The following is a 110,000-nucleotide window of genomic DNA, read 5'->3' on the forward strand; positions in this document are numbered from 1 at the left end:
ATATTCTACAACTTTCGTTACAGCTGTTCTAATTCGAAGTAATCCGATTACCAATTACATTTCTTAATTTGTTCAAAACGTCCTTTTGTCTTTGCTATTCCTTTATTTTTGATGCAAGTTGCGCAATAAATGATTTCGACATTCTATTTTTTCTATAAAACATTAGGATATGGATTTGCCTGTATTATTTTTTTATATACATTGCTATCTCCGTCTGCTATAAATATGAATAAATTAGTCCGCGCTTTTCTATGCTTCTCTTAAATTCTTCTACAATCGCTTCTGTTTCCATGCTTGTTGAACTACAATCTCTACCCCAATTTTTATAACATTTATGATTTATAGGTTCTTTTTAAGTTTCTTCTGCTGTAACACAAACTGCACAATATTTATTTTTTACAGACATGGTGCAGTACTTTGCCTGTTCGTGCACCAATTATTGTGCCTACACCTGATAAGAATCATACCGTCCTGTTCTGTATGATTTTTTCATCCAGCTTCCGTCATCTTTTTACTGCTATATTCTGTGGTATTCCATTTATTATTTCATTGCGTTGTAATGCCAAATCACGTTCTTCATTCGCAGCAGCATTCATGCTTTCTTCTGCAATTTTTGCAATGCTTCAGTAGCAGTTTCATGGGTCTTTTCATAAGTTTTTTTTGTCATGCACTTAATATTCATAGCAGCGCAACTTTCTTGTAACTGTGTATATCCTGTACCAGTTAGTTATGCGCCAGTCACTGCCCTATATTTACATGTAAACTTTTGTCAGGGGGCGGCTCACTCCAGACGAAGCTTTCAAAATTGCACATTCGGCATTTGAAAAAGAATTTATTTTTTAGTCCATACGCTCGGGCACCAATAAATATTAAGTCACGAAAACTACATTCTATTCCGTGACTATGGTTATCAATTTTTTATGTAACTGTTCAAAAAGATAGACAAAATCTAAGATACATTTTCCTGGCATACTGTTACTTTCTAGGCGGTATGCATCTATATTATTATCTGTTATTAAAGTGTCACTTTCTTCAGTCTCACTGTCTTCTAATATTTTTCTCAATTCATTGTCACTAATATATATGTCGTTATTTTCTTGTCTGTATTTATTTCGAGACCTATTGCAGCTAATTTGCCATGCATAATTCTATCATCGTGAAAAGTTAGCTCATCATTATCTAATGTGTCATTGTGCTCTTGTGTCAATTTTTCCTCATCTATATTTATTTTGATATCCATTGCAGCTAAATTATCATGCATAATTACATCATAAAAAGTATGCTGAAAAGTATGCTTATTTTGATCTACTTGCATTATTTCTTTATTTAATACATTAATTCTTTATTCAATATATCTATTTTTTCAATTTTTCTTTTCTCTTATAAATTAATGAGATGAATTGATGAAAATAATGTGCGAATGTCTCAAATCAATAAAACGTTTGCATATGGTTTTTTATAACAATTAAATTGCAATATAATAATTTATATCATAATATAATGTTGCGATATAATTATTAGTGTTTACCGCAAGAAACTTTTTCGTTATGTTATATATATATATTGAGGGCTTTATTTTGTAAATAAGTTTTTATTTACACTTTATTGATTTCTACAATCTTTGGTCGCCAAGCTATTTTTGGCAAATTCTTAGTTATTTTACTTTCTCGAGTTTTTTTCCTCGGCTATTATAGAATTCGGTTTGGGTCCCTCTTGATCTTTTATTTGATGAACGAGGAGTCCTTGGTGAAAAGGAACGAGGTGTCGCCGGGGCAGGAGAAAATTTCTTCTCGAAAAGTTCAATCGGAATCAGTTTCCAAGGAAGAAATTGAATTACTTTTCGTCGGTTGGCATTGGTAATGCTAAGATGATCTCGAAGATTTTGAAGATCTGGAAGGTCTCGAAGATCTCGAGGATCTAGAAGGTCTCGAAGATCTGGAAGGTCTTGGTGGTCTCGAGGGTTCCGAGGATCTGGAAGATCTTGGTGATCTCGAGGATCTGGAAGGTCTCGATGGTCTCGAGGGTTCCGAGGATCTGGAAGATCTTGGTAGTCTCGAAGATCTGGAAGGTCTCGGTGATCTGGAGGATTTCGAGGATCTGGAAGGTCTCGATGGTCTCGAGGATCCCGAAGATCTGGGAGGTCTCGGAGATAAGGTAAACCGCGAGGGTATTCAAAAAAGACAAAAGGTAATTTCGCTGAATAGCTAGAAGCTAGTTTCTGCTAGAGATCCTATAAGGATCTTTAGTTTCTGCGAAGTTACAAGAGGTGAAAAAGTCATCAACCGCATCTTCATAAATACACTTTCCAATGTGTTTCAATTGCGAGAAAATAATCTTAATCTGTCGCGCCTTTCAGCGGCATTAATTATAATTGAGATTGCGCCGACTTCATTACGCTGGTCAGCGCTTCCGCGATCGCGCTTGGTGTGGCGAGCGTCAGGGACGCCACAGGACCCCCTCTGCTGTATATTAGTTAGGGATCTGAAAACGGACCTGTGATTTGGAAGTCCGACCACTGCGCGTCTGAAGTTTTTTGGTTGAGGTTTTTCCTTTTTTTTCATTCTGTTGATTTTTTGAGAAATCATCTTCTTCAAGGACATATGCTGGTTTAACTGTATCTATAGACACATTTATATTTTTGCCGTTTTTATTGATAGTGATAACTTTTTCATTTCTTTTTATTATTTTATAAGGCCCTTCGTACGGAGATCGAAGTCCTCCACCAATTGTTTCGTTTCGAACAAAAACGTGTGTTGTTGTTTTCTTGAAAAATAAAAGTCGTTGTTTCTCCATGCTTTTTTATTTCTTGTGGTTTTAATTTTTGCATACTCTTCCTTAATTCTTCTAGAATCTCTCCTTGGTTCTCTTCAAAAATTTCTGGAGTGTTTTTTTGTAAGAATTGTCCTGGCAATTTGATTGGTTCTCCGAAAACCATTTCTGCTGCTGTTGCTTATAGATCCTCTTTCCATGCTGCTCTAATACCCATTAATACTACTGGCAAAATTTCCGTCCAATTTTCTGTTTGATGGCATTTAATAGCTGTTTTTAATTGTCTATGGAAGCGTTCCACTAAACCGTTTGCCGATGGATGGTATGCTGTGGTATCCTAAGATGCGTAGAGTGCGTTAGTTGCATTAAGCGTTTGAATAATTCTGCCTCAAACTGTCGGCCTTGATCTATAGTTATGCGTAACGGTATGCCGAACCTTGCCATCCAGTTGGTAAAAATGACTGTTGCTATAGTGTTTGCCGAAATGTCTGGTAGTGATATCGCTTCTGGCCATCTTGTGAATCTGTCTACTATCGTGAGGCAATACCGATGCCCTTTGGAGATTGGCATAGGTCCAATGATATCAACATGGATATGTTCGAAACATCTAGAAGGAATTTGGAAATTTCCGATTGGTGCTTTGTTGTGTCTAATAATTTTCGTTTTTTGGCATTGAAGACAGGCTTGTACCCATTTGCGGCAATCGCGTTCAATTCCAAACGAAGCATTATTAGCTGTACAGTTGCTTTGATCCCAGGATGTGACGGACCATGCAATGATTGAAAAACCTTTCTACGAAATGGTCTAGTTACGAATGGTCGTGCGAGAAAAATTGAAAAGAAAAATTGAAAAGAAAAATTGAAAATTACAAGAGAAGAGAAAAAATTAATGTGAGAAAGCGATAATTGAGGCAAATCAGTAAATGCAGCTTATTAAGAAAAATTACATACAAGCAGTAGAGAAGTCCGTCAAATAAACGACAGAAAAAAATGAAGGAAAGAGAGCAATTACACTGATCAATTATAAGAAGTATGTAACCACAGTATATACAGTAGCGCAACTCTCCCGATTTTGTGTAGCATAAAATGAAATGCGCATGCGTAAAGTCAGCGAGTATACCAGTACTGCCATCTGCACTTCCCTCTCACTCTCTCCTTTGGTTTTCGTTCTCTTTCTAACACATTATAATATGTAATATAAATTAAATTCAATAAAACTTGAATATATGTACATAAAGAAATCGTGAAAAATATAATATAAAATATATAATGCAAACATATATAAAAAATAATATATATGACATGATGTGAATATTAATTAACCATTTTATATGTCACATATAACTGATAGCAGAAAAGAATGAAAAGATATATACTCATAATACTCATTATATAATTTATAATATATTTACATATTAATACTTATATATATAATTTTTAATATATTTATATATTAATTGTACATACATATATTCTATATATATATATTTTTTTTTTCAAAAACTTAAAATTAAAAAAAAAATATTTAGATTAAAACTACAATCACTTAAAGTTTATTATATAAAATATATATATTTATGATCAAAATGAAGAAAGAAACAAGAAATATATATTTGTTAATAATATATATTATTAACAAATATACACATATATTTCTAAATGTTTTTTTTCATTTTAAGTTTTTGAATATATATATAGAATATATGTATGTACAATTAATATTATAAATATATTAAAAATTATATATGTAAGTATTAATATGTAAATATATTATAAATTATATGAGTATTATGAGTATATATCTTTTCATTCTTTTCCATCAGTTATATATGATATATAAAATGGTTAATTAATATTCACATCATGTCATATATACTATTTTTTATATATATTTGCATTATATATTTTGTATTATATTTTTCACAATTTTTTTATATATATATGTTCAAGTTTTATTGAATTTAATTTATATTATATATTATAATGTGTTAGAAAGAGAACGAAAATCAAAAGAGAGAGTGAGAGGAAAGTACAGATGGCAGTACTGGTATACTCGCTGACTTCACGCATGCGCATTTCATTTTATGCTACACAAACTTCAAAGGTGCCGACAGGGAGTTGCGCTACTGTATATACTGTGATGTAACTCATCCAAGACAACGAGACGTACTGAGCTGCGCGATATTGTAGCGCCTCGGCTCACGATGACGGTAAGAGGGGGGGGGGGAAGGAAATTTAGGAACGGATAATGTATGAGAATAGTAATTTGAAATCGTAGGAAATAAAAGATGATTTATGATCTAAAGGATTTAATAATTGGAAGATAACATTTGTCAAATTTTTCTGTGTCATTTTGAACATTCAAGCCATTGTCTTGTCGTGTAATGTGAATCATTTCTGAAATAATTCTCCTAAGAAATGAAGGATCTTGGTCCAAAATTTTGACATTGTTCCATGAAAATTCGTGTCCCTCCAGTCTATGATGGGACAAGACTGATAGATATTTTGTAGGTCGATCAATATTTGATCGATGCTCGCGGACGCGAGTCGAAAGTTGCCTGCTAGTCTACCCCACGTAAGAAGCGGAGCAATTACTGCAACAAATTTTGTATACAACATTAGAATGTTTATCTATCGGTAATGGATCCTTATGCGTTTTTATGAAACGATTCAGTTTGTTAAACACGACGTAAGCAAGAGATTTATCTAGTTTTGCAGCAATTTCTTTAAAATGCTCGAAGACATCTTTTATGTATGATATTACAAAGAACGAATGAGAAGGAGAAGGGGAAGGATGGGAAGTGTGAGAGGAAGGGAGCGTCATACTGCTATGAATAAGTGACTTAATTCTGTTCGTGACTATGTGAAAAACGAAATTTGTAGGATAACCATTATCGGAAAGTATCTCAAAAATGAGTTTGAAATTCTTCTCATGATATCAGGGATGCGACAATTTAAAAATTTTATCAGTGAGCCCAATAATTACGCCATTTTTGTGTGCAATAGGATGTTGCGAAAAGAAATTTAAAAATCTTCCAGAAAAAGTGGGTTTTATATACCAATCATATACCAAATTCAATGTAATTGTTGTTACTAATAATTGTTACATCTAAAAAATTAAATTGATTATGATCGGCAATCTCCATAGTGAATTTGAGTCTTTCATGAAAAGAATTGAAAACTGTCATAACGAGATCAAGAGAGAAGGAAGGCGCGATCAAAGCAATGTCACCCATATATCTAAAATAGAACGGAAGATGGAAGGGAAGCTGTAAAATGGCTCTCATGAAGGAAAGCGAGCAAATTCTGCGAACGTTATTATTCGCGAGCGACCTTTTACATTTGTATTTATATCTTTGTAATTTCTATTATGTCAGCATTGAGAAGGATCTGGAACAGATCGAAATGTTTGCGTTGCGTGTATATTTGTAATTGATAATTTATCTTAATAATTCTGACATTTTGTTACTTTTTTGTATATTACATCCATAATTTGTGGTTTATTTTTTGCCTAAATTTATTGACAATATATTTATTAAATAACATGCTAAGAATATGCATGATAAGAATATTTATTAAATAAATTTTCTACAAAATTTCTGAGCTTCGTGCTCTATCGCTTCACTCGGGTACGCCTCTAATAAAGTACTCAGCCGTAACTATCCTGCCGTAACTATCCTGCCGTAACTATCCTGCATTGCGCCTGGTGCGAGTTTAACAGTTTATGTCTCTCTTGCCAAATATTTATAATAAAAATCAAACTTTTCAACTAAAAAGGAACATTTATTTGTTGTAAATAAATACATTTATTATTTATTTTTTCATTTTATTATAATGACTGCTCATTTCTACCTAAAGTTTGCGCCCGGTGCGGGGATACTGATGGTACCGCCCTAGTTACGGTACTGACAATACTACATTATAAAAAAAGTTCATCAAAATTCGTGATACCAAAATTAATTATCATGATTGATGTACGGCTTTCATTACTTTGGCTATATGACGAACAGTGTGCACGGTAATTTTTCTATTTTCTTTTCTATAAATAAAATAATGTTACCTTTTATTTATTGACGATTTTTGTCTGCTTAGTCGCTTGCATGATAATCGGTACTTTTTTGTACCTCCTTTCATAAATTCGTTCATTATCTTCGTCGCACATTTTCTCACTAATTTCACGCGTTTCTATAATATCAATAATATTATGAAAGTTGTGGTGTCTATTAGATCGCTCGATTGTTGAAGTACTTAGCACACAAAGATATAATAAGATATCGCGCGCGACGAAAACAAAAAAGTAGCGAAGAAGGCGGCGAGAAGCGGCGAGTATATTTGTGTGTATATTATACAATGTATAAAATTTAGTGTAAACCAGTCGATGCTTTACTGCAATGCAAACAACATATGAGTATGCAATATATACGTAAATAGTATAATAATAAATATAATAAATAATTATATAATAATTATAATTCTTTCAATATTATAATAGAAAATCTTTCAGAGTATACGGTAATAAAAAATAACGTGAAGCAGTGACGTAATATTTATACACTAATTTTATTTATTATATAAATAGATCCAGCCGACAGAAAAGAGAAATGATGAGAAAAGAAAGCGAGAGGATGAAAGATGAGAAAGATAGAAAAAGGAATGAACTTGAGAGAAAGAAAGAGGAAGAGAGAAGAGAGAGAAAAAAGAAGGAAAATAAGGAACAAGAAATAAGAAAAAAAGGTTTGTGTGTTATTTTGTGTGCGTGCGTGCGTGCGTGCGTGCGTGCGGTGCGTGCGTGCGTGGCGTGCGTGGGCGTGCGTGCGTGCGTGGCGTGCGTGCGTGCGTGCGTGCGTGCGTGGCGTGCGTGGCGTGCGTGCGTGGCGTGCGTGCGTGCGTGCGTGCGGTGCGTGCGTGCGTGCGTGCGTGCGTGCGTGCGTGCGTGCGGGTGCGTGCGTGCGTGCGTGCGGTGCGTGCGTGGCGTGCGTGCGTGCGTGGGCGGTGCGTGCGTGCGTGCGTGCGGGCGTGCGTGCGTGGGGGCGTGCGTGCGTGGCGTGCGTGCGTGCGTGCGTGGGCGTGCGTGCGTGGCGTGGTGCGTGCGTGCGTGCGTGGCGTGCGTGCGTGCGTGCGTGCGTGCGGTGCGTGCGTGCGTGCGTGCGTGCGTGCGTGCGTGCGTGGTGCGTGCGTGCGTGGGTGCGTGCGTGCGTGCGTGCGTGCGTGCGTGCGTGCGTGCGTGCGTGCGTGCGTGCGTGCGTGCGTGCGTGCGTGCGTGCGTGCGGTGCGTGCGTGCGTGCGTGCGTGCGTGCGTGCGTGCGTGGCGTGCGTGCGTGCGTGCGTGCGTGCGTGCGTGCGTGCGTGCGTGCGTGGCGTGCGTGCGTGCGTGCGTGCGTGCGTGTGCGTGCGTGCGTGCGTGCGTGCGTGCGTGCGTGCGTGCGTGCGTGCGTGCGTGCGTGCGTGCGTGCGTGGCGTGCGTGCGTGCGTGCGTGCGTGCGGTGCGTGCGTGCGTGCGTGCGGTGCGTGCGTGCGTGCGTGGGCGTGCGTGCGTGCGTGCGTGCGTGGCGTGGCGTGCGTGCGTGCGTGCGTGCGGTGCGTGCGTGCGTGCGTGCGTGCGTGCGTGCGTGCGTGCGTGGCGTGCGTGCGTGCGTGCGTGGCGTGCGTGCGTGCGTGCGTGCGTGCGTGCGTGGCGTGCGTGCGTGCGTGCGTGCGTGCGTGCGTGCGTGCGTGCGTGCGTGCGTGCGTGCGTCGGCGTGCGGCGTGCGTGCGTGCGTGGCGTGCGGGGGTGCGTGCGTGGTGCGTGCGTGCGTGCGTGCGTGCGTGGGCGTGGGCGTGCGTGCGTGCGTGGTGCGTGCGTGCGTGCGTGCGGGTGCGTGCGTGCGTGCGTGCGTGCGTGCGTGGCGTGGGCGTGCGTGCGTGCGTGCGTGCGTGCGTGCGTGCGTGCGTGCGTGCGTGCGTGCGTGCGTGCGTGGCGTGCGTGGCGTGGCGTGGGCGGTGCGTGCGTGCGTGCGTGCGTGCGTGCGTGCGTGCGTGCGGTGCGTGCGTGGCGTGCGTGCGGGTGCGTGCGTGCGTGCGTGGCGTGGGCGTGCGGTGCGTGCGTGCGTGCGTGCGGTGCGTGCGTGCGTGCGTGCGTGCGTGCGTGGCGTGCGTGCGTGCGTGCGTGCGTGCGTGGGCGTGCGTGCGTGGCGTGCGTGCGTGCGTGCGTGCGTGCGTGCGTGCGTGCGTGCGTGCGTGCGTGCGTGCGTGCGTGGCGTGCGTGCGTGCGTGCGTGCGTGCGTGCGTGCGTGCGTGGCGTGGGCGTGCGTGCGTGCGTGCGTGCGTGCGTGGTGCGGTGCGTGCGTGCGTGCGTGCGTGCGTGCGTGCGTGGCGTGCGGCGTGCGTGCGTGCGTGCTGCGGTGCGTGCGTGCGTGGCGTGCGTGCGTGCGTGCGGTGCGTGCGTGCGTGCGTGCGTGCGTGGTGCGTGGCGTGCGTGCGTGCGTGCGTGCGTGCGTGCGTGCGTGCGTGTAACATGTATTGTTTTCTTTTTAGATTATTTTCTTTTTTTTGTTAGAGTATTCTTGAAATTAAAATCCTGTAAATAAAACATTTAATAAACGACATGATTGAATTAGGAGATTGGAAAAAGAGCGTGCAAGAAAAGATGAAAGAAAAAAGGACGAGGAAGAAAATGAGATGAGTGTAGAAGAAGAAACGACTAATTAAGACGAAGATAAAGAAAATGAAAGAAAAGAGAAGGAAAAGAAGAAGAAAAGAGGAGGAACAAAATTAAAGGAAAGAAATAAAAAGTATATTAAATTTTTAAATATATACAAAAAATTTTAAAATTATTTCTATTTTGTAAATTTAATTTAATTTTTTAATTGCTACGTTTTCTGTGTACATAGTTATTACTCAACAAGAGTGAAAAGAGGAGGATGGAGATTAGAATGGAGAGGAAACTGGAGAGGAGACAGTAGAGGAGACTGGAGAGGAGGATGAGAAGGAAACTGGAGAGGAGACAATACAGGAGACTGGAGAGGAGGATGGAGAGATGGAAGATGGAGAGGAGGAAGAGTAGGAAGAGGAGGATGGAGAGGATGAGGATGCGTTGGGAGGATGAGTCACTCAGACTCTCGTCCTGGATCTAGGCCTGTCTTTATTTTTAATTGCTCATATTAAAATTATTAAAATATTAAAAATAAATTAAAATATTGATAGGCCATAAGGAGCCAAACGCGGATGTAAGGCGTGTTCTTTTAAAATAATTATCCAAGAGAACGATCAAATTAAACGGTCATCTTTAATACCAAACGTTTCGGACTCAATTCGAGCCTTCTTCAGTGATTCTGAACAAAACAAAAAAGAACCACATGAGATATATACATTAAAACGCAGTCAATCATAATAAAATACGGAAAAAACATAGTCATCATACGTGCATGATTGTTGAGAGAAAACGCGAGCTCATCAAGGCAAGTCAACTCGAAGGAAGCCAGACATACATGGTTCTTTAAACGGTGCAAGGCGCAAAGAGCGATGCACTAAACAAATAAATATAATATGAAAACGTCGTAAAAAAAAATAGTCAAAAATATGCAACTATAGCTCACTCGGTATCGAGAAGACGTGACAAAGACGAACACGAACACTCCGCGCGCACATGGCCGATTAGACAACAGATTTAACTGCCAACGGTGAAAAGACAGTTACGCGTAATCAATAATAACAGTACCGCATGTACAGAGGACGAAAGCAATCAACGTACAACAATCGCAATCAAATCTTCGATATATTATCGATTATCGATAGACAAGAAGCATTCAGCTTTAAGGTGTCGTTCTGGAGATTTAATGCATTTCTTTGACGTTTAATATGGATCATCTCCGATATCAATCTCCTCCCCAGAAATGCCTCCTCATCCAAAATCTCAACGCCATCAAAATCGAGCGTGTGATCCAAAGCTCTGTGCTCGGCAATGACAGACGTGAGGTTCTTTTTATGTTCCTTGAGCCTGGTCTTCAACAAACGTCCCGTTTGTCCCACATAGGAAGCGTTGCAATCCATGCAGTTGATCTTATAGACTATGTTGTTGCGAGAGTCCTTATCTAACCTGTCTTTGCCAACTTTAATGAAACGGCGCAAATTATTTATTCCAGTGTAGGAAAGTTTCACATCTAGATCTCTAACGCATTGTCGGAAACGTTCGGAAAAGTTCTTAACGTACGGAACATTGAAATATGACCGTTTAATTTGATCGTTCTCTTGGATAATTATTTTAAAAGAACACGCCTTACATCCGCGTTTGGCTCCTTATGGCCTATCAATATTTTAATTTATTTTGTTAATTTCGAGAGCCTTTAATTTTGTTTATATTTTTTATTTTTATAATATTAAAAATATTTAAAAAAATATATATGTAAAAAAAGTATAAATAAATTGGTATATAATTCGGCTCTATGTATTTTAAACAACATAATAATTTAGTATCGAGCACTAAGAGCCTATAAACGCGGATGGCAATGCGTAAATTTTTACGAACATTAATTGTTCGCGAAAAAATTTTTTAAGACATATGCACATATGCCAGGTTATAGATTCTCTTAGTTTGAGACTTCTATAACAACCCCTTTTACCCCCCTGGAGAGATGTAGACAGGAAAAATATCGGGGCGAAGTCGCTGAATCGGGAATCGAACCCGAGTCTTTCGCTTGCCGGGCGACTGCTCTTACCACTGAGCTATTCAGCCCCACACCGATACTTCTCCTGTACGTTCTTATTAATCGGTGGAAATAATGAGAACACGATAATTAGCTCAACGTGTAGTTCTAAATAAATTGGTATATAATTCGGCTCTATGTATTTTAAACAACATAATAATTTAGTATCGAGCACTAACCCCGACTTCGCCCCGATATTTTTCCTGTCTACATCTCTCCAGGAGGGTAAAAGGGGTTGTTATAGAAGTCTCAAACCAAGAGAATCTATAACCTGGCATATGTGCATATGTCTTAAAAAATTTTTTCGCGAACAATTAATGTTCGTAAAAATTTACGCATTGCCATCCGCGTTTATGGGCTCTTAGTGCTCGATACTAAATTATTATGTTGTTTAAAATACATAGAGCCGAATTATATACCAATTTATTTAGAACTACACGTTGAGCTAATTATCGTGTTCTCATTATTTCCACCGATTAATAAGAACGTACAGGAGAAGTATCGGTGTGGGGCTGAATAGCTCAGTGGTAAGAGCAGTCGCCCGGCAAGCGAAAGACTCGGGTTTGATTCCCGATTCAGCGACTTCGCCCCGATATTTTTCCTGTCTACATCTCTCCAGGGGGGTAAAAGGGGTTGTTATAGAAGTCTCAAACCAAGAGAATCTATAACCTGGCATATGTGCATGTCTTAAAAAATTTTTTCGCGAACAATTAATGTTCGTAAAAATTTACGCATTGCCATCCGCGTTTATGGGCTCTTAGTGCTCGATACTAAATTATTATGTTGTTTAAAAAAAGTATTATAATAATAATATAATATCTAATATATAATAATATATAAAATAATAATATTAATAAAATATATTATGTTTCAGATTTATGAAGTCATAGATTTTAATATTAATTATTTTCATTATAATAAATAATATCTTTCCTCTCTCTCTTTCCTATATTCTCCACTATTCCTATTTCTCTTGCTTCATTGTGCAAAGGCCTCATTATATATAAATATTTCTAGGTTACCTACATGGTATCGACATATTACCCACATGTTACCCACATGTCAAAATGGGAGCGTCCCGTTTGATCACGTTGCGATTGACCACAGCCAATTATATCGACCTGTGCCTAGGGTAACCAGCAACGATTAACCAATCAGAGAGTTCTATTTTGAATTGGCCAATTGGCGACGTGGTCAATCGGGTGCCACCCTGTCAAAATTCTCATGCAGCGCCTCACTGCTATAAATCGGTGAACTGTAAGGCGTGAAAAATGGCCTCGTAAGCGAGAAATGACAGCCCAATTTACGTTGCGTCCCATTTCATAATTATTTACTTTGTGCGTTGTGGTGTGTAATGTATTAAGGAAACTTATAAAAATGGACGAATACTAAGCTCTATATAAGGAATAAACTTTAGAAAGTAACATTTTCCAGTCCTTTCGACAGCTGTTAAACCGCATGTTTTTTCGCATTTTCAAGGCTTCATTTTGGACTCAATTTATGGCTATTTATAAATTGTGAAAGGAAAGGAGTAGTATCCATTTTTTTACAGGTGTGCTGAAGAGATTGATAGTCTTATTTCATTCAAATATGTTTTTATTTAGATGTCAGTTGCAATATAAATCTGGGTGTCCTTTCTCGCTTATGACGTTACGATTTCAAGATGGCCGCGGTGATTACTCCTTAATTTCAATAAATGTTACATGTTACATGTTATATTCCATTAATTATGATTATATTTTTATTAATAGAACAATTATTGAATTAAAATAAAAAAACATTATACTATGAAAATAATTTATTATCAAAATTCAACTAATTTTTAAATAATAAAGCATTTTTTTATTAAATTCTATTGTATTTTTTGTGTTATATATGTTATAAAAATTCAGAAATTGTTATATATTATTGTTTTGTTTTGATAAATGTAATATAATAATGTCATATAATAATTTAAAAGCATGCTTTTCTTAAAAAAAATTAAAAATTATACAGGGTGTCCCAAAAATCGCGTCCGATCGAATATTTCATAAACTATGCACTTTAGAAAAAAATGTTTCAGACAAAAGTTATATGGCTTGAAGGGGGCCATCAGATAGTGGCAATGAATTGACCTTGGAGTCATTTGAAGGTGACTTAAAGGTCGTCTTTAATTTCTTAAATGGAACCTTCTATTTTTTATTATAATACATATTCGTGTAGCTTATCTCGAAAATTTTCCAAAACACTATAATAAAGTATTTCTTCATTGAGTATTTTTCGAGTTATGACGCTTGAAATCATTTCTTAATTTGCAAATTACATATTTTTTTCTTAAAAACAACTGTTTTTTCTTTACACCAATTGATTCCTCTCATTATTTTGTACATAAAAGTAGGTAAGATACTCGAAAAATGAATATTTTACAAGCTATTTTACGGTTTATGTAAAATTAAGAAATTATTTCAAGCCTCATAATTCGGAACGTACTTAATGAGACTAACTTAATGAACTAACTTAACTAACTAACTAATGAACTAACTTAATTATAGTGTTTTGGAAAGCTCTCGACTTGAGCTACCAGAATATTTAATAAAAAATAGGAAGTTCCATTTAAGAAATTGACGGTGATCTTCACGTGACTTTCAAATGACTCTCCCATGTCAAATCATTGCCACTATCTGATGGCCCCCTTCAAGCCATACAACTTTTATCTGAAACATTTCTTTCTAAAGTGCATAATTTATGAAATATTCGACCGGTCTGGAACTTTTGGGACACCTTGTATAATACAACTATTTGTACTACTATTTGTCAAACTGGTACGACAGATATACTACTTTTTCTCTAAGTTAATACTACACTTCTTCCTCCAGTATCTGGCAACACTGCATTGGATACGTTTTAGAAACGTATATAAAATGAACATGTATTACCTGGGACATTTATCCTAAAGAGAGAAATAATCTTGTGACAGGGATATTAAACATATTCTGAATAATGAGAGCATTTAGAATCGTCGTGTTCCAGTTTATTACTAATAGTGTTATGTGTTAAATATAAAGGCACAACAAACAATGAGTACTCTTCACTACTTTCTAGATATGGTACGTTTCGTATATTGCCTTATATTGCGATATACGAATAATAATACCACGCTAACAATCGTTATAGAATTATTTTTGAAGATAGAGAAAAACATCATAACATTAACCTAAATCTTTGATCTCTCGAACTTAAATAATTACATTTATTCACAACCTTACAAGAAAATTGCTCAATGTATTTATCCCTTTCTCACATGAACACGATGCAATTAACATTCATGTTGACAATTCGTTCGGGATTCGATTAAATAAATTTATATTAATATCTAGATATTACGCAGATAAAGTTCTCAATATGAAAACCTATAAGTTCAAACAAATTTTTTTCATAAATTCTTCGATATTCTTGCTTCAAGGTCTATTATCTCAATGTATACAATTTTCGCTATTTAATATTTTTTTCTATTTCAATATAGAACAGTGACAAATACATTTGATGTCGCTCGTAAATGAAAACATCTTTGAATTATAAGGAATTTCATGTTGCTATAACATACATCTATTATATATATATATATATATATATATATATATATATATATATATATATATATATCTATATATATACAGGATGTTTCATAAATGGTGGGCAAAATTTTAGGAATGGATTCCTCATGCTTAGAGAAGAAAAAAAAATTAATCAACATAGGTCACACATATTAAGATTTCTGTAATACAAAATTTTGTCTCATTTCTCGTCTTAAAAGTCCTTTTACAGACATCAACAATGTTTTTCAAGTTCGGCGGCTTAAAAAACATTGTTGATGCCTATAAAAAAACTTCTAATAACTCAAAAACTAATCATTTCCGGACCTATGTTGATTAACTTTTTCTTTCTCTAAGCATGAGGAATTCATTTCTGAAATTTTGTGAAACCACTCATGAAACACTCTATATATATGTATCATGTAATGTTTCCTATTAATTGGTATAAGATTATTCTATCGACGATTTGATCCCGGAGTAATTCGAAATTAGGCCTAAAACCTATATATTATACTTATAAAAAATTCGAATCATCGCGATCATTTGTTTTGGAATGTTTAATGTCATAGGATAAAAAAAGAATCGCCTGATATTTGCTGTGACCTATATCTCATCATGGATATTGAAAAATTTGTACTTTCATACTCTATTTAAGAGAAGAATTGTGTTCTCAAGAATATGTTACATAATCGAAGTTATATCAAATTTATAAAGATTATGAAAGTTTCATCAAACATTTGTTCAACAGTAACTACAATGGTTATACTAAACTACTACAAACTAATTACTATTACAAATTGAAGTACACGATTTTTTTCTAACATTACCCTGAATAGATATATACATTGTTGAGCATGGTCCTTGACTTGATAAATTATACAATTTCATCGAGACAAATCGATCATTAGACAAAAAAAATTTAATGTATTGTCAATTTTTTTATACGTATGTGTGTGTGTGTGTGTGTGTCATAATTTATAAGAATATAAAAAAATAATATGCGAAAAAATTATATTTAAATACAAAGTTCTGTTTATACTGTAATTTACCTGCTGTAATTATTATCATCATTATATATCAAGTAATGTGCGTGAAGAGAAAGCTTATGATGGATGGAAAGGAGAATCACTATCGAATTATTTGGCGAAATATTTCGATGTGTTTAAAGAAACATTGGACGAATGAAGACGCCGCGACGGCGCTGGACTAACTGGAGCCGACGGAGATGGTCCAGTGGGCGTTGTCGGCTTGGAGCCTCTTCTACTCCGCCTTAAAGTTGAGTACGGACTGGTACCTCGATTAACATGCTCGTGAGCATAAAGTAGCACCCCGATGTCCCGATTACCTGCCTCGAGAGCGATCTTTAAAGCTGAGCTGCCATCGACGTCAACGATAGACGGATCGCAATCCGGATGCGCGAGAAGCAATCTCACGATGTCGGTATGACCATGTTCCGCTGCGCACATCAGGGCGGTGCTACCGTCTTCGTCTTGAATATTAACGGCCGCTCCAGCATCTAATAGTAACTGCGTCATATCTTTACGTCCATGCGATACCGCTAACATCAATGCAGTTTGTCCATGCTTATTAAAAATAAGAAAATTATTTATAAGATTAAAAAAAAATTTTTATATAAAAATATTTGAAATGTTAATATGAAATATCAATATTATTAAAAATAATATTAAAAATAAAAACAATATTTAAAAAATATATATTTAGAGACAACAGTTTTCCTATATTTAATAATAGAATTCTCCTTAATAATAGTTAAAGAGATTTACCAATTTTGCACGAATGTTGACATCAGCAAGTTGGAACAATCTATTCGCCACAGAAGCATGTGTGGAATTTCTGACTTCAGCCAAAGCAGCCAACATCACAGCTGTATAACCAGCCACATTTGCTTTGTTAATATCGCAGACTTTGGAGTCTAACAGTATAGATACTACATCAAAATTGCCATGAGAAACTGCATAATGCATCGCTGTGTTACCACTGGTATCTGTCATGTTAACAATGTATTCCAGCAAAGTACTAGAGCACTCTTCAAATCGGTCCAAATAATCTTCAACATCTAATGGATTTGCATTAGATGTACTGGATATCTTGAACCATTCTTGCTGTATAATATTAGTAGCATTTTTAAGTTGATGAGTAATGTTCCTACTAGGTGATTTTTTGATACTGTCATTGAGCACTTTCATGGCAGCTTGCATCTCTTTTGTAGGCTCCACTTTCTTCCTTGGTTTATCCTGAATTGGTTGAAACAAAGTTGATTCTGATAGCTCAGACTTTTCTTCATTATCCTCCTTTTCCATACTACACATCTCTTTTGATGCAATTTTTTCATGCTTGTTTTTCTCAATTTGTAATTGTTGAAAATTGCTAGAAAAATTAAAAGAAAACTTTTTTTATGTCTATTTAAGAAAGATGATATATACAGATATAGATGCAAATTATTGCTTATTTAATAATATAAAAATATTTTTATTTTCTCTGATAATTTTTTTAACTTTTTATGCAAAAAAATTGCTATATTTTAATTATTTCTGTAACCAGTATAACCCAATAATTGATGCAATCAAAATGTTGACAATTAAATAAAAAAAATTAAAAATTGTGAAAGCTATAAATATATAAATAATATATATATATATATATATATATATATATATATATATAATAATTATTACTATTAGTATCAACAGAAGTATATATACTATTAATATCAACATAAAATCGAAATATCTAAACTCAACGTAGTGTTAGCTATATAAAAAATTAACGATAAAAATATTAATCGCTATAAATAAAGATTAGCTTAATGGAAAAACATATTACCCTTTCACGACCGTATAAGAATAAGGTAAAATATCAGTGACTTCAAGATCGCTGAATAAATGAGAAGCATTGCACTGAGGCGACGGCGACTGCTGTTGCTGCTGTTGTAGCATCGATCCGTCGAGATCGAAGACGCGCTCACTTGTTTACCATAGTAAAACCGTCAATGTGACGCAAGACACGCATCAATACGATATTTATGCCGATAGAATACTCGATGACGCTGACAGGACGCAAAAAAGGACAACAAACCGCTCGATGTACTCGACTAACACGAAATATTACGTTATATCTACAGTTCGGGGCGGCGTGTGGCTGAGGCGGTAAGGTACTTGCCTGCTATATGAAGTATGAAGGGTCTCGGGTTCAAATCCCACTGAGGCAGGAATTTATTTCTATAGCCGCCCCAATCCCCCTCCTATTCCTTCCCCTCATCCCTTCCCCCTTCCTTACTCATATCCCTTGATTTGTTATATTCTATTTGATGTGAGAAACTCTGCTGTTTAACAATACTTTATTACCAGTTTATGACCGGATTGATTAGACTCTTATATTAAGGGGTCAGTTAATTAATTGGTTGGTCAATTAATTTAAAGAAATGAAGTGAATATACGCAGTTCTATTATTCATAATCTTCTTGCCGTTTCTTTTACCGAGAAACATCCCTCACAGTAAGGGCTCCTCCACATAGACATATAGAATAGATCGGTTCCTATCGCAAGAGGCAGTGTTGAAAGATCTAAAGGACAGAGAGATGATTCCGGGTATCTCTGTCCTTCTCTTTTGTCTTGTGGTGAGGACACTGATGGGATGAGTGAAAATGAAGCGAGCGTGCACACTGCTTTCCCCTCAACTCCTACAGTGTCCCCACGAGACAAAAGAGAAGGACAGAGATACTCGGAATCATCTCTCTATCCTTTAGATCTTTCAAGGCTGCTTCCTACGGTAGGGGCCGGTCTATTCTATAAGTCTATGCTCCTGCATATAGGACGCGGCAACGCGTTCGATAACCAATCAGCAAATACATAACATCCGCCGTTAAAATTGAACTCGATCCAACTTTTGCATTGGCTTATCGTGTCGCCTCTCGCCACGCGTAACATGTTGCCGCATCTTGTGTACAGGAGCCATAAGCTTTGATCGCGAAAATAACAGATGGCGTGAATTGTAGTCGAGCAGGAAAAGTAAATCGGATTTCAAAATGATATCTTATTTGTTTACAATCTTGAAGTTTTTAAGAAGAAATTAAAAAAAATAATTTATGATTGTGATATATAATTCAAAGAATTAAAAATTAAAAATTATAAATTATAAATGTGAATTCGTATACATCTCAAAATATTTTTCAACAAGATAATGTGTCCTCGTAAAAAAAATCTTAATATTTAAATTAAGCCTTAATGATTAAATTTAAAGTAAATTTTGGAATTTAATATAAAATTTATAAAATTTACTTTCATAAAATAATAATAAATATATTTATTAAGTATATTTAAATATTATGTATTGTTAAGAAATTTTATGTTTATCAGATTAAGAATCAATTTTGTGATAAACGTTTTAAATTTTTAATTTTTCACATAAGTGTAAAAAAGAGAGAAAAAATAATCCTAAATTACTAACCGATTACTACTGTCGTATTGCTCCTTGTTGTCTGTATCGTATCTTATCACACCGGCAGCTGCTACTTTCGTGTACGTATCTTGACGCTTGAACTGCTTCTTGTGATCACCGGAAATATTCAAGAAAATATGAGACGGTCTTGGAATCCTAGATACCATATTACTATTCTGATGATTTAGGCTGTTCTCTGCATTATTCGCGATCTGTTTTGCTAGACTCTTAATCGTTTCCTTGCAATTGTCGCAATAGTTAGCTGCACAAGAAATTGAGATATGTGGCCTAACGGAGTCACCAACCGACACATCAATGAACTTCTTCTTCGTCGTCGAAATGCCGACATCTCGGCATTTCGGCGTGAGGCCAAAAGTGTCAGTGCCCCGAGTAATAGTTCTCACCAAGTCATCCATTGTCACTGCCACCGATTTATTGGCTTTCATTTTAATCCTCGTGTCGCCATAATTGAACGAATGACTTCTCGAATTCATCGAATTTAGTGACACTGGTGGCTGCATCGTTATTGGATCTGGTCCGACGCATACACTCTTGGTGAATGGATCAAGTTTGACTTCAACTCCAACCTCCGTCATCGATGGCTTGGCGGTTACACTCACATGCGAACGCATCTTGAACAATTCAGTCACCTGGACTGCATAATCTCGCTTTTCAAATTTGACTGTTTCCAGCAGGCATTGAACGCTCTTAGAAGAAGTGTTTTTCATTAAGTTACTGCTATAACTTTTCAAAGCGTCCTCTACGAGCAATGTAGTATCCTCTTTCGTTAAAATATCCTTCATACTCAAACTCGTTGTTGTACCGCAAGAACGTATTTTTATTTCTTTCTTCGCTTCTGGCGGAATATCCTCGATCAAGAAATGACTACACTGGAGAACCTTGGATCTGTTTTCTGTGTTGATGCCAAAATCACGCATTTTTTTCGCGGTTTTGTAATTGATTGAGTCGTTCTCGTCAAATGATATCGATTCTATGTGAAAAGGAGTTTTTATCAGATGCTTTTTCCGTACTTCGGGCAGAATCTCTTCCAACATCAATTGACTACGAATTAGATTGGTTTTTAAACTACGATGCTGGAAATCGTAAAAATTCGTAAGATTCGATGATGTTTCATCTTCCAGTGCGATATTTCCATCTTGAACCTCAGGCTTAATCTCCTCGATTTGTAATTGGCTTTTTTGTAAAAACGGTTTAATTGGCGTGCTCGTTATCATACCGACATCTCTCGTTCTAATCTGCTTGCAATAAGAAAATATCATGTGGCATTAGTTATTAATTCAATATGGAAAATTATGTTCTATTCTTAATTAAAGATAAAATGAATTATAAATTTTTAACCGAGCGTATTGTCATCTCTATTTGGATTATTGAGTTGTAAATTAATGATTTTAGTACGATTAGAGAAGTCTTTATTAATTTATGAAAGAATTTAGTTGGAGATGACTAATTGTTATGGAGATGACTTTATCGTAAATTTATTTGTATATAAGATAAAATAACTATTTTTTATAACATTAATAAGAATTTAGAAATTCTAGAAACATTAATAAGAATCTAGAAATATTAATAATTGTATTTAATATAGGAATAAATTAAATATAATAAAATTGTGTATTTAAATATATCAAAGCAATATATATATATAGTTTTGATATTTCAGTTAATAATATTAATTTTTAAGGGAATCTTTACCAAAAATTTTGATCGTTAGGTTAATGTGTACATTTATGATAGGTTAATTATTTTTAAATTTATATATATATATATATATATATATAATATATACATATATATAATTACATATACAAGATAATATGATAATTATTTTCATCATTTATATACTGTTATATAATCGCCTCAAATATTATAAATATTATAAATATTATAAATCACAGATTACCGAGCAGATTATATTGTCGATGATGTATCTGGGAAGTTTCAGAAAGTAATGCAACATAGTACTAAATAGGGGAAACATATTACATCTAATATTCTTATATTCTTCAATCTCAAAGCATCTCTTTATGAATATTTTCCACGAGGTACTACAATACACACACATACACACACGTGCATGCGAAAGACGACATTAAAAAACAACATACGAGACGATAGCAATACATGACAAATTGCTCTTTATATCTTGATTTTCACTTCTAATTAGAAAGAAGCAATCACAACTTGTTTCAAGATGTACGCAAATCGCCGAGAAATTTCTAGTTTCTACCTAATAAGAATTTAAGAAATTATATATGTTCTTCAATACTTCAAAAATCCAAAAGGCTAAAAAATATTCAAAAAATATTCACAATTTCTCTCTCTCTCTCTCTCTCTCTCTCTCTCTCTCTCTCTCTCTCTCTCTCTCTCTCTCTCTCTCTCTCTACAAATATTAATAACAAATATTAATAAATTTTTATTTTAAATCGATTAATTTTTTATGTTATTTTAATTATTTATTCTGCTTTTTTATTTTATAATCTATTTTAATTATTTATTTTATTTACTTATTTTATTTTATTTGTTTTATATATCAATTCTTTAAAATTAAATTAATATGAATAATATTTTCGGAATATATAAAATATCAAAATCTCCTGAATTTTTTGTATTTTGCCTTGAGAGAAAGATATATATATATGTATATTTAGCTTAAATGAACGATGCAGGAATGATTAGCGGGTATATATTTGTGTACCTGTTGATGTGATACACCGATGTCTCTTGTCATCACACCACACATAGTTCCCATGTCTCTGGTATATATAGTTCCTGTATTCTTCAAATTACGCAGAGCAGTGACATGCTGTTCCGAGAATGACTGACTACGATACCTATGCAAGGCATCATTACGAGAATTCGTTTTACTTAGCTCATCCACTTGTCGCAGAAGATTGCGTTTCTCTTCTTTCAATACCGAGACTTGCACCTGCAAGAGAAGAGATTGCGCGCGTATAGAATTAAATAAGTTCGGCAATAGCGTTATGAGCTGTTATCGAAACTCATAACAGCGAGTATGAAAAAATGTGAGTTTTAATAATATTATGCGGAATATAATAAAGATAGAAATATTACACTATTTTTCAATAAATTATAGAAATAGAATATTTGATGTATCATTTTTGGGCATTCTCAGGTTAAAGAAGAAAGAAAAGTTCTTTACTAAGTAAAGTAGACACAACAAGAAACAAAAAAAAGAAACAAAATAAGAAACAAATAAAATAAGAAACAAAATATTTTGTGTATATATCAAATATATAAAAATATACAATATTAATTTAAAAAACATTAATATTTTTAAATTAATTTTTTTTATAATATTTGACGGTCAATTTTTATGAGAATAATTGCGATGTGCAATTATAAATATAAGTTTATATATAAATATCTTTACATTTCTTCGAACAAATTCATTGTTTTACGATTTTAATGCAAAACAAAATAATTTTATTGTTCTATATGTACAATTTCATTGTCTTGTATTATTAAGCATATAACGATAAATCTTCGATAATAGGAACAATAAGATTGCGATAAAGCAATGAGAATACTTTATACTCTTCTAATTGTTTCGCTGGAACGGAAGAGTTTGCTTGGGTGCAAATTACGTGTCGAGCGATGAACGTTACGAAAGTATAGGAGGGAGAAGAATATGAAATTAGTGAGAACTCACTTGCAGCATGGGAATCGCCTTGACCTGTTCCTCCAGCTCCTTCATTCTTTCCAGAGATACCGCCATTTGTTCTCTGATATTCTATGTAATACAAAAATAGTTTAGTTTAGTCATTACTATTATTTTTTTATTTTTCATTTTTATCAAACAAATTGCGCATTTTAATTAAAATTATTGATCCTTAATATTATTAACATATATTTATTTATTTATCTATAACAACATATCTGAAATAAATTATTATTATTAATATTATTATTAATAAAAATTATTAAAAATCTCTATTATTATTAAAAATCTCTAATTAAAAATTAATGAAAAAGAATAGAAACAGTTCATATAATATACAAGCAGTTTCAATCAGGCAATAAAAAAATGAAATTATTACAATTTTGCGCAAATATACAGATTTCCATTGTTTAAGTCTTAAATATATGCAGAAATTATTTTTTAGTAAATTTTATACCTGAAGTGCACCAGTGCTGAGATTTGAGTTACCGCTTCCGACACTGACGTTGTCGGAATCTGCCAACTGGGCCGCATTTTGCACCGATGCTGCCCCATTCATGCCATCTAGCGTAATAAAAATTATTTAACTTGTCATAAAAAATCATCAAATATTTTGCAAAAAAGTGTCGCTGGCAAAATGCAACTGCGTGTAATATAAAACATTCACTTTAATCGATTCATTTAATTTTGCTCTTTATTAGATTTAAATTTAAAAAAATTAATTTAAAATAATTTCGTTCCATAAAAGATATATTTTTCGAAAATTGAAATCATTGATGAAATCACTGATGAAATCATTGATAAGACTTATTTATTGGAAAAAGTCAATCAAAGATTTTTGCCCTGCGAAATATTTGATTTTTTTAAGCTAATAATAATATTCTGTATAATGTTTATGAATATCTTTTTTATTATATTTTTATTATATTTTTTGTGACATAATCAACACCAAAAATAATTAATAACTTTTTTCATGCTATGAATACATTCTTATGCAATACTCAATGATAGACTGTATTCACCTATGTTCGAGATGTTTTTTCATCAGTCGCTTGCGCAATTACGTTACACAGCAAAGCGTTATCTAAAATAGAACAATAAAGGAATACGACAAATATAGCGGCGAATTTCTTCAAGATCGTAATATGTTATTTCGATTGCTTTTGCAAAATTTTCAGCACGCAAAATATCGTGCTGTAATCTTAATTTTAATAATATATGTATCTCGTTACAATTTTTTTTAACAAAATAATACAGTTTTAAAACTATAAATGATGAAAAAAAAATAAAAGCTGATTAATTAAAAAAAAAAAAAAAGTTAAAAAAGATATATTTTCTTATTAAGGCAGATTTTTGTTTTAATAGAATTTAAATTTTGAGTTTATTATTGTATGTAATATTTAATATTAAAAAATATAAAGTTTGCAATAAATGACAATTTTTTTCGACACTTTCTTGCTAAGAAAAAAATTAATTTCTCTAAATTAATTAGAGAAATTTATTATTAGAAGGTCATAAAGTTACTGGACCTCGTATATACATAGATGCTGAACATATGGATTAAGTGAAATAAAAAGATTAAATGTAAACTTTTAATACTGTAAAAGTTTCATAGCAACAAACTTACAAACGTATTATTAATCGTGTGTCAATCACGAGAGCGTGAGAAATTTATTATGAGAAAGAGATTTTGTTCTAAGCATGAGAAAAATTAAATTATCGGTCTCTTCTATGTACTAAGAGTTATAGTCATTTGTAATATTCGATAGTCATATTCGTTTGTCAATTTCATAATAAATAATAAATCAACAAAAGTTTATTTAAAAAATTAAATTCTCGAGTAATAGAACCTATCAAAAATTTTTTCTTCATTTTTATTCAAAAGTATTTTATTTTGACTAAGTTGAAATCACAAATATGAAAAAAGACAAATGTAAATAATAAAAAATATATAAAAGATGCAATTTGACAATTTTCGCTTATATCGAAATTGAATTACATCGTGACATCGTGATAATGTAATGGCAAAAAAAATAAAAATTCCTACTCCAGAACACTAACATTCCGATTTCGCAACGTTCCTAGCACTTCCATTTTTTGCTCGTTCACGTTTCAGACAGATGCACTTGTCAAATACGGAAAAAGGCATCACACGTTCTTCGCGTAACAACGTGATCGGATATGAACGTATAAAGAAAAAAGAAAGAAAAAAAGAGAGATAGACTAATCTCCGAGGTCGTTCGAAGCAGTCGCGGGAATATCACTCGTTTGATAATGGGTTCTTCCAACTTGTTTGGACTTAGATAAAGTATCTGTTAATTACTTATGTCGCCGCTAGTGACGCTAATCGAAACGATAAACAATAGCGAATCACCTCGACATATCGATTGCGAATTGTAAAATAAATGTATGTCGAAAAAAATAATGACGCAATCATTGAGAACACTGTTCTTTCATCTTTTTTTAGAAATTAACGAGCGAAAAGTGTTGACACAGAAAATTGAAGAATAAATGTTGAAAAATAAAAACACAAAATTTTTTAAGAGCAAAAGATATATGTATAATATATTTTCATGTATTTTTAAAATAAACTCACGATATTTCTGCTTTGCTTTCATCTTGCAGAAAGGAAACCTCTTCATGATAAAATTTTTTACTCCCATTTTCACCGTTTATTGATTTTCAACTATCCTGTGGATCGATTATATTCACTCATGCGTTTTTGTCAGAAGGGGTATAATTTTTATATAAAAAAACGCTCGCGTTAACTTTCGCGCATCTAGTTAAACTTGTCGATTACATCTTATATATACGAATTTTATTGGAAGCATTAATGTACACCGATACATGTTAAAAATATTTTATTGTATACAAATTTATAATAGCATAAATGATTAAAACAATTAGATAATTAATTCTACAATTTATTATTATTCCTATTATTGTATATATAAAATTTATAGTATTAATTATCTTATTTTTTTAATTATTTATGCTATTATAAATTTGTATACAATGATCTTTTGTATACAACAGCCTTTAAGGATGCTTTGTATGTACAATCCCAGCAAAAAGTAGCTGAAAATTAATATTGACGAATATATCCACTTTAGGTGTATTTTGAATATGAAAAATTGCGTGAAATATTACAATTTGATCTTAGCTACAGTGCAGAGATGTATTTTTTAATATTTATTGCGTTTTTTACTGAAATATTCCGAATTTTGTGAATCGAAATGATTAACATTTGGTAGAGAATTTCGCCTTTTGACAGATACATGGCTAACTTTATTGAATTATATTTAATATCTTTTTAACCAGTTAATATAATATTACTTGTATAATATTATTTGATCAAATATTTCCTCTGTATCTAAACTACACTTTTGCAAATTTTAAACAAATTCTGAATATTATTTCCATGTGTTTTTGTCATTTGAATCGACGTGGTTATACGTTTCCCATAAGAATACATGTTAATTCGATGCAAATTAAAATCCTTATAATTTATGAACGCTTTAGTGAATCGATTTAAAAATTGTACTGAAGAACATTAATGATTATTAAGATATCTTTTTTTATTGCTTAATAGTTTTACAATAAATATGCAGATCTATTACAATCAATGAAATTAGCAAATGAAGAAAAAATGCAATAATTTACTTGGTTACAATAAGAAATAATTTTTTTTTTAAATAACGATTGATTATTTTTTTTAGAAGGAAATAACATTTATTCCCTGTAACCAAGTAAATTATCAAATTTTTTCTTTGTTTGCTAATTTTAAATTGTTTTATAGATCTACATTACGTTCGATTACTCGATTCTTTTAAAAACAAAAAACTTCGTCGTAATTTTTCGCCATACTTCGGCCTTTGTGAACATTATCAATGTCTCGCAATTTTGCCTGATTTTCTATGATAATAAGGTTGATTAAAGCGTCGCAATAATTCTTCATCGCAAAATACGTTACGTATAATTCTGCAAGACTAATATGATTTTTATATATTTCTGATCTTTATATTTCAACGAATTGGGACAAGAGTAACATAATGCTTTATAGAAAAAAAAAAGCAAATTAGTTCGTTTTTGATATATGTTCGCGAGAACTCGGTTACCGCTCTTGATCACGACGACAGTTTGGTTCTTCTTCTTTTACGTATTTAATTAGTTTATGCAGATCTGATAAAGTCTAATCTGGCTATCCATTAATAAGTGAAAATGAGTACGAAAAAGAATGAATGAAAACATAAGAGATGATTTTTAGAGAGTCCTCTTAAGAACAAGATAAAAACTCAAAAATAAGGTCTGGATTAAAAAAACGCGCGTAACGTTAGAACACGTGCGACCCACGAATGGCAACGATCTTGCCGACAGTTTGCGTTTGACTGCTGGTGTGCCGTCAAGGCATAGCGAATGCTCCGACCGTTTGCGTTAAAGGTGAATGTGGAGGAGGGGAAGAAAGTCTCTCGTGCCGGCTATTTTTTGTTCGATGTTTCGCTGATTTGCTAATTGCGGAAAAAAAAACATTAATATCTTGCGCAGGCCTTCTTTCGCCGGCAAAACTAAAGATGTTCGCTCTCATTATTGTGAAATATTTTTATCAAACGCTTTCTTTAAAAAGACAATCTTATATATGAGCAAAATATTAATCAATTGGCTATTATTATAACAACTAATTTCATATTATAATTAAATAATTTAAAAGAAATTAAATTTTTTTAATTAAATTAATTTTTTTTATTTTGAATATATAGAAAAAAAAGATGACCATCAATTATATTTTCGGTGAAATCGACTTTAATTAATAGATAAATATGTCTGTAAATTTTACTCTATCTTTTTGTTGGTCACATATATATAGATATTTGTATTGCTGTATAATTTCGCAGACTTTTTAATTTATGGTTAAATTATTTTAGCTGAGAGAGAGAGAGAGAGAGAGAGAGAGAGAGAGAGAAATTTTGCGGTTTTGCATTTCATAAGAACGAGAATTAATTATGTTTGTTGCGCTGAAAGAAAGTTTCAGCAAAGAGGAAACGAGTAGAGTTAATAATGCATAGGAAATTAATTACCTATCGGAAAAAATTATCTTGTATCTGAATTTTTTTGTATATATTTGTACGCAATATTAATTGATATTATAATAATAGATATATGATACCTGCGCCAAAAATTACTTGATGCTCTGTTTCTTTAGTAAACAAATTAGTATTATAGAGAAATGAATATAACTTTTATATTTTTAAAATATGATTACGCATGTTAAAATTAATATTATCTTTCCTCATATAAAAATTATATAACAATTATTAATAGCAAGTTTGGTTGAATGATGAAATGCTGAACCAGTGCATATTTAAAGGCTCAAATACAGCAATATAATATAAGTAATTAAAATAATAAAATAATTAATGTTACAAATTATTGTTATTCAATACGAGTAACAATATAATAATAATATAAATAAAAAGATATAAATTATAAAATTAATTATCTTACTGTTTTAATTGTGTAGGATATTATAAATTTGTATAAGATAGTTTTTAATATATACCAATGCGCATTAATGTATCCAACCAAATTCGTTATAATATTCATCAAATATCGTTCGCTGACATACATAATTTGAATTAAAATTATACATATATGTGTGCGACTGCTTTGATTAAGTAGCAATTCTGTAATGGAAAATCGGCAAATCATATATGAATTTACTGATAATTAATTAAACTATTTATTGCAATTATCATAATATATATAAAAATGCACATCTTAATCTAATTCTAAATATGATAAATGATAATTATTCACGATTTACGTTATGACATACGACATGCGACATCAGGCGCGGCGAAAAAATCTGCACTTATTTTTATTTATACCGCGCAACGTTCCTTTCCGCAATTGCACAGTTGTTGGATTTATGTTACTACTTTAATGATTTCGCGATCTTATTATTGTTTGTTTCCAATGTACCATGGAAATAATCGCGCGCATATTTAGCTCGACAGGTGTGAACGACCATATGTGATCATTTTGCCTGGGCCAGGTTGCATAGCTAAAAACAATGATGCTCAAGTCACACTATACAAATGTTTAGTTAATTTAATTGTTCTAGACTAATGCAATATATGCATATATAATTATAAAGATTTAATTGCATTAAAACTTCGTAAGAATTATTGCGCAGAACTGCGATTATTTTGAGAGCAGCGAAACTTCGACATTTCTCTGTTTATGACATTGGGTGTGTATATATATATACACATCCAATGTCATAAACATATATATACAGCGTATTATATATATATATATATATATATATATATATATATATATACACAGGATGTTTGGAAATTCAACCGACAAATTTTCAGAGATTGTCGGGGTCATAAGAATCATTTTTTGCAAATGAACTAGGGTCGGAAACGTGTCATTACATCGCTACGGCATACGGAGTGTTTGAAAGAGTCGAGACCTCGAAATATCACAAAAAATAGAAGTTTTACAAAAAATTGTTTCAAACAAAAGTCTATTTACTGGCTCCATGCGTTTGATCTCGGATAGCGTCGCCAAAGTCATGACAAGGCTACCTTGAATTTTTGAAATGGAACTCTCCACTTTTTATTACATATTCTTATAGCTTATCTCGAAAGTTTTCCAAAACACTATAATTAAGTTAGTTTTCATTAAGTACTTTCCGAGTTATGAGGATTGAAATCGTTTCTTAATTTTACATAAACCGTAAAATATCTAGTAAAATATTTCATCATTTTTCGATCATTTTACCTTAATACTTTTATGTTCAAAATAATGAGAAGAATCAATTGGTGTAAAGAAAAAACAGTTGTTTTTAAGAAAAAATATGTAATTTGCAAGTAACAATTGTATATATACAATTGTATATATACAATTGTATGTATACAATTGTATATATATATATATATATATATATATATATTTAAGTGTATATTATATTATATTATCATATATTATGTAAATATATTATCAAATATATCACAAATTTAAAATATATATATTATTTAACATACTATCTTAACATATTATTTTAATCAACTGATTAATGATGAATATCGAAAATTATTCTAAAATTGAAATGTGTTGCATTAATAAAATATAGAAGTTTATGCTTTTAAATAGGAATTGTTTTATTAATATTTGTAGGATTTAAGAAGAATGTTTAGGCTAAACGTAAATAATGATATAATATGCGCGATATATATATATATATATATATATATATATATATATACATTATATATGCATATTTTGTATATAATTATTGTGTATGTGTTACATATGATATATAAAAATTTTCATATATAAAAACATCTATTCTGTATGTTTTTTTAAATTTTATATTCTTAGACTAAAATATTTTTAAATAAAAATATTTATTAGTATAAAATTATAATAAATTTAATTTATTTTTTATATATTATATAAATTATATAACATTTATATTTTATATAATTTATTAAATTTATTATATAAATTATAATAAAAAAAAGAAAAAGGTTTTTATTTAAAAAAATGTTCTCTTGTATTAATATTGTTTGCCTTTACAAACATCACTATCATAAAGATTCAAAAAGGAACAAATATTTTTTACACATATCCATTTACATCATCAATTATAATGTATATATATCAGCAATAACATGAAGTTGCAATCGGAGGGTGTCGTACATCAACACGATATATAACGGCAACACAATTGCAAGGTAACGCATGGAAACGCGGTACAATCGCCGTTGGTACAACGACCGGAAGCAGGTGGTTCCAGCCATGCACTGACGACTCTTCTCCGTTGCGTTTCACAGCACGAGTCTCTGTATACGTATTATTTCTCTTGACGTGCCCGTGAGGAGAAACGATGGCTGGTTATCTTTGAACCGCGATTTAATAGCGCGTAAAAGCCATAAGAGACCGCGACGATGCAATGTGCAGTTAAAAGTGCAGATATGTGCAGATATGTCCATATTGTCTCATTTTCACGTGAAGTGATTTAATTGATGAATAGTATCAAAGAAATTGCTCTTATTTACAAAATGAATTGACATAGTATTATCTATTGTTATGCTTTGTTAATATATGTTTAATGCGCATTTTTTTAGTATATTAACCTTCTGAAGTTAATAATATATATATATCTTATCTGGAAATATATACATCGTTCCTTCTTGCCTTTCATAAATTTGTAATTTATTATTATTATATTTCTCATATAATCTCTTTTAATTATTATAAAAATTTTCTTTTTTGGTTTGAAATATACAATGTTTTAGAAATAGATAATCAAACTTTAAGAACATATTCACATTTATTGTAGAGATGAAAAAAATCATATGCGATCCGATCATATGTGCGAATATGGATCCGAAAATATTTCGTTTCCAAATTATAAACATCTTTTATTTACAATAAATTTTAGTAAAAAAAATATTTCATTTAAAAAGTTAGTAATTTTTCCTCTTACATCAATGTATTCGCATTGTTTTATGAATTGTTAAAGAAGTTCAAAAATTTTTGGAATATTTCGTCACACGGTGCGAAACACAGTTTCAGAATACTTCTACAGTAATAACAAGAGCATCATAAATAAAAATCTTATTTGTCTAATCTTTTTGTGTATATATTATCAAATATAAATATAAGATGTTTTACAACCTCCGTACAATATTTTAATAGCATATTTTAGAGACATAATAGAATAAAAAATTCTAATACAAAAATATTGAAGCTACAATAAATTTTGCGTTATAAGCGATAAAAATTTGCCAATGATATAATTTTTTTAATTATAGAATTTATTTCTCTTGTATATATATATATATATATATATATATATATATATATATATATACACACCTGTGCGTGTGCATGTGCGTGTGTGCATACGTGCGTGCGTGCGTGTAGATGTGTAGATATTTTAATTCGTAATGGATGTATAGTGAAAAGGATAATACAATAAAAAAACCAATAAGTATAAAAGTAAAACTATTTTGAGATATCATCATTGAAAAATTCTAATAACAATTCACTTTCAGAAAAGTGAAACATGTATCAATATAACATATTAATATAAGATTATTATTTATAAGCTTTTAACAAAACAGTAAAAAAACAAAAATTGAAAACTGTTTAATCTCTAATGTCTTTAATCTTTAATAAGTTTAAAATTTTAGGAGACATATACAAGAATTTAATTTAAATAATTAATAAATTACAACCTGTTAGTTTAGAAATATTAAAATAATATTAAGTGATAAAATTTATCTCTTTATATAATAATATTAAGTGATAAAATTTATCTCTTTGTTTAAATGATACACTTTCCTACATGAATATAGAACATCTAATTAAGATTAATTGGTAAAATAAGATACAAGACATTTCCGTTTTCGACACATTTCTGTTGTTAGTAGTGTACTGCCGGTCGCACGATAAGTCGAGAAATGAGAGTAAAAATGAGCTAGAGCTCATCTTGCTGACACATGAGAAAAGAGCTCTTCCTTTTGTGATAAAGAACACTCTCGAAACCGTGAGAAATGGATGCGATTGTTATCTTTTGAAATACAATTGACTCAGGAAACAGTTTTGTTAATCGGTAAAAGAGTGAAATGCGTGCGAAGTGAGTGTCACTTTTGAGATAGCAAGTGAGAGTGTGGAGGATGCCGAAATAAAAGATTGTAATTGCCATCTCATTTCTTAATCATTCGTGAACGCGATTTAACTGTCGACAATGACACTTTCTGTTGTTGTATTCACCTTCAAAGAATATTTTCTCTTTATCGTTACATTTCTAATGACACATTTATGTAATTACTATTTTAATTTTCAAAATATTTGTTTTTGATGGTTTCTTTGTTATACCTAAAAATAGAATAAAATTTTATTATAATAATTAACATTACGTAAATTATATAGCTAACTGTAGTATAAAATCTATTTTAGATTTTTACATAAATTTTCTTGCATTAAGACGTCAAATAAATGTAAAATTTAAAAATCATTGCACAAATTACTACGAATCGAATATTTGTTTTCTAAGGTAAAGTAAGCTGTCTTTTTAAGTCATTTAAGAAAAATAATTAGAAGAAGTAATAATTTTAAACAGATATTCGACTAAAATTAAGAATTTGTGAAATAAAATTAATTATAGGCAAATGATATACTTGAAAAAGGTTAAATCTTGAATTTATATTTAATAAATGTTCCTTATAACAGTTAATATTAATAATAAAAATTGTTTATTAGTTGTGAATGCAATTTTTATAAATAAAATAAAAACAAAAGAATTGCGTATTCAGTTTGTATCTTTTGTTTTCTCGAGAGAGATCGTATCTTTTACAATTTCCATAAAATGATATACTACTCAAAAAGAAAAAAAAATAGGAAACACTTTTGTATCCTAAAAATTGAACTATTTTCAAACCGCTGAAACTGGTCGAAAAATCATCGTAAATAAAAAATTAGAAAAGCATTTTGAAGCTTGAAGTTTTAATTTTAACAAGCAATTGATGGTTTTTAAAAATTTTTTTATCTTCTTTATTCTGTGTTTTAAAAGTAACACATTGTTTAGTTCCTTAAAATTATGTATTTTTAACACGCCCCAACTTGATAAAAAATTTTTTTTGAGAAATTCAATTAAAATTCCATAAACTACAATATTTTGCCTATAACAGGCTTTTCCAAAAATGTTCCTACGATTTTCTTTTACTGAATAATATGATTTTGAAAATAAATCAGTACTTTTTAGATATAATGTCAATACTTAGCGAAAAATCATCATAGACAAAAAATAAAAAAAAGCATGTTGAAGTTTGGAATTTCAACTTTAACGCGCTATTGTCAATTTTTAAAATTTTTTATCTTCCTTGTTCTGTGCTTTAACAAAGAATATTGTTTTTTTGTTCCTTAAAATTACGTATTTTTGACACTCTGCAGTTCGACAAAAAAATTTTTGTCAAAAATTTCAAATCAAATTCCATAAACAACATTTTTTCTACAAAACGCTTTTTTTTATTTTCCTATAATTCTTTTGACCGAGCTACATGACTTTAAAATCAACATTCTTCTTGATTTTGAAACCGCGCGTGCTTAAAGTTGGAACTTCAAACTTTAAAAACTTTCAAACTTTTTTAATTTTTTTATTTACGATGATTTTTCGACGAGTTTCAATGGTTTGAAAATAGCCCAATTTTTAGGGTATAAAAAGTGTTCCCTATTTTTTTTGAATATTTCAATTCGACAAGGAATTATTCAATACGTTCGTTATACGGCGATAAATACATTCACTTTAATTTGCATTGTGAAGGATATAATATATAGAAAAGATAAATACGCGAATCGCTCATTTATTAACTTTATTTTTTTGCAACTAATTATAGCTGGGTAGTTATGCATAAAAAGGGCCCACACAAATGTGTTATTGGGTATGTTGTGAAGATGTTATCCCTGATTAACATTCTGAAGGTTTTAGCCGGCGATCATTCTTTATTCAAAAGTTATTAACAAATAAATGTGAGAAATATTGACATAAAGATTCTATCTTATTTGTTCACCGATTTGTTTCATTTTTAAATATGTTGTAGGGCAGTCTTTCCGAGTAATTTCATATATATATATATATATATATATATATATATATATATATATAAAAGTCGGACTCAAATAATTATGGAGATATAGGCTGAAACAGGATAAAAATAATAAATACAAAAATAAGGTAAAAAATAAAGTAAATCTTCGGAAAACCTACCTATATGAAATAATAGATAAGAATATCCAATTTCTACGTATTTTTACCTCCTAAACACGATTATGAAACTTAAAAATAGCGGTCAAACTTGCAAGTCGAAGAAAAACGCAAAAAAGATAAATTAAAGATAAATAAAAAAAAGTAAACAATTTAAATTTATATAGAATTTAATACAATTTAATACAATTAAAAAATATTACAAATGTATGTGTATACATACATACACACACACACACACACAGACACACGCGCGGGGGGTGCAAGGGGGGCAAGTTACTCCGCCGGTAGGGGAGTAAGCATTGCGAAGAGTTCAATCGCAATAGATATATGCTGTAAGTTGTAAAGCGAGGTCCATCTTGTCTACCGGAGTGGTTGCGGAAGAAGAGCCCAAGGCCCCCTTGCACCCGCCGCGCGCGCGAGCGCCCGTGTGTGTGTATGTGTATATGTACACATACATTTGTCAAATTTTTTAATTGTATTAAATTGTATTAAATTCTATATAAATTTAAATAGTATTCAAATGTATTTAAAATTATCATTTTTTATTATTATAACAGCTAAAATAGTAGGTTTACGAAAAAAATGTATATAACATTTTTTGTAAAGTTTTCCAGCGGCTTTATTTTTTGCTTAAATTTTTTTTTCTCAAATCAATATTTTCGGAGATAAAAAGCAAAATTGTAAAATTCTTTTGTTAATAACTTTTTAAAACAACGACCGTCGGTTAAAACCTTCAGAATATTAATTAGAGATATGACCTTGACAACATATGTCAATGACATATTTGTGCGAAGATGGGCCCTTTTTATGCATAATTACCATATATATATATATATATATATATATATATATATATATATGAATACACACACACACACACACACATATATGTATATACATATATATATATATATATATATATATATATATATATATATATACGAGATTTGTTTCCTTAAATATTTTCGAACAATTCGATTTTCATGATGAATGTTCGCAAGCAAGAACATTGTAAATAATATATCTATAACAAAGCTATTTATATTACATAAAAAACAGCTATTCTGAAAATGGAAAAGGTCATTATTCTCTTTGCATTACTTGTTATATAGGAGATTATTGGACCATGGAGAATCTCAAGATGGCTACGAGCGGATTCAGCGCGAAGAAATCCGATGTGCGTGAAATTATCGACTCTCTTTTATTCATTTCCCGTTCTCTTTTACTACGATGATTAATTCATCACACAATTCAATTTCAGTATTTTTCACGAGACACTCGCTGAAGTTCAATTTTTAATCATTAATTCAAAGACCAATTAAACTCTTTGTTTCTCAACAAAGTCGATGATTTTAAAAAATCGCATATTATATACTCAATGAGATCGTAAAATCTTGAAAAATAATATTCATTAATCAATTTAAAAGTTTTTAAAAAAACGTTAGAAACGTTGATTTTCTGATGCGACATTTTAATATGTAGAGAATTCCGTAATTAAAAATATAATTAAAAAATGATTGTATAATCATGTATCAGTTTTATATAACTGTTATAATTTGTGGTCGATCATGAATTGTAGAGAGTTGTGCATCTGCTCAATATCGAAGAACCCTGATTTAAATCTAGTTAGAAACATCGAATCTATTCGATTACTATCTCTCGGAAGGCAAACCACCAAGAGTATCTTAGAGACCTCTTGGCCATCTGAAATTTGCGTTAAATTTGCAGGTCTCATATATCTGCGGAACCAATAAAAGACACATATCGCAGATATATCGAAGAATCATTATTTTCTAACAAGAAGTATACAGATTAGACAGAAAAAGAATTATAAATAATATCAAAGAATTAAAATAATGTTTAAATAAAAACGTGATATTTTTTTGCTTTAATTGAGAGATTAAAAAAGTACCTTACCGATTTCCACGAAGAATTGATGTTTAGGAGCTTTCGATGATCTAGAAGATTGTTTGAGAGTTGCCTCGAAATCGCCTACGACATCACTGAGATCCAAGACTGGCGAGGGACGCGAATCTGTCCGTTGTTTCAGTAACGACGGATGATTCGATAATGTAGTAACGTCGTTTATGGTCGTGCATTCTTGCGGTATTTTCGTTAATTCGGCTTCTATACCCGCCAATGCTGGACTCACCTATCAAAAATAAGGGAAACAATCTAATGTTATAATATAGGGCTTGTTATATCCGAATTATATTGATGTTGAATCGAGTAATTTATTTCAGATCTTAACAATTTTTTGTGACGAATATGTTTATTAGAGTCAGTAAACTCTAGCAATAATCAAATGCAGAAACCAGATGTATGAGCTGTATGAAATAAATTGATATAATGTTAAAATTACAACATTTTTCACTACAGAGATATATGAAATTAAAAAATCTAAACATAATAAATATATATTTATATCTATATCTATTTTATATTTATATCTAATAAAAGTCTGATAAAACTCTAATAAAGTGGCTTTTACAATTTCTATTTTTATCAACATTATATAGTATATCGAATATTTATCATATTTAATTATTTACATTTCAAAACATATCAGTTTTATTTTAAATAAATCTTGCTATAATATTTTTTAAAGTACTGTGCATTATCTTATGTAGAAAATATACATATCTTTAGAAAAATATACATATCTTTAAAAAACACATATGATATCTCTTAAGTATTATATTATTTTTGAATGATGCAGCAACCATAAAATTGCATATCAATATAGCTAATCGATATTTATTAATATTATACAATAGAATTTTCTTGTAATCATCAATGTAATTAAAGATACGAATAATTAATTACCAATCCCAAAAGAACCTCCATTGACTGACATTGTCTACGGCGTTCTCGTTTCCTGCGTCTCTCTATGCTGAGCCTATCGTTGGCACTTCCGGCCGCGACAGCCTCGCAATAACGCACAAAATCCAGATCGATGTGATATCCATAAGGACAGCAGGGACACTTCGAACCTGTCGAACCGGAAACGTATGTCTGCGTTCCCACTACAAAAACAAATATGACAGAAGACTTATTAAAGAGTGCATTGGCATTATAAATATTTTCGGAAGTAAGATGAGAGAGTATATATATATATATATATATATATATATATATATATATATATATATATAGTTGTTTCGAAAAAAAAATATGTAATTTGCAATTAACAATTACATATTTTTTTAAAAATAACTATGTTTTCTTTACATCAATTGATTCTTCTCATTATTTTGTACAGAAAAGTATTAAGGTAAGATAATCGAAAAATGAATATTTTACAAGATATTTTACGGTTTATATAAAATTAAGAAATGATTTCAAACCTCATAACTCGGAAAGTACTTAATGAAAACTAATTTAATTATAGTGTTTTGAAAAGGTCTGAAAAAGGGCTACAAGAATATGCAATAAAAAGTAAGGAATCCTGTTTAAAAAATTCTAGTTGACCTTGCTCTGACCTTGGCGACGCCACCCAAGGTTAAATTCATAGCACCAGTAAATAGATTTTTTAAAATTCTACAACTTTTGTTTGAAACATTTTTTTCTCAAATGCTTAGTTTTCGAGATATTTCACCGTTCCGGTACTTTTTATACACCCTGTATATATATATATATATATATATATATATATATATATATATATATATATATATAGGGAAGGATTAGAGTCTCTAACAATTATCTCGCAAGATAACTATTGGATATAATTTCTGCGTTTAAAAAATATGTTTCTTTAAAATATAAAATTAATTTTAATTATAAATTTATTTAAATTAATTATTTATTAGAATTGATTTATTACACATGCTAAAGCTATATCATTAATTGTCTATTTTATCCTATTTTAATCAATATAATAATTTATTTTTTATATTCAAAATATTTATACGAGTATCGAATTAGCTACTATTCTTAATATTATTCCGAATTCTGGATTGCAAAAGTCAATTAAAGTAATAATGATAATAAAGTAGGTTATTTTAGATCAAGTAAAGCGCAGGTGATAATGCGTGACAAAAAATTTAATAATTAAAAAAAAAGTCTATAATTTTTAAAAACCAAATGTTTCCATCTGTTTTGGACCCTCCTCAGTGTGATATAATAATATTAATGTACAAACATACAAAAGAAATACAAAAATAAATAAATGAAAAATATAAAATATTGTACAGGTCGAGAGATAAAATTGTAAAACTAAACAGGGTCAAATAAAGGAAGATACCGTTAAGATTTAATAAAAGCAGAATAATTCGCAAATTATTCTGCTTTTATTAAATCTTAACGGTATCTTCCTTCGCGGTGCAATACGTTGTCTATTGTTTCTAAAAAACGATACTACATTACACTCCTCACCATCCTTCGCAACATACGACAGTCCGTTTTTAAAAACATCAATGTTAATTGCTCTCAAACCCATTGGCCACCAAACTCACGCTCAAACACACCCCGCCGAAATCCATCCAACTTGACGTTTTACCAAAGAACGCACGTTAGAGAAAAGGATCCCGTTTAGTCAATTAAATTAATTATATTGTACAATTCTTCGTCTGCATATTTTGATCGTGAGCCTAGAAAGAAATTTTCAGCGCGAAGATCTATTGTTAGAAGCAAATCAATCGGTCATTATTCGTCGAACGTATGTTTGTTCGAGGTTGATGGCCGCGATGAAATGTAAACCGAAATATGTTGTAACCATTGGCAACTATCCAGAGAGACACGGTAATAATAATCTCACAAAGTTCGTTAACCGGATAAGTACGGAGATTCCACTTACGAATTAACTTGCGTATGATATATAACAATGGCTTAATGAATTTTGTCTAGATGCATCACAATTAGTGTCGAAATTGTTCTATCTATCACAGAGTATATATATTAGGTATTCCTATTTACGAGCACAGTTACAACCGGAAAAAATAATTTATATAAGATAACAGCAGTAAAATATGGCATAAAGAATAGAAATAATTATTTTATTATAAATTTTCTTAGTATATATTTATGACATAAAATATACTTTTGATAAAAGGCTAATAATATGTACAGTAAAAAATTTGTTTTTAATAAAGATTTTTCATTTTTAAACTCTATATTTTTTATTTTATTTTGACTATATCATTTTCACAGGAAGATTATACCATGTTAATAAATCATTACATTCTTGTATTTACAATTTCTAATTCAAGATTGCACAATCACAATTTTCTATCATATAAATACTTTTATTAAAAATAGCTCACCATTTCCGTTAAAAATGCGGGTCGAGGGAACGACGGTTAGCGCCATAATTTCGACAGCTTGTCAAATATGACTGTAGATCTGCATTTCCATAATCCTGAAAATATATAAAAAATTGTAAATTGGCCATGTAAATGTCACACAGTGTAGCATGTATGTAAAAAGATTCATGCGTATATATATATATATATATATATATATATATATATATATATATACAGGATGAGTCATATAAAGTGACCGATGTGAATATTAGCTAAAGTTGAAGAGCTATGAAAAAATTTTTTAAATAAAAGATGTTTGACACAGAGGTGAACATCGTATGGTACAAACGATATTTTCATAGATGAAGGCATTAAGAAGATTTCAAGATCAACCTAATTTTATTAAGTGGAACTCTCTATTTTTTATTGCATATTCTTATAGCTTATTTCAAGAGCTTTCTGAAACACTATAATAAAATATTTTTCCCTCAAGTCCCTCAAGTTTTTGAATTATAAGCTTGAAATCATTTCTTAATTTTACATAAATCGTAAAATATCTTGTAAAATATTCATTTTTCGATTATCTTACCTTAATACTTTTATGTATAAAATAATGAGAGGAATCAATTGGTGTAAAGAAAACACATAATTGTTTCGAAAAAAAATGTAATTGTTAATTGTAAATTATATTTTTTCTTTCAAAATAATTATGTGTCTTTACACCAATTGATTCCTTTCATTATTTTGTACATAAAAATATTGAAGTAAGATAATCAAAAAATGAATATTTTACAAGATATTTTACGGTTCATGTAAAATTAAGAAATGATTTCAAGCCTTATAACTCAAAAAGTACTTGAGGGAAAAATATTTTATTATAGTGTTTCAGAAAGCTCTTGAAATAAGCTATAAGAATATGCAATAAAAAATAGGGAGTTCCATTTAATAAAATTAGGTTGATCTTGAAATCTCCTTAATGCCTTCATCTATGAAAATATTGTTTGTACCATACGATGTTCCTCTCTGTGTCAAAAACATTTTTTATTTAAAAAATTTTTTCATAGCTCTTCAACTTTAGCTAATATTCACATCGGTCACTTTATATGACTTACCCTATATATATATATATATATATATATATATATATATATATATATGTATATATATCTGCACAAAGAGGAAGAAGAAGGCAATAAATTTTTCGAGAGAAAGTCAAGACAATTGGATGCACATTCTAATTACATATAAGTATTGCGCAACCTGATTTCTCGAAATAATTGCATAATTGCATAATTTTATTCGTTCACTTTTTCAGAATCGGCCGTTTCATCCACGTTTTTTTACATTGTACAAAAATTTTTTGCAACAAAATCTTCATTGATATAATCAGTTGCAAGATATAGCCATTAGCATTTAATTTACAATGCCGCGAAATCATTTTTTCGCAACACACAGGATTTGAAATAGCGATATATAAGGAGATTAATTAATCACGAATCTTCCCATCTTTCGCGAACTTTTTCAATACTTTCTATAACTTGTAAATAATAATCTCCGCTCAATTAACTTGTTTAATTGCGCGACTATGTATTCAATAGTTTTTCTCTTTTATTTTGAATAAATTATTTAAAACTAATGCAAACGATCTTATTATGTTTACGTATGAAAAGAATTAAATCCAGTATTGCACATCTCTCTTTAATTAACATTTTTATTTACTTAACTCAAAAATTTGCGATGACAGTCAACGATATATCATCTATGTATTGAAAGAATTATTATATGTGAGAATAAACCTTCTTTTTTAGATAAAAGCGCATTTTAAATCGCGGAAAGGTATATAAACGTCTCTTAAACATAATTTTCATAGCATGTCTGCGAGCTAATTCTGTATCCCGGATTTCTGGTCTGATGACAGCAATGCGTCTTCTCGCGATTTCTTATCCGTTGTCTGGTCTCGCAAGCTTTTAATTGTCGGTGCGCAGAAGGTGAGTCAAAAAGGCTCGCGGATATTTTTATCAACATTTCCGGCGAAACGTCATCGGAGTTTTAATTTTTTTCTAAATACGCTCTCCTCCACAACTTCTCAGTTGGCATGTGTTACTCTTTGAAATTCCGCATGAAATTTATTGACACTTTAAAAAATAATTTACAGCTAATGCTTCTTTCACTTTCTCTGCAATAAGCTAAATAACGTGTATTTCGCATTCATTATTTTCATATTTGATATCTTGACATTTTTTAATTGAATAGAAGTTCTTGTTTTATACATATATTTTCCGAGTAATATAAAAAATACAAGATAATGTATATCTATTATTTATTGATAAAATAAATATTTATTGATAAAATAAATATTTATTGATAAAATAAATATTTATTGATAAAATAAATATTTATTGATAAAATAAATATTTATTGATAAAATAAATATTTATTGATAAAATAAATATTTATTGATAAAATAAACATGCTTGTACATGAATGCATTTAATAATTGAACTTTAAGATAAACAGTTATTTTAAATTACACAACATTAATAATTTTCATTTCAACATATATTATAGAACATTTCAACATATATTTTTAAGTAATACACCGTTTGAATTTTATAGTGTCCTCTTTTGGTTTTTGAAATATGCAATTTTGAAATTTCATATTTATATCATCTTTTCATTATATTCTATTTGTGTTTTTAATTATACATTTCCTCTTTAGTAGTAAGTAAACTCTTTTTCGTAGACAGGGGAAAAGCAGAGTCCCTTTTCTTATATCTCCTCCAAAAAAAAAGTAATCTAACCCAACCCGTATTGGAAGGGAGTGCTGGAGCCTTCCCTGCCTACACGTTTACTTAAAGAGCAAATATAATCAAAATGTAAACACACAAATAGAATATAACGAAAATAAATATGAAGTTTCTAAATTGCATATCTCAGGAACTAAAAAAGAGTACCAAAAAATTCAAATGATATATATATATATATATATATATATATATATATACACATATAGGATGTTCTACTTAACTTGAGCATCTTAAATATCTTGCTTGTTTATAATAATAGAAAAAACAGAGGGAAAAATTATTTTGTTTGAACAGGCTGATATTATGATCAGACAGAAATTTTTGTCAGGGTTATATTTTTCAAGATTTTAAGATGGAACTACTACATATTTTTATCATCGTGGCGGAATAGCTTATGACAATATTTTCACAACACCAGAAAATATGAAAGAACGTATTAGAATTGCTAATATTAGTCGGGAAATAAAGAGGATCAGAGAATTATTTATTTATCGACTATAAAAATATATGTAAATCGACGGACATTATTTTGAACATTCATTAAAATAATTTTTTTTACTTGCCTCTGAATCGTTTCATTATTTACACTTTACACTGATCATATTTCTGGATTTTTCGTATTTTTCAAGGTCATATAAAAATAATATAATATGAATATAATATGATATGAAGGTCATGTTATCCTAGATCATTGGATTCGTATATTCGTCTATTAATTTCAGCGATTCCGCTATGATGATAAAGATATGTAGTTCCTTGCAATATGTAGTACTTTGCAATATAAGATGAAGTTTACATGGGTTTGCAACTTTTCACGCGAAACAAAGTTCATCTCAAACCAAATTTTAGTTTTAAATCAGAAATAGATTTAGGTTAGGTTATATCTTCTAAAAGTGGAATCCCCCCCGTAGAACGAATGGAACACACTGTATTCACGCATATACATTTCAATTTAACTCTTAAAACGTGCATAATAATAAAAATTCCACATAATTCGTAAAACATTTTTGTTAATAACTTTTTAATAAATTATGAGCGACACTTAAAATCTTTTGATACTTACTCAGGAGAAATAACATATGTCAAGCTCATTAAAATCGGTGAGATCGTGCATAACAAATTTCTTTCTCATTATAATATATTTTAAACAAAAAATTTTTAATCAATTAATTTTTCTCTTTAACATTTTTTTTCTACTAAAACAAGCGAGATATTTGAGATCAAGTTAGGTGAGACACCCTGTATATATATTTTTTAGGATATGTATATATAGTATTTAGGATATGAAGGTTTTGTATTATATAAAGTAAAAATAGTTGTTTTCGAGAAAAAATGTAATTGTTAATTGCAAATTATATTTCTTTTTTCGAAACAATTATATTTCCTTTACACCAATTGATTTTTCTCATTATTTTGTACATAAAAGTATTAAGGTAAGATAATCGAGAAATGAATATTTTACAAGATATTTTACGATTTATGTAAAATTAAGAAATGATTTCAAGCCTTATAACTCGGAAAGTACTTAATGAAAACTAACTTAATTATAGTGTTTTGGAAAGCTCTCAAGATAAGCTACAAGAATATGTAAAAGCATATAGGGTATCCCATTTAAAAAGTTGGAAGTGACTTTCACGTGATTTTTAGGTGATTTTTCAAGATCAAACTAATGGCATTATCTTATGTCCCCCTTAAAACCATACAACTTTTATCTGAAACATTTTTCTCTAAATTGCTTCGTTTCCGAGATATAAATTTGTAACACTTTACATGGGCCCTGTATATATATATATATATATATATATATATATATATATATTGCTTAGAAAGTATTCTCTATAATATATATCAAAATGAAAATTATTCATGTTATGTAACTTAAGATAAACGTTTATCAATTTCAGAACACAATTTTCGATAATTTTTTTTATATCAAATAATATTATCTTAAATAAATAAAATTTTACACAATTATCAAGTATAAATATATAAAAATAAGTAAAATTCATATTTTATTATACAAATTAATTAGTATTGAATTTTCTATAGAATAGTTTTTAATATAATTTATCTTTATTTTTTTTAACAAACATATATTATTTTAACTTACTGAAATAATTATTCATTGGTAAGTGTAATTTCATGTAAATCTTTATATGAAAAGTGAGGTGCGCGTAGATCATCTACTAAATATTTTTTGAATAAACTGATTCGAAAAAAAGGAGAAAATTAGTAAGTGAACGAATGAGAAATGATTCCAGTCAAGGTTGAATCGAAAAATAAGAGCATGTTTTCCTCGCGACAAAAAATCAGCTTGGGAGTCATTTAAAAATGACTCACGTACACTGCATAGAAAGACTGGTAGACGGCAGCCATCTCATCATTAAATGGAAAGTCAGGGACTTCACACGTTTGGACTGTAGTATAATTTTAGGAAAACAACAAACACACGATGTAAGTCGATAAGTCACTTCAAATTCGTATCAAAAGAAAGAAATTAAATGTATGAAAAATGCGAACGTGATATGCACGTTGTTCAACTGTGCTAAACTGAATCGACATACTGTTTCTATTACATTGATAAGTCCGTAACTGCTTGATAACAGATTATAAGCACTCCCATATATACACATATTATAAAAATGAACGATAACACGCAACGTTTTAGTGAAGATTGATTTATTTATCGGTTGTATATAGAGCGTTTGTTTAAAGATTCTACTCTTTTGTTTTCGAAAGAATCGATTATATTTTCTAAATAAAATATAATTATATAATTATATTTTCTATATACTATATAATTATATAATTATATTTTCTAAATAAAAAATAAATAGAAGATTCAGTAATTTCTAAAAAAAATTCTCTTATTATAGAATTACATTAGCATTATTTTCATATCAATTTTATTATGTTTTATTAAATTTTCTAGAACATTATATATAAAGGAATTAATGAGGCAGTTGGAATAGTTAACGAAGAAATGGCAAAGTGCTCATGTCCTTGCAAGGCTATTGCCCTTATACAACCATTTTCCCATCCACTTGATTGTCCATTAATCAGATAATGGTATGACATCGTCATATAATATACGCATGAATGTGATAATAAAGTATGGCAGTTGGCACTTTTACATACATGTTTGATTGTATATAATCGACATAGCAACAAAAAAATATGCGCGCTAGATAAAGTAGTTTTCGATTTTATCGATAATGTTAAAAAAAGTGGATATTATATAGAATTTGTATCGTGCGCTCGATTAAAACAGAGAAAATTTCAATTATAATAATTAATTTGTATAGCCATATATATATATATATATATATATATATATAATTGAAATATTTAAATGCGTAGATTGAAATGACCTAATCTGTATATATATATATATATATATATATATATATATATATATATATATATATATACAGGTTAGGTCATTTTAATCTACGTACTTAAATATTTCAAAATCCATAAGTTTAAGACAAAAATGTTTTAGACAAAAGTTGTATGTATTTTTGTCCACATCGACAGTTCTAACAAATCTTTCTCTTCTACCGTCATTGTTTCTAACATGAAAACTTCCATGTTCTCTTAGCTTTCGATAGCTTTCAATGAATGTCCTTTCACATGAGATTCTATGATTCAACCACGTACAAACATCGAGCTTCAGTAGCGTGGAAATACAACCATGTACAAATATCGAGCTTCAGTAGCGTTGCCATTCGCAGGAGTAGTAAAAGAAATGAACATCTGCTAATCTTTCATTCTCTAAATGATTCATGTTATTTTGAATGCTTATTTAACACAGAATCTCCGAAAAATTACACACAGCGAGATCTCTAACCGAAGATCAAAATAAATAAATTACAACAAAAATGAATTACACAAAAAATATGACTATTATCATGTCAATCTAATTGTAAGATAACTTAACGCAGACACAAGCAAGATGATCTGATTTGTTATCTTTTTAGTTGGAAAGACGTAAAAATGTAAAAAATTCAATTTTTGAATTTTAAAGTTCAAAAACTTTAATCGAAGAATCAGGAGATTCTAATAATAATAATTAATTCTAATAATTTTTTTTCCAACAAAAAATTATTTGCAATTCCTTCAAAAAACCCTACCAGAATTATTGGATAACGTGCCTTTATTAACACGACAACGAGCATTTTTTTATGCAGAATGGAGCACCATTTTCGAATAATTGTGCGAGATTTTTTGAATGCGATGTATGCGAATCGCTAGATAAACTATTTGATATGACTATTTAAAAATTAGTCCTCTCCCTATATCTCTCCGTCAAAACCATATAAAAATAAAGCTTATTATTAATTATTACGTCTTGCAAAACCTTAACGTTCTATGAAAAAGTCTCCGAGAGTTACAATACATTTTTCGATTTTTTTCCTCAACTTTAGGGGGCTATAACTCGGAGGAAAAGCATTCTTGGACCCATGTTTATATGAACTTTTTTTCTTATTTTAACCCCTAGAATACGCCCTTAAAATCTCCGATATAGTTTTAGAAACACCCTGTATATATATATATCTTTTTGTTAATGTTTATGAAGGATATAACTATGTGATATTATATTCTTTATTACAATATATAAACAATAATCATTTTACATTAAAATCACATTTTACATAAAAATCATTTTACATTATAGATTCTCATCACATTGAATTCACATTGTACATAGATTATATGAGATAAACATAAACACTTATAAAACAAATTATTGAATATTGAAAACTTTTAAAAATTTCATAAAAAAAAATTAATTTTAATGTTTTTTAAAAAAATCGTATAAGTATATAAAGAAATATTAGCAATCGTAAAGAACTGTGCATCTGCTTTTTATGCCAAAGAGTTCGTATTCAAATCCAGCTAGAAATATCGAATTTATTCGATTGTACTTCAATTGGAAAACATCAAATCATCCAAAAGAATAATCGGCAAATATGCATAAAGGGTTAGACCTCATCGATTTTATTGCTACTTAAATAAGTTGTAGAGGATGGTTTTCTGAGTAATTTTATGCAAGAAATAAATGGGGGGGGGGGGAGTATTGATTTAGAAGATGCAACAAATTGAAGTTATTATTTGAACTGATATTACGGACAGTTAACTGTTTGTGTACCGTTCTAGTTTCTTTATGACAATGTCAAAAACAATTTTTACATCATTTTAAAGATAGTTACATGAGTATTTTGTTAACAGTCGAATTGATTGACACACACACACACAGGAAGGTAAGGGGGCTTTCGGCTTTTTTCTCGCATCTTTCCTGGCGATAGAGAACGTATTTCGAAGATTCAATCACAATGTATATATTCTATAAGTTGTAAAGCGGAGTCTACCTTATCTACTGGCGGGGTGATTGCGGGAAGAGGGGTTGAAGGCCCTCTCTTGCATCCTCCGCGCGCGCGCGCACGTGTGTGTGTACACATACATTTGTGATATTTTTTAATTGTATTATTTTTACTATACAATTTAATTGTTAATAATTTTTGAAGAAATAATGACTAAAATATTTTGAGGTTACTCAGGGTCAGGACAACATATGTCAAGGTCAAAGGTCATTGATCAGGTTGTCATTCATTTAAATATTTACTGAAGAATTTTATGGTTTTATAAACTATAAAGTTTTCGAAAATGTCACATTTTTCGAAATTCCTTCTCTATCCTAATTTTATTGCATTGCTATAAAGTACGTTAAAAACTATAAAACTTTTTTATATCTTTTATCATTTCTAGCTTTAGTCGCTTAGAGAGAGAAATATAAAAACTGATTTTTTTCAATTTTCCTTTAAGGTGTCATGCTTAATCGTAAAAGTCCAAAAAATTGATTTTTAGGATTTTATATTTTCTTGAAGTATATCATTAAAAATATTTCCTAAAAATTTCAAATTAATCGAATATCATTGAAAATATTTTCTAAAAATTTCAAATTAATCGGATGAAAGTTGATAGAGTTACAAGTATACGTTTCATGGAGCAATGGTTGACTTCATTTGAACGTGACTATAAAGCTTTATTATATGCTGTTCATATTTTGAAAGCTTATCAAACCAATACATGAAGATTTAAATAAACTGAAATTATATGAATCTGGAATAGATGATTTCTGTGTAAGTTAAAAAATTATATTTTATTATTTTATAAAAACTGATATTTTATTTAATTTATATTTTTATTTAATCTATATTTTATTTAATTTATATTTTATTTATTTTATGTAAATGTAAACTTGACACAAAACTTTAAACGTGTTTTTCTCGAAATTACTTTCTCAAAGTCGAGTGAGATATTTAGAAAACCGTTACACTAATTTGTTTGAAATTTTACAGATTTCTTCTACATAAAAAACTAGTAGATGAACGAAGAATTTTTTTAATGAATACATTTTTTAATTTAAAAAGTAAGCGATTTTTAAATGAAAAATAATATCTTAGTGTCAAATAGCTGTCATTTTGTCCCAAAACAATTTTTCGATAAATCAGCTTCAAATAGCACTGGTCACCATGCAGCGGTTTCTAAAAAACAATATTCAAGAGAATAGTTATAACTTTTAAATATTTTTCATATTTTTCATATTTTATTAAAAATAATAATATCCTTAATATTTGTACTTTCGAATAAACATTTATTTGTAAAAAAATTATTATACTTTTCAAAAAAATTCCCAAAACATTATATTTTTTTCGGTTTGCCGATCTTAGGCATGACCTCTTAATGGACACGTATAAAGAAGTATGTGTCTCTTATTTTGACCTAGGTTATAACATATCCAAAACTCATTAAAATCGGAGGGGAATATTTCCATACCTTTCCTTATAAGAAAGAAAGAAAAAGAGAAAGATAAATAACAGAAATTCATTCAAATAGACCTCCATGTTGCCATAAGCATCATTTTCGTCGTTTTTTTTCGACAAAATAAACATATTATGCTTCTATAATACATATAGCAAAGCAGAGTGCTATAAAAATCTTTTTGTTACCCTGCGGACTAAAAAAAATCATTCGAAGCCTCAGTGTGCTGTACCATGTTGCTGATACATGCTTGCTTTCATTCTCGTTCTGCCAAAAGTAATCGATGCGAAGTGATCATTGGCGAAGTGAAACGCAGTATGCCATTAGCGGCGTGCATGCAAATATATATACAGGGTGTTAAAAAAGTCTGGAAACGGACAAATATCTTGAAAACAAAACATTTCTGAGAAAAATGTGTCAAACCAAAGGATTTTAAAAGTTCTATTCAATGATCATATCCGTTTTGTAGGATTTTAAAAGTTCTATTCAATGATCATATCCGTTTGACCTTGAATGGAGGGGTCAAGGCGAGATCAAGGCCAACATGATTTTTTTTAAATGGAAACCCCAATTTTTTATTTCATATTCTTGTAGCTTATCTTGAGAGCTTTCCAAAATATTATAATAAAGTATCTTTTCATTGAGTACTTTTCAAATTATGAGGCTTAAAATATCTTAATTTTACATTTGAAACCATAAAATATCTAGTAAAATATTCATTTTTTTATTATCTTATCTTAATACTTTTATGTACAAAATAATGAGAGGAATCAATTAGTGTAAAGAAAACACATAATTGTTTCAAAGAAACAATATGTAATTTGCAATTAACAATTACATATATTTTCTTCGAAACAACTATGTATTTTCTTTACACAATTGATTCCTCTCATTATTTTGTACATAAAAATATTAAGATAAGATAATAAAAAAATGAATATTTTACTAGATATTTTATGATTTATGTAAAATTAAGATATTACTTTAAGCCTCATAATTCGAAAAGTACTCAATGAAAAAATACTTTATTATAGTGTTTTGGAAAGCTCTCGAGATAAGCTACAAGAATATGTAATAAAGAATTGGGATTTCCATTTAAAAAAATCATATTGACCTTGACCTCGCCTTAACCCCTCCATTCAAGGTCAAACGGATATGATCATTGAATAGAACTTTTAAAACCCTATAACTTTGATTTCAAACATTTTTCTCAGAAACGTTTCGTTTTCGAGATATTTGACCGTTTCCAAAACTTTTCTAACACCCTGTATATATACAAGTATGCAATAAAACGAAACAACTCCATTTCAAGAAAATCTTGCTTGTATTTCGCCGACAAAAGGAAAGAGTTATTTGCACAACGACAAAACATTTTCTTTTCGGATCAGATAAGATTGTGCACACGGAATGACGCGTGGCGTGTCGCATTGTCTCTTTTCGCGTGTCTCTTTAAACTTCGATCCGCGATTATGGACACAATGACTCGTAAACAATAGAGAAATCTTGCAAGATCAAGATATTCGAGAAGCTCTCACTTATCGCAATCCAAAAATCTTTTTTTTTCATTCTATATAGTATTATGATTCGATATAAATTATTATTTTAATGACGAATACGATCATTTGCATCTGTCTAATTTTCAATGTTTTTCTTCTCATCATTAGACAATCTTGAACTTTATATAGGCTATAATTGAATCCTTTAGAAAATTCAAAACAAAGCACTTTACAGACAAAATTTCACAAAATACTTATTAAATTGTATGATTTATGAATTTCACAAAATACTTATTAAATTGTATGATTTATGAATTATATCTTATCAAAATATTAATTTAATAACTAATTGATTTAATGACTAAATAAATTAAAATAAATTGTTTAGATATAATTACATTACTTTTTTACTGAAAATAATTAATATATTTTGTCGTAATATAAATGTGTTTAAAAATCGTCAATTATCTTACAATTATTAATATATTTTTTTCTAATGTGAATTTAATATTGCATATATATAACAAAGATGTAAAGTATATAAAACTCAAATATAAAATATAAAATATATTTAATTCTCGAAATCTTTTTTATGAATCTCTCAAAACGTACAATTTGAGAAATCTTTGATGTTCATTGAATAATTGATTATGCCATTTGTGCATTACAAAAATGTAATACGATACAGCTGAACGTATAACAATTATTAGTAACGTAAGAGGATAGCGAGATATATTAATAACAATTTCCTGTGTTCTCATCAACTCTTCGACCGGCTGATTTTTTCTCAAAGCATAATATTAATCACGGTACTTAAAGATAACAAGGTTTTGCGTACCATATATACATATAAATAGGAGGAAATTAAAAGAAGAGCAAAAATAGAATGAAAAATAAGAAAAATCACATGCATAATCTCTTGGAAATAGACACATAAACGGGACTGCAACGGAAGAGTCGCACATTTTCTAGAGACACAAAAGCAGAAAAACGAATTTTTTGAGAGAATTTTTTCACGTGAATTATTCAAGAATCATTCTTTTGCATCTTGTAACTTATTCATATTTAGGAGCTCAAAAAGCTTGTAAAATGTATTTACCGATCATGAATAAGATTACATTATAAAGCAGTTACAAACCCATACGAAAAATTTATTTAATAGATATCTAATAAATGTCTAAATGTCAATATGAGGTCCATATCCTCTATAGATAACTAGTAGATATATTAGGAGTATAACTAATTGTAAATTCCCGCCGCTCATAATTAAATGGCTTCAGCTGCAAATGTAGTGAAGTTAGGCATTTGTCAATAAAATTGAGTGCGCAAAGATTTATTTTTTGTGGAAAAGATTTTTTGAATCTATTTAAAATTAAATGTGATAAGTTGTTTTTTCCACATATATTTCTTCACTACTTTGATCTAAATAAAATTGCAGTTGAAGCTCATCGATTGATTTCTGAAACATTGGATTTCATGGCTGACTACTATCAACAACAATTATACCAACTGAATTGATGCGAAAAAGGCCAGTGATCGATGTAAAGTGATTTTTTTTGCATGACAACGCGCGACCTCATGTTGCAAGAATTGTAAAAAGAAATGATTGGAGCTCGAATGCGAAGTTTTCCCGCACTAGCTTCTATTCTCTGGACTTGATCCCATCGGATTATTACCTTTTCCGATCAATACAATACGCGCTCGCTGATACACACTTCTCCAATTACGAAGAAGTTCAAAAATGCATCGAGCATTGGATTGCTTTAAAAAACAAGTCGTTCTATCGTCACGGAATTCAACGTTTGTAAAAAAAATGGAAAAAAGTCATAGAAAACAATAGATTATATTTTAATTAATATATATTAATTCTTTTTCTTATTGAAATAAATGCATTTTTCAAGTAAAAAAATGGCGGAAACTTAGTTATACACCTAATATATATATCATCCACATATTTATATCCACTAAGTAGCTATCAGAGATATTTACTAGATATACACATGTTATCCACATATCTACAGTCACATACAAAAAATATGGGCCACTAAATTTTAGCACAATTATTTAATATTTTTCAATAAATCAGCGAAAAATCGTAAGATGAAACAAAACTCAAATTAAAGCTTGACATTTCTTTTAAAAAGCAAAAACACAAATTTGAATTACAAAAAATGTTTTACAAAATGGCGGACGTTGAAGATAAACTTTGAGAAATGAGAAACAAATTTTTTTAACTGTTGCATTGCTCAGGAGAATTGATTTTCTGGTACAAAAATGTTTTGGTTTTTAAAAGTTTATTTATTTCCTAATAAATTCGTATTTTAATCAATTTTCTACGATCTTTTTTGATAAAGTTATACCATTTTGAAGAAAATGTTACAAAATAACATTTCGTAGTGACCCGTTTTTTTGCGTGAGTATATTCACCAAGTAACTAACAGAGATATCCAATGAATATTCAAATGCTTCATGTCGTGCCGCTAGGTGGCGAAAAGGAAAGCTCCTAACCCGAGTAAGTAGTAACTTCATCTAAGATAATATATAAGGCTGTGACACAGATCTCACGGCTTATCGGTTAAAGAGCGTGGACTATCATAGCCTTTGCGAGGAGTTTCAGAGCTCCATAAATTAACTGCAGGCGATTAATTTTTTTTATGGCGAATTCTATCATATATGTACCTATATACAGAACATTGAATGAATATCCATCAAAAAATAAATATTAATATACATGTAATAGATGTATCTATATATAATAAATATCCATTAAATGTTGTACGAATATCTACAGGATATTAGTTTACATTCTATAGATATTTATGAAACCTCGAATTGGACATTTGGATATCTATCAGCATCTCTAATAGCTATTTTTCATATATTCGTGGATGTCCTCAATGCCTATGAAGAATACCTAGTGGATATCTAATTCCAATTATTTTCTGTATTGGAAGCTTTCCTGCGTCACGCTTCCGTCTATTACATCTAACGGTGTTTTAGGGCTCGATAGAAGATGCACATAAAGTTTCAATATATCATGCATGTTTTCCAAATGTCACTTTTAAATGCATACTTGTTGACTCTTATAAAAAATGGTCCTCCTCTATGTTTTCGGCTAATCTTTTCAAAAATGCCTGGCGTACAGTGGATTGTCTCGCAACCTGCAGTAATAATAATACGGTATAACAGTATAATATGGTCACGAAGATCTTGAATATCACGCACTGGTAGCAATTTTGAACGTGTCCATGAATCGATGCATCGACGTATCACTGCTTGTATTCAGGAAAATGGTGAACATTTATTGTAACATACTCAAGGTCACATTAAAACCAAATGTAAATAAGCCTAATTAAACGATTGTCGTCTACAATAATTAATCCTAAATTTTTCCTTATGTAAATAATACAGCTAACAGTATTTTCAACATAAACTCCTGAAATAAGCACTTATGTCCATATAATATTTTTTTATCCTTCAGGTGTGAGGAATATCTCCTTAAATTTTTGACATACCTTTTTAGAACACCCTGTATATATCAAGGTGTCGAACGTTCGAACGTTATATTATTATTATATTATTATTAAACGTAAAATTATTTTGATTTAAGAAATTATTTTAATCAAAATAAAACTTATTTCCGCGCATGCGAAATTAATTTTGATGAAACAATATCCATATATATTCTATTTTTTCTCTTTTTTTTTCTCATATACATGTGCTTTAAAATTTATTTAATAACACAAAAACAGGAGATTCCGTGTATTTGAAATCAATATTTTCACGATTAAGGAGTTTAATTCTATTGCATCAATGAGTAGTTATTCATTTTTTCTGCTTTTTAACGAATAAAAACAGCTCTCGTTAATGATCGAAATTGCAATATGTCCGTTGTTAAAAAAGCAGAATATATATGCGAAAAGTCATACGATGAATTTATATGCCATGAATGCGCGCATTCTCCTGTTAAGACTTTTCTCAATGAAATGTGTGCATGCCAAAAATATCGCCGCAGCGGATAACGACCGAAGTCATAATGTATTTTTGTCATCTCCTCCACAAAGAGGCGCTTCTTTTTCGTGGCTCTTTCGCGATATAACAACAGGAAGCAACTTCACATGTACACTTTCCGTAACTAAATGCAAATGTTTTAAAAGTATACTTATAAGCAAAAAGGAACTGTTATATATATGTAATAAATTTTTATAAGTAAAGTAAATTAAATTAATTAATATAGGTTATTTAATGCGCGGCAGGAAAAATATCCCACTCATTACTCAGACATAATAAGTTTACCAATAAATGTTATATATTATAAATGGGAATCAATAGTTAGCAATACACAATCAAAGTAGAGTAAATTGCATTAATTGCGTAAACTGCACAAAACTATTCTGAGTACGATTTTTAAAAAAATTATATAATCAATCATTTATAAGGAAAAATGTTATAAAATTTGTTAACAAATATTTTTAATACTTTTTATTCCAAAAATAATTGTGAATATTTATATACGTTCTTATTATATTTCTAAAAGTATAACCTATAAAATATACGTACAATATATAACAATCACTGATAAACATATACAAATGCTTTTGATATGAAAATATGAAACGAAATGCTTTATATTAAAAATATATTCCACCTCTATTATAACATTTTTTTATCATTTTTTTCCGACAAATTATGAGCGAAATGTATAAAAGAAAAATTAGGGTAAAAAGTATTGCTAAAAGTAATGGGGGGTGAAGATATTACAAATGGGTAGTAATTTTTTTTAGAAGAAATAGAAAAAATAATTCTTATAAATATTCAATCAATATTCTTATTCAGTTAAAATATAAATTTTTGTTTCGTCGAATATCAATTTAAAGAAATGGCTTTTGTTGAGTACCGGTAGTTGAGATATTTTCCACCGAATTCTCTCATGGGAAACCTATTTTCAAAAAGTTGATCTTATAATTAGAATATCTTAATTAATCAAAAATTGGTGCAATTATTAATTGTAATATTAATAAATATTATAATAGTAATAAGTAAATTATAATATTAATAAATCCTTGTAAATTTCAACTATTAAAATCTGTTCATCTGTTCATAAGTGTATTTTATATTTATTTAAGCCAAAAAATGTAGAGCATATTGTTCTATTATTCCGTTCTATTATTTCTACCTTCTATAAGATTTTTCCTTAACACTTGATGCGATGATTTGTGATTTATTTCGTTGATTAGCGATTAATAGATTAATAACTCCACCGAGAATGTCAAAGCAATACTTTTATAATTGTAACTTTAAATCTTGATCGATGATAATTAAGTTCTAGTGTTATCGGCATATAGATGCTTAGCAACATTGTATTTATTGTCATTGAATTACAATGAACAAAAAACATTTGCTTTAAGGGAGAAACTTCTCGATACCGATGCAACGCTTCCGATAAGTATACTATGGCACGTAATTTAATTAAGCATAAAATTGATCTCTATATCACTTTTGCCTTCGACAATAGGATATATAAATAGAAATCGAATGTGTATAGGTCACTTATCGGCCGAATTAGATCGAAACATTTGGAACATCTACGAGACATATGTTTCTTTTTATCCGCATTCTTTCCCATCTACTAAACAATAGATTCGATTCTGATATAAAATCATATTATATAATTTAAATTAAATTAATTGAATGTAATGTTTTTGCTGTATCCGCGTAATTTAATAAAAATACATATAACAATTTTAAATTATAATGATCATAATATATACATTTTTAACTCAATAATTTAAAATATATTTTCATAATTTTTAAAATAATTATATTAATTTCTAAAATAATAATTAAATCCCTCTCCTTAAAAATTAACAAGCAGCAAAGCTAGCATAAACAATGCTACATAAACAATGTTAATATTTGAAAATTTCTTAAGTACTAAAAAGCGCAAAACCGTTCATAAAAATTTTATTGTGTCTATTTTATAGCCGATTTTTAACAGATGCATAATTAGCAGATTATGACGTAGATTATATGACGTTATTACTGCTCGCCAAATCGTTATCAATCTCGCCAAAAACAATTTACACGATAAACTGTTGGCAATGATGCCAATTATCGATTCATGCGGTATATTATCGTTATTGCGAAATATCAATAATGAAATTTTTTGACAATAATAGGTCGTTTGATCTGTTGCAATTTGTATAAAATTTGGCTGTTGTTCATCTAGCCTCGTTAATTCAAGAAAAGCATCACTTTTAAATATATCTTTACAAATATAAGTCTTCTCCATCTATCGAAATTTCAAGTCTTACTCTCTAAAAATAAATCAGTGAAAATAGCATTAATTTAAACAATAAAATAAAATTTCACTGCGAATCAGTGAGTATTTGCTTATTTTTTGTTATTTTATCTTATATTTCATTGATTGGTCAGTTAAAGTAAAATTCATTATAACAATAAATTTCATTGTAAAACCAGTAATCGCTAGTTCGTTCCCAAATAACACAAGACATTTTCGGAATCATCTTAAATATGTCCAGGATGTTCTGAGATATTTCCGGGATATTTATGTTAATATTTATGTTGAATAATACTTATGTTAAATATTTTATGTGTATATTTGCGGACTTCATTAATTATGATGAAATATTTGAAGTAATTTTAAGATGTCAAAAACTTCAACAAAATATAAATCTTTCATTAATGTCTATTATACCATTAATCGACTATATATTTATATTTACTACTGTATATTTATTAAACTCAAATATGAAAACTCCTAGTATCATCCTACACATATATATCCAGAATGTCTTGAGGAATATTCAAGGTTGTCCTAATACATCTTATAAAACTCCTTATCCATGAGACATTTTGGATGAGTTTGAGATATTTTTTACTATCTGAAAGTGAAAACAGCGCTTATAAGTACATGAATGCCTAATTCACCTGACATGTAATATTATTAAAATTTCATAATGTTCAGAAATATTTCATTAACATTTCTATTGTAACTTTGTATCTAAAATATTTCAGAAAAAAAGTTTTACATTTGTATATTTGGAAATATGTAATAAATTAAATTTTTAGAATGTGTTTTTTCACTTTACCGCTATGCGGCGTTACATGAAACTTAATTAACTCGTATTCAATTCTTCAACAAGAAATGTATATAAAGGATTGGTACTAACATGAGATCTGAAGTATATTTCTTCTTCAGTTAATTTCTGATAAACTGACTTATTCCCTCTGATCCTTTGTTGGGATTCAGTATATTAAACAAATTATTTAAAATTAAACGAATAAATGAGAAATAGTCTATTTATATTGTATTAAAGTATTCTTTTATTGCCGAGGGCATTTATATATTTTTATAAATTTCCAAGATCCTCATTGATCACAAACGACAAGAATAATATTTCAGTAATATTATTGAAATCTTTCGACAAGGTTGCTGATTTAAAATGATTTGCGTATAGTGAAACATTTCAGAAACACAAACGGTCATGAAATATTTCTGTAATACCGTTGAAAGTATATTTCAAATGAAATATGGCAGCAATGTTTCAATAATATTATATGCTGAATGAGAGGACATCCTGAGGCTCTCGGACATCCTGAAAATATGCTAGAAACTAATATTTGGATATCTTTTGCTCTTCCTCAAGACATCCTGAATGTCCTAGGATATCGTGGATTTTCTAATTTTTAATATCCATCCCGTAATGTCCATCTTGGACCGTTACGATAGCTGTCTCTCTTTCTTTCTTTCTCTCTCGTATTTGAATTTTAGTCATGAAAATTATATAAAGTTTGCAAAAAGCAACAGACAAAACTAAAAATATTACTGCAGTTTAATTTCTGATACAATTTCAATAAAAAGACTTCAGATATTAAGTCGATTTTATAAGTCGAACAAATAATTATCCGGCGACTAAATGAAAATTACTCGTTCGTTATCTATTTAAAATAACAAGTTCAATATGCATGCAATATAAATAAAATAAAATTTTTAATATAATAAATACAAATAAAATATTTAATAAATATAGATACAATTTTTCATTTTATATGAAATAAATAGATGAATTGTAGTTTAATATTATTGATTGAAACACGATCAATATTATTCTAATACTTTCAGTAAAATATCACTGATTTACAGTGTTGTATTTATAACTGCTGCAATCAGTAACTATCTAATAGTTTTCAGTGATAATATATTGATTCACTTTTAGAGAACGTAAAAATGCGAATATTTAGATTAGACAGCACAAAGATTAGTATAAATCTTGTCAATAATATGATAATTTTATAATATGGTATTTTGAAAAATTCTGTTAAAAATCTTTAATTAATAATAATTTCAAATATAAAAGAAGAGAAAATATAAAAATTTAAGACTTATTTTCTATAATAAAAAGTTTTTAAAAATAATATAAATTACTATATTTTTATATTATATATACAAATATGTAATAGTAATGTAATATTATTTAAAAAATTTAACATTATTAAAAATTTATTAAAAATTTAATATTATTTTAAAAAATCGTACATTAATTTAATCAAAGAGATCGCATTTATATGCAAGTGTATAAGATGAATTAGAAAGGCCAATTTAATTCCACATAAAAGATAAAGGTTTTTTGAAACTGTACAGCATCCGCTAACATAATTAAAATCGCAGTTATTAGATCGATATTAATAAAGCTACGTTTCCAAAGGTACTAATATTAATTTCAATCTTTAAGTATATTTTAATAAAAAATGATTAAGATAGATAATAACAATAAAAAATAAAATGAATGTATTTTATATTCTATTATCCGACAGAAATGCGTTCATTAGATTTAAAGGTAGAATCAATTGAAAGGAAATGTGGAGTGTGGAATGATGATAAAAGAATAAAGAATATAATATTGTTTGCATCTCGATCCAAGATTAGATTAAGATTTAGAATAAGGAATAATTATCCTATCAGCTACGTTAAAAGTTAATAAATTTAATGCAATTCGATCATGAATTTGACATTACACAAAGCATTTTATCCTTTTAATATATATAATTAATTTGTATGAATTAGAAAGATTTGCTCTGCAAAATATACTTTAATCTCAAAATTATAAATATTATTTTATATTGAATTAATTTTTTTGTAATGACTATATGGCAAAAAATCATTTAAAAAATATATTTTATGTGATAATACAACAATAACTTTAATCTAATAATATAGAAAAAGATAAAGAAATTAAAATAATTCAATAATTTTTTGTTATGTTATACCGATAAAAAAATATTTAAATATGTTACTATTCATATGTAGAAATGGCAATGCTGCATATTAATATTTTTGGTTTTTGTCTAGATTAATAGTTACGATCACAATTTAACAGTTTAAAAGCTCTAATTATGTGAGTGAAATTAAGCATTGTTTCTTTATTATGTGATTTATAATGTCAAATTTAAAACAAATTTATCGTATTGAAAAAAAATATTGATACTAAAAAAGATACCAATAGTGATTTCGATCTCAATAACTTAATTGAAATAATAAAAAACATCAACTTGCATCGAACGATATAAATTAATTGTACTCGTACATTGAGAAAAAATCTAGTTGAATTAATTAAAAATCTGGTGGATTCAACCAATACCGTCTGTTGGAAAATGGACAAATCAGAATTCCTTTAGGAATTACCAGATGAGTATGATTAATTTCTTCCTGTTAAATTTGCCAAATTTTCTAGGTAATAAATTACTAGGTACTAAATTTACAAAAAAATAGCATCACTGTGTCTATGTTTAGTTAATATAACAAAAAGTAGTTAATATAACAAAAAGTTTTATAGATCCGATTAGAAAATATTAACCAAATCCTTATAGTAAATTCTATTAAACGTTCTAGTTATAAAAAATCGAGTCTTATCGTGATAACTAGAAATTCTGCTTGATTTAACTAAAATGCCTTCTATCAGATACGTCTTGTTGGTACACTCAAACGATTTTCTCAGCGTAACATGTTTTCACGTTATAATAAATTTTAATAATTTATGTTTTTTATGCTAGAATTAGACAGATATTCTGTGTAAATTATATAATAAAAGATATAATAAAAGAAATTATATAATAAAATTATATAATAAAAGAAAGCTATTATTTTTTTAATTTTCAAAATTTTCTACAATTTATAATTCATATAATTTCTCTTTCATTCAGTTCCATTCCACTTTTGTTTTCTACGTCGTAATAAATTTTCTCACCGTGTGAGTATTCCTTTATCGAGCCTGATGCAACACGAGGTCTCTGACGCGCGGAGGCGAGCGACGCGTAGGCGTGCAACGTAAAACTTCTCTCTCGCCGATATCATAAACGTACGGACATATATCGCACGCGTAAATGCGGACGAACAAATGTAAAGGGTGCTTGAAACATTCCAGCTTAAAACAACAACCGCGTGCAGGTGCTTGGTGGGAGAGAAAAATCTCATTCACTGATTCGTCATGTCGTGTTAAAGAGAAGCATGATTGATAAGTATCTGCATGCATTATGCAGCCAGTATCGCATCGTTTCTTTTCGATGTCAGAAATCATATAGATCTTGCGTTGATATTTCTTTTTTCTTTTCGTGAAGTCGACTTCATAGTAGAAAATAGAGTTAGAAAAATTTATACTGATTTTTAAAATAAATTTACATATATACTTAAAATACGTACTTAAAATCGAAAGTGATATAATGATATTGATAAATTCATTAAATGACTTCTTAATATTATTTGATTTTTTAAATAATTTTTAAAAATTAATTTTTGTTTAATAAATATTCATACAAAATATTTCAAAAAATTTTAACATATTTTGTCTATAAATATAATTTTCACAAAACGTGAATTATTATGTGTTACGCAACATGTGCTACACTGTTATATATGTATGTCCTAGCAAAAATGTTTACATATAATATAGATATAATATAGGTATAATATAGGCATAAACGTAAGATTCTATAAAATACAAGATATTTAAAAAAATTTTCACGGTCATTATATTTTGCTTCACCCGGTACATGATAACTAATGTAAGCACATATGTAAACCTACCTATCAACCTCTCGTTCGCCCATGCGCATTACGCACACGCGTGTATACGACTTGAATAATACGATTCGTGCGAGATACGAGCCTATAGGTTTTGTTTCTTTAAAAGCATTTAAAACTTCGAAAACATACATACTTTGCTTAATAACTATCATCATCGAAAACAAACTGAATCAATGAGATAAATCTTGATTTTTGACGCTAATAATATCGTCTTGCATAGATATAAATTGTTTGCTTACAATCATAATTTTAGCCGCAATAGTATTTAATAATTTGTAATAATTGATAATATCTTAGCATTTAATAATAAACTACGAACTTTTTTAAAAGAATGATCAATTCTCGCTAAAATATTTTGCAAACTCGATATACAATAAATATTAAATCACTAATTATATTTACGTCTCGAAAGCGCTCAAATTTGCATAGTGATTTTTATGATATTATCTATTGATGAAAACTATTGAATCTTATAAATTGAAAAAAAAAACATACCTTTTCCATTTCATGAATTAAAGCAATATCACAGATTAATTGTTATCAAATAAGTATGCATTTAAATATAAATATTCATCGTTGGCCATGTATTATCTTTTCCAAGTCTCGCGCTGCTATATCGATAAATAATCAAGCGATAAAATCGCGATCAAATATTTGTTTTTCAATATGAAAAAAATGAGATTAGATTTTAAGAGATTCATACTGAATTACACTGTTAGATCTGATTGCAGCGGAAATGTTAAACAAGCCGTTTGCATACAAATTACTAACGACATGTTTTTGAAAACCACGCGTTTATCTTGGTGACTAGCCTTGTTTGTAATTTTGTATTCTTTCATTAAAAAAAAATGATAAATAAGTCGTATTGTGCATTATTCATATATAATATTGATTGTATAAATAAAGAAATATTGCTGTTCAAAAGCAAAAATATTAACATTCTCTCTGTATATTAATTCATACTTCTAATTTTTTCTGTTTAAGATTTTTGATTACAGAGATCTGCGAAAATGGTTAATAATGCGTTTTTTTCTCAAATGATTCAATTTTTATATTTATTCCAAATATCACACATACATATGCGTACACACAAATTTGTTTTTTACTCAACATGTTTTGTACTCAACATGCAATTTTTGCGTTACTGTTTAATTATGGTAATATTAACTTTTTATATTAATATTTAATATTAGTAATTATATACTAATAATGTATAATAATAATATTAATATTTGATATATTAATAACATTATAGTAATATATAACATACAGTAATATACGATATATACTTTTAGTAATTTTTAATATTTATTTATATAAATGAAGTTTTATAGTATATGTTTTTTTAAATTAAAATCCAAAAAATCCTTACGTATTAGAATTAAAATCGTTAGATTCACAAATTACGACTTAAAATCAATTAAAAATAATCGTGAAGAATTAAAATCGCAAAAAAATTATTTTCGCAGATATATGTTATCTCGTTGCGATCATTTAATTAACCGAAACCAAATCGTAAATAAACTTAATCGCAAATGAACAAACTCATTTATTGCAAAATATTACAGATTAAAAATTCGCAAATATTTATATTTAACTAATTATATAATTATATAGTAATTTTATAATTATATAGTAATCGAGTATGTGAAGACATTTTTCAGATTATTAACTCAAAAGAACAAATTAATTTTGCATAGCTTTCAGCTAACAGCGAAAAGAATTGCTTTTTATAATAAGAATATCATATAGATATTTCAATAGAGAGTTCAATTGAAAATACTATATTGTCTTTTAATCTAACAAGCATCACATTATTATATCATTCTATTATTATATTATTATATTATACAGAGTGTCAGGGCTATCTGTTGCCAAAAAAAGCTCTTGTAGCTTATCTCGAGAACTTTTCAAAACACTATATTTTTTCATTGAGTACTTTTCGAGTTATGAGGCTTGAAATAATTTCTTAATTTTTACATAAATTATAAAATATCCAGTAAAATATTTATTTTTTGATTATCTTATCTTAATACTTTTATGAAGAAAATAATGGGAGAAATCAATTGGTGTAAAGAAAACACATAATTGTTTTGAAGAAAAAATATGTAATTTGCAATTAACAATTACATATTTTTTTCTTGAAACAATTATTTACGTTAATGAGACTCATCGTCACGTTAAAAAAATCATTTTTGCGAGATGCTTCGGATTCTAAATAAACATAGTTTCTGATTCTGAAACGTCGGTATTTCTTTAAGATACACTTTATGCATAAATAAAATTTATCGATCCGATATGATTCAATAAAAAGGATGCGATCCGATATGATTCAATAAAGGAAAAAAATATTATATACCCAAGGGATATACAGATTAATTATATATGTATATCATATATATTTATATACAATTATATATGACAATTATATACAATTATATATATTTATATACAATTATATATGTATATCATATATACAAATGTTTACAACGTATCGTAAAAATAGTTTCTAAACAATAATTGATAAACAATTATTTTTATTTAAAAGTAATATATACTTTTTAATTTCTTTATCTTTTATTTCTTTATGTCAATGGTATTTATTTATGACCAGCGTATATGATGAGGAGAAAAATGTAGATTGGATAAAATAAATTACATATTTTATTGATTTTTTCGTTGAAATAAAATGGATTGCATAAAATAATAACGAATAGATTGAACAATGAGTAAAAAAGATTTTTTTAAAAAGTGTAGCAAGTGTAAATTATATATCTATATTTAATGTCGTTTTTTTTAATCGTTGAATATATGACGATAGCTTTCTTAACCTTGAAAAAGTGGTCACACGATATATCTTAAAAATGTTAAAAACATATCTTTTTTAATAATAATATGATTAATAATTAATTTTGTTTTAATTACTATTTGTATTAGTTTATTATAATATTTTTTCATTAATAACTAAGAAAACGTCTCAAAATTAAATATCTGAGGAATGCGAAATATAACATGACAAAACCAAAGTGAAAAATAAAAATTAAGTAAGATGGTCAATTTTTTTACATTCTCTTTCCCAAATTGCATAATATAATCAATTTATATGTAACCTCTAAAATAATTTAAAATCTTGTAGTCAATAGTTTAAAATCTTGTAGTAGATTTTACTACTACTCTGGAATTTCTTTAAAGAAAAACTTTCTTACAAATTATTGATTTGATATTTGAATTCGATGTCTGTTACTGATGAATATTTAAATAACGTATAATGTCTCTTCAGATTCTGGTGACATAAACACACATAATACACACACAATGAATAAATTTACTAATGTTGTACTATACAGGATTCATTTTAATCGTTCCAGGAAAATATAGAAGATATGAAAAAATGTTTCGTACAAAAATTTTATTTTGACTTCGAGAGAGACGTAAGATAGTATCACTGGTTTAATCTTGGGTAGTTGTTAGAAGATCACGTGAAGATCGCCTTTAATTTCTTAAATTTAAATAGATCCTCTATTTTTCATTACATATTCTTGTAACTTATCTCGAGAGCTTTCAAAAATGTTTATATAATTAAATTATTTTTCATAAAGTATTTTGTGAGTTATGAGACTTGAATGTTACAGTATCGCCGGCATTAGCATTCAAAATGTACTGCGTATAGATTGTATAGTCGGATCTATATTTCTTTTGTGTATGTACACATACATACGCGTACACAAAAGATGTAAATCCGACCATAATTTATACGCGGTACGCGGTATATTTTGGTAATGCGAATGCAGGTAGTACTGTAACATTTAAGCTTCATAACTCGGAAAGTACTTAATAAAAAATAACTTAATATAGTATTTTCGGAAGCTCTCCAGATAAGTTACAAGAATATGTAATGAAAATAGAGGGTTCTATTTAGGAAAGATGACCTTCATGTGATCTTCAAACAATTGCCCAAGGTCAAATCAATACCATCATAAGTCTCTCTCGAAGTCATAAAATCTTTGTAATAAAAAATACGAAACATTTTTTCGTATTTTTTATTTTTCGAATTATTTGCCTGGAGTTAATTCATTAGATATTCTCTCATTTTTCCTTCATATTTTAATTTAATCCGATTTAATTAAGATATCATTTTACAATTGTATTAGCAGAAATAAATCTATATTGAAGTCAAATTATATGCGATTGTTTCTCATGCATTACAGTTCATTAAATTTAATTAGAACTGCTTAAAATATGACAAATAATAGCATATCATATGTGTTTCTTTCTTATATCAATTTCTAAACATTCTTTATAAGTAATCATAGTAATTAATTACGAATCAGCGAAAAGCTTACATATTCAAGAAACATATTCCGATACGAATTACGTTTTATACGATGACATTGTTTGCAATGCCTCATGAAAATATTCCCATAGTTGTTAAAAGCATCTCTCGGCACGACTCGCGATTATTTACACAGTCTCAATCAAAGTTGAGAAATAATGTCAAGGTCTCGGCATTGCGAATAAAGTTGATCATTCTTACGTTGTACATTCATAAATGCCTCTCACATACATGGTAAAAAACATTTTGTATTTCTGTTAAAATTTTCTCGTGTAAAAATTTTTGTGTTAAATTTTACATACTCTTATGTTAATATAACATATTATCGTTGTGTTATTTTGATATTTCTGCGTTGAATTAATATTCACCGTTTCTAAGAGTTAAAATAACACAATTAATATGTAAATGCATGAATTTTTGATGAAATATGTTATATGTTATATGTTAAAATGAACAGATAAATTGTGTTATTTTTCTCTCTATAACAGTTTCCATATGTTAAATCGACTCTTCTCTAAATATCTCTTCTGTTATTTATCATAAAAATGTAAGAATAACATTTTCTTTTAATTAAATTTAACATTATAAATATGTTAATTTAACATAAACTTTATTTCCAAATAAAGTTTAAGTGTTACACTTTTGTGTTAATTTTTAAACATATTACTTGTGTTATTTATTTACATACTTGCCTTCTGTTAAATTAATATTAAAATTAGAGTAGATAAATTGGGACATGTGAAATATGTTAAATTTAACACAAAATTTTTTACTGTGTATATTAAAAGCAAGCAGAAAAACGTGTACTTATAGAAAATTTAAAAATCAATATTATCTCGAAGAAAGTGAAATACTTATTGAAATGTTACATCATGTGCTTATGTTTATTAATATTTTCTCATAATATTCATATATATCAAAATAAAATTTAAGATATTAGGATGATTTAATTCTTTTAATAAAATAAAATGTCATATGTAATCAAATTAATATTGAAGATTCATTTCATTAAATTTAAATTGAATAATTTATAAATTATTAAATATAAACTATTAACTATATTTCACTTACATATTTAACAAATTTGTATCGAATTAATTTGTATTTTATTTTGAATTACTAATAAAAAACTAATATATAATTTACAATATAATATTATAAATACAATGTTATAAATCTCGAAAATTTTATTTAAACTCATTATTAAAAATTAATCATAATTTTAATAAAGTACTAATTTTCACACATATTAAAAACATACATATTTAATATACAACCTCAAGCAAAATATTAATTCAATCAGTAATTATCAATTCAATATCTTAGCTTTTATTAAAAAATGCGTTTATGCTTATATATCCGGGAAAAAAAATTTATGTCTAATTATATATAATATAATTTTGTATGGATTTTTTGACCTGATCTAATCATATATATATATATATATATATATATATATATATATAAAATGATTTTTAATTATATATGATTAGATCGCATTAAGCATCCTTTATATATATATATATATATAAATATATAAAATATTTAACTCAATATAATTAAATAACAATATAACTTATCTATCTATTTCACATAAAATTAAAAATTGTATTTATATATATATTGAATTTTGCAGCTTAAGTATATGATGAACTGATCATTTTTATTTATTTACCGGACATTTATTTGTCCGACTTATAAAATCAATTTAATATCTGAAATCTGAAGTTCCTCCACTGAGGAACTTGTATCAGCAATTAAATTGAAGCAAAATATTTTTACTCATATTTGTCACCCTTTGCAAGCTTTATATGCTTTTCAAACATATAATTTTCGTAATTAAACTTAAATACGAGAAAGAAGTGTTACATAGCGGTAAACGAACAAACTAGTGATCATATAAAAATCATATATGTATATATGATTAGATACAATTATATATTTTTACAATTAAATTAGAAATCTTTATTGGCTTAATTGTATGCAATTGTATAAATATTATATATGTAACTATATCAAATCGATGCAATTATATGTATATAGATTTATATAATTATATTAAATTATATATAATAATAAATAATAATATATATATATATATATATATATATATATATATATTGAGTTCAAATTTTCTTATTTCTAAATTTTTGTCAGTCTCATTATTATTATTCATCAATTTGTTATTATCCTTGTAATTAGATAATATGATTAATATTATTATTGCATTATTAATAAAATATAAAATATCAGAGCAGCGTAAATATTTATTAAATATAAATCCCGTTCAATTTAAACATTTATTTTGTTTATTATTATTTTAAAGAACGCGAACTATTATTTTAAAGAACGCGAATTATTATTTTAAAGAACGCGACATTTTTTTTAACGAGATATGACAATTCATATTGTGCATTAACATAAGAATGGCGCATGTATTTGTGTGCGCTAAATATTTTCTTTTGTTACAAATTCAACAGAGCAATCGATGCAAGCTATTACGTAATAATATGCATAGTTACGCGCCGACGCACATGTAAACGTAGTCTGATGCCATCAAGAAAGAAAAAAGAAGACGAGGACAAGAATTTGTTTACACTTGCTACTGCATTCTCGAGAAGTAAGCATGGAATATTTTATGGAAATATCTTATTAATAACTAATAGACAATAGCAAAGATGTCATTAATAGCAGAAGCCCACGTAAATTAGAATCATTATGTTCGAATTGCCGGTTTAATATAGATCATTCAAAAGAATATTTAATTTCATTATTAGTTAATAACACAATTATATGTACAGGGTATTCTATTTTAATTGCCCTAGAAAAATATCTCGAAAAATATGGAAAATACAAAAAAACATTTCAGACATATTTGTTTGACTCGAAGGGAGAAAATAAATATTGCAGAAATATTCGATATTTATTGACTTTGGGTGTTAGATGCTAAAATCATGTGAAAAATCAACCTAATTTTTTTAAAAATATAACCACTCTAATTTTTTTATATAAATCTTTTTTGCAATATTTGATATAAAAATTTATAAGAGTAGAATTGAATATATTCTATATGTATAATTTACAAAATATTTTATATTTTAAGTTGAAAAAATTTTGATAATTATGCATTTTACGAATATCCTCACCGATTTCATATGTCAAGCTCAGTCTCCTAAGTAAATCGGTCAAAGTTTTAAGTGTCGCTCGTCATTTATTAAAAAGTTATTAACAAAAAAATTTTATGAATGATGTGCAATTTTTAGACATTATGTACGTTTTAAGAGTCAAGGTGAAATGTATATGCGTGGATACTACGGATTCCGCTCACTCTAAGAGGGGGGGGGGGGAGAGGGACTCCACTTCTGGAAGGTATAACCTAACCCAAACCTATTTTTCTGATTTAAACCAAATTTTAATTTTAAATCAGAAATAGGTTTGTATTAGGTTATATCTTCCGGAAGTGGAGCCCTCCCGTAGGGCAGAGGAAAGACAAAACCTACTATCTCCAAGCATGTACTTTGCAGCACAAAGCAGAGTTTATTCTACATTTAATGATGATCTTCGCTGTATATTGAACATATTCCATCAAATATATCTTCTTAAACATACATGCTGTCGCAAAATCATATTATATTCATTAAACTTTTTTCGTTAATAACTTTATAATAAATAATGAGCGACACTTAAAACCTTTTAATACTTACACAGGAAAGTGAGCTTGACAATATATGTCAAGATCATCGAAATCAGTGAGAGCGTCCGTAAAGTGCATAATTATCATAATTTTACATAAACTGTTGATATTATGAAATATCTTGTAAACTATTCAATTTTTGATCATCCTACTTCTCTTTATTACTTCTTATGACAAATATTGCGAGGAATCGATTTATATAAAAACATTTTAAGATGGTTTTATTTAAAAACTAAATTAATTATTATATGGTCTTAGAATCTCCAAAGTCAAACTAATATCCCAATTTTTTTCTCTCTTCGGAGAGAACAACTTTTCTAAACAACTTTTGTCCAAAAAGTCTTTTCTTCTAAAATTTACAGGTTTTGAGGTACAGGTTTTAAGTGAATAAATTAAAATAAGCTCTGTATATACACACATGTACACAATATATATATATATATATATATATATATATATATATATATTCCATAATATTTATGAAAAATTAAATAAATTACATATTACACTAAAGAATAGTCAATCTGTTGCCAAAGATTTATAGATTAGAGTCGATTTTGAATAATTAGGAGCTCCTGAATTCGAATATGCTGTTAATTTTTCTAGATTGATTCTAGTTTTCAAGCAAATGCTTATGCCCTAAATATTTATAAAAAAATAAAGTTAATAAAAAAAGAAACATAACCATATAATTTTTATCCACAACAGTGTATTTGCCACAAATATAACAGAAAACATCAGGATTATTTACACACTATTTTCGTAAAGTACTCATTTTCACGGAAAATGTTTCTTATATTTAGTCAAATGAGGCCACTATTAGCTAAACTAACACTAATAAAACAAGTTCTTGTCATTTTTTAAAGGAGAGTTAATGAATTGAATGTACATCGTTTTTTCAAGTAAAGTAGATTTGAATCATTCGGGAAGTAATTACAATTTAAGAATAGATCAAATTTGACCGATTTCGATTATTTTAAAAATCAGAGTCAATTCAGCTAAAGTGAACATATAATACGAAATCAGGACCCTCAAATATATATAAACCGATCTTAAATCTTTGGCAACAAGCCTTTGAGAAAAATTTTTTTTGTTCGCCGGTGTTATTAATATTTTATATACTATTATTTACTATTATATACTATTATTACTCTTCAAAACCTCCAATTGCATAAATTTTTTTAAAATATAATAACATTCGTGTGTCGAGTTAATCGGAATGGATATGCTTGTCGATACGGCAGATAAACTATCTTCTGGCGCGTTTTACTATCACTTTGGCGCGTATATCGCGCCGCGTAGGTAGGCGTGATCGCTCGTAAAACGCAGTTGAATCGCTCTTTTATTTCATTCCGCGAAAATGGCATTTATGCTGTCTTTCCTTAATAGTGAACTAATCCTCTAGCCATTACGTTGATCTGTATAATCCGGTTTGCAAGGGCACTAATTATGCCAGACGGAAAATATCGCACGTGCGCCGGAGGCTGTACATTATTATAAAAAATATATGAACGTAAGTGAATGCGAAACAAGATATACGCATCCGCATATTTTGTAACGTACAATTACAATAGTTTGTAATATTTATTTTAATCGATGACCTCACACGTTTCGCATACTTATTTATATTATCCATTAATAAAATATTGTTTTAAATCTATTTGTGCTACACATTATCTGCAAAATTATTTTTTTTTCCTGTCATCTGGAAGAGAAAAGCAGTTTCAGTAAATGTTTACTTTAGATTACATAGTTCGAAAAATTTTTATTTTGACCTATATTGTAGAGAGTTCATTTCTAAGCAGTATACACTGTTTGAATTTTGCGGTCTCTCTTTATTCCTGAGATATGCAATTTTGAAATTTCATACTTACTTATATTATCTTTTCGTTATATCTTGAATATGTGGTTATATTTTTTGTTTAGATTTACCGAGATCATTTTTCTGAATAACATTCAGCCATTTGTTATTTATAAAATATTAACGAAAAAAGTTTTATTTGTGAATAGAACATAATTTTATTACATCATTTGTGAAGAAATATAACATTTAAGAAGAAATATATTTGATGAAATATATGTTTGTATGTAACTTTGCTTCGTCTTGCAAAATACATGGATACATGGATACCGTGGGTTCTGCCCCCCCCCCCTCCTCTTCGGAGAGGGTTTCACTTCTGGAAAATATAACCTAACCCAACCTGTCTGAAGTGTGGAAAATACCTAGCTTCATAAAACGTTGCAAATGTATCTGGAAAGTGTATTTATAATTTTTTGTTTACATCTACTCTTTAAGTAAATGCGTAGGCGGGGAAAGAGATCCGTCCCTTTCCCTGCACTCCCCAAAAAAGAACCTTAACCTATCCCAACTCGTGTATAAAATCGGACATATAAAATATGTTTCGTTTTATGATTCATATAGCTTTCATAAGTTTGCAACTTTTTATGCGAAATCAAGTATATCCTACATTTCAGACACGGGTTAAATTAGGTTATATCTTCTGAAGCCCCTCCCGTAGGGGGGGGGGGAATCCACAGTGTCCACATATGTACTTTAAAAAAACGAAGGAAATTACATACAAACACATATTAAAAGTTTAAGTAAAATAAAAAGTGCACAATTTTTATATTTTTTAAAATTATATTTATCTTGTAGATCGTGCAGGGCATATGTATAATTCTGCTAATAATGTTAAAGAAATATAAATACATAAATAAGATATAAAAAAGATGATACAAGTAAGATTGCAAAATCGCATATCTCACGGAGAGAAACTGTTGCAAAATTCAAACGGAGTATTTCTGATTGTGAGGAATGCATCCTCTACTATACATATATCTACTATATATATCAAAATAAAAATATTTGTGCTATGTAATCTTAACATTTGTCGTAGTTTTTATAATTTTCGTCCGTTGAATCCGAATTTGCAAAAAAGTTCTATCACGTTAAATTTATGATAAAAATGAAATTAAATCCCTTCCCCCTCCAAAAAAACGCATTCTTGACCATTTTTGAAAATTTAGCTAATAAACCTGATATCCGGACAAAAACGATTGAAATTAAAGCTTGAACTTCATACTTTAATATGAAAATCTCAAATCTTTCACCTCACAGGCACAATGTAAAATTGTATGCATATCGTATTTTGATTATTTAGTCACAGAAACTGCCTACATTCTATGTTTATTAAAGTGCACCACGAAGGCAGTCTACATCACACTCTTCTTTTTTATCTTTTACCTTTTATTCTTTTTTTTAATATTTCGATTCTTTTTTAATGTTTGTTTATTTAAAAAAATTTTATTAGTTTAAAATTTTTTTTCTTTTTTTCTATTTCTATAACTTGAAATATCGAAATGAAAGTTGAACTAATAAATAGTATATAAAATTCATTAGCACATGGATTCGAATGTTTGCTACATGACTTTCCCTTGCAAGCGGACACCAAGCAAAGCAATCTGATGTTCGATGATACTTGCAGTAAAATATTTGAAATATTTGACGTTTCCATATTAACTCTATAGCTCGATGTGACTTTGAAGTCAAATATCGATATTTTTTATCTAATTTAATATTTGCTGCAATGTGGCGTATATATCTTGTTTTATAATGTCTCCTTAGTAACAAATAAGATTTTTTGTAGCAATTATCAATTCTAACCAAAAATATTAAAATAAATCCAAAAAATTTGAAAATTGTGTATTTAGAGATTGAAATTTATTAATTTTACATAAATTTTTTTACAGCGATGAAAAAAATTCGGACTATAGAAAGTTAAAATATAATAATTAAGCTTTAATTTGAACTGTTTTGAAAGTTTTTTGGGTATCAGATTCATCAATTCAAGTGTTTATTAAATTAGTGCACAGTGAAAATATTAGCTATATCAATCGAGTATAATTAAAGTGTCAAAAAATATACACATTTTTTTTATAATACAGTTGATTGGCAAAATATATTTTTATAAAACGCAGGCAACGGAAGACATTATTTGTTGAAATTTTATATATTAGATAATAAGTATAGATAGTAAGTTTATTTACATTTAATATAAAATAATAATAACAAATATAAAACTTGTGATCTATTTTCTTATCATATTTGTGTTTCCCAGCGTTTTCAAATAAGCAGTTTAATCGATCCGAGATTCTGCTAAAGAATAGAATGACTGTAATTGTTCAATAATGTTCTCGGTTAATTTTCTTTATTTGACAACGCTATTAAATACATTATTATGCTAAGAAAAAAACGTCAAAATATGGTACGTTTTATGACGTCAAAATACGATACATGTCATGACCTCAAGAATCTGTGACATGACCGTCACTTTCACGTCATAAAAACGTCAATTCGTGACGTCAAGAATAGTCAGTAAATGACCAATTTGAAATGTCAAAATGACGTGTGGGTAAATATGTCGATGAAGGGAGCCTGCCTCGATTACCTTGACCTTAAAATATATTGTCAAAATCACTATCCTGAGTGACATTCAAAAGATTTTAACTGTCGCTCGTCATTTGATAAAAAGTTATTAACAAAATAAGTGCTATGGATACAATGTATGTTGACATGAAATGTACATGCGTGGATGCAATAGGTTCCCGCTCCCCCTCCTACGGGGGGCACCACTTTAAAAGTATAACCTAACTCAAACCTATTTCTGATTTATAACTAAAATTTGATTTGGGGTGAACTTTGCTTTGCGTGAAAAGTTGCAAACCTATATGAACTTCGTTTTATCTTGCAAAGTACATGCGTGGTTACAGTGGATTCCGCCCCCCTTTACGGGGGGACTTTCGGAAGATATAACCTAACCCAAACCTATTTCTGATTTAAATTAAAATTTGATTATATTATAGGTTATATTTTCCGGAAGTCCCCTCGTAGGGGAAGCAAAATCTACTGTATCCACGCATGTATGCAAGTATGCATGTATTGCAAGATAAAACGAAGTTCACATGGGTTTGCAACTTTTCCCGCAAAGCAAAGTTTATACCAAATCAAATTTTAGTTATAAATCGGAAATAGGTTTAGGTTATATCTTCCGGAAGTGGAGCCCCCCGTAGGGGGACAGAACCCACTGTAGCCACGCATGTACATTTCACCTTGACTCTTAAAACGTATATAGTGTCTAAAAATTGCACATAATTCGTAAAACTTTTGTTGTTAATATTTTTTTTTATAAATGATGAACGACAGCTAAAATCTTTTAAATACCACTCAGGACAGTGACCTTGACAACATATATCATAGTCAAGGTCATTGAGGCTGGGTCTCCTATTCAGTACATTTAGCAACTTTTTTTATTTTTGCTATGGTTCAATAAATACAGCGCTTTTTACGGGTATACAGAAAGCGTTGAAGCTCTTAATATTTCGTTTTTAAGTTCCTAAAAATCGTTTATCAAAAGGCGAAAGTATTTAATAAATGTCAATCAATTATGCAAGCTTTAACCGTTAATTATATTTTCTGCATTATGCTCATAGACCTAGCATCATTGTTAATCGTATAATGATTCTAACTCGATGTTTATCATACGCGCACTCTCAAAATGAAACGGCACGCACTCGTACATGTAGATTTATATATCGCAAAGATTAATATGATTAAACAACACACTCGAGACATCATTCATATCGCTTTTAACACGCTTGTGTCCTAAAAAATATATTTCTAACAAAAAACATCAATATATCATGCGATATCTAAAAACAACACGTATATCCAAAAGACATTCAAATAATATCTTGAAGACGTCCTATTATTCAAAGGACGTTTTCGGAATATCTTCTAGATGTCTTTTGAATATGCGCGTTTTATGTGTGTGTGTGTGTGTGTGTGTGTGTGTGTGTGTGTCGCCGATAATAAAAACATAAAAAATATCACGCGCATCAAAGTTTATGTTTAAAAATAATATAAGTATTTGCAAGAGTAATTGCAAGATGTCGCAATATAATATTGAAAAATTATCTACGTTTATGATATCTAGAGTATCTGATAACATACTCGCTACATATAAAGAGATATGAGTTGCGATCGAATAGCTAGAATATAAATAACGATGCAAGCATTCATAAATAGACGTTCCATAACGCCACGTTGCAATATGCAAATCAGAAATTATTGTGGGTGTCTCTTTACGGTTCGATAGGATAATCATATCGTGCTTACTCTGATATGAATCCTTTTAACTTAAGCTAATACATTAATCAAATGACTTCACGCGACAATATATGTATTATTAAAAAATATATTATATACTACTAATGTAGATTTTTTATATATTTCTATATATTATACATAATATGAAGTATTTATAATTCGTCCTTATATTTAAGATTGTCTTAAGTACAGTCGGAAAATGTACGTCTGAAAACGATGATTTCTGAATTGAATCTTAAAATTTAGACATGACTCATGGAATCTTAAAACATTTAAATATAAGAATGGACTATGAATATACATTAGCTCTAAACTGCTAATAACGATCTTACAAGTGAAATTACGAAAACTTGCACACAATTGGACAAAAATATAATTATTAATAGACATTAATCAGAAGAATTTAATCTGAAATATCAATCAATATTTATTATTTATAACTATTCAATCAATATTTATTTGTACATGAAAATATTTATATTTTAATTACAAATTGAAATATGAATCACATAGAATAAATATAGTAATTTAACCTATATATTTTATCCAATTGTAAATAAATGGCCGCATTCAATGCACTCAGCCACTAAGTAGCAATCGAATGTGATTGGTTTCTACTTTCAGTTCCGACCAATCAGCGTTAAATTACATTGAAAAATCTAATAATGTTGCCCAACTGTTGAGTCCGCTGAATGCGGCCGTTGTCCTTTGATGTATAATATATAGTAGTGGTATAATATATAAAATTATAATTATTAACAAGGAGGATGTTTCTTGGGAAATCTTGGGAATTCTAAATATTAAAAAACGGATTCTAGATTTTTTGGATAAATAAAAACAATAGTAATTTTTATTTTTATTAATAATAATTCCTTATATTGTTGTTATCGAAAATTATTATCAGATACGTCGTACCTTCATATGCCTTATTACATGTGTTTTAGAAATATGATGTAAATAACGTTTTTTTATTTTAGTAATACATGAAATTTATGGAATAGATTATAATTATGCACAAATAAATTTCATGTACTACTAAAATAAAAGACGCGTTTACATCATATTTTTGTAACATATATAAAATATAAGACATAAGAGTACAGTATTCCTAGTGGTGACTTTTATTCTAAAAAATGGCTAATAGAAAAAATTAAATCATCATCATTTTTGCCTAAGAGATCCAGAATTTATTTCTAAGTATTTAAAATTCGGATCCTAGGTTGAAACATTCTTGTAAAAAAATTTTCACGATGCTGAAAGCAAAATTAAATTGAAAAATTAGACTTTTACTAATTGCTTCTACATTTTTATCATCTAAAGAAGTTGAAAAATATTGATTTAATATTAATGAAATATAATAACATAAAAATAGAAAAGGAAAAATAAAAATAAAGCGATTAGATTAAATTTTTATATAATTTTATAAATATCTAGAAATTGTGTTATAAATATTATAAAGATTATTAAATTTTATTTAATTATTATTTAAATTCTTTTAATTTTATATATATCTTTTTATTCAAAAAAAGAATATTTTTTAAAAAGTAAATTTCTTGAAAATTGTATTATTAATGCGAGTATCGCGATTATAATATCTCTCATTTCGACACACACGCTATTCCTAACAAAGGTTTATCGTAAAAAAATAATACAATTGACCTCCTATATAATATAGTTATTGACTCTTTAGTTCGATGTTCAGCAGGCAATTAATGCGTTAACAAAGTGCACAATATGCATGAAATAATTATTCAATTAAATCAATAAATGCATTAATGAAATTCGTGCTTCTGATTATGTAATAATAACGCAACAAACTAGAAAAGACACTATTGTTGGTATATAGAACATGCCACAGTAAATAAATTTGATAACTTTAAAACTATCTTTAGTTATTGTCACGTCAGATAATTCATGCATTGCAGAAATAGTTTACATTCAAAATTGTCTTTGGATTTAATCTATAAACCTCCGTGATACAATGAGATAGTATATATAATGTTTTTAACGGAAATATTACTATTTCTTTATATATAAGCATATATCAAATTCCATTAAGCATAATTTCAAAATTTAACATTATAAAATTTTAGTTGAAACAAATAAATTCGGGTTTTAATTTTTTTAAAAGAATTAGAAATACACCTATACATCGCAATTATAATATATTGTTTTGATTTATTATTTTCACATATCATTATAAAATAAATTAACAACATAAAAAACTTTTATTACTATCTTTAATTATTATTTTACTTGCTTTTTTACAAAAAAGTGATTTTACTCTGTTGCGTGTATATATATAACATCTTGTTCTTTTTAAATTAAATGTAATTTTAAAAATAAATAATTACAATTTCTTATATTAATTTATATTTCTACTTTGCTGTATGTAGACGTAATATGTTTTCTTAATTAATAATAATTTTAAATTAATAATTAAAATTTTTTATTATATTAATTTATATTCTTTTTTATTGTACGTTTTATTTTTCTTATATATTTTTTATATGTAGTAATATGTATTGAAATTAAAGATGCACAATTAAATGCACACATATATAGCATCTCTATATTATATAAAGTTGCCCATCTTGCTTTACTCCATGACTCCTTCAGATAAATCATTCACATAAACCAATCTATCTATTTACAAATACAAAAATGATTGTCCACTAACCTGTCACTCTTCTTTATTCTCACGTATCACCAGTCGTATCATTGTTGAATTACAATTAGATCGACGCGCGCGCGAACGCGCGCGTACGATCATATGCTATAATGGCAACGTTATACTGATTGATCTTGCACAGTCACCGGTGAGATTGCACACGACAATTTCCACGTACACTAGCCGCACAGACTCGAAGAGGTGACTGGGAGATTCTGAGGACCGACGGTTCTGGTTCACGACTGGTTCTTCTCCTTCTCCTTCTTCTTCAGCCTCTGGCCCCTTCCAGCGTGCACATCGTTCGCGGCGAGAGACGCGGAAAAAGAGATACGGGTAAATGTGCGGCTACGGAAGATCAAGGAGAGAAGGAGAAGGATGTTGGGGAATCTCTCGACAGGTTGCCCCGTGTACCTGAGGTATAAGGGACATGACAGGGTAGAAGTTCTCGGATGCATCGCGTTTGCTGTAGGAAAGTTGATCGTCAGGGACGGATTTTGAGTTTGTATGTAATTTTCTTTATTGCCATTAGCAGTATATTTTATGTATCTATCATTCATTAATTTTCTAGTGTCACTTAAAACATGCAGTATATTCGAATCTATATTCGAATCCAATTTTTCACTTTTATTAATAAAATATTTTGTTCATTGCAAATTTATCTCCAATGTTGCTTTTTTATTTATGACAAGAAATATATATATATGTATATATATATATATATATATATATATATGTATATAGAAAGTTGCAAGTTGCACCAATTGATTACTTTCATTATTTTGTACATAAAAGTATTAAGGCAAGATAATCAAAAAATGAATATTTTACTAGATATATTTTACTTACTAGTGACAGCACTGATATAAACCATAAAATATAAACCATAAAAAAATATAAACCATAAAATATCTAATAAAATATAAACCATAAAAAAAATATAAACCATAAAATATCTAGTAAAATATTCATTTTTTTATTATCTTACCTTAATACTTTTATGTACAAAATAATGAAAGTAATTAATTGGTGCAAAGAAAACACACAGTTATATTTTTAAGAAAAAATATGTAATTAATTGCAAATTATATATTTTTTCTTCGAAACAATTATGTATGTGTGTGTGTGTGTGTGTGTGTGTGTGTGTGTGTGTTGTGTGTGTACACACATACATACGTATATACATATATCCATATACAGAGTGTTCGATTTTATCTTTGCCATCGAAATATCTTGTAAAGTCTAAAAGATACGAAAAAATGTTTCAGACAAAAGTTGTATCATTTCAAGGGGGACATAAGATGGTGCCATTAGTTTGACCTTGAAGAGTCATCTGAAGATCACGTGAAGGTCACCTCCAACTTTTTAAATGATACCTTATATGCTTTTACATATTCTTGTAACTCATCTCGAGAGATTTCCAAAACACTATAATTAAGTTAGTTTTCATTGAATATTTTTCGAGTTATGAGGCTTGAAGTAATTTCTTAATTTTATATAACCTTATAAAATATCTCGTAAAATATTCATTTTTCGATTATCAACACTTTTATTGTTAAAATAATAAGAGAATAAATTATTTGTGTAAAAAAAGTTATTTTTAAGAAAAAATATGTAACTGTCAATTGCAAATTATATATTTCTTCTTTTAGAAAAAGCGATATTTTAAGTCCAATTTGGAGTATGTCGACATCTCTCTTATTAATTTGATAATAGCAACAATTTTATAACAACAAAAAATCAATTGACGACTTTATATATGATATAATTTGTGGTGATAATCAATTAAAAAAAATTAAATTAAGAATACTAATAAGAATCATCAATTTAATATCATATTAATTATAATTTAATTTACTAATAAATTATATAATGATGAGGAAATATTTATATATTAAATCTCCATTTATACATGCGAAATATTGTTTATCATGTATGTCATGTAAATTTTTTTTTACTTTCTTGCCATTTAGCCAGTAAGTCGATTGGGTACAGCTGGAGCACTCCGCACGCAACAAATAGATTTTGCGTATATCTCATACCTCACGATGTTGCTATCTTCGTCCGTCGAATCGCTGTTCCGTATTTAAAGAGCACAGGTCAAGTACCCGCGCCAAATATTCAACAGACATCATACGATGACATCCAAGTAATTATATATATGTTATTATTATTCTTTCTTAATATTCTGCAGAACATTTATTAGAATATTATAAACCAAGTAAAATTCATAAAGAACTTATATTAATGTTTGTTAATGTTTTTATCTCTATAATGTTAACTAATATAAGAGAATTGGGCTTTTATTTCAAATAACCAATTAAAAATAAGATAAATGAAACTAAAGAGAATTCATTCATAAATAACAAGTTTTTACTCGGACAAGTTTTCCTGTCATATTTAAGAAGAAATTAATTTTTTTTGTTATTAAATAAATTTTATGTTTAACTATATACTATATTTATATTTAACTTATTTCTTACTTTTTTGGGACAATATAATTGTATAAAAATTTAGAAAAAATAAAAATCATAAATTATCAGATTATATATATTAATTTTAAGAAAATTGTTTTTCTAAAAATTAATTTTTTATTGAAATGGCACATATATTAAGATTAAATTATTAATGTTTAAATTAATTTTAAAATTAAATATTTTTTAGATTATGTATCCCTTTTTTATCATTAAATTATTTTGTATTTAAAATTGTATGTTCAAAAATGTTCCACAATATAATATATTATTGTCATAATCACTTTATGATTATTTATAGTTAAATATTTATTTTTATTTGTAATAATAATTAACGAACCAAAGACGAATAAATTGTTAGCTAAGTTGTTTAAGCAAAAAATTATATATCTTTAAAACAAATTCATTGAAAAATAAATTATATATATATATATATATATATATATATATATATATATATATTTGAAACACCCTGTATATATATATATATATATATATACATATATATATATATATATACAGGGTGTTTCAAAACTCATAATGAATCTTTCAAAGACAGATTCCTGGGATCATTTGGAGATGATTTTTCCTCAGCGAAAATGTCGATGAAGGCCATCATTTTTTGCATGTTCCCGATTTTTGTCATCATATATCTTTGCAATTAAGCCTTAAATTAAAACTCAACTAAAGTAAACTCTATTTAAAATTAATCGAAGAATGTGGTTTTGTCAATATTTTATTTCTACAAAGCTTAATTTACGAAAAACCCCTTATTTCCAATCACTTATAATTCGAAAATTATTAGTGCCTCGACATTTTTGTTGAGGAAAAATCATCTTCAGATGATCCCAGGAATCTGTCTTTGAAAGATTCATTACGAGTTTTGAGACACCCTGTATATATAAAATGAAAGGAAAAAATATTTTTTATAAATAATTACATATATAATAATTTTTGATTAAACAGAACTTTGTTAAAAACCATCTGTTTAATCAAAAATTATTATATGTATAATTATTTATAAAGAATATTTTTTTCCTTTCATTTTGTATACACGGTGGGCCATTTTAATCGATGCACTTGAATATCTCGAAAACAGCACTATTCAGAAAGAAATGTTTCAAACAAAAATTGTAGGGTGTGAAGGGGGACATAAGATGGTAGCATTGGTTTGACCTTGGAAAGTCATTTGAAGGTCACATAAAAGTCACCTTCAATTTCTTAAATTGAACCCACTATTTTTCATTACATATTCTTGTAGCTTATCTCGAGAGCTTTCCAAAACACTACAGACAAATGTTTTTTCATTAAATACTTTTTGAGTTATAAGGCTTCAAAGTTTGCAGTACTTCGATATAAAATGCAAAATATCTCGTAAAATATTTAGTTTTCGGTAGTCTTACCCTAATACTTTTATGCACAGGATGAGACAAAACTATTAGTGCAAAGAAAACGTATGATTGTTTATGATAAAAAATGTGTAATTTGCAATGCACTTTTTGTTATAAACAATCATGCGTTTTCTTTGCACCAATAGTTTTGTCTCATTATCCTGTGCATAAAAGTATTAGGGTAAGACTACCGAAAACTAAATATTTTACGAGATATTTTGCATTTTATATCGAAGTACTGCAAACTTTGAAACCTTATAACTCAAAAAGTATTTAATGAAAAAACATTTGTCTGTAGTGTTTTGGAAAGCTCTCGAGATAAGCTACAAGAATATGTAATGAAAAATAGTGGGTTCAATTTAAGAAATTGAAGGTGACTTTTATGTGACCTTCAAATGACTTTCCAAGGTCAAATCAATGCTACCATCTTATGTCCCCCTTCACACCCTACAATTTTTGTTTGAAACATTTCTTTCTGAAGAGTGCTGTTTTCGAGATATTCGAGTGCATCGATTAAAATGGCCCACCGTGTATATGTATATATACAGGGTGAGGCATCTAAAACAGGCCACCTGAATAACTCCGTTGGTAAGCCGAATACAAAAAAATTGTTCAGACAAAAGTTGTATGGTTTCAAGGGGGACATATGATGGTGTCATTAGTTTAATCTTGAAGAGCCACCCGAAGGTCACGTGAAGGTCAGCTCCAACTTTTTAAATGGGACACCTCATATGCTTTTGCATATTCTTGTAGCTCATCTCAAGAGCTTTCCAAAACACTACAATTATGTTAGTTTTCATTAAATACTTTCCAAGTTATGAGGCTTGAAATCATTTTTTAATTTTACATAAACCGTAAAATATCTTGTAAAATATTCATTTTTCGATTATTTTACCTTAATACTTTTATGTACAAAATAATGAGAAGAATCAATTGGTGTAAAGAAAATACATAATTGCTTCGAACAAAAAAATGTAATTTGCAATTAACAATTACATTTTTTTGTTCGAAGCAATTATGTGTTTTCTTTACACCAATTGATTCTTCTCATTATTTTGTACATAAAAGTATTAATGTAAAATAATCGAAAAATGAATATTTTACAAGATATTTTACGGTTTATGTAAAATTAAAAAATGATTTCAAGCCTCATAACTTGGAAAGTATTTAATGAAAACTAACATAATTGTAGTGTTTTGGAAAGCTCTTGAGATGAGCTACAAGAATATGCAAAAGCATATAAGGTGTCCCATTTAAAAAGTTGGAGCTGACCTTCACGTGACCTTCGGGTGGCTCTTCAAGATTAAACTAATGACACCATCATATGTCCCCCTTGAAACCATACAACTTTTGTCTGAACAATTTTTTTATATTCGGCTTACCAACGGAGTTATTCAGGTGGCCTGTTTTAGATGCCTCACCCTGTATATATATATATATATATATATATATATATATATATGTATATATGTATATATATATATATATATGTGTGTGTGTATGTATTTTTCGTTATTATTTATTATTTATAATAAATTTGTTTTAGGAATATATAATTTTTGCTTAAACAATTTAGCTAACAGTTTATTCGTCTTTGGTTCGTTAATTATTATTACAAATTAAAATAAATTTCAATATATATATATAGAACTTTGAAACTAAGAAACAGAACTTTGTTAAAATCTATCTGTTTAATCAAAAATTATTATATATATATAATTATTTATAAAGAATACTTTTTTTCCTTTTATTTTATTCATAGATTTAAAAGAAATTTTTAATGTATTTATAAAAATAAATACTTCTTTAACAACTTTTTATTAAATTAAAAAATGAAGTGTTTTATTTATGAATAATATTTCACTTATTTATAATGGTAAGAAACAAAATTTATTTTTGAATGAAGGATTTTAGCCCATTGAATCAAAGTCCCTTTTTTTATATAAAATATGGAGTCTTTTAAATAATGCAATAATATATAAATAATGTATTAAATAATGTATTAAATAATGTGTTAAATAAATTTATAAATTCAAATAAATTTATAAATTTAAATAATGTTTAAAAATAAACTCTATAGTTAATATTTCAATTCATTGTTACACTAAATAGCTATCTTTTCGAGAATAACGTATAATAATAATTACACAGGTCTGCGAAGCAGTGATTCCGGCCTTTCGGTAGCATGCGGTAGCATGGAGGGGATAATAGAAGGAGACAAAACATGATTCTCGCTCGCTTTTCTCTGCGAGAAAAAAGCGAGAAAGAATCATGTTTTGTTTCCTTCTATCCCCTCTATGCTACCGAAAGGCCAGAATCTGGCATTACTGCTGCGAGGTTCAGTTACAAAAAGCAGAGTAAGTGAATCTGAAAGATTTTGTGACGCTAAAAATGAATCTGGCCGCAGAATTTCCCCAACATGTCAGGTTTTTGAGTAATTTGTAGTTGAATGGCCCAAAAATCGCTATTTTGGCCAATTTCATGAATTTATTGTGGAGAAATCAAATTTTTTGAAAAATATTTCTGCCAATAGTATCGTATAGTATTCACTTTCACCTTTTAAATCCACTTTCAATTACCGCCACACGATTTTTTTCGCTGAGATATATAAGTATGAAGTTATAAGAAAATTTACGTAGACATCAATATGATAGATCCATCATCTTGAAATTTGAAAAGACTGACATATGTCAGGTTCGGTTGCCCAAAAACTTATTGTAAAGAAATATCTAATACAGTTGTTACACATTTTGATAAATTTTTTTAAATTTTGCCTTTTTATTGTGATTTTATCCGCCATATTGGATGCGCCATTTTTAAAAGTGAAAGTGAGTACTATACGATGCCATTGACAGAAATACTTCAAAAAATTTGGTTTCTTCACAATAAATTCATGAAATTGGCCAAAATAACGATTTTTAGACTATTCAACAACAAATTATTCAAAAACCTGACGTGCTGAGGAAATTCTGCAGCCAAATTCGTTTTCAGCGTTATAAAATCTAGTAGAGTCACCTACTTTTTTTTTTGTAACTGACAAAAGCTCAAATTTCGCAGGCCTGTGTTATTATTATACAGGATGTTTCAGAATTCGCAGATACGGACTCCGTGAACGGACAGCGTGATTGCTCGTAACAAAACAAACAACTTTTTCCTCTTACAAAATTGCGTCTAAGTATTACTTTTTAAGTGAGAGCAACTTTAAGGTAACGAATAAGCGTCTTAGATTACACTTGAATCAGAGGCAACGCGCACACGGCTTGTGTGGCATTTGAGCGTACTATATATATGCTTTTTTACCTTTATTTATCAAAATCCTATAGAAACATTAGAAGATTTGGAAGAACAACTTCATTGTACAATTGCAACTGTCACATCGGAAATGCTCCAACGAGCACAAGAAAATCTTATCTGTAGAGCTAATATGTGTGTACAAATGGAAGGTCTGCATTTTGAGCATATGCTTTGAAGCATTTAATCGGCCCTTTTCAGGGCCAACAAATTTTTAAAACGAGCATTCACGCTGTGGAATCCGTATCCGCGAATTCTGAAACACCCTGTATAATAGCTATTAAATCACATATAACCTCTTTTAATAGATGTCGCATTTTTGAATCCAATATATGTTTTAGTTGATAGTCACTGACAATCACTGAATAAAAGAATTTGAAATACCCGGTGGGTGGACCAGTTCTCCGTCTTCGAAGATCTGTGCACAACTGTCATGTCCTTTCACGATAAATGTATCGTTTCTTACAAGTTTTACAAAGAGCACCATGTGCAGATTCTAGATTTTTTTTTATTTTTCAATCTTTTTTGTACATTATTTTTACTTATATACATACATATGCATATACATATACATATGCATATACGTATATATATATATATATATATATATATATATATATATATATATATGTATATATATCACTTTAAAATTATTGGTTTCACAGTCATCTATATCTTACAAACAAATTCCATATTTTACAAATATATTAGTACGAATAGCTATTAAAAAACAAAATTAATTTTAAATTCCTAATAACTGAATATATAATAGTTCAATTTAAAATTTATAATATTTTTGAAAATAATAGTTTTTATTATTTGATCATTCTTTTATTAATTCTTTTTTAACACATCACCAGTATTATATTTTTTAAAACGATATAATAAGACATAAAATACTGTCGAGGAATTAATAATTAAGAATTTATGTAAGATTTATGAGTCGGATTGTTTTATTTTAAAATTTTTTATGCGCACCTCTAACGATCAATACTATTCTTGATGATCATAAAAGAGGTTTTTTTCTTTGTCACAATATATTCCACATTTTCCTTCACATCTTCACTTCCACAATCATAATTTCTTTTTTATTTGTTGCGATATAAAGTAATCAAAAATTAAATCTGTTACACGATACAGAGAATATATCTATGTTTTGTTATAACTTATGTCTCTTTTCCTCAATCAAACAGTGAATCTCATGTGAAAATTGTTTATGTGCTAACTTGTCATAATACTGAATAAGTATATCGAGAATACAATTGTAAAACTTTACACTGAAACGTACATCATTACTATTCAAACATATATTTTCGACGAAAAAAGGTTTAAGGATATCTTTGTAGTAACATTTATAAGATTAATTCCAGCTGCGATGGAACTTCTAAAAATCATCCCTTTCTCTTACATATTATGATCGATTATCTTGGCAATATAAGATTACCTCGAAGTCAAATATCACATCAGTCAGAAATGTCCTCCTTACGAGTATCTTTTCGTCTCTCTTAAATATTATAACGTTACATAAAGATTTTCGTGACCAGACCGCTTGGAATAAACACGAATCTTTTTATATAATAGGAATTGTTATTCTTAGAATATTATATATATATATATATATATATACATATATATATATATATATATATATATAAATGTTTAGATATATATTAATGTTTAGATTGTTTATTATAATATATATATATATATATATATATATATATATATATATTATAATAAACAACCTAAACATTTATATATATATATATATATATATATATATATATATATATATTAATGTTTAGGTTGTTTATTATAATATATATATATATATATATATATATATATATATATATGTTTATATATACTACATATTATATATATGTATACAATTTTCTTTTTCTTCTCATGTTCGTATATTTTCTCTATATGAATGAAATTTATTTTTAATTTTTATAATGAATAGCACCCTTCCTCTCCCCCCAAAAATATATATTTACTATCTAGTATGTGAAACTAGACTGCACTTCGAAATTGCACTTTTTTAGTCATTTATATAAAAAAATAGTTTCTGTAAGGTAAAAATATTTCAAATCATACTTATGGAATTTGACTATCTTACATAATTTTCTATTATCTGACTTATATATAAGAAATATTGGAAAAAATTAAAGAATAATATAATTATAAAATTGTAATAAAGTGAAAAGTTTGTTTAGAATATATACAAAAGTAATGTGCAATAGATATAGAAGTACATATTTATATGAGCGTGAACTTTTTGGCTGTTTATGAAAAGAATATCGGTCATTAATGATATGTAATGATCGTAGTAATAGACACAAAAACAAGTTTATTGTACAAGCTCTTTCATAATAGTGACTAATCTAATCTCGATAGTAATGATTACGGAAAAGAGTCACATGACAATGTACATGATAAATACCTGAGAAAAACGTGATCACGAGAGCGAATCGAGTCGCACGCTATTATATCATTCGTATATCTTTTTGTTTTACAATGACTCTATCTTTGTCATTAAGTGTAATTGAAACGTACATTTATATCTATAAAAATCGAAAACTCTTTTACGGAATAGCTACGACGAAGACGAGCAAGAACGCGAGGCGCACGCATAAAAAAAAGTAAAAGTTCACGTGTACACACTGAACACACACTCTCTCTCTCCCCCCCCCTCTCTCGCGCTACAAATCTCGCAAATATCCTATATAATCAGCACATCAAAAACATTGCCGAAATGTGCATGCAGAAAGCCATCGTCACACGCATGCAAGAGTCGTATATAATTAAAAAAAACTTTCCATGCACAAATCGTAATTAGAACAAATGTTGTTTAGCTGACGAACAAGTTTTATAAATATATTGTGTTACTATTTACAATGTTTGTCAGTAAATTTAAAACCATATCAAATGGATCGGTAAGGGTATGTTTATTTGGCAAGAAATATGGCTAAGAGCTTATAGAGAGAGCAAAATAATATATTTAGTAAGAACTTTACTCTCTTGTAAATATCCATTATTTTTTTTAAATTTATATATTTAATATATTATTAAGTAAAATGCGTGCACGCGAGAATTCTGCGCATTTTTAAAAGTAGAACAATTCTTCTCATTAGATGATTCTTTCTCTCTCTTTCTCTTTCTTCCTTTCAATTTATTTAATCCTATAATTGTAATACTGATTTTTTAAATATATCATAGTATATGCATTTTACAGTTTATCGCATTATCATATGTACAATATCATATATGCAAATCATTGAGAAAATGTCACAAGAGATTTATATGAGACTTGATGGAATTTATTTTCTTTTTATAGAAGAAGAGGGAAAGAGAGAGGGGGAGAGAGAGAGAGAGAGAGAGAGAGAGAATGTTGAGAAACATCGAGAAACGCGTATATCCGATTTCAAAAGATGACTGACACTATTTTAGTGTATTTCTAATCTTACGTTCTTTTATCCTAAAAGGAAAAGACGCTTGCGGAGCCTAATTGGTATATGTGTATGTGTATGTGTGTATATGTATTTTGAAATAATTTCTCCTTTCCCATGTCCGTGTGACAGTAGCAAAATTATAAATATTGTGATATCCACTTTCTTATTAATCTTTCTATCTCATGTAAGTCAGTATTAATTATGTTACATAAATATTAATGATATTTATAAATTTATACATAATCCCAGGTAAAAAGCACACGTCATTTTGACGTTTCAAATTGGTCATTCACTGTCTATTCTTGACGTCACGAATTGACGTTTTTATGACGTAAAAGTGACGGTCTAATGTCACAGATTCTTGACGTCATGACATGTACCGCATTTTAACGTCATAAAATGTACCATATTTTGACGTCTTTTTCTTAGCATAATAATATATTTAATAGTAATTAGTAAATAGCTTAATATTGCTAGTCGAATTTACAAAAGGTTAAATGAAATTGTGTAGTCGACCAAACTAGACAGAAATATAATTTATTCAATACTACGTTTCGACCATATGGTTGTGGTCCTTATCAAGTATACAAAATTAGCCGACGTATTGGTAATCAGAGTGTCGGCATAGATAATAATCTTGTACAAAGCACAAGTCACATTAACAAAACTTTATTTTTAAAATTCAATTTTTAAGAACAATGAGTCCGTGTGGGACCTCGTCAAAGAGGTCTCTGGTCGACTACACAATTTCATTTAATATTTAATAGTGTTGTCGAATAAAGCACTCTTTAAAAGTGAATCAGTATATTATCACTGAAAAACAGTACATAGTCACTGATTACAACAGTTATAAGTACAGCACTGTAAATCAGTGATATTTTATTGAAAGAATCAGTTAATAATTTTGACTTTTCAATCAGTAATATCTCAGTATATTTCTCAATATCAGTAATATTTTTTTTGTTATTGCCAATAATATTAAACTACAATTCATTTCTCTATCTAGGGTACGTTCCAAAACGTACTCTCTGAGGAAAATTTTACTCGATTGCTGTTCCGAAACTTTTTTAAGCGTTTCCGATTGGTTCGAATCAGCCATTGAGTAAAATTTTCCTCAGTTACATACGTTTTTTTTGGAACGTAATTCTATTTCATAAATATAATATAAATATAATAAATATAAAAATAAATAAATATAAATAAATATATATAAAATTAAAAATTTTATTTATATTTACTAAATATTTATTATATTAAAAATTTTATTTTATTTATATTACATATATGTTAAACTTGTTATTTTAAATAGAACGAATATAACGAACGAATAATTTTCATTAAGTAGCCAGACATTTATTTGTCCAATTTATAAGATCGATTTAATATCTGAAGGGATTGTATCTCTATTGGGATTGTATCAGAAATTAAATCGAAGTAATATTTCTAATTTTATCTGTCACTCTTTGCAAACTTATATAATTCTTATGATATATAATATTCCTATGATTATATAATTCTTATGATTGAAACTAAATACGAGAGATAGCGATCGTAGCGGTAAACAAACGAAGTAGTGATTACTGTTTTACAGTGAATTTTACTGGTTTTACAGTGAATTTTACTTTAACAATCGTTAAAGTCTGATCGCGAAAGTCATGTTATATAAAACATTTTAAAACATTTTTTTATGGGATCGATGTACTAACTGATGACAATAATAAAATAATTGTCACTTCATGACTGAAAAATGACGTTAAAATAATGTTACAAATCAAGACGTCAGTACTCTCTAAAAGTGAATCAGTGTATTATCACTGTAATCAGTACTGTACTTATAACTGTTTGTAAGTACAGTTATAAGTACATCACTGATTACAGTGATAATACACTGATTCATTTTTTGAGAGTATAAATGTAACAAATCAGTCATTTGTATAAAGTCATGTAAAAAATCAGTCAGACGACATATGATCAAAAATGACCAGTTTGGAATGTCAAAATGACGTGTGCTTGCTACCTGGAATAGAACATAATATTGTATAAAATAGTTTTTATTGACATCTGATTTTTAAAGTGAATTTTTTGGTATTTTTTAACTTTATGTTTCATTATGTCATGTGCAGTCTTCCTATGTTACGTAATTTTATTATATTAATTTTACGATGAGTAAATGAAATAATAAAAGTATACATATTTAGTCGACGGCAATGACCTGGACAGTGTTCCAAAAAATAACATTTCAACATTTTATTCTCTCTTAAAATTTTAAATTAATTTTTACTTAATTCAAATTACATGATTGAAAATTTAATTTTGATTATATGCCTAATAAAAAATTAAAAATAAATTAAATTTCATATTAAACTTCTGTTAAGAAACATTGAAACATTAACTAAGAGATTAGATGTGATCATTTAATAATGAAGAATAAAATTCCTACTGGTACACATGTTAAAGAATACATATCTGTATAACATCTTGTTCTAACTTGTATATATACAAAAAAATAAAATCTAAACAATTAAAAAAAATAAACGTTTTGATATAGATACTATCAACTTTTAATATAAATGATTAAAATTTACGTACCAATAATAGATAGCAAAATTATAAAATCTCATATAATTTTAAATATTTGTTAATTATATGCATTAATGTTCAAATAATTAATATATGAATAATAATACATGGATATGATATAATCGAAATATGTCATATTTACAATCAGTGATATGCAAAAAAATGTATTTTTAAAAGCAAATTTCTTGTATTTCTCTCCTCTCTTCTCACTTCTTTCTCCTCTCTCCTTATTCATATATATCTAACTAATATATTCTTACATAAATATTTACTTATTTATTTGTACATGAATATAGATAGAAAATAAACGGGTGTAAAATAAACGGACAAATAAAAATATCAATTTACACAAATAAATATAAAACATATATTTAAATTAAATGCCACAAAATATCTTGCGCTTTGTAATAAATCTGAAGCCAGGAATTGTTCTCTTTTTCACCTTCCCACATGAAATTACAGTGTCAAAGAGATAAATAGTTTAATCATCCATTCTATAATGGTAACGCATGCATACGTTTTTCAACATGATATAAAGCAATATGTACCACCGATACGCTCTTCGGAAATTAAGTTTGAACGCGCTATTTGAAGAAAGAATCTATACAAAAAAAATCACTAAAAGTCACTGATAATCTAATTCATTGGACGAGTTCCTCCTCCCGTCTCATTGATATATTCAGTCTTAATCAGTTTATCAATCTATCGTACATATCATTCCACTGCACCACATAGTTTTACGCTGATAGAATTATTTAAAATACTAGTCATTTTATAACGCGCATGCGCACTAATGAGGCAAGAGGAAATTGAATCGAAGAAAAATCACAGACAATATATAGATGTCTGTAAGAAAAAACAGTTGTTACTTTTTTCTCTTTTCTATCTTCTCGCTCTTTCTTAGAACAAAATAAAACTTTTTTTATGTAATAAAATGGTATAGTTTGCGCTTGAATATATTTCTTTGTAAAATTGTAAAACTAAGCAAATTTTTAAAAAATTCATAGAAATTTTTCGGATTCTGAAAATTATTTTAAAATTTTCATCTTTATTTTCTTCTATTATGTCAGCAATATATGAAGTGTTCACATAAATTGTTATACAGAGTATTATAAGATATTTTCTCTGAAACTTGATGTTGTACACAAAAATGTTTTAGACAAAATTTATAGGGTTTTGAGGAAGAAAAAGTTGGTAATTTTAAATTTTAAGTAAAATAACTTTTCAAGAACGACCTAATGTTTTTAAATGAAACAAATTCTTTTATACAAATTAATAAAAAGTAAAAGTTATAAAAATATGATGACTAAAAATTAAATATATATAGTTTACGAAACATTCTATACTTTAACATAATCTTACATAAATTATGAAATAAACTTATATAATCTTACATAAATTATGAAATTTTGTAAAATATTCAATTTTTATCCTCTACTCTTATAACTTTTTGTGCCAAATATTGTGAGGTATTGATTTGTATAAAAATTAGGATAGTCACATTTAAAAACATTAGGTAGCAATTTTTACATGATCTTAATTAAAATTCAAGATTATCAACTTTTTTTTCTTGAAATCCTATAAATTTTATCTGAAACATTGTTTTACATATACAAGTTTCGCGGAGAAAACATCTTATAATATTTTATATAAAACACCCTATATATAAAATAGAAAAAATTTTATTATTTTAATTCTAATTAAAAAATGCATATGCGAATATATTTCAAGAACGATATACAAAATAAATGTCAATAATTTAATAATTTTTATTACTTTTTTTTTTGAGATTCGAAAGTTCCTTGCAAAATAAAAATTTCTATGAATCCTTTCGATTCACTTCTTTTTCGCCAGATCAGTTTTAATTTTAGAAATTATAGCACGGCGATTAACATTCTCTATGTTTTATCGATAACAAGAGCATGAAAGTCAACGGAAAATGCGCCTTCTTAATGTCTTACAGTTAATGAAATGATTATTGCTACAAACTTGTTTAATCGTGGACCGTATTATATTATTGCTCTTGAAATAGTTGTGAACAGTGATGTGAAAGAATTCTATGGCTTTGGTTTATTGAGCCAAACTTGTTAATCAGGATTCCTTATAATGATGCTCGTTATCAGTGTCGCATCGTTTCTCAAGATCGATTTATCGATACAATCGTCTTGCAAGCAATGAACACTAAATGTGGTACATACACGGAGTGATTTTTTAAGGAAACGGGAACCGATTGTTTGCGTATAGATATAGCGTTTATCATTCATTTTTAGTGAAATAAAGCTGCCTATTTGTCACCTCACATTGGAGAAAATGAAATTTCGAATCAAGAAAACCGCATTAAATTGTTGCGCAATTTTTATCGTGATTCTCGTATCATAATGAAACTAAGAAATCGAGAGAACCATATTTGATATTAAATACAATATTATATATATATGCGGAATATTCGCATACTTATACGTACGAAATTACGTAGGCGAAATGCTCGTCAGAACAGTCGAAGTTTTAATGTCTGCGAGTTTCAATAGAGATCTTCTCCCTCTTTTCCCCCTCTCTCTTTTTTTTAACGTGTTTACATAGATATACATATGTATACATGTGTACATGTTATGTATGTATTATTCTTACAAGTTCTCTTACACAACTATGCGGCTAATTGATATCCATAGGTACATGGATAATTAATTGCTTACATAATTTATGTACAAGTTATCACGGTTTCAGGTAGCCGAGAGGATCAGTGGCGATGATGTGAAGCATCGCTTTATACTGTGCGGTATATTGAAGAATTTAACATTCTTTCATATAACTTAACACGCGCGCACAAACATACAATATTTCTCTTCCTTTTTGTTCTACAATAATCGCACATATTGGCCTAATTTTTATCATTTTCTAATTTTCGCTTACATTCATTAAGTTAAAGAAATCTATTTATTAATGTAAGCACGCAATTAAAAAACAACAAACAGTATTTTTTCTTCTTCTTCTAATGACAAGGCGAGAAAACAACGAGACAGCACCAAAAAAGCATCTCTTACGAAAAAAAAGGTGCTATATTTTTGCCGTCGAACACAAAATAAACACATATGTACAATTTTACCTTTTACTATAATCATTAATAAAATTAAATATCACAATCTATGATAAGAAGTATGCATATCCTGTATTCTGCCGCATTATTAACTTTGCGCGCTTTTTACTCATCATCATTAAAAAATTGCAGTACGCAAGGATGCAAATTATAACGAGTACGTATAAAAATAAATAATCATATTAGATGAAAATACAGCGGAATTGCTCACTAATCTACGTTTAAGTCCGCAGACAAATCTATACAATGGCTTACGATTTATTCAATCAATTGTTTACGCGAATAAACTACACTAAATCAAACAAACTTATGCACATACATCGCAAAGAAATTTATAAGATTTATATAGAATAGTGAAAAGAAAATTTGAAAAATTTTTAATAATTTGTATTGCGTTTGTATTATACGTATTGTAGTATACGTTTGTATTATAAATTCATATTTATTGATTCACTATGATATGCTGCGCATAGAATAATTAGTATAATTATAGTATTTGAATAATACTATAACGTTATTGTTCTCTTTAATAAAATATTAAAATATTAATCTAGTTACATATGAGGAAAATCATACATCGAGCAATTTTTTGAGCAATATTTAATCCAAATTGTTAATAGCCTCAAAGTTATATAAATCATTAAACTTTGTTATTTGTATTATTATCATGCTTTAATTTAATACGTTAATTGATTACGTCGCGCAACTTTTCGCACTACACAGATTTGCACGGACTTTTACTAGTATTCGTATATACAAGTGAATGCAAACTTGCTACCATTGAAAGGACAAACAGACACAAGTATTTTTTTACAAATATTTTTGAAAAAATAATTACTTGTGAGAAACAATGTTATTGCTTCAGATTAAAAAAATTATTTGTGATATATTATCGTATAAATCAATATCAACATATTTAATCAATATATTTAATATCATTAGAGGATTTTAAATTTTCATTTACTGGCCTCTTCAATTTGTATATTCGCAATTCTTTTAAGAGAAAAAAATATCACTCAATTTGTTCCTAATCGTAATACTTACATTACGAACTAATTTCGTTACCACGAAACTCAATAATGCAAAATAAAATCAAAATTTTAAAAAAATTCGGAATTACGATTTTCCTATTTTAACCTTATAACAAAAAATGGTAAAAAAAGAAACAAAGGTGTATGTATAATATAACATCAAATAATGGCGCTCTTCTTATGTTCGTGAATACTCACATATGCAAGGGAGATAAAAGATCGTGAGATAAAAAAAATATATATACATATAATGTGTATATATACTATATATACAATCTACACATTCATCTTATAAATTGAAATTCTTTTCATTTATGCAAAATCTGTATCTGTGTTTAGCCGCTAAACATTTTCCTATGTACAATATGAGATAATAATTAATTTGCGATCTATTTACAAAATTCCTGCACAATTCGATAAAAAAATACACAATATATGATGGTATTTTGTACAATGAAAATAATTGTTCATAATTTTACCGGTCCATAAAACGCTATATGCAATTATTAATTTCTAATTTAATGAAAAAAAATCTCAGAAACATATTCAATAATTTACTAGGAATACGTTGGAAATGGACTTCAAGATATAAAAATAAAGGGTGTTTCATAAATCATGATATACTAAAGAGAAATTCTTAAATAATTTCAACTCTCTTAAAAAAAAAACTCAACATGATGATCAGAATTATAAAAATAATTCTCGCATGATATAACGGTTTGATAAAAATAACTTCAACTACTTGAATAAAAATCACGAATGAACGTACATACATCATCATCATTATCATCAATTGTTTTGGCAAGAATATTTGACATTTAAATTGCAATATCGCTTGATTTTATATCTGATTATATCCGAAATATTTTCGATATACAAACGCAAACTCTTATATCTCTCTTTTTCTTTAAGAGTATCTAGAAATCACTTAATAAACTAATTGCAGTTCTCTCTCATGATCATTACGAGATAGTCGTAACGCGAATAACTGAGAAGAGGATTGACGGAATGTTCTGCAACATTATAAGTCGTATAACAAATAAACACAACACATGGTATACTGTGTAAAGAATTATGTGCAGAAATTTATCCAATATCGCGATATTGTGTAAATCATTCATTCGCCGTTATCAAGATACACATTCCCATTCTTTTGTGTTTTCATCTTTTTTTTCTCCATCTTACATTAAAAATTTAGCGAGTAAACGAGAGTGGAATACATACATCGATACCTATTCCTTCTCTTCATGGAGTTCCGTAAGAAGTTTGAAGGTCTAGATACGAAATTCTCGAGATTCTAGGCGTTTGACGTACTCGTGATCTGATGTTCAAAGTTTCGTGTATCATGCGATATCATACACGAAAGCGAAAGATTACATCGCATATCGAAGTTCGTGCGGAAACATTATCCAAGGCATCGCGGACAGATTTTTTGCGATCGATTACGCAAAATACTCACATTTATAGCGATGAATGACAAAAATAAGAACCCTTTCCCCCCCCCTCCCCTTTCGATAGGCTGTGGACGTGACGTTGACTACGGTGGCAACGACTAGGATGACGACGACAACGCTGTGAGCAACGAAGAAAGAAAGGGTGATGTAGCTAAAGAAAGGAGGTAGACAAACAACGCCCGCAGCGTTCAGTCCTCAGCCCGGGGTGGGTGGGGTCTTGTGTCAGTGAATATTGAAATTGTATTGTTTGCGGCTGGACGAGAGACGAAGCCACCGGCTAACTGCCAATGGTTCCGGATGACAATTCGACCAGGAGATATCGCCAAAATGCGGATATGGCGACGGTGTAGTTGTCGCTTCAACCTGGATCGATGCGGATGTCGAATAGTCCTGCGACGATTGACACGATAACTGCTCGTGATGTGATTTGCCATGCCTTTTCTGCTGTCGCGATGACATCGGATTCGCATGATTCAGTCTTTTACCATTGATTTGACTTGCATGCTGTTGCTCCAGCTGTTCCACTGGCTTAAATAAATTCAAGCTCGGCATAGAAGCTTGTATTTGCTGATAGTTCCTAATCGAAACGGGTGATTGCAACGAATGACTATTTGGTCGTGATTGTATCTGCATCATTAGCTGCGACTTGACATCTTTGGTCGCGGTATAAATGGGAGAATATAGAGACATGGTTTCGGTATCGATATCCACCGGTGTCTCGCCCTCAAGCACCGTCGTAACCATCGTGGGCGGTTGCACGCAAGTGGTTGGCAGTGGCATCGATATGATCGGCATCGCGGTAGGCGTTGTAGTGCTCGGTATCAGAGTAGCAACGCCTGGCGATCCTTCGTTGTTTATACCCGGCAGCGGGGACAGCGACGGCAGCATCACAGATATCGGTCCCATCATCGAACCTGATTGTTGCTGCAACGTGCTGCCGCCGCCACCACCTCCATCGCCACCACCGCCGCTGTTACTGCTGTTGTTGTCGGTTGCAATGGTAGAATTGACCAGTGTAGACTCTAAACTCTGCAACTCCTCCGCATTGGCGAAATCTTCTTCGAGCTTGGTCTAAAAAAAAAGAAGAGTTGACGATTCGTAGAGTAAGAATCGTAGATCCCGGAGAAGGTGGCGTTTAAATGCCCAAAAGAAACCATGCCTTACAGGTTTAGTGGAGCCATGCGGGGCCAGACACCGATAAAGCAAATCAACAGCCTGCAATAACAAAAACAGAAAACAAGTATCAACCGACACCCTCTGTCTTTGCCTTTAACGCGAGGTAGCTCATTGTCGCGTCTCGACGCTGACTCGACTGGGTCGATCAATCCGTGTTTGTTAGCAGAATCGAACGATTTTCTTTATTTCTTTTTCGTTTCTTTAAATATAAAATATTTCCCATATCTGAATAAATTTACCTACGTACACACACATACACACACGCACACACACACACACGCGCGCGCGCAGACCCCCTCCCCCATACGCACACATCCACACGCACGTGCACACGCGCGCGCGCGCGCGCACACACACAAATATACAGGATGTCCCGAAACTCATAATCAATCTTTCAAAGACAGATTCCTGGGATCATCTGAAGATGATTTTTCCTCAACGAAAATGTCAAGGCACTAATAATTTTCGAATTATAAGTGATTGGAAATAAGGAGTTTTTCGTAAATTAAGCTTTGTAGAAATAAAATATTGACAAAACCACATTCTTCGATTAATTTTAAATAGAGTTTACTTTAGTTGAGTTTTAATTTAAGGCTTAATTGCAAAGATATATGATGACAAAAATCAGAAACACGCAAAAAATGATGGCCTTCGTCGATATTTTCGCTCAGGAAAAATCGTTTCCAAATGATCCCAGGAGTCTGTCTTTGAAAGATTGATTATGAGTTTTGGGACACCCTGTATATGACAATAGGTGTATACAGGATGGCCCCGAACGTTCCAGCCAGACTTTGAGATCTTATAAGAAATTTAATTCTGAACAAAAAATTTCCTATAAACAGTGTTTGCTGTAGATAATTTCAAAATTATCTAGATAAAGATAAAGATAAAAATCCATAAATTTATCTTAGATAAGATAAAGATGATTTTTCTTTTACTCAATCTAGATGAAAGATGAAATGCTTATTGCGATAATCTAGATAATTATCTAGATATTTTTGTTTATTTTACAAGATTATAAATATTGGTAAAAAATGTGACACAGATTATAAATGGGATATTAAAATCATAAACACATATTCTTTCTCTTTTCCTAAAGAATATTTAAATAATAACAAAAAGGTATATATAAACGATATGATAAATATTTATTTATTAATTTATATTTGTAATATATTTATAATATATTAATAATATAATAATCAATGTGTAACAATACATATTTCATTTTTATAAAATATACATTATGCGTTGCACAAATTTAAGTAAAACAAATACAAGTAAGTAAATTTAAATAAAAAAACAGAATAAAAAAGACGGCGTTCTTTTCTCATTTTAAGTTATTAAGTTTTAAGTTTCTCAAAAATTTTAGATATTTTAGATAGATTTTTAGAAGCTTATCTGGAAAACTCTTTTGCATAATGAAAATATCATCTTACACAATTTTTAGATAAGATGACTTGATATATTTTTTATCTAACATAAAGATAAATATACTTTATATTTCTTCATCTAGTTAAAGATAAAGATGATCCATTTCTTTATCTAGATAATTTTATCTAGATACCAGTAAACACTGCCTATAAACATGGGTCGAAAAATGCTTCTTTAAGAAGTTATCGTTCAAAAACCTCTGATGAAAGAAGAGGTAAAAAGAAAATGAAATAAAAAGAAAATAAAACTAAATAAATTTCTTGAAAAAAACGATAAAAATAAAAAATAAAAATCTTTTTCTTTTATGAAAATAAAATTATTTTTTTTTAAACTAATATTTTAGTAATAGCACGTAATAATAGAAAATGAATAAAGACGTTTTTCAAGAAATTTATTTAGTTTCATTTTCTTTTTATTTCATTTTCTTTTCACCTTTTGCTCTTTCTTCAGAGGTTTTTGAGCGATAACTTTTTAAGGAAGCATTTTTCGACCCATGTTTATAGAAAATTTTTTGTTCAGAATTAAATTTCCTATAAGATCTCAAAGTCTGGCTGAAACGTTCGAGGCCACCCTGTATAGGTGTGTGTGTGTGTGTGTGTGTGTGTGTGCGCGCGTGTGTGCGCGCGTGCGTGCGCGCGCGTGTGTGTGTATGTGTGTGTGTGTGTGTATGACAAATTAAAAATATACATTTATCTAAATCTACATTTTATCTTTTAAAATAATTTTAATTTTTTATTATTCTGTTATTTATTTTAAAAAATTAACTTTATAATATATATATATATATATATATATATATATATATATATATGTATGTTTATAATATAATCTTTAGTTTAATTTAACAGAAAATATATCTATTATTTAGTATTACTGGAGTACGGAAATGTATTATTATCATAAGAGAATATACGCGCATGCGTATATATTGTCAGATAATTTATATAATTATTAAAAATGATTTGTGAAACATATAAAATCGAAAACATATTAAAATCGTATAATGCAATTTTAAAAAAATAATGATTAGATAATGATTGGATTCGTTCCTATAGAAAATAAGTAGAAACTACGATATTATTTAATTTCGGACATGCCTTCTCTTAATTTTGATTTCCTACTAATCATTAAAATTCCTAGATTTCTTGAAAAAATACTTAATAAAAGATAATCTCGCAATTATTTTTATTCGAGTTATATTTTACGGAGTGAAATTCTAAATGATATATATACTTTAAATCGCATGACGTTTCTTGTCACTAAGATGCATAATTTTAAATTATTTCTTTTATTTATTAACCTTTGTTTATGAGATTCACTCTCATAACATATTAACATTGCCAAGTTATGATCTTTAGTAATATTTAATAGAATTCAGGCTATTCATTGTTTATATTTAAAAAAATTATAAATACTTAAATAAAGAATATTTAAATAAAGAATATTTAAATAATGTTTTTCGCAAAAACCTTGACAATGTATTATTAAAAATTTACCAAACATTTACCAAAAAGTAAATACGCAAATAAAAGAGAAATGTGTATCAATATATATCTATATCAAAACCTGTATAATTCAATCTAATTCAATTTCAGATTTAAATCTAAAATTGAATTTTTACAAGGAAAATTTTCATCTCTTCTACATCTATGTCTCAACTTTGCAATAATGAACAATTATTGAATTTTAAACAATTATTGAGATCAAAATATAGACTTAATGTATACATGATATCAATATATTTATTGAACACAAGTCTTTTTCTTATTTTATTTCTCAGGAAACGATTATAATATAGTTGACAAAAAAATTTTTATTTTTTAGTTATTAAGTAATTTATGATATTTTTTTAACATCGTGGCAAAATAATATCTCCATTTAATAAAAAAATAAATTATAAGATATAAAAAATAAAAATAAAAATTTTCTTCATCTAAATAAAATCTAATCTATCTCTTTTTAACGTAAAAAGAAAAAAGATATTTCTATATTACTTTTTTATAATCTGTTTTTCAATGTCTGACATTATAAAAGTATGCAGAAATGAAAGTTTTTTTTCGAAGCATAATATAAAATAAGAGAACCAACATCATGCATAATATCTCAAACTTATCTCAAGCTATATAATAATTTTGACAGAAAAGTAAGAAAGCTATACATTTTTATTGTTCACATCTTCTTTAAATACGCTGAAAGTAAAATGCCCAACACAAAACTGTATTTATACACAAATTCGCCTCAACCACACTGATCAAATTGAAACTTTCATTTCATCGGATACGCAAACAATCTCAGTCTTCCGAACAAAGATTGCTCACGCGGAAGAAACTGATCATAGTAATACGGCGTGGCGAATAAAGAAGAATCACACCGAGGATACTACAGAAAAACGAGATCATGGGGAGAAGTGTACAGAGTGTGTACAGAGAGTCTTAAATACAAAATATTGCGAGGGGAAGAAAAAAAGCAACCGTTCGCTTACCTTTGGCAGTGGATATGTGTCTGGCAGCGATAGTACAGGCGGCGAGCTCGGCGCTTCTGGCTCAGCGATGGATACTGGAGTGTTGGGAGTAAGGGGATTGTTCAGGCTAGATGCCGCGGCAACGGCAACGGTAACGGTCGAAGCTACGGTAATAGTGCCAGAGACTGTCATCTTTGTCGGTTGTCGATTGCTGCCGCTGTTCGGCTGTTCTTTCGCAGCTCGATGTTCTGCAAGGAGCTTATCGAAGGTCTTGCTGCGACCAATGACCGTTCGGCGCAACGAGACAGTATGCGCCTTGCATGTGAGTGACCTGGTGCAAGGCTTGCCAGTCTCTTCGTTCCAAACGCCACAGTGCCGATCGGGATCATATTCGCGATCTTTGAGCAATGAGCGGTCTGTTTTAAGTCTTTTGCGGCGAGGTTGATTACCGCCACCACTGCCGCCGCCACCGCCGCTGTTGCTGCCACCGGTACTGGGGCTTTTGCCTGGACTACTACCGCTGTTGGTTGAGACACCAACAAGATTCGAGGGGCCGGGCACGTTAGGAGAGGTAGTTTGCACTGGGATCGACTCGAGGGGCGACCGAGGCGATGAGATCGGTAGCGAACCACTCGCAGACAGATTTGCCTGATCCGTAGTACGCTTGACGATTGTATGATTCAGCTTTGCGCCACTAGCAGTGGGAATCGAAGAAGATGAAGGAGTTGGTAGCTGGTTGGTAGTTTTCTTCAGCTTGGACACCTTACAAAAAGGGGTTTTCGCAGGTGGTTTCACGACCGGATTCGAAGGAGGCGGAAAACTTGCTGTGCCGGAAGGATGGCGACACTCTGTGGCAAAATAGAAGATGTGTTTACAATTCTTATACCTGCAAATATATATACAAGCCGCTAATGAGTTGCAAGCTGAGAATTTTTGCAATTTAATGAATTATCTATACACAAAGCATAAATAAAACTATGTATACATATATTTTGAACATGATTTTATCAATTATTTTAATTAGATTTTGATTTAATATTAAATTAAAAATTTTAAAAATTCAATAACTATTATATATATTATATATAATAGCATATATATATATATATATATATATATATTATATATATATATTATATATATATATATATATATATATATATATATACAGGGTGGCCCATTTTAATTTCCCCAGCCAAATATTTCGGAAAATAATGAAAAATCAAAAAAATGTTTCAGACAAAAGTTGTATGGTTTCTAGGGGGACATAAGATGGTACCATTGGTTTGACCTTGAAGAGTTATTTGAAGGTCACATGAAGGTCACCTTCAATTTCTTAAATAGAACCTACATTTTCTCATTACATATTCTTGTAGCTTATCTCGAGAGCTTTCCAAAACACTATAATAAAATATTTTTTTATTGAGTACTTTTCGAGTTATGAGGCTTGAAATCATTTCTTAATTTAACATAAACCGTAATATATCTAGTAAAATATTCATTTTTCGATTATCTTGCTTTAATACTTTTATGTACAAAATAATGAGAGGAATCAATTGGTGTAAAGAAAACACATAGTTATTTTTAAGAAAAAATATGTAATTTGCAATTAACAATTACATATTTTTTCTTTGAAACAACTATGTGTTTTTTTTACACCAATTGATTTCTCTCATTATTTTGTACATAAAAGTATTAAAGCAAGATAATCGAAAAATGAATATTTTACTAGATATATTACGGTTTATGTTTAAATTAAGAAATGATTTCAAGCCTTATAACTCGAAAAGTACTCAATAAAAAAATATTTTATTCTAGTGTTTTGGAAAGCTCTCGAGATAAGCTACAAGAATATGTAATGAGAAAATGTAGGTTCCATTTAAGAAATTGAAGATGACCTTCATGTGACCTTCAAATAACTCTTCAAGGTCAAACCAATGGTACCATCTTATGTCCCCCTAGAAACCATACAACTTTTGTCTGAAACATTTTTTTGATTTTTCATTATTTTCCGAAATATTTGGCTGGGGAAATTAAAATGGGCCACCCTGTATACAGGGTGGATCTCACTCATAACTCTGTCCACCTGGAATATCTCCGTTATTTTTAGAGATACAAAAATTCTTATAAAAGTTGTACGGTACCAAGAGGACCGTAATATGCTACTAATAATTTTTTTGTAGGTGGAGGCGCTTCAGAGATTTCAAGGTCATCTCCATTTTTTTAAATAGAACCCCCCATTTTTTATTACTTATTCTTACAGCTTATCTCGAGAACTTTCCAAAACACTATAATAAAGTATTTTTTCATTGAGTACTTTTTGAGTTATGAGGGTTGAAATCATTTCTTAATTTTATATAAACCATAAAATATAAATAGTAAAATATTCATTTTTCGATTATCTTACCTTAATGCTTTTATATACAAAATAATGAGAAGAATCAATTGTCAGGTGTAAAGAAAACATACAGTTGTTTTTAAGAAAAAATATGAAATTGTTAATTGCAAATTACATATTTTTATTAAAAAACAACTATTTTTTCTTTACACCAATTGATTTCTCTCATTATTTTGTATATAAAAGTATTAAGGTAAGATAATAAAAAAATGAATATTTTACTAGATATTTTATGGTTTATGTAAAATTAAGAAATTATTTCAAGCCTCATAACTCGAAAAGTACTCAATGAAGAAATACTTTATTATAGTGTTTTGGAAAGCTCTCGAGATAAGCTATAAGAATAGGCAATAAAAAATGGGGATAACCTTGAAATTTCTGAAGCGACTCCACCTACAAAAAAATTATTAGTAGCATATTACAGCTCTCTTGATACCATACAACTTTTATACGTACAAAATTTTTGTATCTCTAAAAATAACGGAGATATTCCAGATGAACAGAGTTATTGGTCCACTCTGTATATAATTATATATAAAAGAACAATTAATAGTAATGTAAAATATAATGTTATAAAATATAGTTTACAATTAGAAAAGTACATCTCATCTATTTTTAAAGTGCCAACATAACATACTACATAACATTAATTAATATAACTATAATTTTATTAAATCTTTTTCCAAGATTTAATATTCAAAATACAGATTTAAATCAAAATGCAAAATATAAATTAAGATAATAAAAGTAATTAATAATTAATGTTTTACATTATAATCATAAATTATTAAAATTAGGAATCAAAGTGTTTAATATTTATCTTTAAGCTAGAATATTCACTAAATAATTAAGATTTTTTACTATAACACATCTTATAGTTATAAACAGTTATAAAAGGCAGCTATATTTCTATATTCTATATTTTTTGTAGACACAAATTTACACATTTGTGCTATTATAAATTAATGTAACAATAAAAGGGAAATACATACCCATATGTTGAATAAAAGCTTGTGGTTTTACTATGGCATTGCATATTTCGCATACCACTCCATAAAAATCATCCCTCTCTGGGCAGAAGCCATATAAGTCAATATCTGAGAAACATTTTGTTAAATTAATATTATAGCAAATTTATAAAATTGAGATAATCAAATACATTATTTTTATTATTGTGTATATTATTTTAAGATATAATATTGAGAATAAGCGAACAATTACCTTCTGCAGAAAGACGTGTGACTGAGCTTGATGGTTGGACTTCTGTTTCTTCATCGCCTAAAAGATATAATTTTATGATAGCACTTAATATTAGTCAACATAAAATTTATCTACATATTCCAAAAAAACAATGATCTTTTTAATATAAAATATGTATTTAATATAAAATATATATTTCATTACGCAACAAATTAGAAATTTTATTTCTCTATATATTGCGGAAAGAGATTTAACACATTAATCCAAAAATATTATTTACACACTAATTTATCATATTAACTGCACATAAAATCTATTAAAGAAATCATACATGTTAAATTTTCTAATTACACATGTGTGTATATGTAAAATTATATGTATTTAACTATATGAGATTTCTTTCTGAGACTATTTCAAACTTAATATTTGAACAGAAATGTGAAATAAAGAACACAACTTTGTAGTAAGTTTTATTTTTTTATTTACATCTCGCATACATGCACAATTGCGGCTATACAGGATTCATCAATTTGCGAGGAAATGCCGCGTTTCTTTTTTCAACAATATCTCCCGTCTATTAAATCTATACGATATAATTATTTCCTCCTCGACGAATATGGTCAAGATTGTGCGACCCTCGCTTTCGCAAATTATTTACATATAAATTATCAGTCCTGAAAAATCATTCACGCGTAGACTCACGCCGGCAACGGGGGCGCGACGCGCGAGAAAACAGCGTGCCCGTCGCTCTTCCCCCCCGATGCCGTTGATAAAGAAGCGTCGAAGTGAGGTTAGAGTACCGCGCGTCTCCGACGCCCGTCGCCGTTGAGGCCATCACGGCCGCGGGCGTACGGAGGATGGACAGATTTAGCGCACTTACTCAGCGGCTTGTCCCGTCCGATTCTTTCGATCCAGCTAGACCAGGGCTGGCCGTGAAAGAATGTTGGGCTGTCACTTCCCGACATTGCCAATGGCGCTCGCGTTCCGAGTGAAACACGGCGCGGTCCACGCGCGTAATACGTAGTACGTAGCGTGGTGAGAATGTTCTTTTTTTTTCTCTTTTTCGGGGATCGCGTCAAATCGCGGTGAGCTATCAGGTGCGATGCAGCGATAATATACCCCGCGCGCGGTATCTACTGTTCTTTCTCGCTCCCTCCCCTCTCTTTGTCCTCTCCGCGTGCGCGTGCCGCACCGCGACTAGACGCATTTGCCTCTTGACTTCTCCATGTTCTCCCTTTCTCTTTCTCTCTATCTTCCCAGCTGTTTGCTCAACCGAACCGCACATGCGACGAGAGAGCAAGAGAGAAAGAGAGAGAGAGAGAGAGAGTGTGTGTGTGTGTATGTGTGTGTGGTGTGGATAAGTTATTAAGCCAGATCTACATTGGTCGTATCATAACGTCGCAAGTTGTAAGATTTCCCGTTCTACAATGACTACGTTTACACGTCACTCTTAATCGAGGGTGTTTACGACAATTAATCGGATCTCTGATCGGACTGAGCAGTGGTACTCAGCGATAGACTTCCTAAATTTCCCTAGATTAATCCGGATCAATGATGTGTCTCGGAAATAATCGAATTAGATTAACAGTCATCGAAAGAAATTGCGGTCGAGCTGATGGAAAAAATTGTGAAAAACATCATAAGAAATTATAGAAGATACTTTATTATTCTTTTAATTAATATATCTTTATTTATCAAATATATATTAATAAACAAATGTATTTTACTGGAATAAGATGTTTTCTATAAAATAAGAATAAGTTGTTAATCTAATTCGATTACTTCAGAGACACATCATTGATCTGGATTAGTCTAGGGAAATTTAGAAAGTTATCTCTGAGTACCACTGCTCAGTCCGATCAAAAATCTGATTAATTATCGTAAACACCCCGGGTTTAATAACATCAGTAGTTCTAAAACTGTCCAATCACAACTATTCCTCTGAAGAATGGAATGACTGTGATTGGCATAGACCTTATAAGTATGGACTGGCAATACGTATCAGACTGTGTCCGGAGGAGGTTAGAGAGAGAAACATACTTTTTGGTACTTCTCTTTCTACAAGTGCAATGCATACTTTCGGACACTTGTAGAAAGAGAAGTACTAAAAAGTATGTTTCTCTCTCTAACCTCCTCCGGACACTGCTTCTCTACAGAAACTATAGGCAATTGCCAGTCCATATCTGTAAGGTCTATGGTGATTGGTTAGTCTTAGAATACGGATGTTATTAAATCCGATTAAGATCCATTCTACAATGAGTCGTAAGTCATAAGTCGTAGGCAAATTGACCAATCATGGTTGATTATTTTTGAAATAATCAACCATGATTGGTCAATTTGCCTACGACTTACGATTTACGACTCATTCTAGAACGGGCCTAAGTCGTAGGCAAATTGATCAACCATAGGCCGGTATTCATAGTCCGATCTTATATTTGAGATCGTCTTAAGTTCGAGCTTGAAATGCTACGCAGCTATTTGATTGGTTGAAGGAGGTCTTAAGTCAACCTCGGACCAGACTTAAAACGATCTTAAATATAAGATCGAACTATGAATACCGGCCGTAGAAATAGTAAGTATGAGAAATAGTAAGACTGATGGCAGAGAACTAGACGTGAGCGCTTACGTCTGTCGTAGTCGTGGAGTAGGTACGTAAAGTAAGACAAAGAAAAACGTATGTCGTACAAGGCCATTGTCATAATTCTTATTACAAATTTATTAATAACGTAAAAAATTTATTACTTACCTAGATTTTTATCTTTTGTCATTATCAATGAAATTTCTTTCCAAGCATTATGTTTTAATTCGTTGTCCTTAAAATCTCGATGTTTTTTATCATATAAAAATTTTCTTTCTCTGTATAATTAAATTAAATAATCATCGCCTATTTTTTCAGTAACATTTATATTAGTATTTTCAATATCTATCTCATAAATTTCTTCATTAATCGTTTTTGGCCATTCTTCATTCCAAGTACAGGAATATATTCATGATCCATTTTTCTATAATAGCTGGAATTATTTTTTCTATTTCTATTTAAATATATAAATATACGTTGAATTATCTGAAATATAGAATTAGTGAAGTAATTAAAGATGTAATTAAAATCATATATAAATTAGAATGTGAATATTGAAAAATCTGCAGAGGTGTAAATATATATGGTTATTTGAAAATTAAAGGTTATATATTATTTTTTAACGATATCTATATGGATTATTAAAATAAAATTAAATAAATATGCAAATAAGATTA

At 29.3% G+C, this 110,000-nt stretch overlaps 2 protein-coding genes and 2 long non-coding RNA genes across 12 annotated transcripts; 2 read left to right on the forward strand and 2 right to left on the reverse strand.

Moving 5' to 3' along the window:
* Window positions 1–15,100: 15,100 nt before the first annotated feature.
* LOC105250364 (KN motif and ankyrin repeat domain-containing protein 2) lies at window positions 15,101–79,493 on the reverse strand. 7 transcript variants are annotated; one of them, XM_011256400.3, is made up of 10 exons: window positions 79,319–79,493; window positions 40,232–40,326; window positions 37,794–37,993; window positions 36,885–37,119; window positions 23,637–23,743; window positions 23,171–23,251; window positions 22,196–22,426; window positions 19,489–20,735; window positions 16,806–17,409; window positions 15,101–16,604 (listed from the first exon to the last, which is right to left on the reverse strand). In XM_011256400.3, exons 2-10 carry the CDS (start codon window positions 40,275–40,277, stop codon window positions 16,158–16,160), a joined length of 3,198 nt encoding a protein of 1,065 aa, XP_011254702.1. In that variant the 5' UTR covers window positions 40,278–40,326; window positions 79,319–79,493; the 3' UTR covers window positions 15,101–16,157. The 7 variants fall into 7 exon arrangements, with proteins under 7 accessions (XP_011254702.1, XP_011254704.1, XP_011254705.1 ...); XM_011256402.3 differs by lacking the exon at window positions 79,319–79,493 and adding an exon at window positions 45,365–45,559; XM_011256403.3 differs by lacking the exon at window positions 79,319–79,493 and adding an exon at window positions 45,361–45,450.
* LOC112639672 lies at window positions 45,435–46,855 on the forward strand. Its single transcript, XR_003123630.1, has 3 exons — window positions 45,435–45,474; window positions 45,953–46,089; window positions 46,622–46,855. It is a non-coding gene; the product is annotated as an uncharacterized LOC112639672 (long non-coding RNA).
* A 92-nt stretch (window positions 79,494–79,585) lies between the features above and the next one.
* LOC112639671 lies at window positions 79,586–86,942 on the forward strand. Its single transcript, XR_003123629.1, has 4 exons — window positions 79,586–79,811; window positions 80,575–80,656; window positions 81,280–81,455; window positions 86,804–86,942. It is a non-coding gene; the product is annotated as an uncharacterized LOC112639671 (long non-coding RNA).
* Window positions 86,943–97,329: 10,387 nt separating this feature from the next.
* On the reverse strand, window positions 97,330–108,302 carry LOC105250363 (ataxin-7). Of its 3 annotated transcripts, none has more exons than XM_011256398.3 (6): window positions 107,626–108,302; window positions 106,767–106,823; window positions 106,538–106,642; window positions 103,169–103,995; window positions 99,241–99,291; window positions 97,330–99,147 (listed from the first exon to the last, which is right to left on the reverse strand). In XM_011256398.3, the coding sequence occupies exons 1-6, from the start codon at window positions 107,708–107,710 to the stop codon at window positions 98,299–98,301; spliced, it is 1,974 nt and encodes a 657-aa protein (XP_011254700.1). In that variant the 5' UTR covers window positions 107,711–108,302; the 3' UTR covers window positions 97,330–98,298. The 3 variants fall into 3 exon arrangements, with proteins under 3 accessions (XP_011254700.1, XP_025270300.1, XP_011254701.1); XM_025414515.1 differs by having other exon boundaries at window positions 103,169–104,033; window positions 107,626–107,716; XM_011256399.3 differs by lacking the exon at window positions 99,241–99,291.
* Window positions 108,303–110,000: the final 1,698 nt, after the last annotated feature.

The sequence above is a fragment of the Camponotus floridanus genome, unplaced genomic scaffold (assembly GCF_003227725.1).
Source record: "Camponotus floridanus strain SB8 unplaced genomic scaffold, Cflo_v7.5 scaffold82, whole genome shotgun sequence".
In the NCBI taxonomy this organism is placed as follows: domain Eukaryota; kingdom Metazoa; phylum Arthropoda; class Insecta; order Hymenoptera; family Formicidae; genus Camponotus; species Camponotus floridanus.

What these genes read in the sequence shown, in the direction of transcription:
- LOC105250364 (XM_011256400.3), bottom strand. Translation starts at nt 40,277, where the DNA reads ATGGCGCTAACCGTCGTTCCCTCGACCCGCATTTTTAACGGAAATG. An exon ending in TCAGCACTGGTGCACTTCAG is followed by an intron (nt 23,252 to 23,636) that starts GTATAAAATTTA and finishes TGTATTACATAG; the next exon opens with AATATCAGAGAACAAATGGC. An exon ending in TCAACATTCGTGCAAAATTG is followed by an intron (nt 16,605 to 16,805) that starts GTAAATCTCTTT and finishes ATTTTTAATAAG; the next exon opens with CATGGACAAACTGCATTGAT.
- LOC105250363 (XM_011256398.3), bottom strand. Translation starts at nt 107,710, where the DNA reads ATGTCGGGAAGTGACAGCCCAACATTCTTTCACGGCCAGCCCTGGTCT. An exon ending in CGGACGGGACAAGCCGCTGA is followed by an intron (nt 106,824 to 107,625) that starts GTAAGTGCGCTA and finishes TATATCTTTTAG; the next exon opens with GCGATGAAGAAACAGAAGTC. An exon ending in CGCATGGCTCCACTAAACCT is followed by an intron (nt 99,148 to 99,240) that starts GTAAGGCATGGT and finishes CTTTTTTTTTAG; the next exon opens with ACCAAGCTCGAAGAAGATTT.